The sequence below is a fragment of the Erythrolamprus reginae genome, chromosome 1, assembly GCF_031021105.1.
Source record: "Erythrolamprus reginae isolate rEryReg1 chromosome 1, rEryReg1.hap1, whole genome shotgun sequence".
In the NCBI taxonomy this organism is placed as follows: Eukaryota; Metazoa; Chordata; class Lepidosauria; order Squamata; family Dipsadidae; genus Erythrolamprus; species Erythrolamprus reginae.
Window position 1 is genome coordinate 66,227,178 of NC_091950.1, and position 103,531 is coordinate 66,330,708.

Sequence of the window (103,531 nt, forward strand, 5' to 3'; positions counted from 1 at the left end):
ATGATCCCTAAATGGTTCTCTAGCTCTTTGAAGCATTCTTGACACAGAGAGAAAAGAAATGAAATAACTTCTTCTCATTCAAGGGATTCGAAAGCTACAGTCACAACAATATAAGCAGAAATGGTTTAATTATCCAAGCCATTAAGGAAGGATCTAAACATAATTCTTTGTGACAGAAGCTGCTCCTAGGTCAAAATTCAGCCATATGAAGCCCTTAAATCAGTCACAAATATTGGGGCATTTTTTATGTTGGTTATGCATGAAGTTTGTAATAAAAAATATGCCCTTACTTAATCATTATTGGTACAAAAATTCAGCAAACACATGCCAAAACCAGCCGTACACTTGACAGTGGAGATACTGGTCAATAGCTTCTGCTTTTTAGGATTGACATCAACAATACTCTACACCATACACCACATGGTACAGCAAACTTGAAGATCTTGGGAAAGAGATGCAGATATCACAGTGTGTCCAATCAGGATCACAGAGTCTTCCCTGTGAAATTTCAGAAGCAACAGTTGGTGTCTAAAGAGACAAGACAGAAATATTTCACATTTGAACTCTGGTTTTGGAGCACATGCCTGAGAATAGCATGGATCACCAAGAAAACAATTGGGCCATCAAAAAAATCAGCTCGGAATTCTCACTTGAGGCACATGCATCCAGGCTTAAATTACCCTGCTTTTGGTACATTATGAGCTCATGTTGGGAAAAGTGGAAGGAAAGAGAAAAGTATGATAAGCAAAGTGTATGGATTTAGCCACAGTGATAATGAGTGCACTATTGCAGGACAAAATCTATATCACTAAGGTTCAACATCGACTTGATAGAAATATAATCAATAGTTCTCGGGAGGGTGGAAGGGCGGGGGAAATAGTTAAGATATGCTGTTTAGTCATAAATCTTGTCCAAGGTCAAACACTCAGTGCTTCTATTCAATAGTCCGGGACTAAAATCAATATCTAGGTGAGACAGTAGAAACAGGTGACTCAACTTACGCAATTGTTCAAACAAATCTGGGCTGCTTCTTAATGTCCTTTCTACCTTATTATTTCTGGCTCTTAACTCTGGTCTTTCCTCAGATTAAGTCCATTGTGTGTGATTGCTTTAATGTTCAGAGTCTCTGGAGATTCTCAGCCATTCAAGTCATGGTTCTCCCAAAGCAATAGTAATAGCACTTAGACTTATATGCTGCTTCATAATGCTTTACAACCCTCTCTAAACAGTTTACAGAGTGAGCATATTGCCCCTAACAATCTGGATCCTCATTTTACACACCTCAGAAGGATGGAAGGCTGAGCCAACCTTGAGCCTGGTGAGATTCAAACTGCCAAATTGCGGGCAGCCAAAGTAGCCTGAAGTACTATCTGCATTCTAAGTACTGTGCCACCTCAGCTCTATAAAAGATGCTTTTTTTTGAAGAGGCAACTGGACTTTTTGGTTATGAAAATGTTTCGCTTCTCATCGAAGAAGCTTCTTCAGTTTTGACTGGATGGTGGAGAATGGAAGGATTTTGTTGTGGCCCATTCTAGTCCTGCACAATTAGTAATGGACTTAGTAGAGGACTTAGAGACAAGGGAGGCGTGGTACAGGTATCCTATGTTCCTGGCACCTGAGACTGACAGAGAAGAGGAGGTGATGTCAGTGACTGAAGAGCATCCAGGACCTTCTGCACCTCCTGAGATGAGTGACTCAGGAGAAGAGGAGCTTGTTCTTGATGATAGGATTCACTAAGAGGCATGAGTGGTGGTTACTCAGTAGGAGATATACTCGTGAGTAGCACTGCTGACTACTGGGCGATGCCCTCAGAGTATTTAAGTTGGATTCACATGATGATTCAGCGCAGAAAACCAACAGTTCATCCTCAAAATCTAGTTTTCACTTTTGTGTTTGGCTTGTGTTTAAAAGAACATCATTCTTGGCTTTCTTGATGAGTACCGGGCTTCCAGCCAACACCTACACTTATTAATTCAGTAATTCTATGCTACTGAATCTTGCTTCAACTTGGTAATTACTACTGTGTTTATCTATTTCTGGGACCCTGGCCAACAGATGACTTTATAATCAGTGCAGTAAAGCTTTTGCTGAAGTTTATATTTTATTTGAAAAGACTCAAACTGCTTTAAGACTTTTGTACATAGTAAAATCTTTATTAGTTAATTCTGGTGGTGTGCATCTGATTTTGGGGGCGTGGCTCGGCGCTGGGACAGAACAGATTTATAATCCTTGCAGGCAGCTGGTCATTTGCATTCTTTTAGTTAAGGCCACCTGCAGGTTTATATCATCAGATTCATGTGAGTTGTACAAACGTGTGTAGAGCCTTCTTGCAGCTCTTGATTGTGTTATATAGATTGGAGATAGATTATGTTGTAATTTTAATGTACAGGCACTCCTCTAGATTTCTGCCTTCCCTTGTTTACTCTTTAAATACTGACCTATTTGTGACCTGAGAGAAAGAGACTCGGAGTTTGGATAGTCATGGGCAGAAGAATTTGGTAGCTGTCTCTTTGCTGAATTCTGGCACAACGTCTTGAATTTTTTTCTCAACGTAGCAAATGCATGTGAGAGAGCACATTGCCATGGAAATGGACAATACCTATTCTGCTTTTATCCTCTCTATTTAAGCCCTCTTCCCAGACAGCACAGCAAACTTGGCTATAAAATATATGCTGAAGACTAGTTAGCGTGATGATTGTGTGTGTGTGTTTATATGTGGAAGCAAAGCACCTGAACAAGATAATTTTCTTCTAACAGTATTTACAAGAAATAGTGGTAAGACTCACAAGTAGTGTTAGTTGAAAGAGAAGTAATAGGAGTAATAGCAGTGGGAAGAATGAAGTAATACCTTGTGTGTGTGTATTGTGTGTGTGTTGTTTAAGAGCTTGTGTTGTGTTGACTCTCTATTTTTTGTAGCTCAATAAAGTGGGCATACTTAAAGAATCCATGACAAAGTGGTTGAAGCAATGGCATAGCCAAATAAAAGTGGGATGTTAAAAAAAAGAGGGGTTGAGGTAGGATATCTAAAACACAGGGTGGCAATCACACAATTGGACTTGGAGGTGACGTAAACTCATTAAATACTCCAAGGGTGGAGGAAACCCTAACTACAAAAGGAAAGTTCACCTCTTGCAACAGATTTGGAAAATATAGCACAGATTCAGCCTGCTACTGCCTGTGATTAAACCAAACGAGAAGACAGACCAACCAGAAATAGGCTCAGATACCTGGGCCATTACCATTATGGAAGCGTTGAAGCAACAAAAGGAAAGGTTTTAATTACAAAAAGAAGAGTGGTTTAAGAGAGAGACAGAGAGGAAAAACAGATCAGAATGGGGAAAGAGTAAAAGAGGCAAGGGGGGAAGAGATTAGACTTAGTTAAAGGAGTCCAGTTACCAGAAGGGGCACAAGCACTAAAGTTTTCTGAACATATAGAGAGCGGAGATGTTTCCAAAGATATAAAACTCCACGATAGAGCAAGAAGACACAGAAGCCTATTGTACTATATTTGAAAGAGCTGTTGCCCCTAAGAGTAAGTAAATGGCCAGAATAGCTCTATATTTAATGGGAAGGTCTTTGAGAGGTTACAATAGTCTTCTAGCAAGTGAAATGATAGATATTATTACTGTGTTAAAAACGGGTGGGTTCTAACTTAACTCACTGCCGGTTCGCTTCCTCCCTCATCATGTGAGTGTGCCTCATGGGTTCCTGCAGCAAAGCGTGCGCACACATGCACAGTGCAAAAAGTAACCCCTGCCCCCAAAGGCGAAAACAAGATAGCATCATATGCACTGTGCTGGAAACTTGGCTTTTGCACATGCTCAAAAGGGAAAAAAACACAGGAACCCCCCCCCCCCAATTCCTAGATAGATAGATAGATAGATAGATAGATAGATAGATAGATAGATAGATAGATAGATAGATAGATAGATAGATAGATCTATCTCACAGAACCGGTTTGGTCAGTGCTGGCCCATGGAGGCTGCTATATATATCTCAGCCTCCAATGGCCAGCACTGACCAAACCGGTTCTCTGACGTCATTGTGATGTCACCAGCAGGTTGTTACCAGTTCAGGCGTCCCAGTCCGTATCGGAAGGAACCCACCTCTTGTTAAAAAGATAATCCTCTATAGATATCATATACCGGTAACCCATTATGCCTACAGTTGAATTTTAGGAGCTACACTTATGACAAATAGGGATTTGTGAATTCTGGGCAAAATTTGGAGACCTAGGCATGAAATGCTGCTCAGAGTCATTGACTGAGATAGGCAGCCATAGAAACTTAATAAGTAAGTAAGTAAATAAATAAATAAGGCTAGATGAAAGGATCAAAGAAAATGTGATAGAAAAAGTAATTTTAGACTAGTTTCCAGAAATAACTCCTTGACAAAGTGAGGTTTTGGATGCAAGCATGCAACCCAGAAACAGATCAAAGTAGTAGTAAAATTGGCTGTGGACTACATGCCAAGAAAAAGATCAGAAAGAAAGATAAGAATAAGATGTCGTTCATATACAAAGGAACAAATTCAACAAATATTAGATCCCCAGGGATACTGCAAGGAGATACTGGAACAAGCCTATGAAAATCCATGATCTAGACATATTAGTACATACAGAATTTTGGATAGATTTTTATTTATTTTTATTATTACAAATAAATACCTTTTATTTGTAAAGATATAGCCTATTATTGCAGTTCCTTTCTTGTGTGTCAATTAGCAAAAACAAAAGGGAAGCATGATGGAGTATTATTATTATTATTATTATTATTATTATTATTATTATTATTATTAATTAGATTTGTATGCCACCCTTCTCTGGAGACTTGGGGTGGCTCACAAGATACAAACAACAAATCTAATTAATTAAAAATTTCAAACTAAAATCCCAATTTAAAATCAGTCAACCAATTCATTCACAACCACACATCACATTTCGTAAATAGGGGCGGAGCTTGATCTAATTGCCCCATGGCTGGCGACATAAGTGAGTCTTAAGACTCTTGCAAAAGTAGAGGAGGGTGGGGGCAGTGTGAATCTCTGGAGGGAGCTGATTCCAGAGGGTCGGGGCCGCCACAGAGAAGGCTCTTGCCCTAGGCCTGGCCAGACAGCATTGTCTGGCTGCTGGGACACGGAGAAGGCCACACATCACAACCATACATCACATTTAGTAAACAAGGGCAGGGCTTGATCTAATTGCCCCATGGCTTTTGACATAAGTGAGTCTTAAGACTCTTGTGAAAGGCAAGGAGGGTGGGAGCAGTGTGAATGTCTGGGCGGAGCTGATTCCAGAGGGCTGGGGCTGCCACAGAGAAGGCTCTTCCCCTAGGCCCCGCCAGACGACAGGACCTGGAGAGGGCCAACTCTGTTGGACCAAACCGGTCGCTGGGATTCAGAGTTGCTATGGAGAGGAGTTGCTAATCCTACTCTTTTTTCTAAAACAGCCATGGAAATTGTGGTCCCTTTGCCACCATTGAGTAAAAGCAATGTGTGTATCCTCGTGGTTTGCAATTTTGCAACCTGATATCCTGAAGCAGTTCCATTAAGGAATGTGATGGCCAATAAGAATAGCTGAGGAACTGGTCAAAATCTTCAATAGGGTAGTCATACCAAATGAGATCCTTGTGGATCAAGGAGCCAATTTCCAATTGGCATTGAATAAACAGGGGTGTGTAACCATAGATTGCCTCTAAATTTGAGGGACAAGTTACAGCAATTTTATACTGTACTTAAGAATTATCAGGTAAATATTGTCGGGAACCTACTAACATCATGTCTTTCAAGATGTCTCATAATCTCTTTTCTGATTATCTCAATTTGTTTAAGTTCTTTCAACTCCTATCCTAAAAATAGATTTTTTAAAAATTGGCCAAGCATGATTGGACACAAAGAATTTGGGAGAATATGCTCTCAGTGTACACAAAAGATAACTTCATTAAGAATCATAAAATACAACACTTACTGATAGTCATATAGAGTAAAAATAAGCAATATGGAGAATATTTGTAAACTTGACATTACCAAAGTAGATACTTTGTCAGTACTTGACACTGATAATATAATTTGTTGACTGAACTGACAGTTCAGCATTCAATACCATTGTACCGGACATTCTCTTAACCAAACTAAATCAGCTAGCGGTACCTGAACACACTTGTAAGTGGATCACAAGCTTCCTAACAGACAGGAAGCAGCAGGTGAAGCTAGGAAAAATCACATCAGATATATGTACAATTAGCACAGGTGCCCCCCAAGGCTGTGTACTCTCACCACTTCTCTCTATACACTAATGACTGCATCTCATACGATCCATCTGTTAAACTACTGAAGTTTGCAGATGATACAACAGTGATTGGACTCATTCGAGACAATGATGAATCCGCATACAGACGGGAAGTTGAACAACTATCCTTGTGGTGTGACCAGAACAATCTAGAACTGAACACACTCAAAACTGTAGAAATGGTGGTAGACTTTAAGAGAAACCCTTCCACCTCTCACAATACTAGACAACACAGTATCAACAGTAGAGACCTTCAAATTTCTAGGTTCTATCATATCTCAAGACCTAAAATGGTCACCTAACATCAAAAACATCTTCAAAAAAGCACAACAAAGAATGTTCTTTCTGCGCCAGCTCAGGAAGCTCAAACTGCCCAAGGAGCTGCTGATTCAGTTCTACAGAGGAATCATTGAGTCTGTCATCTGCACCTCTATAACTGTCTGGTTTGGTGCTGCAACCCAACAGGACCGACACAGACTTCAGAGGATAATCAGAATTGCAGAAAAAACAATTGCTGCCAATCTGCCTTCCACTGAGGACCTGTATACTGCACGAGTCAAAAAGAGGGCGGGTAAAATATTTACTGACCCCTCGCATCCTGGACACAAATTGTTTCAACTCCTACCCTCAAAACGTCGCTACAGAGTACTGCACACCAAGACAACTAGACACAAGAACAGTTTTTTCCCGAACGCCATCACTCTACTAAACAAATAATTCCCTCAAAACTGTCAGACTTTCTACTAAATCTGCACTTCTATTCTACTAGTTTTTCTCATAATTCCTATCACCCATTTCCTCCCATTTTGACTGTATGACTGTAACTTGTTGCGTATATCCTAAGATTTTTATTAATATTGCTTCTTCATTGCTTATTTGACCCCTATGACAATCATTAAGTGTTGTATCACATGATTCTTGACAAATGTATATTTTATTTTATGTACGTTGAGAGCATATGCACCAAGACAAATTCCTTGTGTGTCCAATCACACTTGGCCAATAAAATTCTATTCTATTCTATTCTATTCTATTCTAAAGTTTGGCACTATTGTGTTGTGTTTGTTTCTGGTTAGTCTACTCAGCTTAGCTGGTTTCATTACCTCAGGATTTCTGAGGTCTGCTTGTCCAGCTGGTTCTGTACATCATAAAACAAGATATTACAGTATTCCTTTTTAAAAATGCTACCTTGGCCCCACCTGAACCGGGGCTTGCTACTTAGTAGCCAAATATTGGCTTCCAGATTGTATTTCTAGGTCATTGCTACCACAGCTATATCTCCTCCCAGCACTGTGCGATACTTTGTCTAGATGATATGACATCCACAATTCTTGCCTGATAAATTAACATGCAGTTTATATTCCTGTAACCTACCTATATTTCTGTTACCAATTATGAAATTGTCTGAAGTCCTTTGTTACTTCCACCCAGATCATTACATCATCTGCAAATGTACAGGTCCTGTATGTCCTCCTTTCCCAAGGCTTTTTTCTCCTAAATGTCAAGGGAAATACCATCCTGGAAGTCTTACTAATGTACCATCCTGCCTCTCCAAGCATCTCCAGTTTAACTACTTTGGCTTCAAACAAATAGATTTACTGAAAACATGCAGCTTTTTGCATTTACGGGGTGCGTTCCAAAAGTAATGCAATTGTTTTTTAAAAGTAATTTATTGAACAGATTTGCACAAACACTTAAAATTCTTCAAAGTACTGTCCTTGGACCTCTACACATTTTTTCCAACGACTCTGCCATGACCAGTACACGCCCTGGAAGGCGTCTTCTGGGGCCTCTCGCAAGATCTTCGTCACGGCTGATTGGATCTCTTCTGGGGCAAAAAATGCACCTGGCCACAACGCGCTACGAGTCCAGGAGTTCCTGGCCAAACACCAGGTGCCAACACTGCCCCCCCAATAGTCCTGATGTCACCCCAGCAGACTTCTTTTTGTTCCCAACCCTGAAAGGAACCCGTTTTTTGTCCACCCTGTACAATATGTCCAACAGGCAGACACACAATGTATGCAATCACTGAGCATGCTCCTGCTGGTTTTCTGCCTCGTATTGTTTTCTCCTTTAGGAAATGATTAAAGATTGTCACCATGTTAATTTCCCCTAACTCAGGATTCCTCAGATAGTTCCAAGCCATGACCTCATGCTGAATCTCTGGAGATGAGAGGGGAGTATGCACCTTCCCTGTCCTAGCAAAATTCCTTTGCTCCTGTTTTTACTCCTGTTCACTTTCTTTGGCTATGTACATTCCCTCCCTTTTGTAACAATACTCTAACATCAGAGTGTAAACTATCTTAGATGGAAAACAGTTACGAGGCTAACTGCACAATTATGAACCGTGATCATGTTAATATGGCTATATCAGTGGCTCCCAACCTTCTTTTGACTATACCTCACCTAAGCATCTCTAACATCCTGAGGCCTTCCCCCCATGATATATAATTTTTATTACTCAAAAAGTGAACTACTCACCTGGAGGAAGCCTAAAAGGCCATTAACTAGGTTTAAACAAGGTTCCAATTGCCTCCATTAAAAATGAAATTGCCACCCTGTGGGGCATGGGCCCCATATTGGGAACCAGGGGGCTATATCTTCTCTTAGGCATTTTTGCCACTCACATGATATAACAGTTGTAGTACAGTGATCCCTCGATTTGCGCGTTCTCGATTAGCGCGAAACGCTGCAACGCGGTTTTTAAAAAAATATTAATTAAAAAATAAGTCCGCGTTTTTTTTCCTACACCACGGTTTTTCCCGCCCGATGACGTCATACTGATTGCTGATTGGCCAAAATCTCGACCAATCGTTGCAAACGCAAAAAAAAGCTTTGCAACTGTTGGAACTTGTTCAGACTTGTTGGAAGATGCCTCCTAAACGTTGTGCACGGAGTGGAGGCGGCGACGCTAAAAAGACCAGGAGGATACTCACAATTAAAGAGAAAATTGACATTTTGGACATGCTGAAAGGGGGACGCTCTTATGCAGATGTTGGTCGGCAGTATGGGATCAACGAATCGAGTGTGCGAACCATTCGGGACGACGAGAAAAAGATAAGGCAAAGTTCTCTGATGGCATTCAACAAGGCTGCAAAAAGAATGGTGACGCCTAGAAACAAACGGCTTATGAAGATGGAAGCTGCTTTGTCCCTGTGGGTACAAGACTGCCGCAAAAAGAGCATTGCTTTGGATACCAACACTATAAGGACCAAGGCACAACAATTGTACAACCGTCTTGAAGACACAGAAGAAGGCGATGCAGATGAGGGAAACGCAGGTAAGGGCTGGGGTTTTTTATTCTGTCATTACATACTGTATTTAAGTGTTTTTTAAGGAAGGAGCAGGGAAGGAGGGAAGGAAGGAGGGAAGGAGGGAGGGAGGGAAGGAGGGAGGGAAGGAAGGAAGGAAGGAGGGAAGGAGGGAGGGAGGGAAGGAGGGAGGGAAGGAAGGAGGGAAGGAGGGAGGGAGAGAAGGGAAGGAAGGAAGGGAAGGAGGGAAGGAAGGAAGGAGGGAAGGAGGGAGAGAAGGGAAGGAGGGAGGGAGAGAAGGGAAGGAGGGAGGGAGGGAAGGAAGGAAGGAGGGAAGGAGGTGGGCATTTACTCTGTATGCTTTCATTCAAGTCACTTCTCTCTCCCTTTCCTGTCATTCTTCAGCCTCAGCCTCAGCCCCAGCCACATTCACAGCAAGCAAAGGGTGGTTTGAGAAATTTCAACGGCGCTATGGCCTGAAGAGTGTGTCATTGCACGGAGAAGCTGCCTCAGCAGATACAGGTGCAGCAGAAAACTTTGTCCAGCGCACGTTTAAAGAGCTAATTGCAGAAGGGGGCTACCTTCCAGAACAGGTGTTCAACATGGACGAAACAGGCCTGTTCTGGAAGAGGATGCCTTCAAGGACTTTCTTGATGCAAGATGAAGCCAAAGCCCCTGGCTTTAAGGCCATGAAAGATCGAGTGACTTTGATCATGTGTGGGAATGCAGCAGGCTTTTTGCTGAAGCCAGGGCTAATCTATAAGTCACGAAATCCAAGAGCCCTCAAGAACAGAAACAAGAATTCATTGCCAGTGTACTGGATGCATAATCCTAAAGCATGGATTACAAAACCCCTCACGCGGGACTGGTTTCATCAGTGCTTCATCCCACAGGTGGAGGTGTATTTGGCTCGCAAAGGAATCGATTTCAAAGTGCTTCTCCTAATGGACAATGCTGGCGGCCATGATCACCTGGACCATGAACATGATGGGGTGCAAGTTGAATTCTTGCCACCAAACACCACATCGCTTATCCAGCCGATGGATCAAGGTATTATCCGTGCATTTAAGGCACTGTACACGCGCAATTCTCTTGGAAGCATCGTGGAAGCAATGGATGCTGATGACAACTTCACATTGAAGGCCTACTGGCGTCAGTACACAATTGCATCTTGTCTGAAGAACATTCAGAATGCCTTGATGGATATGAAGACACAGACAATGAATGCCTGCTGGAGGAAATTGTGGCCAGAAGTGGTGCATGATTACAAGGGATTTGCTCCCGAAGAAATCCAAGATGCTGCAGTCCAGACCTCTGTGAAGCTGGCACAGGCACTGGGTGGAGAAGGCTTCGTTGACATGACACCAGAGGAAGTCAATGGTTTGCTTGATGAGCATGGCCTACCGCTGACAGACAAAGATCTGGAGGAGCTGACCAGGTCAGCGAGTGAAGAAGAGGAGGAAGCGGAAGCTGAAGAAGCTGAGGAAGAAGATGTTGGCCTAACGCTTGAGCGGCTTGCAGAACTGAACAGAACTGCTGCACATCTGCAACACATGGTGGAACTTTGGGATCCCAACATGACTCGCTCTATACAGTTTAACGCCTCCCTTGACAACATCTTTGCACCATACAGATCCATGTTAGGCCAGAAAAAGAAACGGCGCCAACAACTGCCCATGACCATGTTTGTCACAAAAACCAAGAGGTCTGTCACACCATCACCTGCAGCGTCCATTGTAGAAATGGTGATAGAAGAAGATCCCTAGTTATCCCAGTTATGCTAACCCCCACCCCACCCCAAAAAATGTAAATAAATATGTTATTGTTCATAACTTAAGAGTCTTATTCAATGTGTACAGTAATGGTAATTAAGGGGATGGGAAATGGTAATTTATGGGTTAAAAGTGTTGGGACTGAGTGGCACACAGTACTGTACATACTGTACAGAAGAATGAATGAATGAATGACTGAGTGAATGAATGAAATTCAAACACAGGTGAGGGCTGGGGGGTTTTATTCTGTCATTACACAGTACAGTACAGTTACAGTTTAAGTGCTTTTTGAGAAAGGAGGGAGAGAAGGGAAGGAGGGAGGGAGAGAAGGGAAGGAGGGAAGGAAGGAGGGAGGGAGAGAAGGGAAGGAGGGAGGGTTGCCATTGCCGCCAGCGCTGCCCCAAGAAAGCCGGTGAGAGGAAGGAAGGAGGGAAGGAGGGAGGGAGAGAAGGGAAGGAGGGAGGGTTGCCATTGCCGCCAGCGCTACCCCAAGAAAGCCGGTGAGAGGAAGGAAGGAGGGAAGGAGAGAAGGGAAGGAGGGAGGGTTGCCATTGCCGCCAGCGCTGCCCCAAGAAAGCCGGTGAGAGGAAGGAAGGAGGGAAGGAGGGAGGGAGAGAAGGGAAGGAGGGAGGGTTGCCATTGCCGCCAGCGCTGCCCCAAGAAAGCCGGTGAGAGGAAGGAAGGAGGGAAGGAGGGAGGGAGAGAAGGGAAGGAGGGAGGGTTGCCATTGCTGCCAGCGCTGCCCCAAGAAAGCCGGTGAGCGGGGCGAATCGGGCGGGCGGGGGGTAGCGGCAAGGAGCCCGGAAAAATCACCATTGCATTGCCAGCCTCCGAACTTGCGTCGCTCCACCTTCTGCGCATGTGCGGCCATGGAACAAAGGGCGCGCATGTGCGGCCATGGAACAAAGGGCGCGCATGCGCAGATGGTGTTTTTACTTCCGCATCCAGTATAACGCGGAAATCGGTTAGCGCGGGAGGTCTTGGAACGTAACCCCCGCGCTAACCGAGGGATCACTGTATACATTCTTTTGGCTCTACTCTTATCCGTCCTGAATGCCTGAAAAAGGCTAACAATGTTACTTTCTCATGTATTGTTGTTACTATAACATCATTTTATTTTTAGTTAAAGTCATGCTTTATTGTTAAGGTAGTTCTCTAGGTGGAGGAATGTTGCCCTATCTACCTTAATGGAAATGTTTAATGAAAAGCAGGTCAGCATTACAGCTGGTACCAAAGCACCTGATTAGATTTTTTATTTGAAGTAACACTTTTTGTGTTACTTTTTGTGCTCCTCAACTTACAGTTCATTCAGCAAATGTTTGAAATTAATTTGGTGCTGAAAAAATAAACTCATGAGCCATGTCTGAAATTATTTATTTATTTATTTTATTTGTTTTAGAACATACAATCATTGCAACATCCCACAGTTGAATGATTAAAATGTAGATGCTTGTGACTACACTTATGACCCCAAGGAGTGCTGCAACTTCTCCCACCCACTTTATCTCTCCCCTCCACATCCATACTCTTCTGGCTAGTGGCACTCATCAGCTGCAGTGCCCAGATGAAGTAAGAGGTCGAGGTCCTTCAGCAATTTCAGTCAACTGTCAATCCCCCCAAATCCTTGTTCAAGCTGGCATGTTATTTAGAGAAGGAATGGCACCTATGATTTGGAGAATTAGGCTTTTAAAGCAGTGTAAGAACAGGGCTCCTACCATTCTCCAAACTGCACATTCCATTGTTGCAATCCTTCAGAAACTTTCTGACCTTTCCCAGGTCCCTGAGCAGAGCTGAGTCTTTCAGGGACAACTGTGGCTTTCTGCTGCACTAATAATAATAATAATAATAATAATAATAATAATAATAATAATAATAATAATAATAATAATATCATCATCATCACACTCATCAAACTTGTGTGCAGTCTGGGCTGGGCTTCCCAGGACCTTTCCCATCCCTTGCAACAATGCTGTGTTCCTTTTTTAAAAAAAAAAAGATTTTATTAAATTATATACATATTTAAAAGACGTACATGAACAGATCATTGTATTCGTAATTTGCGAGTAGATTTATAGATTGTCTGTTAAAAGACAATACAACATATAATTCCGTCCCACCTTACCTGCTATGCTCCTTACCTGGGGCTCCCACTGCTCAATGGCACAAAATGTACTTAAAGGCAGCCAAGAGTACAGTTTACATTATTATTCATTATTACATTATTATTGGATTTGTATGCCGCCCCTCTCCGTGGACAGTTACTAAGTGATGCTGTCAGCTGATATCTCACTTTACAACTACTTCGCTCATCAACTGAAATTCCAGTTTCAATTGTGGCCAAGGGCCACCTGTACCGTGAAAGAATTGATGTTTTGCTGAAGTTCAAGACTGAGGACCTTTCCCTATGCAATGTATTAGTGAAGGCAGGACAAGCAGCAATGGATGGAAGCTCACCAGAGGGAGGCGACCAAAGAGTCTGGAACTAGGAGTTCCCTGATAGCTAGGATGATTATTCAATGCAAAGGCTTGCCTTCTGGGATTGTAAGTGATCCATCATTGGAAGTTTGTAAGAAAAGACTGGATAACCATTTGTCAGGGATGGATAATGACTTCTGCTTTAGGCAGGGATTAGCCTAGAACATTGATGGTGAACCTTCTTTCCCTCTGGTGCCGAAAGAGCGTGGGCGTGCACTATTGTGCATGCGCAAGTGCCCATACCCATAATTCAATGTCTAGGAAGGGCAAAAATAGCTTCTCCTGCTCCCCAGAGTCCCTCTGGAGGCCGGAAATTTCACAACTTCTGGTGGGCCCAGTAGGCCCATATTTCACCCTCCCCACGCTTTCCTGGAAGCGGGGGAGGGTAAAAATGCCCTCCCCATCCCCACTAAGGCTCTTTGGAAACCAAAAATGCCCTCCCAAGTCTCTGTGTGAGCCAAAAATCAGCTGGCCAGCACATGCATGCATGATGGAGCTGAGCTAGGGCAACAGCCCGCGTGCCAGCAGATATGGCTCCGCTTGCCACCTGTGGCACCTGTGCCATAGGTTTGTGATCACTGGACTAGAAGATCTCCAGCCCTATGATTCTACAATTCAATGACCATGTCACTCATATACACCTAAACATGGAACAAGCTGTTTTTATTGCATTTTTTTCCTGCTGTCCTTATGGCATCACCTCTTAGCAAATTAACATAAATAGGTTTATTTATGATCAAAGACCATCCGCTAGTTACTATATAGTAGTAATCTTTATCACTAGTAAAATGAAGATAATCTTAGCAATCTTCTAGGCCCAATCAGAAATAGCTCTTATTTGTTATCTACAAACCACAGAAGAATAAAAATAGACCCAAATATAGAAATGGTTTAATGTATTTTACATGCTTTCCTCTTTATATACCATAAGCAATGGCTCAGAAGTTCCTCCTTAGAATCACTTGTTTTGTGCACAAGATGGCTTCAAAGAATGAAACAGATGAAATATTAAGTTTGGCAAAACCTGGAAGAAATAATTGATGTAAACATTGAAAAGGAGAAAGGGGATACAATCTTAATCCTTTTTCCAGGATAAAAAATGGGATATACAATATACAACACCTGATTTTCACTGTGGTATTTTCATATAACCTTGAAGCAGTAATGGATGGTTCATAGAAGAATCTGCACATTTTAGCCAGAGCAAATCTTTTGGAATTGAGTGAAAGTTTACATTAAAAACTGTGAGGCAATTAGCTAGATGCTGGAAAATAATGTGCAGATTTAGTGTTTACTGTTTCATGTTAAGCTTAGTTTTCTCACCAAAGTACTGTATTATCAGACTTGTTTATATCCCACCTTCAATTATTTTTATAAATAACTCAAGATAGAAAACATATTATATGGTCCTATTTTCCCCACAACAACAACCGTTTAAAATGGGCTGGGCTAAGAGGATATGACTGCTCCAAAGAATATGACTGGTCCCAGTCACCTTTCATGACTAAAGTATGAAATTAATGGAACTAACGATCTGTGTTAGGCAATCAACTAATTTCAATATAGATCTCTAATCTACTAATTATATTTAGGAAATAATTTTGTCACAAGCATTCTATCTTTTCCTTACAAACTGCCACAGCAATTAGCCAACTGTGATCTGTCAGTGACACAAGTGATAAAGATGCCAGTACAGGAGCCCAACAATCAGAAATTACCTTTAATCATTCAACCAGAACCAAGCCTCTCAGTTGAGTGACTGATTTTCATTTGCAGAATAACTGTAGTTATTCCAGGCTAATCTACATTTATTTTATAAAATGGTACAGAGAAAATAACAAAAGAAAAAACAGAGAAGAATGCAGTAACAAATATATAGTTATTTCACAGGTATATTTGTGTGAAATTTTATCAAAGGTTATCAAAGGTTATCATATTGGTCATCAATGATACATAATTTATGCCTATTAGCAATTCACACTTTGCAATTAACAAGTCCTCAATACAGAAGGTAATTAGGCCATGCATTTGTCTTTCCATAGTTGAAGGTTCAGTCCAATCTGAAATACAGATACATTTCTTGTGTGTCCAATCACACTTGGCCAATAAAGAATTGTATTCTATTGAACATTCTGGATTTGATTTAGGAGATATCAAATAACTTATATCATCACAAAATAAAATATAAAACTGTTCAGCTCTGATGGCTGAAACAAGTAAGTCTTTTAAAGAAGTGTCTTATAATATTGGTGTGCATGCTGTGGTAAGTCCCACCCCCATAAAGAATGAAATATTTTGGGAAATATTAAAAAGGCAGAATATTATATTTCCCTAAAGGAGAAAGAGAAACGTTTTTGAGGCAGAAAGCAGCCCCCCAGTCTTTCTTAATAGCCCATAGCAGATTCCAGCACTTAAATAAATAAAGAGCTTATTGAAAGAGGAAGCCAACTATCTAGATGGTTCTATTCATAAACAAAGCAAATACTGCAGATAGAAATCCATTAAAGATTGGATATTTCAAAACTCCTTGCAGCAAAATTTGACAGCTAACAAAAGCAGAATGATAGGATTAGTAGCGCAACCCCTTACCAACACCTTTTCAGAACACAAGCACCTTCACTGTACAATCACCATCATCCCAGCATTTTAAGACCTGTATAAAAATCCTGGCACTCATCTAATTGTTTTGTTCAGCTGACTCAGAACTGCATGCTGTCTTTGTATGTGGTTCTGCTTCATCAATAAACCTACTTTCTTTCTAATCAGCCCTCCATGTTCTTTCCAGTCTTTCTCCCAGCTTGGAACTGAACCAGAGGGATTTTCCTTCCAATAACGTGTAGGAATGAACAAAATGTCTGTTGTGATATAGAAGTACATACTGTAAAACTTATATATTTGCATTTGAAAGAGTGGAACTGGTGATATAACATAAATTGCACAATCCAGATTTTATCATTTTGTGAAAGGGCTACAGATTTATTTTGCTATTTTCCACAACTGCCAATTGCTCCTTTCTCCTTCTCAGGAAAGACCTTATATTTCCATTTTAAAAATCCATGTGGGGAACAATTATCTATTGTTGGGGTTTTTTTTTACCGATTAACAAGAGTTGGGAGGGATTTTGTAGGTTATCTAGTCCAATACCCCCACTCAAGCAGGACAAATAGCAGACTAATCTCTTCTTGAAAGTCTCAAGGATGAAGCTTCCACAACTTCCAAATGCAACCTGTTCCATTGGTTGATTGTTCTGTCAGAAAGTTCCTCATTTCTAGATCGAATCTCTCCTTGATCAGTGGGTTGTAAATCCCATTGCTACCAATTCACACATGCATCCTGGGCAGGTGGGCAAAGCTGAACCGGGCCGAACCAGGAGCAACACACTGCTGGTTTCCACCCATTATTCCTTGTCTGACTTTCAGGTGCTTTGGAAAATAGCTTGATCCCTCCCTCTCTGTGGCAGTCTCTCAAATATTGTAACACTGCCATCATATCTCCCTTTGTCCTTCTCTTCAGTAGACTAGCCTTGCCCAGTTCCTGTAACAGTTCTTCATACATTTTAGTCTCCAGTCCCCTAATCATCGTGGTTGCTGTTTTGGTCTTGGCATCAACACATAGTGAGACAAAAGCTTAAAATTAATCTATGCTCTGTATTATTTATCAGAACTTGGTCCAGTAATAAATTCCTGATTCTAATCTGATCCTTCTTTTCCTCTGGTTCTCAAGGACAGGAGACAGGCTGAGCAGAACTGGTGCTGTTAAAGGAGGATACCCTTCCCCATATTCTAACAGTATCAGAAGGAAGCTTCAAGGAATCTATGTTTAAGAACTGTTATTTTAGATCAGTGGTTTCCAACCTTTTTTTGGCCATGCCCCACCCAAGCATCTCTAAAATCCTGATGTTTCCATGATATATAATTCTTACTATTCAAAAGGTGAACTCTTAACACAGAGGAAACCTAAAAGGTTCCAATTGCCCCCATTAAAAATCAACACCCCCCCCCCCTTTGGGGCATGGGCCCCACATTGGGAACTAGGATTTTAGATTTTTAGAGCAGGGGTCTTGGCAACTTTAAGATTTGTGGTTTTCAACTCCCAGAAAAACTGGCTGAGGAATTCTGGGAGTTGAAGTCCACAAGTCGCCAAGGTTGGAGGCCCCCGTTTTTTAGAGTGTCGCTTCTCAAACTTTGCGACTTTTAAGACGGGCGAACTCCAACTCCCAGAATTCCCCCATCCAGCTAGCTTTAAGTTTGAGAAACGCTATTTTAGGGGGGGACGAGAAGGGAGAGTTATAAGGGGAAAAAAGTTCGCGGCAATATTTTTCGTGGAGGACAAATTTCAAGCGGCTACAGTTTTATGCCATTCGAGGCGGTCCTCGCTTCCTCTCATAGAGTCCGCCATAGGTCCACACATTCCGTTTTTCCTCACAGAAAAAGTCACTCCCTTCTCATGAGCTCCGCGCCGAATGATTGGCCCAGTTATTTCTTTACCCGCCCCCTAAACGAACTTTATCCTCTCGTGATTGGTGTCGCCGAAAACATGGGAGCCTCCGTCCTTCGCTTCCGCCTCTGGGATCCCTGGCAGCGAATGGAAGTCGCTGTCCTCCTCCGTAAGCGCCTTCTTCTCCTCACAACGGGCGAGGCCAGCCCGGCTTCGTGCCAAGGGCGCGCCGTCTCCGCCTCAGGAGTGACGCTCCGGCCTGTGATTGGCCAAGGCTCCCGGCTGAGTTTCCGGTGCGATTAAAGCAGCCCAGGGACGGGCGGTGGTTGGTTTCTGAGGTGGCTGCTTGGTCGGGAGCCTACAAGATGAAGCGCGGCGGTGAGAAGGTGGGCGGGCAACCTCGTGCCAACGGCTGCAGCCTCCCGGCCAACGGTTGCGGTGGGAAAAACGGTTACGTCCGAGACTTCGCCGGGCCCGAGTCCGACGGCCAGGTAAGGAAGGCGGTGGCCGGGAAGCATCTGTTAAACGAAGGCGCGCCGGCCGGGGATGCCTCTGGGAAGGTGGCGGAGGCCTCTCGCTCTCAACCCAGGAGGCCTCGGACCGGCCCAGGCTGCCCCTTGCTTGTGGAGTCCCCTCGCTGTCAGTCACGTGCGGCGGGAGTGAGGAAAGGGTGGCCTTGAGCGGTCGGCTTCCTTCCTGACTGTTTTTTGCCCTGGTTTCCTGGTGCGTCGAGACGGCTCGGCGTCTTTTTTATTTTCCCTTTTTTCCCCCTTCCTTTTTTTCAGAGGAAAAAAGTTTCCTTTCTAGGTTGGTTCCCCCCACCACCTACTTGGTACGTTGAACTGTAAAATAACCACGCGCGGGCTGCCATGGTTTAGGCTTCTTAGAATAGAATAGGGTTAGGATTAGAAATAAGGATTAGGAATAAGGATAAGGAATAGAATAAAATTCTTGATTGGTCAAGTGTGATTGGACACACAAGGGATTTGTCTTTGGTGCATAGGCTGTCAGTGTACATAAAAGAAAAGATACATAGCAATGGAATTTAGAGTTATATACCGCTTCATAGCGCTTGTACAGCCCTCTCTAAGCGGTTTACAGAATCAGCCTATCGCCCCCAACAATCCTGGGTCTTCGTTTTACCCACCTGGGAAGGATGGAAGGCTGAGTCAACCTTGGTGAGATTTGAACTGCTGAAGTACAGCTAGCAGTTAGCTGAAGTAGCCTGCAGGGCTGCGCTCTAACCATTGCTGAGGCACTTGATTCTGGATGCTGTGCAACCAAATGTTGCCTTTTCTAAGGCTAGCTAGCTAGTTCCAACTAGCAATATGTTGTATCTCAGGTATGGAACCCACAGCTTATTTCTAGAACTCCTGCTAAAATATACACTACTATTATTGTGTAAGCACTGCCTTGACTTAGGTCTGGCATGTCACTTTCTTCCATAATCCCGCAAACTGTTTGCAACTTGTACAATATTCTTCTGTGCAAGCCTATTAATGCAGTGGTAGCCTTGTATTCTATCCTGCTATTTTCCTCATTCTTTATTTCATTTAGTCTGTCCAAATATTAAAGCTCAAAAATTGTGTTTGTACAAAACTCAAGATTGTAATTTGAAATGTTAATCAAAATCATACCCTGAAATGAAATCAAACAATATTTTCCTCATCTCAATTTTTAGTGCTTTAAAACTAATAAACTATGAGCAGTTTATTAATGACAGCGGCCGGTTAGGTCCCACAGAGTCAGCCTTCTCCAGGTCCCATCAACCAGACAATATCGCTTGGTGGGGCCTAGGGGAAGAGCGTTCTTTGTGGGGGGGGGCAGCCCTCCGGAATCAGCTTCCCCCAGAGATTCATACTGCTCCCACCCTCCTCGCCTTCTGCAAGAGTCTTAAGACTGATTTATGCCACCAGACTTGGGGCAATTAGATCTTGGCCTCCTGGCTGACAAATGTTACAAGTTGTAAGCCGCCCCAAGTCCTCAGGGAGGGACGGCATATAAACCCAAGAAATAAATAAGCTGTCCCCAATGATCTGGATCCTCATTTTACAAACTCAGAATGATGGAAGGCTAAGTCAATCTTGAGCTGGTCAAAATTGAGCTCCTGGCATTGGGCTAGGGGTCAGCAATCCGCAGCTCTGGAGCTACATGTGGCTCTTTCATCGCTCTGCTGTAGCTCCCTGTTGCTGGTCAGCTCCACAATTGAGAGCTTTTGGTTAGGACAGGTAGAGGAAAAAGGATGCTATACTAGGAGGAGATTGTGGTTGGGGCAACCAAACTTCCCCCAGGTTAGGATCTTTGTGGCTCCTTGAGTGTTTAAGTTTGCTGACCCCTGCCCTAGAAGAAGAGCTCAAGTTCCAAATGGACTTGAACACTGGCTACTATCTAGAAAAATGAAATCCAATACAGTATAGAGAAAAGGTTTTCTCTTAGGTAGAAAAAAAAAGTACAATTACATATGAAACCTAGCTCAATAGCAATAACTGTAAGAGGGATCTTGGAGTCTTAGTGGACAATCGCTTAAATATGAGAAAGCCAATGCATTTCTGGATTACTAATAGAGGGATAGAATCAAGATCTCGTGAAGTATTAGTATTGCTTTATAAAAACAAGACCACACTTGGAATACTGCATGTAGTTTTGCTCACTGCAATATAAAAAAAGATGTTGAGATTCTGGAAAGAGTGCAGAGACTAGCAACTAAGATGATTAGGGAATTCAAGACTAAATTCTATGAAGAACAGTTGCAAAAATTGGGTATGTCTAGTCTACTGAAAAAAGGACTAGGGGAGACATGATAGCAGTGTTTTAGTATTTGCGGAGCTACCACAAAGAAGAGGGGACCAGACTCTTTTTCAGAGCACCAGAAGAGAAGGGAAGATAAGAAGCAATGGGGAAGCATCCCAAAGATCTCTTCCAACTCTGCTATTCTGTGTTAGTGTGAGTTCTTTTTAGAATAGGTAATCCTTGATTTATGATTACAATTGAGCCTAAAATTTCTGTTCCTAAGCAAGTTAAGCATGTTTTGCCCCATTTTATTTTATTTTTTGCTACACTTAAGTGAATTACTGCAGTTGTTAAGTTAGTAGCATGTTGTTAAATAGGGTGGATAAAAATCAAAGATTTTTTTAAAAATAAACAAATCAGATTTTTTAAAAATTTAAATTGGATTTTTAAAATGTTATCAAATTTATTCTAATAAAATGCTTTTGGAGTAAAAATATATCTAAGATAAGTTTTCTATTCTATAAGAAACATAATTTAGTTTCTTCAGTATGAAATGTAGTTTAGTTATGTAGCATAGTGCTGTATATTCTGCAACATTGGGACCCTCGGCAAGTCAACAGCAGGTCAAGAACAGTGGCTCTTTTAAATTTAAATTTTAAAATTTTAAACAGTTGCTCTTTTAAAATTATGATTTAAATCGAGTTGATTTAAATCAAGCCTTTTTACTAGATATTTAAATCAACTTGATTTAAATCAAATCCACCCTGTTGTTAAATGAATCTGGCTTCCCCACGGACTTTGCTTTGCAGGAGGTTGTCAAAGTTGATCACCTAACTCTAGGCACTGCAAACATCATAAATTACATGCCAGATGCCAGTGTCTGAATTTTGATCACATGACCATGGAGATGCTGCAACAGTTGTATGAAAAACAGTCACGTTTTCAGTGCCATTGCAACTTCAAACTTGGGTTTCTAATCTACTGTCAACCTTTGCTTATGAAGATATCCAGTAATGTGCTGTTTTTTTTCCTTGTTGTCCTTACTGATTGCTTGAGGTGTTTCTCTATTATGACAAAAGTATTGTCTGTGTACCAGATTCCTACTTTTAGTTGTAGTTGTGGAATGTTATGGTTTCTAGATACTGCATCACAGTTTCTGCTATGACAAACAAATCAGTGGAACACCCATGGAATCACCACTCTCAGTACTGTTCTCATGGGAGATTGTGTCATCTTTCAAAGAGGCAATAAAAAAGTTAAGAACTGAAGCAAAAAGGCAAAAAGTCATTATGTACAGTAATCAACACCCAGATGAGTAAATCAATCAAGCAGAAAACTATACTATAATCAAAGAACTTTTCAGAAGAAAACATACCCCTGCCAACATTAGCAAGGCAAGCTAAACCAAAGTTCATTACCACTGATGTTACTTACTTAGACAATGCAAAAAGCCATACTCGGACAGCATCAAAAATACTACAGTTGAAACCTAAGCTCTATTGTATATATTTGGTATAATTGCCGGTGTCCAAAGTATACTATAAAAATATTTAAGTAGCAATTGGTGGCTGGGGAAAAAAGTCTTGGAATGAAAGAGAAGGTAGCTTCTAAACTGCTTTTTCTTGTAGTGTTTTTCTTCACCATGTTTTGTTTTGTCTTTTTTAAAAATTGAAACCATATTTTCATTCTCTCATGAAGTTCATGTATTTTTCTTGTTTTTGCTTTTTTGCTTCTTTTTTCCCTTGTTTCTGTCAGTGTTCCAAATAACATCAGAGAAATAAATCACAGTTCAAATCTTTGCCTTCTTCCAAGTTATTAAAAGAGCCATGTTGGTTACGAACTGTAGTCAACCCGATACTAACTTTTTCTACAGTTGTCCACCCAGATTAAGGTTCATCCCTTGTCTCCACACCCACAAATTCATCACATGGACCACTCCGGTTTTCTCATCATCAATCCTTCCATGTACTTCTGGATGGTGCTAAACTAAGAATGACCTTGATTTTCTGGAAAGAATTTGTTGTGGCTAGTATCTTTCCCTCTCAGGCAACCACCCCTCCCCAATTCCCACAGTACTTCTTGTGGCACGCCAAAGTCTCTAACTCCAAATGATGGCTTTGGCCTCACAGTTTCATTCAAAAATGATAAATCCATATCGGGAAATATTAATTATGTACAGAAATAATATTTGCACAAAGACAGATATTTTATATTCAATAAAATACTTACAATAACGATTATCCGTGCTGGCACTAAGAGAAATGAAGATTAAACTCAACTGTGTTGAAGAAAAGAACTTTTAATTTGTCAACAAATCAGATAAACAATTGGCTTGTGAATTAAAAAAGAAAAAGGGGGGTGATCTTCAAGCTATTATTACTACTCCAGTCATGTTGGAACCGTGAAGCTGCAAGAGGGAGATACGATTTTTGAAAAATTGTTTGAAAAACCTTTGAAAAAAGTTTGAAAAAAATCACATGGTACTTATCCTCATGTGAGAATAGCAGCAAGACTTCTATAAGTCCAATGTTGGAAGGATTCAGTGATACTTACAATGGAAGGCTAGTTGGTGAAGCTGATGGAGCTGGCTGGGATGACTAAAGTGATGACTGATTAGAGAAATGGCTAAATGTAATACCAATTTAAAAAACCTTGTAGGCTTTCTGCACAAAATAGAAAAAATGAAATAATAATATATGGATTTTGAATATTAGTGACATATGTATATTATAAAGATGGGGCTTATATTATAATTTTAGTGCAAGAACTCAAATTTTATTTTTATTTGCTCTTAAAAGGTAGAAATCATTTATTTTTATGCATTTATGTGTATTTTTTATTTCACTGCATCTCTATGTGCTATTTTTAAAAAATATTCTGACTTTTTTTCTCCTTATTGGTTTTCTGGTAGTTTTTTATTTTTTTAGAGCTTAAGTTATATAAAAAGAAGCAATATTTGCAATTACCTAGGGAATAAAACGCTTAATATCTATTGTTAATAATACAGGCCTGTAGCTTGTATAGGATTTAAAATGTTTACCCAGTTTTAAAATCAATGTTATGCAAGCTGTGTAAAAAGATAAAAGCAATTTACCAGATTTTCTACAAATCTTAAAGGCCAACCTGCCTTCCATTGAGGGCCTGTATACTGCACGAGTTAAAAAGAGGGCGGGGAAAATATTTACTGACCCCTCACATCCTGGACACAAATGGTTTCAAATCCTACCCTCAAAACGTCGCTACAGAGCACTGCACACCAAGACAACTAGACACAAGAATAGTTTTTTTCCGAACGCCATCACTCTACTAAACAAATAATTCCCTCAACACTGTCAGACTTTCTACTAAATCTGCACTTCTATTCTACTAGTTTTTCTCATCATTCCTTTCACCCATTTCCTCCCATGTTGACTGTATGACTGTAACTTGTTGCTTATATCCTAAGATTTTTATTAATATTGCTTCTTCATTGCTTATTTGACCCCTATGACAATCATTAAGTGTTGTACCACATGATTCTTGACAAATGTATATTTTATTTTATGTACGCTGAGAGCATATGCACTAAGACAAATTCCTTGTGTGTCCAATCACACTTGGCCAATAAAAATTCTATTCTATTCTATTCTATTCTATAATATTGGGCTAATAGATCTATAAAAGATTTTTAACATTCAACAGGAAAGCCACACATACATGCTCTTATATAGGGCTCCGAACCTGAATAAAATATTGATCAGAAAGATTAATATGGGAGAAAAAGCAATCATTTGTGGTCCCATGCTGTTTATACTAGTACAGTGGTACCTCCACTTAAGAACGCCTCTACTTAAGAACTTTTCTAGAGAAGAACTGGGTGTTCAAGATTTTTTGCCTCTACTTAAGAACCCTAGTCTGGAAAAATATCCCAGGAAATTTGAGAGCAGCACAAAGGCCCGGCCAGTTTCCTGCCTTTCCCCCTTTAATCCCGGCCATCTGGGCTGCCAGAGGAGCCTTTTGGTGGCGTTTAAGGAGGCGTGGCAGTCCAGAGCGAACAAAACATTTTCCTTTCTCTGGGCACTTGGGCAGGGAATAAACCTCTGCCAGCGCCCAGAGAAAAGAAATGCTCCCTTTGCTCTGGGCAGCCGAGGAGTCACCACAGGGAAGGAAAGGTACCGGATACAAAGTGAGCGAGCGAGAGGAGAGGGGAGCCTTTCAGCATGGGAAGGAATAGGCAGCAGGTAGCAACAACAGCAGCCAGTGTATGGGAGGCAGTGTATGGGAGGCAGCCTTGCACCTGGTGTATGGGAGGTGCATGCTCCTCCTCGCTGCCTCAGAGTCCCTCTTTTTTTTTTTAAAGCCTTAAAGTTTTGGATTTTTTTCATTCCTCTCACCTCCCTTTCTTCCTTCGGCAGCGACTGTCCTCCTCTTCTTCCTCCTTCTTCTCCCACCCAAATTCTGAGTTTTTCTTTCCTAATGGGTTTGCACGCATTATTTGCTTTTACATTGATTCCTATGGGAAAAATTGCTTCTACTTAAGAATGTTTCTACTTAAGAACCTGGTCATGAAACAAATTAAGTTCTTAGGTAGAGGTACCACTGTACTTTGATCTCAGAAGCCATAGGTCTTATATTCTGCACAAAGTTCAATCATAACTTGGGGGTTGCCTATGGCTGCTAAATCACAGTTTTGCATTAGTATCTCTCAAAATTCCTTTCTTTCCATTTCCTGAACTTGATGCTACATAAAGAGCTTTACAACAGTTATCTAACCCGGCAGCTGTCTCTCAATGTTGTCCAGCAGTATAACATACAGTAATACTAACTTTATTTTTTCTAGGTAGAATAAAAGCTCAAAGGAAATTGATTATTCCCATATTTTTCTTATATTTTATTTCTTCCAGATTCATCATATTACACATAATGAAGGTTTATATAAGAGACCTTTCAATGAAGCTTTTGAAGAAACACCAATGCTAATTGCTGTGCTGACTTACGTAGGTTATGGTGTGCTCACCCTTTTTGGATATCTTCGAGACTTTCTACGGCAGTGGAAAATAGAGAAATGCCATAATGCAACCGAAAGAGATGAACAGAAGGTAATGTTTTGATTTAGAGGCAAAGTAGCAGTTAATATGCTTGCAGTGACATGGACATAAGTGTTAAAATAGGCAACCATTGTTTTCAAAGTATAATTTTCAATCTGCACTAGTCAGCATTAAAACATGCTTAATTAACTGTAGTTCAACGTGTTTAAAATTATTATTAAAATTGTGCTTCGTGATACTTCAGGCTTGTCCTCTTAACTGCTGAAAGTATTCTAAAGCATACAGTACTGCCCAATACCATGTGAATTACAGCATACTCTTGCTGTTGGCTGTCAGCTACGATGAGGTGAAGAAACTACTGTATTTTTTGGAGTATAAGATGCTCTGGACTATAAGATGCCACACCTACTTGTTTGGGGAAGAAAACAAGGGGTGGTGGAAATCTGCCTCTGCCTCCTAGCAAATTGCCTCCTTGCAGCAAACAGAAAAGCTGAAACAGCCCGTTTCAGCTTCAACCCAGCCTGTTTAGCACAGGGAGATAATTGTCAGTTGGATCAGCCTGCCAACAATCAGCTGTTTCAGGCTGCAAGGAATGGCATAGCCCAGTGATGGCGAACCTATGGCATAGGTGCCACAGCTGGCATGCGAGCCATTGCCCTAGCTGAGCTGTAATGTGCATGTCTGTGCTGGCCAGCTGATTTTTGGCTCACATAGAGACTCTGGAAGGGAGTTTTTGGCTTCCAGAGATCCTCCGGTGGGGATGGGTGAGGGCATTTTTACCCTCCCTTGGCTCCAGGGAAGCCTTTGGAGCCTGGGGAGGGCAAAACACGAGCCTACCAGGCCCACCAGAAATTGGGAAACAGGCCATTTCTGGCCTCCAGAGGGTCTCTGGGGGGGTAGGGGAAGCTGTTTTTGCCCTTCCCAGGCATTGAATTATGGGTGTGGGCACAAGAGCATGTGCGATAGCATGCGCCCATGCTCTTTCGGCAGCTGAGGGAAAAAAGGTTTGCCATCACTGCCATAGCCAATTGCCAGTTCCGCGTATACCATTTTTGGCAGGTGGGCTACATTCGGTGTATAACACCCCCCCCAAATTTTCACCCTCTTTTATTGGGGGGAAATATGTCTTATACTCAAAAAATACTTTCCTTTTGGGCAGGTCTTAGCAGAGGTGAAAATAGTACATTCTTGGGTAATTTATTCAAAGAGAGAAAGAGATTCCCTTTTTATTGCTTCTCTTTTATTGTTTTTTCATGTTTCTTAAAAATAAAATGTCTTATGTATCATGATGTAAAAAACAACAAAAAAAGAAAATATTGGATTTAATTATCATAAAACATCTTCCTACATATTTGACCATCATGGTAAAAGTTACATTTCTTTGTTTCTCTATTGAAAATAGGTATATAATGCTGACTAAAATATGTATATAATGCTGACATATCCAGCAACCTACTACTAGTATAAAACATCTTTCCTTCATCGTTATATAAGAGGTCTTAGGCATAATTCATGTGCACAGAGCCCAAAATGTTATATTATGATTAGTAGTGGGTTCTAAAACCCTTTACTACCCATGCGTGCAACACTTCTCTGCATTACATGCACGGTAGTAGAGGGTTACTACTTGTAGGAGCTTCTGGTTCTTAGAATCGGGCCAAACTGGGAGCTACCTACTGCTGTTTTTGATGTTCTAGTACAGGGAATTCTAGGAGACCTTTACATCCTTGACAAGCAGCAATTTTTCAGAAATTATGTTAGCAATTTGTCAGTTTTAGCCCAATGCATGGTAATAATAAGACGATCCAAAAATGCATTAATGTTCCAGTTCTTAAACTGTATTTTCAACCACAAGGTAACTGCAATTAACTATTCCCAGAAGTGTTGAATAAAACAATATTTTACCTTCATTCTAAAAATAAAACTAGTTTCTGGTTTTAAAGCATGTTTTAACTATTTGAACTCATTAATCCAATGGTCACATATTATCTACCACCTTTAGGGAATAACTGAATTGTATACATTTGTCTTCTTGTTGCTTGATTAATAATTCATATTAGGCTTGTTATGTTAGCCAGAATTTATAGCAAAATATATTTCTGAAACTACCAAACTCTAGTAATTGTGGCAAATACTAGTAGAAGAGTAAGTAAGTGAGTGGCAAATTGTACCAAAACAGAGAATTGTTTTGTATGCAGGGCAAATGGTCTAGTTTTCTTTTTCTATATTATTAAACATTACCTTGTCATGTGTGTTCAAAAGTGGCATATGAGTATTTTGTGGTTTGTAAAGGGTATTTCTTTTGGATAAAGTACAGTTATTTAAGAACCATTCAGAGTTATAATGGTCTTGGACATGGTTCTTTACAGCCCATAAAAGACTTCTGGATGTTGTAAAATGTCACACCACCATCCTTTATAGTCAAATCACTGCATTTCTGGTATTTGGCAACTGGTTCGCATATACTCTGTAAGCCACCTTGAGTCGCTATGTGCAAATAGGGGGCAATATACATTCTCTAAATAAAATAAATAAATATATGACTGGTTGCCAAGCATCATTCAATCATGCAATTGCCTTCTGCAATCTTCTTAGCTGACTTCCCCAAAAAAGTCATTTGAGAAACCAGCAGGGAAGATTGGAAGCAGTGCAGGGAGAGAGAAGATAAATTATTTGATGAGCTGCAGGAATGGAACTGAAATCCTGAAAATCTGTTGCTGTGAGCTGCTTGGGATCATGAGATGAGATAGGCAGCCATATCAGTTCTGAAAATAAATAAATGTATCCTCTTTCTCAGTCAGAAAGCATAGATTGTCATAGAGACATTCCCAATAAACATGCATAAGGTATAGGTGTTATCTTTGACAAAGGCATAAGCAGATTTCGCTAATCCTTTACTCTCTTAAAGCAGAAGATAGAGAAAAATCTTGTGGTTGTTTGGAAAGGCAGGTGCTAGTAATTAAAGCTAGGGAAACCTCTTTTTCTCAGTAACTTCAATCCTCAGATAGTAGTAGTTTGAGAATAATAGAGGCAGAAGGAAAATATTTTAGATAATGATTATTTTGAAAAAGATAACTAGAAATTCCACTTTGAGTTTACTTTTTCTCTATATGATATTAAGGCAAACCTCATTCCTTCATTTTCATTATTTCTTTTATGGAGGAATAGAAATAGAAATAGAAAAAGGAACAAGGAAATTACCTGATGATCCTGGAGGAAGGAGGAGACAAATAGAAACTAAACTATTGTTTTTCTCTGGTTTGAAAGAAGCTAGTATATGGATACAATAAAACTCATTGTTTATGGTATATGGCGCTAGCATCTGCGGGGGTAGGGGAAGGTTAGAGTGTCCTGTAGTAGAATTGATTTTAAAAGTGCTTGGGCCGCCTATAGTGTTACTAGATTCTACATTCCAGCTTTAAATGTCACAAGATGATATACGCTGTTTCCTGTATCATTCCTACATGACATTTCTGGGGATAAATAACCTACAATCTTGCTGAAACTGGGGCTGTTTTACGTTCTTCTAGCCAGGAGGCCATTGATTTCTGGAACTATGCATGGCAATGAAAGATAAATGTCTATGGAGATTCTCAATCATCCAGATCATAGTTGGGCCAAAGGTGCTTTTTTTCAAGAGGTAACTGGACTTTCTTGTTTTTCTTTGAGAAACTTGCTTCTCATCCAAGAAGCTTGCTGACAAAATTTTGTGAATTGTTGATGTGATCTAACCATCTTATTGGCTCTTCTAGTTGGCAATACCACCCATCACATCAACAATTTATGCACACTTCAAACCCAAGAACACACTAAGGCAGTGATGGTGAACCTATGGCATGAGTGTCACCAGTGGCACGTGGAGCCATATCTGCTGGTATGTGAGACGTTGCCTAGCTCAGGTCCAACATACGTGTGTGTGCCGGCCAGCTGATTTTTGAGTCATACAGAGGCTCTGGGAGGGCGTTTTTGGCTTCCAGAGAGCCTCCAGGGGGCGGGGGAAGCTGTTTTTCCTCTCCCCAGGCATTGAATGATGGGTGTGGGCACTCGCGCATGTGCAATAGCGTGGGCACACACTCTTTCAGCACCCAAGGAAAAAAAAAGGTTTGCCATCACTGCACAAAGGCAAAAGCTTGTCCATCCCAAGGATAAAACATCCAGACACAAACTGAGCAATATAGTATATGCAGTACAGTGCAGTGAGCCACAAGCAGATTTGTACATTGGAAAAACAAAGCAACCATTTCATAAATGCATGTCACAACTTAAGAGTACAAAGCCATCAGGACATGATTCAATGGTCCATCTGCATTTAAAAGACAAATGCACTCTTTTGAAGACAACGAAGTCCATATTTTGAACAGAGAAGACTGCTGGTTTGAAAGAGGGGTCAAAGAGGTTATGTTGAAATTGAACAATCCTCTCTCAACAGAAGGAGAGAGATACAACATCATCTAGGTATCTCTAGTCTACAATACAGCCCTTTCAACAGTTCCAAGAAGACCACACCCATTTGCACCACTCAGGTGACCCTGATGACATAGATAAAGCTCCAAGCGGCGTCAGGTACTGTAAAAGAATGCAAAGTACTAGCTGTATGCAAGGAGTATAAATCCTTCCATTTGCCACCATTCAGTCAGAGCTGAAGAAGCTTCTTGATGAGAAGTGAGAGGTCTTCAAAGAAAAAACAAAGTCCAGCTGCCACTTAAAAAAAGTATTTATGGGCCAATGAAATATGCTTTATTGTCTGCATCTTGATTCACCGTTTAGGTAGAAATTTTTCCCAGAAAAGCATAGCATATTTTGCAGAATTGGAAAGGCAAGAGGTGGCTCAGTCTGCCATGTTCAGCCTATCTCATAGGTTTTACATTTCTATCTATGATCATCTTTCCCTTTGGAGGTATTTTAGTTGAACCTAGATTATAGAGAAGGATTAGAGACATGACCAGGAACAAGTCTTGGTAACTTGCAACTCGGCAGAGCAAGTTGCCAACTTCTCTTGTTTGACTCTGCAGCAGCGAGTAACAAGCAGTAGTAGAATGTGTGAGATACATTTGGATATATTAGGAATGTTGATGCTTGATGTTAGGTTTATTTTGTGCCTTTTTCACACTGAGAATGAATTATTTCATTTGTATGACAAAATGTATAGTATAACAAATAAACCTCAATTTTTAAATGAAGGCTTTTTAGCCAACCAGTAGTACCTGTTTTGTTTTTGTTATTAATATTATTAACTGTAGAGATTGTTTCTGAATTACATAGTCTTAAAAACTTCAAGGAATATCTTGCTGCAGTATTATTGTAACCTCAACAAAAGGATTTACATATAACACTTAAAAAGCCATATTTCAATTAATAGAGCATTTAGGAGAAGAGTAGTCTCAGGTAGCTGCCTAGCCACTTCAAGCTGCCTAGCCACTTGAGAGTTAGTCATTTTACAGAAATTTCTGGGTAACAATTAAAAAAAAAGAGATTAACTATCCTTCTAAATTTCCATCTTCACATCCTGCATTTTTCATTCCTAAGGGAAATGGTTCTGTTAAAATTGCATGACTATGAAGTCCTAAAGCATGTGATCATTAGAGACCTCTATCTGGAACACTCAATCTCTAGAACACCCTTCTTTTCATAGACTTGGATTTGAGAAGCATAATTTGATTAGGATGTAAAGAAAAGCACATGAATATTTTAGTATTGGATACTCATTATGCCAAATTTGAATACATAGTGAAGCTGAATATTTTAGCTTGGTTTAGGTTTAGGTTTATTGGATTTATATGCCGCCCCTCTCCGCAAACTCGGGGCGGCTCACAACAATAATAAAAAACAGTACAGTACATAATACCAAATCCAATGCCCACCCATCTAGTTACAATTTAAAATTAATAATCTCATAAAAACAGTATATATAAGAAACAGGCACACAGTCAATCAATCAACAATCAAGCTTGGTAAATTTCAGGCTATTTTTCCAGATTCGTGAATGAAACATTTTCTATTTTTGACATACATGGTGGTACTTAGAAACACAACGAACTTTTGGGATGACAGTTTGCATGATATCCATTGCCTACTTGGTTCAGAAAATCTTAACCTTAAATCTATGAGGGAGGGCAGAGGGCGGAAAAAATGAATGCCAAATACAGTACTGTGAAAAAACCTGAGATGTGTGTCTATATCTAGTGGAGGCTCTAAATAATAAGAACATAGATACAAAAAGGAATCGGTCAGTGTACATAACCCAAGGAATCCATTGTGTCTGTATAATGCACAGAAAATGGGGAGCAAACAGAAAATGCTACAGGTTTTAAAACAGGAATGACTACATTTCATTAACATTATTGAAACTTAGGATGAAAAAATAGATTAATTAAAAATAGTCCAGACAAAAAAGTGCAAAAAATATGGGGAAAATGCACATGTCTTGAGATCCAAGAATCAGAGGATTCAAGAGCATTTGACAGCATATAAAAAGGGTTGGTTTTGTTTTTTTCATTTGAACTTAAATTTGTTAGACAAGTTAAAATGAACAAAAATGAATTGTGTTGCTTAAATTGGCTTTCAGTACTAGGAGTGTCAAGCAGTTAAATAATGTGTGCACATTTTAACCAGGCCCCACAAATGTGGCGTGCTGCTGGAAGTAACCTAGCCGATGATTTATATCATCAAGTTGTATTTTCCAATAACAAAATTTTGAGATAATCAATGCTGGAATGTCAAAATATATTTCAAGATAAAGTGGAAGCCAAAATATGAAGAAATGAGTTGGGTGGGTCAGCTCTTACTTATTTAGCTAACTCTTATAAAAAGCCTATACATAATTAATACTTGAATCTTCTCAAAATAAGAATCTCATATTCCCTGGGGTTTGACTCCTACAAATTCAACTATTGAATGAAAATCTGATAAATAAATAATGTATGGCTTTCAGATAATTTGCAAAGTTGACTTACCATTTATATTAATGCACTTCTCATGTTTTTAGGACTTTGTTCCTCTGTACCAAGATTTTGAGAACTTCTACACAAGGAATATTTACATGCGCATTAGAGATAACTGGAACAGACCAATCTGCAGTGTTCCAGGACCAAAAATGGATATGATGGAACGAGTTTCTTATGATTACAATTGGACATTCAAGTGAGTAAAAAGTTTTCAAAAGTTTGTAAGTAGCTAATCTTTAGAGAACTTGAACAGTTGAACAATTAGTTTTAGAGGTAGGCTAAAAGAACAGGAGTCGTACCTCCTGGGACAGTATATTTCTTTTCTAAGCTTTCTTCAGATGGAGGAGGGATCTTTAGCAGGTGCTTTTCGGTTTTGGATAGATACAGAGGTCATGTTTGGACTCCCTGGCTTATTATGGGGCCATTATTCTATGAGTGGGAACCAACATTTTAAATTTTATATTTTTCAGTTATATATTAATGAGTTTTCAGGACAAGTAGTAAACAGAAAAAGAAAAGAAAGAAATCAAGGAAAAAGCAAAAAAAAAAAGTAAGAGAAAACAAATTAAGAGAAATAAATAAATGAAAAATAGAAAGGTATAAAGTGATTATCAATATTCTTCAAGGCAATTATAAATACAAAAATTTTAATCTCTGTCTCTAAAGTTATATATTACTTTTCTTTATATAATTTATTTTAAAATTTTAGAAACATTCATTTTTCTTTATTTTTATGCAAAAAGTCTATAAGACTGCTTTAAGTCGGCAATATATAATGTTTTTCCTCCAATCAAAGAAATTAATTTCTTGAAATTAAATTCCTCTCCGAATCTTTGGAGAGGGGCGGCATACAAATCTAATAAATCAATAAAATAAATAAATAAAATCTGTTAACTTAACCAACCATTCCTCGAAAGTGAGTGATGCCAAGCTTCCATCTTGGTGCATACAATAAGCTGCTGTGATGATACAGTATATTAAAACAATCTTCCTTATTTTATTTTATTTATTTATTTATTAGATTTGTATGCCGCCCCTCTCCGCAGACTCTATCTAACTGCTTGTCTATTAATCCTGAAAGGAAAAGGTCTGGCTTCAATAGAACAGCTATGGGTATATCAATTTCCCCATGCCTGGCGACATAGGTGGGTTTTCAGGAGTTTTGCGGAAGGCAAGGAGGGTGGAGGCAGTCCTAATCTCTGGGGGGAGTTGATTCCAGAGGCCCGAGGCTGCCACAGAGAAGGCTCTTCCCCTGGGTCCCACCAGACAACATTGTTTTGTCGATGGGACCTGGAGAAGGTCGACTCTGTGGGACCTAATCGGTCACTGGGATTCGTGCGGCAGAAGGCAGTCCCGAAGGTATTCTGGTCCGATGCCCTGTAGGGCTTTATAGGTCATAACCAACACTTTGAATTGTGACCAGAAACTGATCGGCAGCCAGTGCAGGCCACAAAGTGTTGACGAGACATGGGCATATCTAGGAAAGCCCATGATTGCTCTTGCAGCCGCATTCTGCATGATCTGAAGCTTACGAACACTTTTCAAAAGTAGCCCCATGTAGAGAGCATTGCAGTAGTCGAACCTTGAGGTGATGAGGGCATGAGTGACTATCCAAGCAGGTCCGCAACTGGTGCACCAGGCGAACCTGGGCAAACACCCTCCTCGCCAATCTCTGGGGTGGCAGAAGGCCAGAATATTCCGGTCTTGCTGGGGAATGGCAGATATGGCGGAGACACGGGGTGGACCGCTCGGAGGGAACTAGAGATCGCTGCTTGAAAGCGATCCCTTGTTCCAGCCCTATGAACTCAGCCTGGGGCACTGGGTGACAAGCAAAATTCGGGCCCTGGGCTCAGACTGTTGCTACTTCATGCCAAATAAAGCTCCCCTCATCCAGGATTTACTCCTGGAGGAGGCCAACCCGGCATGTGTGACTAAGACCTGGCTGGGTCAGAGTTTCTCTCGGAAATGTGCCCAGCTGGGTTTCAGGTGTGTCACCAGCCGCGAACCCAGGGAAGGGGGGGGAGGAGTGGCTGTCATAGCCAGGCAAACCATCAGTCTGTATAGGCTTGCTGCACCTGAGATTGCGGGTTGTGAGTCCTTCCTTGTGAAGTTGGACCTAAGGGTATAGGTGGACTTGTTGCTCACGTACCTGCCTCCCAGCTGAGTGTCAATAGCCCTGCCTGCGCTACTCAAGGAAGTAGCCGGTCTGGCGGTGGAGTCCCCCAGACTTATTGTCTTGAGGGATTTTAACCTGCCATCGCTCGGCGAATTCTCTGGGTTGGCACACAAGTTCATGGCCACCATGGCAACCATGGACCTGAATCAAGTAATTCAGGGTCCGACTCACGAGGGGGGATATACTCTCAACATGGTATTCCTCTCAGGGCAATTGAGTAATGATATGAGATTAAGGGGCCTAGAGACTTTGCCTTTGTCATGGTCAGATCATTTTCTGCTGCGGCTTGATTTTAAGGCTACAATCCTCACCCACAGGGAGGTGAAATCGACTAGGTGATTCCGCCCCAGACATCTGATGGACCCAGAGGGCTTTCAGAAAGCGCTTGGAGTTTTACCAGATTCGCTTGTACGCAGTACGTCAGAGTCCCTTGCCGCTGCCTGGAATAGAGTGGCAGCTGGAGCTCTAGATTGAATTGCGCCTTTGCGACCTCTGTGGCAGTAGATCCTGGAGATCTCCTTGGTTTCCTGAGGAACTCCGGGGCATGAAATGCCACAAGAGATGTCTAGAGAAGCGCTGGATAAGAAGTAGATCCAAATCCGACCAAACACTTGTAGAAGCTCATATGGAGATTTACAAAGTGGTGATCAGGACAACAAGACGTGCGTACAATGTCACCCTGATTGCATCTGCGGAATCCCGTCCAGCTGCCTTGTTTAAGGTGACTCGCTCCCTCCTTAATCGGGGGCAGTTGGCGAACCCTTGCAGGGAAGTGCTGAGGACTTTAACAAGTTTTTCGCAGATAAAATCACTCAGATCCGTACTGACCTTGACTCCAATTAGGATCCAGTGTTGGCTGACAACAAGTCAGTTGAGATGACAGGGGCCAGTTCTAGTCCATTTGTGAGGGGGGAGTTTGATCTGGTAACACCTGATGAAGTGGATAAGGCCATGGGAGTTGTGAATTGGACCTATGTCCCTGCTGGCTGGTTTTGGCCAGCAAGGAGGTGACACGGAGCTGGGTCCAGGAGATTGTCAATGCTTCATTTTGGGGGAAGGTTGTTGAGAAGATGGTGTCACTCCAGCTCCAATGATAATCAGGATTCAGACCTGGCTATAGCACGGAAACTGCTTTGGTCACGCTGATGGATGATCTCTGGCGGGCCCGGGATAGGGGTTTATCCTCTATCCTGGTGCTCCTTGACCTCTTAGCAGCTTTTAATTATATATTTAATTAATTGTACCCAAAATATTATGTCTTGTTTTTATTATATGTTGTGAGCTGCCCCAAGTCCTTGGACAGAGGCGGCATAAAAGTCCAATTAATTAATAAATAATAAATTTAGCTTTTATTAGTAATGCCAGTTACTTTCTTTCCACATCATATTATGGGCATAAATTTGAATCTTTTTGTTTTAAAAAGTAATTTTCAGCATAGCATAGAGTCACTGTTTTCTGTAAATTGCTAGGGAACTAAAAACCCGGTGCATTATGTCTCCAAGTCCTTGATTTCTAAATGCACTATCTAAATTGTAGCCATTACTGATATTTAATATACTTGATACTATTTGTGTTCTCTATATAAATGTTTGTGTTTTTAATTAAATTATAGATATACAGGAAAGGTGATAAAAGATGTAATTAACATGGGATCCTACAACTATCTTGGATTTGCAGAAAACAATGGTGTTTGCAAAGATGCAGTGGCTAAAGTTCTCTCACAATATGGAGGTGGGGTTTGCAGCACTAGGCAAGAGATGGGTAAGTTCAGACAAGAAGCTTCTTCACCCAGACTTCGCAAAATATATTGTTACATGTGCTTTCTTAATTCTTAATTAGAATATTTTTTAATTCTTGCCATAAAAGAAAACCTTTTGGATATATGGTGGTATTTTACCTTACTTTTTCATATTTACAGGAAACCTGGATAAATATGAGGAACTAGAAAGTTTAGTAGCCAGATTTCTTGGTGTGGAAGCAGTTTTGGCATATGGGATGGGATTTGCCACAAACTCGATGAATATTCCTGCTTTGGTTGGCAAGGTATAGTTTCAGGAGAAGGGACAGACCTGATCCTGTCTTTGCATGTCTTTGTCTCAATAAGGTGTTTATAGCCTTATAGATCACAGTAATATAGATCACAATGTATAGATATTAATCACAGTAATTAAATAAATATTTAAAAATGTGTTTGATAAAAGAGAAGAATGAAAATTTCAGTATATAATGCAATTGTATTTAACAAATACAATTTGTTAACAATTTTAGTTTCTTAGAAGAAAAAAACAAATTAATATAGAAGAACTTATGCCACTATGATTTTAAAGCAGCAGCTTTTCAATATACAGTGGTACCTCGGTTCTCGACCACAATTTGTTCTGGAAGTGAGGTCGAGAACCGAATTAATTTATCCCATGGGAAATAATGGAAATGGATTTAATTGGTTCCCAGCCCATTGACTTGCTGGGAACCAATTAAATCTATTTCCTCTATTTCCTATGGGATAAAGATCTGAGGGGACGGGGTGAGAGGGAATGGGAGTCGGGATCTGACACGCCCCTCCTGGCCGCCCTCTTAACAGCCTCCCAGTCTCTACCGTCTAACTCAGAGGTCTTCAAACTTGGCAACTTTAAGACTTGTGGACTTCAACTCCCAGAATTCTCCAGCCAGTTATGCTGGCTGGAGAATTCTGGGAGTTGAAGTCCACAAATCTTAAAGTTGCCAAGTTTGAGGACCCCTGGTCTAACTGCTCCAAGCTGCAGGAAGGGTAGGGCTGGCTGCAATACCAGCAGCTTCGGGGGGCTCCTTTCCTCAGCGGTTCAGTTTATTACCTCCAGGCAGCTGCACCAACTTTTTCTTTCCCGGCAGCGGCGATGGCGGCGGCTTCCCTTCGAGGAGCAGCAGCAGCGTCGGAAACGTCACGTGATGAAAGGAAGCCGACGGAGCCGCCGCCGCCGCCGGGAAAGAAAAAGTTGGTGCAGCTGCCTGGAGGTAACAAACTGAATCACTGAGGAAAGGAGCCCCCGAAGCTGCCGGTATTGCAGCCAGCCCTACCCTTCCTGCAGCTTGGAGCAGTTAGACGGTAGAGACTGCGAGGCTGTTAAGAGGGCGGCCAGAAGGGGCGTGTCAGATCCCGACTCCCATTCTGTCTCACCCCATCCCCTCAGATCTTGTGACAGCTACTTTGCAAAGCTTGCCCTGGTCGCACATTTCGGATAGTAAACAAAATTTTCTGTTGAGTATCCTAATTTTTGTTCGGATATCGAAGCAAATTTTTGCAGAAAATTTTGTTCGGTATCCGAAATGTACGAAAACCAAGGTGTTCGAGAACCGAGGTACCACTGTATCAGGCTGTATTGAGTCATGAAGTTATTAGTGAATTTTTATTGAAGATATTATTCCTCAACTTAATTTAAAAAAAGATCATTACCTAGTATCTGCTGGTAATTACATAAACATTCTGTCATAGAAAGTATCTGCAGCCAGAATTACCTTCACCCAATATTGGAAAAATACAGAAACCCCCTCAGAATAAGCAGTAATTAATAAAATGTATAATTGTTCTGAAATGGACGGACTGACGATGGAATTAAGGGGCCAAAAAGATTCTGAGTATTATGAAACATGGATTGAGTTAAGAAATAGAAATAAAAAGATCACAAAAGATACATAAAGATCAGTAAAATAAAGAATATAATTATGTAAATATGAATGATTTGAATAGGGATTTTGTGATTGTATGAAATAATACGAATATTACTGTAATTAATTAATATGTATATTATAGGATTTAATGAAATATCCGATGTAGCAATGCAGAAATACTGAATGTTTGCTGATATTATAATTTCTTTTGATGTTTTTGTTTTCTGTTTGTTTGTTGTTTATTATTATTATTATTATTATTATTATTATTATTAGTTGTTGTATTTATCTGTTTCAGAATGTTTGAAAAACAATATTTTTTTAAAAAAAGTATTGGAATAAAATGTTATTCTGAATAAAAGTCCAGAATGTGCCCAATTTTTTCTTAGCTCTGTTGTTTTCCCATTATAGCTTTCAAATATAACCAATATTATTTATATCTCAAGTTGGTGAGAAGTGACAATAGACAACTTGATGAAAAGACAACAGATCATTCATATAAAAATTTCAGTAGCAATATGCAGACACTATTTTGACACTATTTACATTCAAAAACTGTTACATCAATGCTAGTTTTTAACTTTTAATACATCACAGGTTCTTCTTAACTTGGTATATTCTTCTTTGACTTTCAAGTAACATTAAATAAATTGAGAAATTTATAAAAGATGAAATATTCATTGATTTTGAAAAAAATTCCTTTCATGAATTTATTCTGACAGAAAAGCTATAAGATTAAGTGATCTAATCACTGCACTATTTTGCCTTATTACCATAAACGGTAATTTTTTTTCTTTGTTTTGTAATGCTGCTTACCTATCTTTGTATAAATATTTTCAGTCCTGTGAAAATGAACAAAATTTTAAAAAACCCACCAGGGAATAATTGCAGTTATACTGCCTGCAGTTTTGAGTATCTGTTACTAGTAAATACAGATCTGGTTATCTGTGCAAAGGTTTTCATATGGTTGAAAACCGTATGGGCATACGGTTCTTTTATATAAAAAGATTTTTAAAGTATTGGGGGGTGGGGGGAATGTCATAAGTGTGTGTGTGTTATATGCATGCTCATGAAAGTAGTTGGCTGTTGTGCAGGCATAAAATATTTTTCCAAGGTATTCACAATTTCATGTGTGTAGTTAAGCTAGAAAGAAATCCTGTGAATAACAAGGGTCTTTTATATTCTCTTGGTTGGAATATGTGGATTTCATTACATTATAGGAGAAACGTTATTGTTGCTTCTAAAATTTAGGCTTCAGATTAAATGGAAAAAGATTCTGAATGACCATCTAGTTTATCTGTATCTTTCTGAACTATTTATTTTGCATTTTGTCATGTTCAGGGTTGTCTAATATTGAGTGATGAGTTGAATCATGCATCATTGATCCTAGGAGCAAGACTGTCAGGAGCAACAATTCGAGTCTTTAAACACAATAGTGAGTATTTGGGAGGAGATCGGGTTATTATTCAAATATATGTTCTGCCGATATACTTGGTCACTCTTCAAAAATTGAAAGGATTATTTTTATTTATTTTACAGTATTTAAAGTTGTCCAATCCTAATAGAGTCTGAACTATATTGCAAAATGAAAACTAGCAATTAAACAATCAGCAAATAATTAAAATTTGTTGTTAGTTGCAAAGCAATATCCAACCCATTGCAAGCCCATGGGCAAAGGGGACAGCATTCCCAGGCCTTCTTGTCCTCTACCATCTTCTGGAGTTCATTTAAGCTCACACCCTCTGCTTCAGCGATTCCATCCAGCCACCTCATTCTCTGTCATCCCCTTCGTCTTTTGCCCTCAATATTTCCCAGCATTAGGCTCTTCTCCAATTAGTTATTCTTTCTCATTAGGTGGTCAGAGTATTCATTAAATATAATTAAAATAAGAATAACAAAAACATATACATCACAGCTATCCATAAAAGTAAAATAATTTTATTTCATTTTAATTTTGAGGGTGGACTGCATACTAAAAAATAGCTTCCTTGGCTTTTTAAACAAAATGCTAGCATATACAGTGCCAGGGGTTTTTTTGAGGTGGGGGGAGATACCCAATAAAATGCTACTGAGAAAGCTTATCACCTGCTATCTGTCTCACGTCTCTTACTAGGAGTGGAGGTCTGCAGCAAGCTTCTCTTGATGTCCAGACCAGACATTAAAATCAATTCTGGAAGAGCATTATCTGATATATTACAACATTGTATCATAATAGTTTTATGGGAATGACTAGTATCATAACTATTGGGCCCAGAAATGTATTGGTAACTGATGCAGTAATTTCAAAATAGGTTTTACACTAAGAGTGTTGATATATATCAATAACTAGAGTGTCATCCAAAGGCAGAATGTTTATATCCAGTCAATAGTTCTTTGATGTTTCCATAAGCATTCTTCAAAAATTATCTATAAATACATTACAAACCAATAAGACATTGTACATCCTTTTCTTATCCCCTGTTCCCTGTTAAACCTCTTATAAAATACTTAACCCAGATATTATCTGTCAGCTGTAAATCTGTGCTAGGAAAAAGCAAAGTCTCAGGCTTGGCTTCTTCCAGTTTTGTTTCTTCCTGATAGTGTCTCTTCCAACTCAATTTTGATTAATAAAAAGTAAGTTTATGATCAGAAGTGCCATTTCTAAATACAGTTATACATTGTCTTACGAACTTAATTGGTTCCAGAAGACGAAACAATGTTTCCCATAGGAATCAATGGAAAAGTGATTAATGCATGCAAGCCCAAAATTCACCCCCTTTGCCAACCAAAGCGCTCATTTTCATGCTGGTGGGATTCCCCTGAGGCTCCCCTCCATGGGAAACCCCACCTCCGGACTTCCGAGTTTTTGCGATGCTGCAGGGGAATCCCAGCAGCGCAAAAATGGGCACTTCACTGGCAACGGAAGTCCGGAGGTGGGGTTGACCAGCAAGGGAAGCCTCAGCGAAATCGCAGCATCGCAATCATATCTAACAGTCATTCTGCTGTTCAGTAGCTTTCCTGGTCTCTTGCCCTGGATACTTAAGATTGCTTTGCACAGTAAATCAATACTGAGACATTATGATACTATCTATCATCCCTATGTTTATGTTCAGTTTCATTTCCCATTTTACTATGACTCAGAACCTTTTTGAACTTTTCACAATATCTTTCATTTTTACCATCTGAATAATTAATGTTGACATAGAGATCTCATTGTTTACCTTTAATTCTAGTTAATTTATAAAGTGAGTTAAGAAGTCGTGGTATCATTAGACAATTCTTCTGCCTGAACCCATTTTTGGCTAATCAGAAATATATTTAGCTTTCTAAGTGTATTAATGAAGTCACCTCACAGTAGTTATTTCTAATGTTTTTCCCTCTTTTATCAGTTTAAACATTGCTCTACTGTATATCTATCTGATTCAGTTTCCTAAAACACAAAATGGTGAAATGTTTAATTTCATTTGGATATATATAAATACCATAAATATAGATATGATTTCATTTTTACCTGTCATTGTTCCTTTAATATAAGAGAATATGGTTTCTGAGATACCAGTTGATCTAAACCACCAGTCCCCAATCTTTACGGTTTGGTGTGGGGGGAGAGAGAGGGGAACCGACCCCTATAAGGGGCATATCACCACTTGTACATATGTGTGCTGGCCCGCCACTCAGGCAAGTCAAGCTGCGTACATGCAGGCTGGATGGCCGCTTGTGCAAGTTGAGCTGTGCAGGTGTGCACCGAACCTCCACTTGTGCAAGTCAAGCTTCCTGCGTGTGTACCAGCCTGCTGCTTGCACAAGTTGAGCTGCACATCTGCAAGCCAGCCAACCTCTTGTGCAGCCCGGTTCTTAAACAGGCCATGGCTCAGTGGTGGGCCACAATCCGGGTGCTGAGAACCTCTGATTTAAATACTTACTGCAATTATACTTTTTATTTCTGTTTCTGCTTTTAGTCCCTTTCTGAAGTCGATTTGTAACTGTGCTCTTTGTGTATAGATATGCAAAGCCTGGAGAAGCTACTGAAAGATGCCATTGTATATGGGCAACCTCGCACACACAGGCCATGGAAAAAAATTCTCATCATTGTTGAAGGCATATACAGGTAGCTTTCAATACCATTCTATTGATGTTCACCATATTCACTTGTTTACAGCGTGCGTTCCAAAAGTAATACAATTGAATTTCCTGCGCCGCTCCTATTGGTTGGAGTGGGACTGAAGCACTTGGAGTAGGTGGGGGGGGGACACCAAGCTTTGCCGCGAAACCGGTCTCAGTGCTTTCCAAGCTGCTCTCCTCCGCGCGCCGACTGGCACAAAGAAAATGGAATCAGGAATTTCAAATGAACTTTTACAATGTATAGAAATTGAACCTGATTATTTGGACAACGTCATCACTGGTGATGAAACCTGGGTTTTTGAATACAACCCAGAAACAATACGCAAAAGCTCTGAGTGGCACACCGACCAGTCCCCCAAGCCCAAAAAGGCAAGAATGAGCAAATCAAAAGTGAAAACAATGCTCATTGTCTTTTTCGACAGTAAAGGAGTAGTCCATAAGGAGTTTGTTCCTCAATGACAGACAGTTAACGCTGCCTACTAAGTGGATGTGCTGGAAAGACTCCAAAAAAGGGTCAACAGGATGAGAAAAGATATCCCCCACCCCACCCCATAGTTCTGACATCGCCCCAGCAGACTTCTTTTTATTCCCTTGTATTAAGGCAGCCCATTTTTTGTCCATAGAAGAGATCCAATCAGCCATGACAAAGACCTTGTGAGAGGTCCCCGAAGATGTCTTCCAGGGCGCGTACCGGTCATGGCAGAGTCGCTGGAAAAAATGTATAGAGGCCCAAGGACAGTACTTTGAAGAATTTTAAGTGTTTGTGCAAATCTGTTCAATAAATTACTTTTTTAAAAATTGCATTACTTTTACAACGCGCCCTGTATTTCTGTTTTAAGTCAAAATGTAACCAAAATGTAACCAAAATGTAAAATATAAGATTTTCATTAAAAAGTTCTTTTTAATGTAGCAGTAATAAGTGTGCATGCCCCAAGTAGTACTAATACCAGAAAATCTACTTTTACTTTTAAGCTCTGCAACAATGGAGTCTGTTTTATGTGCAGACACATGGGAATATTGGAGAGTCCTGGTGAAATTAATGAAAGTTTCAGTATTTTCAACAGAAGCTGGTTCGAAAGCTTTACTACCAATTTAATCACATCTTTCCCATAAACCAAAAAATATGTCCAGTCAATGAAGCAGTGGAAGTGATGTGCCGGTGTCTGGAGGCTGTTGAGGTCTGGATGGGTGTCAACAGACTCAAACTCAACCCTGATAAGACGGAGTGGCTGTGGGTTTTGCCTCCCAAGGACAATTCTATCTGTCCGTCCATCACCCTGGGGGGGGGGGGAGAATTACTGACCCCCTCAGAAAGGGTCTGCAACTTGGGCATCCTCCTCGATCCATAGCTCACATTAGAGAAACATCTTTCAGCTGTGGCGAGGGGGGCATTTACTCAGGTTCGCCTGGTGCACCAGTTGCGGCCCTATTTGGACCGGGAGTCACTGCTCACAGTCACTCATGCCCTCATCACCTCGAGGCTTGACTACTGTAACGCTCTCTACATGGGGCTACCTTTGAAGAGTGTTTGGAGACTTCAGATTGTGCAGAATGCAGCTGCGAGAGCAATCATGGGCTTCCCTAGGCATGCCCATGTTACTCCAACACTCCGCAGTCTGCATTGGTTGCCGATCAGTTTCCGGTCACATTTCAAAGTTTTGGTTATGACCTATAAAGCCCTTCATGGCACCTGACCAGGATATCTGCGAGACTGCCTTCTGCCGCACGAATCCCAGCAGCCGGTTAGGTCCCACAGAGTTGGCCTTCTCTGGGTCCTGTCAACTAAACAATGTCGTCTGGCAGGACCCAGGGGAAGAGCCTTCTCTGTGGCGGCCCCGACCTTCTGGAACCAGCTCCCCCCAGGGATCAGGACTGCCCCCATCCTCCTTGCCTTTCGTAAACTTCTTAAACCCCACCTCTGCCGTCAGGCATGGGGGAACTGAGATATCCCCCCTTGCCTACGTAGCTGTATGTATGATATGTTTGTGTGTATGCTTTTTTATATACTGGGGTTTTTAGGCTTTTTAATGTAAAATTGTTATTTTAAACTTTAATATTAGATTTGTTACTGTATATTGTTTTTATCATTGCTGTGAGCCGCCCTAAGTCTGCGCAGAGGGGCGGCATACAAATCTAATAATAATAATAATAATAATAATAATAATAATAATAATAATAATAATAATAAATAATGGTGGTTTTATTAGCTTTAAAATGTTAAAAATCCTTGCCATGATTTATAAAGCAGCTGACATTCTGATTCTTAAATATCTGTTACATGAAAAGATGTACTAAGTTCCCTGTCTACCTATAAACCTAATGTATATGGTTGCAAGACAGCCTCCCAACTTTTAGAAATAGATAACCCTACTCAAAATTTGATCCCTGGATTTTGGTCACTGCCTTTCCCAGTTAAGGCCTATGCTACATATAAGACCTTCTACATGTAAGACCTTCTGCCATTTTGTTCATATAGAAATAGAAAGGTGTGCTATGTATAAGTGTGTCTCCTGCAATGATTATTAGAAGATATTAGGTGAACTATTTTTAAAGAGGAATTTGGCATTATTAGGGGATTCTCAATTTGTTTTGTGCTTTTTTGTAACAGCATGGAGGGATCCATAGTCCGACTGCCTGAAGTAATTGCTCTTAAGAAAAAATACAAATGTTACCTCTACATGGATGAAGCTCATAGTGTAGGATCAATGGGTCCCACTGGCCGGGGTGTAGTTGAGTATTTTGGACTTAACCCTGATGATGTGGATATTATGATGGGGACATTCACTAAGAGCTTTGGTGCTGCTGGAGGATATATTGGAGGCAAGAAGGTAAAAAATAGTTATTGAGAAGTTGGATAATTGTAAAATGGGAATAGTAGCAATTTACTGTTAATAATAGCAATTTACTGATTTCAGAATGTCAAAGCTGGCCATTAGAATCTTAGGTAAAAAGACTTGTTTTTTTAAAGCTCAGCACAAGTTTATTGAAAGTCAAACGAAAGAACTGGATAAGTAGTTTTGTACTGTGATATTTTTCTTTCTACTCTTTTCATAGAGTGTTCCTATGAAAAATACATAACCCAACAAGCATTTATTTATTGACAACATTTAAAAATTTTAAAGCTACAAGATTAGTGACCGTACTTTGTTATAGGTGCCAGGTATCTTGTTCCAAGAATGAAATATAAATACAGTAAAATATAGCTGTTTAAAGCTGATTTAATTTTTTTCTTTAAAAAAATGTCTCTTCTTATATGTATCACTATAGTAGTATTATTTACTCACTTTTAATACTGTATACTGTAATGCAGTATATTGAAATAAATCCCGAGTCCAAATTTCACATTTCAATGAAAACAAGGCTTTATATTTAAATATTTAAACTATTTCTGTATTCTTTGTATTTCTATTTCTATTCTTCTGTATTTCTATTTCTGTAGTCCTTGCTTTCTCCTATTCCCATTTCACAATTGGTTTGTCATATTTTCAATTTTATGTCCTTTGTTTAACCTTTTTTATGGTTAAGACTACGGCAAGTCAGTTCAGCAGCCCTTTCATACCTGTTCTTCTATATTTTTCATATTTAAAAAATCTTCAATTGTTACAGTATAGTCTGCTTTCAACAGAGTTGTCTGAAATTTTTAGAAATTATATTCAGCTAAATGTACTTTGAACAAAATCCTCTTGAAAGCATTATATAACAAATTTAAGATACTTCAATATGCTTAATTTATATTAATGGTGTATAGTAGAAACTATAATAGAATTCAGCAAAGGTCTTGGTAGTGGCATACTTTGGATGGAGACCTGTCATGATTAATCATGGAAAATGCAGAAATTGATCTATATACCAAGAACTCAAGTTCAAAAATCTTGGAAATATTCCTCATGTTTTTTTCTCCCTTTTGAATATATCTTGAACGTTGTTGAGGTAACTTTATACTAGGGTGGTCACCAAGAAGAAATTAATTTTGAATTATCCCTCACCTCCTTTTAACAAAGTTTTAAAATGATGAAAACTGCACATGCAAAAGTAAATCAATTATATAATAATCTATTTTGTTAGAGATAAAAGTGAGTGTCTTATATTTTTCAAAGTATTAATTCAGTTTTATATATAATTCATTCCTAAAACCATTTGGTTAACTGCAGTGATGGGTATATCTTCAGAACCCTTAGTTAATACCATCAACTAAGTGAATTCTCTTTTTACACCCTACTTCTTTTAAGTTCTGAGATACTATTTCAATAAGCCAGTTCTGATTTATCTATTATGGAGAATATATCTTCTAATAGTTTTCTATATTTGCTTTACCAGGAGCTGATTGATTACCTTCGTGTCTACTCACACAGTACAATATATGCCACATCATTTTCCCCTCCTGTTCTTGAACAAATCATTGCATCAATGAAGTGTCTTATGGGTGAAGATGGCACAAAAATTGGTGAGTGAGAGTCGGTTATTGCAGTAGTTTTTGGTTTTGGGATTGTTGTGTTTCTTTGTATCTGCTTCTAAGAGTAGTGCTTCATTTGCACTAATACGTTTTAAAAAGCACCTTTCGAATGCCTTGCTAAACTCTAGAAGTAATTCATTAAACATAATGAATCCTCTTTCTAACAATTGTACTAATCAGAAACTATGTAGATCTTTCAGAATACAGTGTTCCTTCGATTTTCGCGGGGGATGCGTTCCGAGACTGCCCGCGAAAGTCGAATTTCCGCGAAGTAGAGATGCGGAAGTAAATACACCATTTTTGGCTATGGACAGTATCACAAGCCATCCCTTAACACTTTAAACCCCTAAATTACCATTTCCCATTCCCTTAACAACCCTTTACTCACCATTATTACTGGTACTCACCATTGAATAAGACACAGTGATCCTGATATTTATAAACATAATTATTTATTAGCAATAATTATTTTTTTTATTTATTTGCAAAAATTATTAATTTGGCAATGACGTATGATGTCATCGGGTGGGAAAAACCGTGGTATAGAAAAAAAAACGCGCAAAGTATTTTTTAATATTTTTTGAAAAACCGTGGTATAGGCTATTCGCGAAGTTCGAACCCACGAAAATTGAGGGAACACTGTATACAGTGAACCCTCGATCATCGCGAGGGTTCCGTTCCAGGACCCCAAGCGATGATCGATTTTTCGCGAAGTAGCGGTGCGGAAGTAAAAACACCATCTGCACATGCGCAGATGGTGTTTTTACTTCCACCGCCCTTCGCCCGCCCACCCCGTTGCTCGCGCCTGGGGTTTCCCCGCGCGCGCGCCGCCCGCCCACGCCATTGCTGGGGCCGCTTCCCAGCTGGGAAGCGAAGCTGGGGTCCCCGCGCGCGCGCCCGCCCACGCTACGAGCGGCATTTCACCTTCCCTCCCAGGCAAAAAGATGCCGGCATTCTGGGCTGATGGGGTCGGACTTCCCAGGCGGAAGGCGTGCCCCTCTCCCCGCATCTTTTTGCCTGGGAGGGAAAGTGAAATGCCGCTCGTAGCAGCTGCTAGAGCCGCCGGCATTTCACTTTCCCTCCCAGGCAAAAAGATGCCGGGGAGAGGGGCACGCCTTCCGCCTGGGAAGTCCGGCCCCATCATCCCAGAATGCCGGCATCTTTTTGCCTGGGAGGGAAAGTGAAATGCCGGCGGCTCTAGCAGCTGCTACAAGCGGCATTTCACTTTCCCTCCCAGGCAAAAAGATGCCGGGGAGAGGGGCACGCCTTCCGCCTGGGAAGTCCGGCCCCATCAGCCCATAATGCCGGCATCTTTTTGCCTGGGAGGGAAAGTGAAATGCTGCTTGTAGCAGCTGCTAGAGCCGCCGGCATTTCACTTTCACTTCCACCCCCTAGCCAAACGGCTTTTTTCGTGTTTAGCGCTCGAACGCCGTGCCTTTCCTTCAGCTCTAAAGAAGCGGCAACTGCCCTGCCTCCCCCCAGCCGGTTAACTTGAAGCGCTCGGTTAACCGGCTGGGGGAGGCAGGGCAGTTGCCGCTTCTTTAGAGCTGAAGGAAAGGCAGGCGACTGCCTTTCCCTTGGTCGATTCCCGGAGACCGCTTTGGAACATCGCTTTGGGAGAGGGGGCAACTGCTCCCGGTTAAGAAGCAAGAATCCACCCCCTAGCCAAATGGCTTTTTTCCTGTTTAGCACGGCGTTCGAGCGCTAAACACGAAAAAAGCCGTTTGGCTAGGGGGTGGATTCTTGCTTCTTAACTGGGAGCAGTTGCCCCCTCTCCCAAAGCGATGTTCCAAAGCGGTCTCCGGGAAGCGACCGAGGGAAAGGCAGTTGTCTGCTTTTCCTTCAGCTGGAAAGAGGAGGCAAATGCCCTGCCTTCCCCCAGCCGGTTAATCGAGCGCTTCAAGTTAACCGGCTGGGGGAGTAGCCCCCGCCCGGCTCCCTTCAGCCCCCCGGGGTCAAGCGGGCGGGGGGCGGCCGGGACCTCGCCTGTTTCCGCCGCCCGCATCGCCCCTCCGACGGGCCGGCCTCCCCCGCCCGCCTCTGCTGCAGCCACCGCCGCCTCCCCGACTGGCACAAAAGGGCCCCGCCCGCCCCGCCCCAAAGTTTACCTTGCGGCGGGATTCAAAGTGCTGGGGTGGGGGGTGTCACTTCGCCGCTCGTGTCCTGGCTAAACCGGGCGGCAGGAGACAGGCTTTGAGTTTTTAGCTGCGGGGAGAGAAGTAGGACTTTCCTAACTCCCTCCCCCCGCAGCCAAAACTCAAAGCCTGTCTCTTTTTTTTCTTGCGGCGAGCCCAAGCCGTTCCCCTCTCGACCGCAGCCGAGCTTCCCTCGGCCCCCTTTGGCCCCGTCGCCTCCTCCCCGCCTGCCTTTCCTCGCCAAGCGCACGAAAAAAAAGAGAGAAGGCTTCTACCAGAAGCCGGGGACGGCGGGCAGGGGCATGAAGGATCTCTTGCGGGGGAAAAGCCGCTAGCCAGCTTTCGGAGCTCCTCCGCCATCACCCGCTTCTGGTAGAAGCCTTCTCTCTTTTTTTTCGTGCGCTTGGCGAGGAAAGGCAGGCGGGGAGGAGGCGACGGGGCCAAAGGGGGCCGAGGGAAGCTCGGCTGCGGTCGAGAGAGAAACGGCTTGGGCTCGCCGCAAGAAAAAAAAGAGACAGGCTTTTAGTTTTGGCTGCGGGGGGAGGGAATCCCGCCGCAAGGTAAGCTGCGGGGCGGGCGGGGCCCTTTTGTGCCAGTCGGGGAGGCGGTGGCGGCTGCAGCAGAGGCGGGCGGGGGAGGCCGGCCCGCCGGAGGGGCGATGCGGGCGGCGGAGACAGGCAAGGTCCCGGCCGCCCCCCGCCCACTTGGCCCCAGACCGGTGCAGCAGGAAAGGGACGGAGAAGGCTCACTGGCAGCCCTTGCCCATCGCCGCGCCTTCGCTTCCCCCCCTCCCCCGCTGGATCCGGCAGCGTGCTGAGGGGAATTGCCGCGGACTGGAGGCAGTGAGGCAGACCGGCTCCGAGGCGAGCGGCCGGAGCTGCGCCCTCCTTCGCCCGCCAGGTGAGGCGAAGGCGAGGGGCGCGCGGCTGCAGCGAGGAGCCGAAGATCCGGGCGGGGAAGACCCAGGGAAGGTTCCTTCGTCCGCCTAGCAGCTGATCTGCTCGGCAGCGCAGCACCAGCGAGGAGCCGAAGATCTTCGGCTCCTCGCTGCTGCTGCGCTGCCGAGCAGATCAGCTGCTAGGCGGCCGCTCGAGAGCAAGAGGGGGAGAGATAGAGAAAGAGAGAGAAGGAAAGAAAGAGATGAGAGAGGGAGGAAGAGAGTGTGAGAGAGGAAGAAGCAACATAGAGAAAGAGGGGGAAGACCCAGGGAAGCCTCTGCCCGGCGGGGAAACTCCACCATCTACGCATGCGTGGAAGGGCACGCATGCGCAGATGGTGGAGTTTACTTCCGGGTTGAAAACTAGCGAAATAGCCCTTTCGCGATCCTTGAGGACGCGAAACTCGAGGGTTCACTGTATACAAAATATCTTTTGAAATTGTTAATGCAACCATATCATCTTTAAGGCATATATCAGTGTCCAAAGCTAATCCCAGTTGTCTTCACATGCTCTGTGAACAGGATACGCTTGTTGAAAACGCAGTGACAGTTTCTGAAGCTTCCATATATGAAAAAGACATAGCTGCTTTAAAAATTGGAAAAGAGGCATTTAAATATAAAATATGAATTTTAAAGCTCTATTTGCAAGCATGTTGCACAACCTTAGTAATCAGTTTGATTGCCTTGGGTTTAATAAAATGTGATACTGAATATTCAAGCCTTTTAAAAATTGATTCTGTGCTGAGATTAGAAATGGATTTAAGTAAACCAATGCACATTTTATTGAACATTTACTAATAGAAACTGAGGTAACTTGACCAGTTTTCAAATGATTTGAATATTCTTACTACCCAGTTATATTCAGGATGTTAAAAATACTTGATACTTAATACTTAATAGGACCCTAAGCCAACCCTAAGCCATTGGACTTAATACAAAAGACCTCTAAACTCACAATTTAATTAAAGCTATCCAATTTTTTCTATTGACCACCAGATGGCAATATTTATGGAAAAATTTTAAACTGTCTTAATCTTTTATAGAAGAGTATTTCGGAAAAACATAAATTTATCCTTTTTATTTCATATAGATATAACTTGACATCATTGCCAGGTAAAGATATGGTATCTCTTTTTTATCAAGAAGAAAACCTTAGTTTAAGTGGTGTATAAGTATCTTCTTAAATATTTCTGTCACTCTGTAAATGTTCATGATTGAATAGCCATGCTCACGTTTACATCAAAAATATTTTATGCACTATGAGCTTGTGATGACTTGTCAATAAACTAAATGGAAGAAATAGACTGTCTTCATTGACACTATAGTGGTGTGCTTACATGTTTGTATATAAGAAAAATCAAGTTGAGTTTTTCAGATTGCATCTAAAATGTATCTGGAAAGTTGCCATTTACAAGAACCTTTAAAACTGCAGCCCCAAAAATGTGGTGAGGTGGTTTGCTTCAGGTGGCATTGATGATAAAGCTGATAAATTTGATGAGGTAGTTTGCTCCAGATGATTTTTAAAATAGCAGTTGTGGCATTTTATCAAATAATAATATGGTGTTCTTAAATTTACTTGGTCAATAAAATTATTTATTTATTTTTTATTTATATCACTGCTCATCTCAAGTGCATGACTGGATAGCTCATAAGGTTAAAAAATAAAATATATCCATATTAAAATAAAACATTCCGGTTTATCATAAATAAACCTCCAACATAACCAAAATGGGCTCCAACCTATATGTGGGTCCCAAGGTTCAGACACAGAACCAGGTCTTCAAAGCATTTGGAAAAGCCAGCTGGGTGGTTGTTAAATAAATTCATCTTCCACCATTGGCTTTAATTGTCGGAAACTGCCTGAAAAGAATGGTGATCACATGACCCTGGGATGATGCAACTATTGTAAATACATGCCGGTTGCCAAGCACCAAAATGTTGATTACATGATTCTGGAGATAATGCAACAGTTGTTATGTATCACACAAGGACCAGTTGTAAGTAACTTTTCTTAGTGCCGTTGTAACTTTGAACACTTGCTAAATGAATGGCTGTAAGTTGAGAACTACTCTGTGTGAGATCATCTCTCACAAAATAATCAAATTGCTGAGATTTTTTGTATTTACAGTATGTATTAAGCAGGATGAGATGTGAAATATGTTAGAATGTGAGTATTGAGATTTATAAAGTTGATTATACTATTTTCAGTACTTGGACTTTCAAATTGTGTCTTGCTACATGTTGGTTTTGTATCCTTTTTCACACAGTGAATCTCCATATATGATTAAGTAGGTTCCCTGTTAGGGAATAGATAACCTGTTTGTCTGATCAGAGTTTTGATCAGATCCATCTGATAGAATTTTTACATTTTTCATGAGGAGAGATTGTGGATGGTCTTCTTGACCATTTTCTTTATAAACTATATGAGAAGTTGGTAGCTTTTTAATCTTGAAATTCATCATTTTCAATGCCCATAACATATTGCTAAGCATTTGTAATTATTCCAAAAAAAGTATTTGCAATTATTCAAAAAAGAAAAATCCTTGGCCAAACAGGATGTTGTTAATGGAAGACATGAGAACACACATGCTTCAGAAAAGGACAAGAGGCTAATGAAGAGTGAACAGTTGTAATTAGGTGACAGCACATACAATTTGGAAAGAGGACAGTGGCTTCCTTTCTTTTATTTCTTATTGTTTGTTTCAAGAAATCTTTCAATTCCCATTAGTGTTTCTGTCTAGCACTCATAATGATAATCCCCAGGGTTTTGTCTCAAATAATCTGTGTAATTTAAGAATATAGTGTCTGACAGTTTTGTATCTTAATTTCACAACTGAACATGAATTAGTTTATATACAGGTACTATGCTCTTAAAATCTGTTTCCATATTTTTTATAGTTAGCATATTGCTTTCCAGTAACTTGTAACTTATAGTTAGCATATTGCTTTCCAGTAACTTGTATGTCCCTATTTTCAGCATTTATAAGTGCAAACAACCCCCACCCAACTTGTGTTTTGTAACATTTAACTTAAAGTGAAATACGTACATATAAAAGACCACCCTAGTAAGACTCTTTTAAACAAATTAACTATTTATATGAGTGTTCAAATGAACCAAAAATAACTGAAATATGGAGAAAACATGGTTTCTTTGGAGAAAAGATGTTAATTAAAACCTTGACTGCTAGAGAAAATTAATCATGTTTATACAGGTGGAAGGGAATTTAAAAGAAAAAATCTGGGACATATTTTCTGCATAACTTAAGATAGGGATCTGAAAACGAGGAAAATATTGGTCCAAAAATATTGTGTAATTTTTAAAAAATTACTATATTTATTTTATTTTACCTAATTCATGAACTGAATAATTGCTAAATAAATGTAAATGGCACTATTTAATATTTTCAAATTTTAAATAATGTCAAAAAGCATCCATAGCTCAGCCAGGGTTGCCTATTTAACTATAATTGATTAAACTATAAGTAATCTGAAAGAATGTAAATATGATGTGCGGTCATTGCTACACATTAATCTGCTTGAAGGAAGGACTTTTCATTATATAAATTTGGAGACCAGATTCATGGCTATGGCTTGCTAACTGTAGATTATAAAATGAATCTTGGATTTGCTAGGTTCATCTATTATCTAAGCTATGAATAATTGATGATGATGATGATGATGATAATAATAATAATAATAATAATAATAATAATAATAATAATAATTTATTAGATTTGTATGCCACCCCTCTCCGAAGACTGGATTCACACAGTGTACTAAATATTGTAGCTTTTTACATTGTGTTATCCTAGCCACACGATGCTTCAGTGCGGGAAACAACTTCGTTTGTTCCAGATTTCGAAGAGAGAAAGATTTCTTGCATTCAGGGTGCAGCCAGTTAATTTTCTCCTGGTGCTGTGTCTTACGTGCACTCTCCCCCCTCCACCCACCCCCGCAGAGAGTGAGATAGAGAGGAGTGGGTTTGGAAGAGACAAGCGTGTGCTCAGCTGCTTCTGCCGCTGAGCCTGGCTAGAAGTTTGGCTGTCAGCTCGGCTTCTTCAGGCAGCCGAGGAAGGAGGGAAGGATCAGTGGACACAACACTGAGGAACACGATGGAGCTACAAGTCCACTGAGGTTACGCTCAAGTATTTCTATATTGCTGATCTAGCCCTTCTATTCACTTTTTTTAGATGTGTTTTTAATTAATGGCAGGAGAACTCTTCAAATTAAATGGGCAGTCTTGAACTTCAGTTTTATTTGAAAAAAGTATGTGGGCCCAACATTGATCCTTCAGTATCTGAAGCAAATAAAATTGCTGTAGGTAGGCATTCAGTGTTTTAAATTGTGTCCATTTGTTCAGAAAAAGGACAGAAATAAGTTTGAGGTAGACAAAATTGTGAGCAATGTTCTCAGGTCCAATAGGTGGACGTTTCATGATGCCCATTGTAAGAATAGACTCACCCCAGATTATTTTGTAAGAATATCAAAAAGGCTATCAAGACTCAAATTGGCTGATTAGTCCTCAGACCTTGAAGTTTTATTTAATTATTTCATGGTATAGTTTCTCTTTGGAATAGAATATAATAGAATTCTTTATTGGCCAAGTGTGATTGCACACACAAGGAATTTGGTGCATAAACTCTCAGTGTACATGAAAGAAAAGATACATTTGTAAAGAATCATGAGGTACTTCATAGAAACATAGAAACATAGAAGTCTGACGGCAGAAAAAGACCTCATGGTCCATCTAGTCTGCCCTTATACTATTTTCTGTATTTTATCTTAGGATGGATATATGTTTATCTCAGGCATGTTTAAATTCAGTTACTGTGGATCTATCTACCATGTCTGCTGGAAGTTTGTTCCAAGGATCTACTCACTCTTTCAGTAAAATAATATTTTCTCATGTTGCTTTTGATCTTTCCCCCAACTAACTTCAGATTGTGTCCCCTTGTTCTTGTGTTCACTTTCCTATTAAAAACACTTCCCTCCATGATTGTCATAAGGGTCAAATAAGGAATAAGGAAACAATATTAATAAAAATCTTAAGGATACAAGCAAGTTACAGTCATACAATCATAAGTGGGAGGAAATGGGTGAATAGGGATGATGAGAAAAACGAGTAGTAATAGTAGTGCAGACTTAGTAAATAGTTTGACAGTGTTGAGGGAATTATTTGTTTAGCCGATTGGATTCAATTAAAAAGGTTCCAAAATTCTAAGGTTAAATTCAATAACTTTTCAATCAAGAATCTAGAAACTTGTTAAGTGATAAAATATGTGGATTCTTCTGGAATAATAAATCCAAAATGTTGTTTAGTTGACAAAGCAAAATTGTATATACAATTTAATATAATTTGTTCCTAATGTGGAAATTAGGTTATTTTTCCTCTTCATTGTTTGTAAATTATTTTTTAAAAGTGAAGAATGTTTGGTTGTACCATAGGTATTTCGCTTTTGAATTTCCTCTAATAATACAATTGTTAATATAGTGTTGAATTATCACATTGGGAACCCAGAGACCAGTCAAAACTAATTTGAACAGAGCAAACTTTTGTTGTTGTTGTTGCTGACCTCAAGAATCCCAAGCTGTGCCAAAGAGCTGTTGGAAAAACAAATACTTTGTAGGTCATAAAGAGTTTCCGGCTTCTCCTCAGGGGGCTGACAACTTTAAAATATCACTTAATGGGGATGTGGTTCTGGCAGGGGTCTTTTAAATCTAACAGACTGCTCCTTCCCTTGCAGTCCTCCTTGAGGCATAGAAGTGGCTTTTGGAAAGTTCTCTTTGTTTGGAATGTTTTAGCCCTTACAGCAGGGGTCCCCAAACTTTTTACACAGGGGGCCAGTTCACTGTCCATTGGACTGTTGGAGGGCCGGACAAAAAAAAATACTATGAACAAATCCCTATGCACACTGCACATACCTTATTTTAAGGTACAAAACAAAATGGGAACGTACTATTTAGAGGGGGGGGGAAGACGTCTGAAATTCATTTGTTTTTAAATTGGCTATATAAGGTTTTCTTGGTTTATAGAAAAATGTATAAAGAAAGAAGGAAGCACTTTGCCATAATGATTAATAAGTTAGAAATATAATTGGTGTTGTATGTTTTGAAGGAACATTAAGGAGGGAATTTAAATAAAAGAAAAGTATGTACCTGGATGACAACATTAGGGGAAAAAAACTTTTGCAACTTTTTGATGATTGATATTGGTTACTAAGAAAATACCGCATTTTGTTCATAGAAAATTAGATGGTACACTGTATTGTTTGAATTTATGTTGAGAGAAAAATTTAAAAAAAGTTTAGCCAAAAAAAATTAGCAAAACATTTCTCTCTCTCTCTTTCTTTCTCTCTCTCTCACTCTCTTTCTCTCTCTTGTTTCTCTCTCCCTCTCTTGCTTTCTTTCTCTCCCTTGCTCTCTCTCTTTTTTTTGTACTTTCTCTCCCTCTCTTTCTTTCTCTCTCGCTCTCTATCTGTTACTCTGTCTGTTGCTCTCTCTCACTCGCTCGCTTTCTCTCTCTTGTTCTCTTTTCTTCTCTCTTCCTTTCTTCTTCTTCTCTCTCTCTTTGTCGGTGGTGAGCACCAGCACTGCCTCTCTCACCTGCTTCCGAGGCGGTGCCAACCCAGAGGAAGAAGAGCACGGTCAGTCGTTCCATTGGTGGCACTGGGGTGAACACTCCCATTGCCAGCCCACCATGCACCTGGGGGGAGATGGAGAGTCTCTCCCAGCAACCACAACCGGGAGGCTCAGCAGTGGGAGCGGGCGCTGCTCCCTCTCCTCCTCCCACCGCCTGTGTTGGGGAGAGACAAGGAAAATGTGGAGGCTGGCAAAGGTTTTTCTTGTTCTGCCAGCCCGCCTGGGAGGGGCAGGGAGGCTCGGCAGCGGCCCATCCATGGTGGGCGGGAGCGGCCGCGGTTCCCTTTCCTTCTCCCACTGCCTGTGTCTACCACCGGTGCCTCCCGCCAAGCTGGCGGAAATAATTTCTGCACTTTCTATGGCCACCTGGCTGGGCTACCCAGAGGGAAATGGCAGCTCCTGCCCGAGGAACCCGCAGCGACTGTCGCTGGCTTGGCGGTAGGCGCCGGCGGTAGACACAGGTGGTGGGAGAAGGAAAGGGAGCCGTGGCCGCCCCCGCCTGCCACGGATGAGCTGGTGCCGAGCTCCTGGTTGTGGCCTCACAGCCCCCCTCCCCAGCAGGCTGGCAGGGGAATGGGGAGCACACACGAATGCGTGGCATTCAAAACAACAAAATTCAATTCAATTCAATTTATTGGATTTATATGCCGCCCCTCTCCGAAAACTCGGGGCGGCTAACAACAGTCATGAACAATATACATGAACAATATACAGTAAAAATCCAATACTAAAAACTAACTTAAAACCCCTTAATGTATAAAACCAGCAAACGTACAAACATACCATACATACAGTTGTATCAGCCTAGGGGGAGAAGAAGTCTTAATCCCCCCATGCCTGGCGGCAGAGGTGGGTTTTGAGTAGCTTACGAAAGGCAAGGAGGGTAGGGGCAGTTCTAATCTCTGGGGGAGTTGGTTCCAGAGGGCCGGGGCCGCCACAGAGAAGGCTCTTCTCCTGGGTCCCGCCAAGTGGCATTGTTTCGTTGACGGGACCTGGAGAAGACCCACTCTGTGGGACCTAACTGGCCGCTGGGATTCGTGCGGCAGAAGGCGGTCTCGGAGATATTCTGGTCCGATGCCATGAAGGGCTTTAAAGGTCATAACCAACACTTTGAATTGTGACCGGAAACTGATCGGCAACCAATGCAGACTGCGGAGTGTTGGTGTGACATGGGCATATTTAGGAAAGCCCATGATTGCTCTCGCAGCTGCATTCTGCACGATCTGAAGTTTCCGAACACTTTTCAAAGGTAGCCCCATGTAGAGAGCGTTACAGTAGTCGAACCTCGAGGTGATGAGGGCATGTGTGACTGTGAGCAGTGACTCCCGGTCCAAATAGGGTCACAACTGATGCACCAGGCGAACCTGGGCGAACGCCCCCCTCGCCACAGCTGAAAGATGTTTCTCTAATGTGAGCTGTGGATCGAGGAGGACGCCCAAGTTGCGAACCCTCTCAGAGGGGGTCAATGTTTCTCCCCCCAGGGTAATGGACGGACAGATGGAATTGTCCTTGGGAGGCAAGACCCACAGCCACTCTGTCTTGTCTGGATTGAGTTTGTTGGCACCCATCCAGGCCCCAACAGCCTCCAGGCACCGGCACATCACTTCCACTGCTTTGCTGACTGGACATGGGGTGGAGATGTATAACTGGGTATCATCGGCATATTGATGATACCTCACCCCATGCCCTTGGATGATCTCACCCAGCGGTTTCATGTAGATGTTAAATAGCAGGGGGGAGAGGACCGACCCCTGAGGCACCCCACAAGGGAGAAACCTAGAGGTCGACCTCTGACCCCCCACTAACACCGACTGCGACCGACCGGAAAGGTAGGAGGAGAACCACTGAAGGACAGTGCCCCTCACTCCCAACCCCTCCAGCTGGCGCAGAAGGATACCATGGTCGATGGTATCGAAAGCCGCTGAGAGGTCAAGAAGCACCAGGACAGAGGACAAGCCCCTGTCCCGGGCCCGCCAGAGATCATCCATCAACGCGACCAAAGCAGTTTCTGTGCTGTAGCCGGGCCTGAATCCAGACTGCTGAGGACCTAGATAATCGGCTTCTTCCAAGGACCGCTGGAGTTGGAGTGCCACCACCTTTTCAACAACCTTCCCCATAAAGGGAAGGTTGGAGACTGGACGGTAGTTATTAAGCACGGCTGGGTCCAGGGAAGGCTTCTTGAGGAGGGGGCGCACAAGTGCCTCCTTATAAAGGGCCAGAAAGGACCCCCTCCCCAAGGAGGCGTTGACAATCTCCTGGGCCCAGCTCCGTGTCACCTCTCGACTGGCTGAAACCAACCATGAGGGACACGGATCCAGTGAACAGGTGGCGGAACTCACAGCTCCAATGGCCTTGTCCACTTCATCAGGTGTCACCAAGTCAAACTCCTCCCAGACAGATGGACAAAGACGTTTAGCCCCAGTCACCTCGACTGACTCGTTGTCAGTCGACTCTGTTTTACAATTGGAATCGAGGTCCGCCCGGATCCGAGCGATTTTATCAGCGAAAAACGTGTTAAAGTCCTCGGCACTACTCTGTAAAGGCTCCCCAACTCCCCCCTGATTAAGAAGGGAGCGGGTTACCCTAAACAGAGCGGCCGGGCGGGATTCCGCTGATGCAATCAAGGCGGCATGATACGCGCATCTTGCCACCTTGAGCGCCACTTTGTAAGCCTTAACATGTGCTCTTACAAGTGTTCGATCGGATTCGGACTTACTCTTCCTCCATCGCTTCTCTAGACGTCTCTTCTGGCGCTTCAACTCCCGGAGCTCCTCGTTGAACCATGGAGCTCTACGGGGTCTAGCGCCACGGAGAGGTCGCAGAGGCGCAATTCGGTCAAGGGCCTCCGCTGCAGCCTTGTTCCAGGCCTCAGCCAGAGACTCTGGCGAACTGTGGACGAGTGTATCTGGAAGAACCCCAAGCGCCTTCTGAAAACCATCTGGATCCATCAGGCGTCTGGGGCGGAACATCTTAATTGGTTCCGCCTCCCTGCGGGGGAGGATTGGAGCCAGGAAGTCGAGCCGCAGTAGAAAATGGTCTGACCATGACAAAGGCAACACTTCTAAGCCCCTTAGTCTCAGACCATTACTCAGTTGCTCAGAGAGGAATACCATGTCGGGTGAGTGCCCCCCCTCATGAGTCGGACCCTGAACTACTTGGGTCAGGTCCATGGCTGCCATGGTGGCCATGAACTCCTGTGCCAGTCCAGAGGATTCGCCGAGTGACGGCAGGTTGAGGTCCCCCAAGACAATAAGTCTAGGGAACCCCACCGCCAGCCCGGCTACCTCCTCGAGCAGCACAGGCAGGGCTTGTGCCACACAGCTGGGAGGCAGGTACGTGAGAAACAAGCCCACTTGAACCCCTAAGTCCAACTTCACCAGGAGGGACTCGCAACCCGCAATCTCCGGAGCAACGAGTCTACGCAGGCAAAGGCTCTCCCTGGCTATAATAGCCACTCCTCCCCCCCTTCCCCGGGGTCGAGGTTGGTGCCATATCTGAAACCCGGTTGGGCAAATTTCAGAGAGAGGAACTCCTCCCTCTGGGCCCAGCCAGGTTTCAGTTACACATGCCAGGTCGGCCTCCTCATCCAGGATCAGATCCCGGATGAGGAGAGCTTTATTTACCACCGACCTGGCATTGAGTAGCAGCAACCTGAGCCCAGGGCCAGACTTACACTCATCACCAGTATTCTGGGTTGAGCTCACGGAGCCGGAACAAGGGATCATTATTAAGCAACGATCCCTCCTTCCCCTGGAACGGCTAGCTCTGTGGCTCCCGCCATATCTGCCTCTCTCCAGCAGCACTGAGATATCCTGACCCTCTGTCACCCCAGAGATAGTTGCCCCTCCCCCTCCTGCCTTTTCGGCGCCAGGTTGGCCAAGTGTATTATTTACATCACTCCCATTCATCTCACCCATACTATGACCCCACCCATCCCATCCGTCCCATCCATACCAATCATTTGCTCCATACACCCTATGCCCACCCCAGTTATCCATCACTAAAAAACCCCCCCAATAATTTAGTTAAAATATGAATCAATTTATAATTAAAATACTGAAGGTTAAAATACTAATAAAAAGAAATAAATACAAATAGAAAATATAGAATATATAAAATATAGGTAATAGTGTAGCAATTCAGTTGATTAAAGTGAACCCAGTCAGCAGCAAATAACAACAGCACCAAGGTCTCAGGTGGTAAAGTCACAATTTGCTCAGAGTCAAGAGTCATTCTATATCTCCCCCACTCCTCAGAGAAGGGGCGGTAGAATGTCCTTATCCCGAGTATGCTGGTTATTAAATTAATTTCCCTGTCTCTCAGACTCCTTAGTGTCAATGATTTCAGATCTTCCTTCTCTCTTGTCCCATCCACTCTTACAGTGCCATTTTCTACATCTCTGTGAATCACTACATTCCCCTAATCATCTAATTTAGACTTCAGTTATGCTATTGTTTGGTGTTTATACTTTGAAGGCGTTAATCTTGAAAAACAGCTGCACTGTAATCTGAGGTTCCCTAAATTGCAATGAATTTAACTATTTTCTCAGTATTTAGACTTAATTGTCAGCTTTCAGCCCATAATAATTTGACATTTGAACAGAACTTTGTAATTGAAATCCATTCATAAATGTCCTGCATTCTACACTAAAGGAGATTAGTTTGACTTACATGACATTCTATCATGTATTTCAAGATTGTCGTCTGTCTCATTTTATTCATTTTTTATAAAAACTGAATATCTTTAGCTGCTCTAAAATTTTCCTTACCACTGAGTTTCTAGTATTCTGATCATTCTCATTACCCAACATTGATCTGCTCCAAACTTTTCTAAATATATTTGACATACAGATAGTCCTTGACTTACAATGGCAATTGGGATTGGAATTGTTGTCACTAAGTGATATGATCACAAAACACGACAACAGTCCTAGTTACTGTTGTTAAGTGAAGACCACATATATTAGTAAGCAGGGACCTCACCTGATTGTGACTTTTGACTTTCTGGTGGTTTCCCCACTTAGCTTGCTCGTAATAAGCAGTCAAGGAATGTCAGAAATCCTGATCATGTGACAATTTTAGATTCTGTTATAGAATATAACTATAGAATATCAATTCTATAGTGTTCTAATATTTCTTGTCAAGCACCCCTGTAGCATGTACATACACAATGAGTCAGTGGCATAGGCACTCCATAAGCAAAATTTATTTTTAACTATTCTCCAGTTACACCATCTACCCCTGTATTTGAGTGAGGAAATATAACACAAAATCTAAACAGCTGAAAGATCTATTGCAGAACATCACATCAATTCAGCAAGCTTGAGTGATACTCTCTGCAACCAATGGTTTACAGAGAAATTGATGCATAGCAAAAAAATATTAAAAATTGTTAAACTAAATGGTTGTGGGATGCACATAGCAGGATTGTTGGAGACAGTGGGTAAATAGAAGAGCAGCTTTTGAAAAGAGATAAGTTGGTAGACCAACTGGCTCCAAGAATGTGGAGTCCCAGCCTCTGAAAATCAGGTAGTGGGAAGCCAAGTACAATGGAAGAAAAAAATAAGTTTGAGAGAGGAGGGAAAGAGTTAGCTGAAAAACAGGCTCTGGTAAAACCGAGAGAAAAAAGGAATAAAGGAAAGCTTGGAAACACCTCCCCCCTTTTTTTATTGGCAGAAGGATTAATTGCAAGCAAAAGCTGGAAGCTTGGCATAGAGAAACTAGGAACATCAGCTGACACTTCTCCCTAACATAGAGCAGAGAAGTCTGAACTGTCCTCTATTCAGAGGATGTTTCAACTGGGAGGTGATTAGTTGGTGGGCGAGCCAAGAGGAGAGAAACATACTAGATTCAGATGGGCCAGAGAAAAAGAAGAAGCCTGGAAGAAAATGATGGAAGAAATTTACTCTGCCTTTAGAAAGACTTTAAACATGACGTTGTTATTATTTTGTTGTTGTAGCATTCATCTGTTTGTGGGCTGTTTTTTAAAGATATATGTAAAAGTTATAAGAAGTTCATAATTAGATGTGGTATAGTATTTTTCTTTGTAATTGGATACTGGGAAGAGAAAGAAATCTCCCCAGGTCTCACTGAATTGGACCAGTATTATATAAGCGATAGTAAAATAAATTTGCATTGTTCTCTCTGCTGATGTAAACTTTGGCAGCTTAATGAAAACACCTTCAGCAGGAATTTTTAAAAATCTGATTTGATAAATCTTTGGGGAATCAGTATTGCTTTCTGTTGCTAGAGTACAATTACACATCTGAGAAAATTTCCCCATATAATCTACATATACATATTCAGTAATTCAAGAAATTTGGATGAATGGATACAAGATGAACCTCACAGATGATGAGTGATAGATTTATCCAGATAGCACTTAAGTTCTGCATGCAGTAGAAAACAGTAAATGTGGGCATAATAGTGCAATTATAAATCAGACTCCGTTGTTTTTTATCTATTCCATAATTGTTAAAATTGTTTTGCAGTTTCTTTTTATATATGTAGGAAAATCAATAATATATTAAGACTACAGTGGTACCTCAAGATACGAACCCCTCGTCTTACGAACAACTCGTGATACGAACCCGGGGTTCAGAAAAATTTTGCCTCTTCTTACGAACTTTTTTCGAGTTATGAACCGGCGTTCGGGAGACAGCTGGGAAGCCACGCGGCTGTTTTAAAAGGTGACAGCCGGGGGGCGGGGCTTCCCAGCAGCCTCCCCAACGCCGGTTCGTAACTCGAAAAAAGTTCGTAAGAAGAGGCAAAATTTTTCTGAACCCCGGGTTCGGTTCGGGAGGTTGCTGGGAAGCCCCCCAGCCCGGCTGTGACCTTTTAAAACAGCCGCGCGGCTTCCCAGCTGTCTTCGAACGCCGAACGCGGAAGTTTGGGTTTGGCGTTCGGCTTCGGGAGACAGCTGGGAAGCCGCGCGGCTGTTTTAAAAGGTCACAGCCGGGCTGGGGGGCTTCCCAGCACCCCCCCGAACCCCGAACTTTTGCTGAACTTCCGGGTTCGGGGTTGGGGGGGTGCTGGGAAGCCCCCCAGCCTGGCTGTCACCTTTTAAAACAGCCTGGGGGCTTCTCGGCGGCCTCCTGAACGCCGAACCCGGAAGTTCGGGTTTGGCGTTCGGCGTTCGGGAGGTCACTGAGAAGCCCCCAGGCTGTTTTAAAAGGTGACAGCCGGGCGGCAGCGGTTTTTTTGCGGGTTTTTTTTTGGGTTGCACGGATTAATTGACTTTACATTGTTTCCTATGGGAAACAATGTTTCATCTTACAAACCTTTCGTCTTACGAACCTCCCCCTGGAACCAATTAGGTTCGTAAGACGAGGTATGACTGTATATCCTTTCTTTGTATTTTATGGTTAGAAGTCTCTAAAAATTAAATACGTTCTCCATCTTAAGGTTCTAATTTGAATTTCTCATATGAATGAAAGTGGGATACATTTTTCATAATATTGATGCTGAGGGATTTTGCTTCTATGTTTTTGTATTATGTCGATATGAATCTGAGAGTGGCTAGTTAACCTTCGATAACTTTGTTAAGGCGAACCTATAGTGTGGGTGCCACAGGTGGCATGCAGAGCCATATCTGCTAGCACGTGAGCCATAACCCTAACTCAGGCTCTGGGAGGATGTTTTCAGCTTCTGGAGGGCCTCCGGGGGGGGGGGGTGTTTTTGCCCTCCCAGGCTCCAGGGAAGCATCTGGAACCTGGGGAGGATGAGAAACAGGCCTACCAGGCCCACCAGAAGCTGGGAAACAGCTGTTTCTAGCCCCTAAAGGGCTTCTCGGGGGATAGGGGAAGCCATTTTCGCCCTCCCCAGGCATTGAATTATGGTTGTGGGGACTTGCGCATGTGCGATAGCACGTGCACATGTGCTTTCAGCACCCAAGGAAAAAAAGGTTCGCCATCACTGCCCTACACTATAAGCCAGAAAACCTAATTCTAATCCTGCCTTAGACACAAAGCCAGCATGGTTAATTTGGACTAGTCAGCCTCTCTTAGTCAGTAGAAGAAAGCAGGAATTTTTGTTGAACTATTCAAAATTACATTAATGTAGTAGCATGGTTTTGCAAAAATGTGATAAAACTGGATTCATTATTTTTTCCAGGCAAGATGCGCATACAACAGTTGGCGGAAAACACCAGATACTTCCGAAGAGAACTTAAGAAAATGGGATTTATACTATATGGAAATGAAGATTCTCCTGTTGTACCTCTGATGCTCTATATGCCAGGAAAAATTGGGTAACAATTGGAAATAGTTCGTAGTATATATCCTGAAACGTAGTCATTTTAAAAGAGAACATGTTGTGGCACCAGATTAAAAACTCCTAATGTTGGAGACAAATCTTATTTTTAATAGACCTTATTTAAGGTCAACAGGCTTAGATTTATTTTTTGCTGCAGTGTAGAACTGCAGAATACTAAGTAATTCCTATACTTGTACTGAGTAATACTGTTGTTAACTAGAGAGGAATGTAGTAGAATTCTTAATAAATTAGTACTGAAGCTGAAGTTGCTGTGTTATAACAGAGACCTTCAAGTTTAAGTTACAAGTAGCCTGTTGAAAGACAACCCCTGCCACATAGAATCTTTCAGCTCTCAGAACTTAATATAGTGGATTTTTTTTTTAAGGTCACCTTAAGATTGAACAAAAGATGTCTTTGTGTACAGATATTAAGTCAAAGCAGTTGACAATAATCTCTCAGGCATTCCTTAACCCCCCCCCCCCCCCCCCTGTTGTACTAAACAGCACCAATCTTGTTTGTGTTGTGGTTTCATTAGTTCTGCCTTGGTTCCTTTGCAGTGCATTTGGACAAGAGTTGTTGAAACGAAACGTAGGTGTCATCGTAGTGGGTTTTCCTGCTACACCAATCATTGAATCCAGAGCAAGAATTTGTTTATCTGCATCTCACAGCAAAGAGATGCTTGACAATGTAAGTATCTACTTTTGTGTCTGCTTTGTCCTTCTCTAAAAATCAGTATGTTCTTGTTAAATATAACGAGCTATAAAAATTAGACACCAAAGAAAGACTTTGTTCAGGAGTGAATCATGTGAGTCTAGGACACATTAGTAAATCCAGATGGAGAGATCTCTGACTGAGGTAGAGACTTGATGAGTTCATTCCTTGGGCCATGTGTACCCTGGACAGCTGATTTGTGGCTGGTCCCACCCAGCTGCCCATCCCAGGAATTGCACGTGTCCCATTTTGGATGCTAGGTAAGTACAGGGCTTGTACAGAGGTTCTGAGAGGACTTTTTTGGGGGGAAGGACGTTTTTGCCCTCTGCCCCCCATTCCAATAAAGCCTCTGGAGCCTGGGGAGGGTGAAAAATGAACCTAGTGGGTCCATTGGAAGTCGGGAAATGGCCTCTGGACCTCCAGGGGGCACGGGGGCGTTTTTGCATTCCCCAGGCCCAAAACCGTGTCTGTGTCATGTATGCATCTGCAGGGGGGTTGCGCACACATGCACAAGGGACACAGAAGCGCAGGGGTCCCATGCATCGGGACAGGGGGCCATTTAATTATGGGTGTGGGCATGCGTGCACAGGCTTTTGGCACCCAAGGGGAAAAAGGTTCACCATCACTGTACTACAACATACTGTACACGCTAGAGAGCAGTAGTTAGAGGTGGTCAGTAAAATGAGATCAGGTTGATCAGATAGTAACAACTTGAGACAGAATAAATCAGAACAACGAGGATGTTTCATGAAAAATAGAGATGATAATTCCTGGCGGCCACTTGCATAGGATGAATAATGTAAAATAACATGTACATTTTTTCAATTATTCTGCATCCACACAGTTTCTATTCAGAGGGTCATTTTGATATAACTTTGGCCCTGAATCAGAGCAAAGATTTTCTGTATATAAAATATATTCCTGTAGGCTCTTAATTTCCTTTCAAGAATGAAAAATGTACTTTCCTGAAATCATGGTTCACTGGTGCCTTTTCCTTTGTAGTGTCCACAGGTCACCTGCCACTCTTTGTTTTAAATTAATAAAATCCTAAATCTAAGTTCCAAGAATAACAATCTTTCAAGATAAAATAAACCACAAATTATTCCCATACAATATTTTTTGCTGAGCTGTTGCCTAAAATAAAATAACACTAAGATATAGAGTATTTGGCCATGTTTACTTTTATATCTCTTTTTTTCTTGTCCTCTTTCAATTCCTTGAAGATTATTTAACTTGGGGCAATGAACAGGGAAAAGCTCCCAACTATTTCACCACTTTGAGCTTTGAAGATATATGGCACTCAGTTGTTAATTTTATGTTCTTGACTATTGAATGCAAGTGGTTGTGAATGGATAAGATCTGTTGAATCGGATAAGATCTGTTGAATCATTCATAAAGTAAGAGCTTGGCAGAGCATTTCCCAGATGTTGCTTCATAAATTGGAGCAAATGTGAAAAGATAAAAGTTGAGAGGGATTATAATTTCAAGGTTCTCTCTCTCACCCTCCCCTTCCCCCCCACATGGTTGTTTTATCGGGAAAAATCAGAGGAAGAAATAGAATAGAATAGAATTCTTTATTGGCCAAGTGTAATTGGAGACACAAGGAATTTGTCTTTGTGCATGTGCTCTCAGAGTACATAAAAGAAAAAGATACATTTGTCAAGAATCATGTGGTACAACACTTAATGATTGTCATAGGCGGTCAAATAAGCAACGAAGAAACAATCAATATTAATAAAAATCTTACGATAAAAGCAACAAGAAATGCTGTTTATACCACCTTGAGCTCTTGGAGGAAAAGCAGGATATAAAACTAATACAGTGGGGGGGGGGGGGAAGTATTTAGTCATACACCAATTGTGCAAGTTCTCCCACTTAAAAAGATGAGAGAGACCTGTAATTGACATCATAGGTAGACCTCAGCCATGAGAGACAATATGAGAAAATACATCCAGAAAATCACATTGTCTGATTTTTAATGAATTTATTTCCAAATTATGGTGGAAAATAAGTATTTGGTCAATAACAAAAGTTCATCTCAATACTTTGTTATATACAGTATCCTTTGTTGGAATGACAGAGGTCAAACATTTTCTGTAAGTCCTCACAAGGTTGGCACATACTGTTGCTGGTATGTTGGCCCATTCCTCCATGCAGATCTCCTCAAGAGCAGTGATGTTTTGGGGCTGTCGCTGGGCAACATGGACTTTCAACTCCCTCCAAAAGTTTTTTATAAGGTTGAGATCTGGAGACTGGCTAGGCCACTCCAGGACCTTAAAATGCTTCTTACGAAGTCACTCCTTCATTGCCCTGGCGGTGTATTTGGGATCATTGTCATGCTGAAAGATCCAGCCACGTTTCATCTGCCCTTGCTGATGGATAAAAAAACTATCAAACATTAAAATTCAGAATATATTTTTTAAAATGAGCAGGGATTCAGATACTCAACTTCAAAATTTGATTCAGATTTTTCTGAACCGCATTTGCCTGCCATCTTATTTATTTCTGTTAGTCTTGAAAGGATGCCTTACTAAGCCTATCAGATTATATTTAGAGATCTCATTGGAACCTTAACACTTCAAACTTGGCTCAAGATCTTGAACTCTACTTTCTTAAAATTAAAGCTGATATTTTCGGTGTCTACATTTGGCCCTGTAGCATTTATAGAATGCATTTTTGGTGGTATGCTTATTCATAAGCAGCATTTGCTGTATTTCGGTAGATACTGCAATTGAGCAGTTTCATGAAATAAATACAAAATCACACTGTGTTAGATTGGAGTACAGGACTCTAAACAGCTTAGAAAAAAACACTACACCATATTTTTCATTGTATAAGATGCACTTTCATCCACCCTCAAAAGTGGAAATGTCTGTGTGTCTTACACAGCAAATGTTGCCAAAGCCCTGCTGGCTTCCAACCTTTGGTCTCTGCCTGACAGCAACTTGTCTCCTTGGAGCAAACAGCTTGGTCAGCTTGAGCACAGCCTGATTTAGCATGAGCAGCTGATTGGCAGTTGGATCTGCCTCACAGAATACTGCCTATCAGCTGTTCCAGGCTGCGGGGATCACCACCACCCATTGTCATTGTCAATGCCCATCACTGCTGCCGCCTATCGCTGCCTTCATTTGCACCCTATTTTCAGCCTACACATGCCCTATTTTTGGCCCATTCCAGGTGGTGAGGATAGGCAGCAGCAGCGATGAGCGGCGACAGTAGTGATGGTCGATGACAATCCCTGCAGCCTGGAACAGTTGATAGGTGGTATTCCAGGAGGCAGATCCGACCGCCAATCAGCTGCTCATGCAAATCAGACGGTGCTGAAGCTGACCTTGCTGTTTGCTATAAAGAACTAAATTGCTGGGAAGCAGAGGCAGATTTTTTTTCTTGTTAACCTCCCCAAAAGTTAGGTGTGCCTTATAGTCCGGAGCATCTTATAATCCGAAAAATATGTTGAGTCTATATGCTATTGCTGTAATTCCATTGGCTGCGCATCTGATGTTGCAAAATAAGAAACTTTTTCCTTCGTATTTGCCATTCTTAATGAAATGAAAGGGAGCATTGGAAAGAATTAAAACACCAAAACACTACCTAGCTCAGTAATGGCAAACCTTTTTTTTCCTCAGGTGCCAAAAGCACACGCAGGTGCAAGTGCCCATACCCCTAATTCAATGCCTGCATGCATGTGTGAACCCCCTGTGCTACCCTGCCCCCATGAATGTGTGCACAATCCCACCGCTCCCCCATTTTCTGACTTTGGATGGGCTAGTAGGCCCATTTTTCACCCTCCCCAGTCTCCAGAGGTTTTCTTGGAGCCTGGGGAGGGTGAAAATGCCCCCCCCACCCTGAGGCCCTCTGAAGGCCAAAAACACCTTCCCAGACCTCCACGCAAGCCAAAAATCACCTGAGCGGCACACACATGTGCACTGGAGTTGAGTTAGGGCAACAGCTCGCGTGCCAGCAGATATGGCTTCTCATGTCAGTTCGCCATCACTGACCTAGCTCTTTAAATTCTAGCTGTAGCATTTCTGTACTCCAAGCAGTAAACTTAATTTATATGTGTTTTATTTTTCCAGACTTTAAAGAAAATTGATGAAGTTGGAAATCTCTTGCAATTGAAATATTCTCGTCATCGAGTGGTACCTCTCCTTGACCGACCTTTTGATGAGACAACATATGAAGAGACAGATGACTGAACTCTTTTGATGTCTTCTGTGAATTGAGTATCCTTAGAACTTTATATGGCTCAAAGACCAAGGTTCTCGAATGCAACACTTAATGACTGCTCGGCATACACAGAATGACTTTTTACTTACCAAATTCAAGTGGCCACAAGAGCTGTTAAATTATGTGTGGTAAATGGCAAAACAAATCTGGTTTTTATTCCCGTTACTTCAAGGTCCAGCTATAGGGTGGGTGCCTGCCTTGCATTTTTAAGATGCTGCCTTCTTATTTATGTTGCAGTAAGATCCCTTTGGCTTCTATTGGCACATCTGAATTACTCATCATTCCGCCATGGAGACTTTGTTGGTGTGTTAGTAAATGCTGCAGGGCTTCTATTACTTTCTCTTTACAAATGTCTGACCTTCCTCAGTATATATGACTGGTCAAGTGAATAAGTTAAGGTTTTTGAGGAGACTGTTGATAGCTAATTAACATATGCTGAAGAGAAAGAATAAACCTAAATATTTCCCTTCCCCATTATTTCATGCTGTTGGGAGAGTGCCTTTTTATGGTGATTGACAAAAAAGTTTAAGGAATATTATGTTCATCAATGCACAAAAGAAGTCTTCCAGACCATTGGCCACTTTGGGTTTTCAGGCTGAGTATTAAGCTTTCTGTATTTGGGTAAGTATCAAATAATATTTGAGAGCAGGAGAGAGTTTTATGTGAGCATTCTCTTTTTCTTGAATGGAATTACTTATGCATACTCTACATGTTCATATTTTCTTCATAGAGAGCATTACAAAATTATACTCTTGTGAATTCGGTTAATGTGTTCCATCAAGGAGTTTGTATTTTCCCCAGTATGGTAAATATTCAATTATCATATCCTACACAGTGAAGCTATAATAGTTACCATGTAAATCTAACATAGCAAATTATCTTGAGCAAACTTCATAATAGAATAAGCATTGAAGTTTGAGTTCTGACAGATTAGAATTTTCTGTATGAAGCATTTTCTATATAAAGTTCTGAATTTCAGTTGCTGATATGATTTTAAAGTGACTTTTTAGATCTCTGATTATGAAGCTGACTGAAGAATCTAAACTAAAAATTAAGAGACAATTTTGTCTCTATGAACTTCACATGATATCATTAATATTTTGGGGACCACTGAAAGAATTATGATCTGATGGAAAAATAATTTATGTATATAGCTATTTGTGGCAGCTAACAAAATGATGTTTTCTCAATAAAAATGTGTACAAAGCAGTTGGATTATGTCAAAAAGTGACATCATTACCAAAATCTCAAAATACATAAGTGCATTGAAAAATGCAAATATCTGTGTTGTCCATTTGCCAAATGCACCTTCTTGGACCAGTATGTCACTGAACTTTGTATTAAAATTATCTGCATTTAATGTATAACTCTAGAGAATGTTGGGAAACAAATTGAGGGGGGGGGAAACCCCAACAATATATGGAGCCAGAGGCTTATTGGCTAATGGTGGCCCATATTTTTGTGGTCATTAAACAGGCTTGCACTAGAAGTTACAATTTGAAAATCTTAAATTGCACTGTGCTCCTACTCTTCTCTGTTGGTAATAATGTATATATATCCTAAATTTTTAAAATAAATGTTAAATATTTTAAATGAACTTTTTAATTAACTTTTTAATTTCTTCCAAAAATACAACTTTTTTACACTGTGAGGAAGTCATACAAATTTGGGTGCCAGGTGGGAAGGGAGGAAAAAGAGAAGCAGATTTTACATTGACTTTTAAGAAAATAACAATGCATGTTAAGCTGAGAAACTGCTTGACAAAATCTATTTGTGTTCTGCTTAATAAAGAGTTCACAAGCAGGTGTTTGAACATTTTTTTTAAAAAAAAAAGTTGGTGAAAATTCTTTGCAGAATAAAAAGCCATAATAGTGACTGACACTTTGCTACCTCAGAATTACAAGGTTCTATGTGGGTATATATTCCATATACACATAGAACCCTATAATTCTGAGGTAGCAATTTTTATATGCCAGACAATCATAGAATTAGAATGCTCATCGATGTTGAGCTGAAATTAAGTGAAACCTATGAGATCGAACACTTTTTCTAACTTTATTGTAAGGTCATAGTAATAGGATTTTGCAAGTCTCAAAGTAGACCATTTTGCAAAGTAGCAAGAGCTAAAGCAATGAACTTTTAAAATTTGGAAATACAGTAGTTCAGACAGGTACCTCCTTAAGTCAATAGTCTAGAATGAGAATTTACAGCAAAATGGGACTTGAATTATTCTTTTGGTAAGAATCATTCAAGATTTCAATAAAGATAGCTGTGGAGTTGATTTCATGTTCTGATCTGCTAATAGAACTATCATCTAGGAATAGTCCATCTCTGACTCTGGATCAGAGGTGAGTTCGGACCGGTTCGCCCGAACTAGTAGTGACCTGCCGGTGATGTCATGATAACATCACAAAACCTGTTCGATCGATTTTTTTTTCTCTTCTGAGCATGCGCAGAAGACAAGTTTCTGGCACTGTGCATGCGCAGAAGACAAGTTTCTGGCACTGTGCATGCGGTCGCCATTTGGTTTTGCCTTTTTTCCCCATAGCATGTGCAGAAGCTAAGTTTCTAGTACTGTGGATGTGGTCTCAATCTTGTTTTCAGCTTTTTTTTCTTTCTGGATTTTTTGGCACTGCAAATGCGTGCGCGTGTCCATGAGGCATGGGAGGAAGCGAACCAGCAGCAAGGTAAGTTAGAACCCACCCTTGCTCTGCATGCAACATGCTTCCTTAAGTGAAGCAGGCTGTCACTGGCTACTTTCTCCCACTTGAACAGCAAGTACAGCCTTTTCACAATTACATTTTCTTTGCCAGTTGCAGCCACTCCTGGGTCAAAAAATGTTGGTTGTGATCATGAATATTTCACTCTGCAGTTAGACTGAAGTCAACTTGATCTTTTTGTCAGCACTGAATGCACTATCAGAATAATAGATCTAATTGCTTTGGATGCCACCAAGACAAATGTGAATCTGAGAATTGGTTCTTTCCCTATTGGTTTAATTTTAATAGGTTATCCACTGAAAAATTAGTTAAATCACAGTTCACATCATGGAACAGTTTTGTGCATTACCATGATGCAGAAGCCTTGATCAGATACATAGGTCTGTATAAATGTTATATAGGATCTAAATGAAAGTAATTACAGATTTGTTTTACTGACAAATCATATCAGTCAGATCTGATTATTTTTGGCAAAGTGTTGAAAAAGTGTGATATATAGGAAAGATCCTCATGGATCCAAATAATTACACCGTATTCATACAGAACTGTTAACAAATCTTAGGTCACATCTACCTATGTACAAGAAATTGTATTAAATTCAGCATTCTTTTGGACCCATTGTGATGCATAATATGGATTCAAGACAAATTGCTTTCAGGGTTTTTTCAAGAAATCCATCTAGCCATCACTATCATGTTTATACCATATATTCTGATTATCATAAATTACACCATGTTTTGCTTTGTACCTGAGATTCCTATTTATGGATTATTGGTATTGGATGAATCTGATTTTAAAATCATGCAAAATCAAGACATTTGGATTTACAGTATGTCACAGAAGTGAGTACATTCCCTCACATTTGTAAATAGTATATATTTTCATGTGACAACACTGAAGAAATGACACTTGGCTAAAATGTAAAGTAGTGAGTATACAGCTTGTATAACTGTAAATTTGTTGTCCCACAAAATAATATAACACACAGCCATTAATGTCTAAACTGCTGGCAACAAAAGTGAGTACACACCTAAGTGATAATGTCCAAATGGAGCCCAAAGTGTCAATATTTTGTGTGACCACCATTATTTTCCAGTACTGCCTTAACCCTCTTGAACATAAGAGTTCACCAGAGCTTCACAGGTTGCCACTGGAGTCTTCTTCCACTCCTCCATGATGTTGTCACAGAGCTGGTGGAGGTTAGAGATTGTGCACACAACCACCTTCCATTTCAGGATGCCCTACAGATACTCGGTAGGGTTTAAATCTGAAGACATGCTTGGCCATCATCTTTACCCTCAGCTTCTTTAGCAAGGCCATTATCATTTTAGAGGTGTGTAGGGGTCATTATCATGTTGGAATACTGCTTTGCAGCCTAGTCTCCAAAGGGAGTGGATCATGCTCTGCTACAGTATGTCACAGTACAGGTTGGCATTCATGGTTTCCCCTATGAACTGTAGCTCCCTAGAACATTCAGCCCCAGACCATGATATTCCCACCACCATGCTTGACTGTAAAAAAAGGCACACTTGTCTTTGTACTCCTCACCTGGTTGACGCCACACGTTTGACACCATCTGAACCAAATAAGTTTATCTTGCTCTCATCAGACCACAGGACATGGTTGCAGAAATCCATGTCCTTAGTCTGCTTGTCTGCAGCAAACGGTTTGCAGGCTTTCTTGTGCACCATCTTTAGAAGAGGTTTCCTTCTGGGACAACAGCCCTGCAGACCAATTTGATGCATTGTGTGACGTGGTCTGAACACTGACAGGCTGGCCCCCCCACCATCCCTTCAACCTCTGCAGCAATGCTGGCAGTACTCCTACATCTATTTCCCAAAGCCAACTTCTGGATATGACACAGCATGGCACTCAACTTTGGTCAACTGTTGTGAGGCCTGTTCTGAGTTGAACCTTTCCTGTTAAACCGCTGTATGGTCTTGGCCACCATGCTGCAGCTCAGTTTCAGAGTTTTGGCAAACTTCCTATAGCCTAGGCCCTAGGCCATCTTTACTCAGAGCAACAATTTGTTTTTTCCTGATCCTCAGAGTTCATTGCCATGAGGTGCCATATTGAACTTCCCATGACCAGTATGACAGATTGAGCATGATAATACCAAATTTAACACGCCGGAGACCTTTAACCACTAACTAGACAAATGACACCAGGGAGGGCAAACAGCTACTTGGGCCCCATTTGGATATTATCACTTAGGGGTGTACTCACTTTTATTACCAGCAGTTTCGACATTAATGGCTATCTGTTGTGTTATTTTGAGGGGACAGCACATTTACACTGTTATACAAGCTGTATATTCACTACTTTACATTGTAGCCAAGTGTCATTTCTTCCGTGTTGTCACATGAAAAGATATGTTTGTGTGTGTGTCTTGCTTTTTAAATAAGGGTTTTTAAAATATATTTTAAATATTATATTTGTTATATTTGTTTTTATTATTGCTGTAAGCTGCCCCGAGTCTACGGAGATGATGATAATAATAATAATAATAATAATAATAATAATAATAATAATAATAATATAATGATAATAATATACTTAAATATTTACAAAATGTAAGGGCATGTTCTCACTTCTGTGATATTCTGTATGTTTTTGTGCCATAATGACAAGTGCCATGTAGGAATCATAAGAATCCTTCCCCCAGAAATACCTTCATGCTATATTGTACATTTGGATCTCAAAGAGGTCCATGATCACTATGTCTCATTGTAAGGAGCAGAGGTCTTCAAACTTGGCAACTTTGACATGTGGACTCCCAGAATTCTCCAGCCAGCAAAGTTACCAAGTTTGAAGACCTCTGGTAAGGAGAGTACATGCAACTGAGGTATGACCAATCAAGATTATTCCCTGCAATTGTGACTTCATTCAGAAAAATTCTGAATGCAATTCTGAATTTCATTCAGAAAAATTCTAACATTTCAATACGCTTTTGCACCTTGGCAGCATCAACTAATATTGCATTTTTATTTGTGATAAAGTGGCTTTGGAAACATTTGGAAACCTCAGATCCACGTTTTGGACCAAGATGGGACCCCAAAGGTCTTGTAGATCGAATCTCTTGTCGGAGTTAAAATCTCTCAGACAGAAGCTGTTGTCAGGTGAGCGGAGCACACCGGATTTGTCCCCCCTCTCCATTTTTTTTAAAAAAATTGTTGGGAAGCGGGGGTGTCGCGCGGGTGCGTGTATCCATTCCCGTGGCACGCGCTCGCGCCCGGGGGACCCGCGAGCAAAGATTTCCCCCCGCGCGGGGCAAACGTCAGCGAAGGCTTTCGGTGGAGGGAAGCCAAACCACTGGAGGGAGAGCAAGAGCCGTAGACGAAACTCGGCTTCTGGGGGAAGCGCTCCGCGAAATCTGAGAGAAACCCTTTCCCCCCACCACCAAAAAAAGCGCCGGACTGAGGGAACCGCGAGGGCGCCAAGGAAGGAAAGGCGGCCCAAGAAGAACTAGCCAAGGGACCGGGGCGACGGCGGGGGGTGGGTGGGTTTAGCCTGCCTTCAAGGAACCGAGGCGGCGGCGCTGGACAAGCAAGCAAGGCTGACTTGTGGGGCCTTGGAACCGTCGGCGAGGGAAGCGGCCGGGGAGTTCGCAGGACAAAGAGCCGCCAAGAAGTCATTCGAGGGGGGGGAGGCTCGAGTCACCAAGAAGGGCGGCGAGGCGCACCCTGCAAAATGCGAAGGAAACGGGGCGCCTCCGACCAAGGCGCGGCAGGGAACTCGCCGCGGCCGCCTCAGGCACAGCAGCCGAGGTAATCGGAGGCCGGGGGAGATGCGGCGGCGGCGGGCGGCTTGCGGGCGACGCGGCGCTTGGCCAGCTTCCAGAAGTGGGCAACGTGTGGCTCGGTGACGGAGGCACGTGGGTTTCTTCCGAAGACTACCCGGCCTTCGGGATGAGGAGACGGCAGCGGCATTTCTGAGGCAACCCGAAGAGCGTCCGGCACCAGAGGAACTCTTCCATTTCTCCACCGCCTGAGCAGGAGAAGCATTCACACACACACACACACACACACAACCCGCCGCGTTTGGCTTCCGTACAAACTGGGCGGCTTCGGGAGTATCCGAGCGCCTCTTCTCGAGATTAGCTGGGCGTCACGGCAGAGCCACGTGCGGTGGTGGAGGTGGGGGAGAAGAGACAGCCGGAGCGGCGGCGGAAGAAATCGGACTTCTCGCCGCGGGACACACCGCAGGGGAGCCCGCTTCCTCCTCCTGCACCTTTTCCAAGCCGGCGGCTTCTTCTCGCGCCAGCGCCTTTCAGTCAGCACCCGGCGCCTTGTCGGGGCGCCAGCTCAAAAGCTGAGGAAAATAAAACCCGGTGCTCAGAAAACGGCGCGGAGCTGAGAGAGGCGCGAGGAAGAAACGCGAGCCGGGGTTGAAGGCCGCGGAGGGGGGGGGCGAGCGGGCGGCGGAGAGGGAGGGGGCGAAGACTCCCTCGCCCAATTTTGTCTCGCCTGACAACCCTTCGCGCACCGACCGTTTGCAAAGCGGGGAGCGGAAAGGCTGCAAAAGAGAAACTGGCCTGCTTCTTTTCGGAAAGGTTGAAAGAAAAAGACCTGCGAGGGTGGACTCAAAGCGCTCGACGCGGCTGGTTTTCCTGCCCGCCTGCCTCGCTCTGTGCGGGGAGGGAGAGGGAGGGGAAGGCTTGCAAGGGGGGCCCCCGCTGCGCTGGAGTCAGAGGAGGAAGAGATGTCTAAAGCCCCAGGCAGAGCTGTGCTGATTCTGAGCCTCCTGTTTCTGACAACTTCCCTGGCTGCTGTCCAAGGGCTGCCCTTGAAGAAACAGCGCGGTCCCCATCCGAAAGAAACGGACTATACCTTGGTGGAGGTGAGTGGGGAAAAGCCCGCCTTGCATGCTTCAGGCGAGCCTCAGCTGACAGGGCTTGTGGCGCAGTGGTTAGAGTGCAGCGCTGCAGGCTACTTCAGCAAACTGCTACGGTAGCTGTAGTTCAGCAGTTCACATAGAAGAAAAAGACCTCATGGTCCATCTAGTCTGCCCTTATACTATTTCCTGTATTTTATCTTGTATGTTTATCCCAGGCATGTTTACATTCAGTTACCGTGGATTTACCAACCACCTCTGCTGGAAGTTTGTTCCAAGCATCTACTACTCTTTCAGTAAAATATTTTCTCACGTGGCTTCTAATCTTTTCCCCAACTAACCTCAGATTGTGCTCCCTTGTTCTTGTGTTCACTTTCCTATTAAAAGCATTCCCTCCTGAATCTTATTTAAATGTTTCGACCATGTCCCCCCCTTTCCCTTCTGTCCTTCAGACTATACAGATTGAGTTCATTAACCCTTTCCTGATACGTTTTATGCTTAAGACCTTCCATCATTTTTGTAGCCTGTCAATTTTATCAATATCTTTTTGTAGGTGAAGTCTCCAGAACTGAACACAGTATTACAAATGTGGTTTCCCCAGCGCTCTATACAGCGGGATCACAATCTCCTTCTTCCTGCTTGTTGTACTTCTAGCTATGCAGCCAAGCATTCTACTTGCTTTCCCTGCCGCCTGACCGCACTGTTCACCCATTTTGAGATTGCCAGAAATCACTACCCCTAAATCCTTCTCTTCTGAAGTTTTTGCTAACAGAACTGCCAATAAAATACTCAGATTGAAGATTCCTTTTCCCCAAGTGCATTATTTTACATTTGGAAACATTAAACTGCAGTTTCCACATCTTGCCAACGGCTCAAATAGTAACACTACACTATTCTACGTATGGCCCCAACATTCATGCAATTAATATCAATCTCAGTTTTCAATTTGATTTTAATACTGTCATGGTGGAGTGGTTAAGCGCAGTATTGCAGGCTAATTCTCCTGATTGCCCACTTGCCAGGTTGACTCAGCCTTCCATCCTTCCGAGGTGGGTAAAATGGGGACTCAGATTATTGGGGGCAATAGACTGATTTTGTAAACCGCTTAGAGAGGGCTGTAAAAGCACTGTGAAGCGGTATATAAGTCTAAGTGCTATTGCTATTCCTGGTCATTCCTTGCCTTACCTGAGATGCTTTTCTGAAATTTCAGAACATATTGACCTTAGCAAAAGGTGAATCAAAAGACTCTTTGGTCCAGCTGTGGTTAAGTGCTGGACCAAATGCCCTGTTAGCCTCATCTCTGCCCTGAAGGTCGTTTTTGAAGGTTTATTTTCTCTTCAGTTTTGTAGCCAGACATGAAAGCAGGCTATTCATTTTGCGGGAGCCCCTCTGTCTCCTGCTGCTTATTCCTGACCTACAGGCATCATTCTCTCCCTTGATGATGCCTGTCCTTGTCTTGGCAGGAGATAATTGACCTGTCACAGACAGTGGGTAAATGGTGGCTCCAGGTGGGGACTGGTTGGGGAGGGGGGAGTGAGCAGCAGAAGCAGCTGCTGCTGCACCTTCCCTACAGACCCGAAAGGAGGCTGCTATATTTGCTTGTTTGCTTGCTTGCATGTGTGGAATGCATGCCCACCACTGGCCGCAGCAGGGGGTGGTCTCTGACTTGTGGGTGGATGTCCTTTTTTTTTTTTTTTTTTTACTCTTTCATTTCTTTAGCAATTAAGCCCTCTTGTCTCCTTGCTTTGTCCTTTTCTGAGGTTGGATTTGCAGCACGACATGGTCACTGAACCATTGCTCATTCTGAAAGGGCCTTATTGTGCACAAGCGCATGCTTTACCAGTTTGGAGCCATCCTTCCTTTACAAATGTGCCAGATTATTTTGGTCAGAATTATTTGGGGAAGGTGGGTAATTGCTGAAGATAAGAGGGGCAAAAAGAAAGATTTGAAACAGTGGAGTCATCAGCTAAGAAGGAAAAGAAGTTATAGAAAAGGGAAGGAGGGCGTCCTTTTGCTGGAGAAATATCTTTTTCTCAGAGAAAAATCAAAATAGTGTGTATTTATTTCCACTTCAAATTGCAAAAATTCCAACAAGCCTAATCAATCCAAAACTGTAAACCAGCCTTATTACTGCTATAATTTTGATTCCTCCCCCCCCTAATTCCTATTCTTTGCGCTTCCCAAAGCCAGTTGCCCCATTCTGAAGTGTGGTTTTGAATAGTTGGGTTATTTAAATTTGAATGGGAAATTAAATCTACTGCCTCCCTACCTCTTCGCCCCAGCCCCCAAAAAGAAATAGAAATGCTGTATTTCTGTATGTTTCTGTTGTCTGGAATTATTGTGACCTCACAATATTGAATGTTGAATGTTGCGTGCTGACATCTCAGTACCAAAACACTCTGGATTTTGTTCAGCAAACCTTAAACCAATAATTGCTACTTGGTTCAGATATTCACCTCTCGTCACAAATGCAAGAGCTTGCATTTCATTGCTTACTGTTTTTTCCTTTAATATCAAAGAGATAACCCAATTGCTAATGTTGCATTCAGTAAGTGAATATTGAATATGGCAACTCACTTTAAAGAAAATATGTTGCTGGAAGGGAAATATTATGCTTATGCCCGGCATTGATTGTGGATTTGTTTACTCTTCTTTGGATCACCTTAATAATGATTGACTTCCTATTAATGCAATAATATAGATAAAAGAACTGGCTTCAGAGCTTTTAATTAGCCTAATTTTCTGCAGACCTTCCTGTGTTCCTAATAGCTTGCTGTTCTAAGCAGACTCCAATTAGTGGGGAAGGATTGGACAGGGCAGATTTTGAGATGTTCCTAAAAGAGCAGAGAATGCTCAGGGTCACTTTTAAATAATCAGATACATGTTTTGCTGTAATGTTTTTTCTAAGAACAGGCCCTAAGTGTCTTTAACTTACATTTTTTCTCTTTGGGTAGAACTGCAGCTGCAATTACCAGCTGTTTCCTTAATCTAGATTTGACTTAGGTTCCCCCACCCACCCAAACACACACGCACATGCACTTTTTCTCTTAGAATGGATACAATCCGAGAATCCCCAATAGTTTTCAATGTTGAAATGTTTCTTGCTGCCAAAAGCCAGTTAGGTGAGCACTGTTTGTTCTGCAGCTGCTGTTTGTGTTTGACACAAATCTTTTGGCTGGCTTTCTGTTCAGCAGCTGCTCCCAGGTGGCGAAGCTTGCATTCTTCAGCTGCTGGGCTGCCCCAGTACAGGAAATTGGGGAAGCATGCTAACCTTTGAAGTCAGCAGAGGGCTTTTTCATCTGGATGAATTGAGGCAAATGGATTGCTATGGATGAAGTGGCTTCCTCATGTTGTCCACCTGGAATGTCTCCCTTTACAAGGAAATTGCAGTTCACTGTGAAAATTCCAAAAAATCAATATATTCACTGCCTTCAAGAAATGGAACACTGTAAGATATCCCTGAATATAGAACATCATGAAATCAAGAACTGAGGAAAAGGAAGGGGTTTCTCCTAAACCAGTGATGGCAAGCCTTTTTTCCTTTGGGTGCCAAAAGCCCGCGTCCACCTGCTACCATGCATACATCTGTGTCCATAATTCAGTGCCCTCCAGGCCCCACCCCCATGACCACCACCACCCCGCTGTCCCCTGTGAACGCACGCTCAATTTGCTCCCCCGCTCCCCCACCTCCAATGGGCCCAGTAGACTCATTTTTCACCCTCCCCAGGCTCCAGAAGCTTCCCTGGAGCCTGAGGAAAGTGAAAAAGGTTTTTCCGGGCCCGGGTTCTTAAGTAGAAAATGGTTCTTGAGAAGAGGCAAAAAAATCTTGAACATCCAGTTCTTATCTAGAAAAGTTCTTAAGTAGAGGTGTCCTTAGGTAGAGGTACCACTGTATTTAGACATGTGAGATAAAGGCATTTGTTATTAATTGAAAAGACAGTAGTTGTAACACACAGGACCCAGTATTTCATTGGCCAGAAGCTTTTCATGAAACTTATCTCAACCAGATGCTAAATCAAGATTTTGAACTACAGCTCTCTATATTAGTCAACCAATAGCTGACCATCTGTCTTATCTATCTATCTATCTATCTATCTATCTATCTATCTATCTATCTATCTATCTATCTATCTGCTGCTTATCTTGTGGTGCGAAATGCTGAATATGATAGTCTAACAACTTTAAAGGCATCAGGTTGTGCTTTATAATAAACTGAAAAACTTTCATAATTAAGTATCCCAAAAGCTTCATTTGCACCAAATAGTACTAAGTAGTAGTAACAATATGACAATTTACTTCAGATGTTGACTGAGAGTAAAGAATAATGTATACACATATATATCTATTGTCTGTTTGGATTGCAGTACACTCATAAAATATCTGAAGAATGAATTCAGTTTGTGGTAAGAGTCCCAGCTTGCTTTCAATAGCATTATGTTTTCCTCTGTATGGATTAGAATGCTCAGTGCAGCATTCCCATTCAATTACCCATTCAATTACCCATTTATGACATCGGCCAGAGCTAGATCTTAGCACTCAATGGCTCCAGGCCTGCTGGCAAAGATGAGTCTTCAGGGCCTTGAGGAAGGCCAGGAGTGGGGGGGGGGGGGGGGGGCAGTACGAATCTCTGGAGAGAGTTGAAATTATATAAACTTTGCAGTGTCTTTTCTTAATACTATAAAATATGCTAAATCCAACAACTGAAATGGTATAGGGCTGTGATGGTGAACCTATGGCCAGAGCACAACAGGTGGCACACAGAGCTATATCTGCTAGCACGTGAGCCATTGCCCTAGCTCAGCTCCAGCGCACATGTGCACACTGGCCAGCTGATTTTCGGCTCATTTTTGGCCTCTGGGAGAGAAGGTTTTTGTTCTTTCCAGGCTCTGGAGCCTGGGGAGGGTGAAAAATGGGCCTTCCAGGCCCATCGGAAGTTGGGAAATGGACATTTCCGGCTTCCAGAAGGCCTCTTGGGGGGGGGGGGGTAGGGGAGGGCAAAATAATGGGCCTAGCAGGCCTACTGGAAGGGAAATGGGAGCAGGAAGGGTTGTCCACGCATGTGCACGGGGGCACGACACTGGGGGTCATGTGTAGGGTGCAGGGTGCAGGGTGCATTGAATTATGGGTGTGGGCACTCATGCACATGAAATAGGGCACACACAGACACACGAGGGAAAAAAGTTTGCCATCACTGGCATAGAGTTTCCTACCAGAGTAGGGGGTTGGACTAGACTAGAAGATCGACAACTCTATTATGCTGTTAACTATTCTGGATAGTTTTATACCAGAACTAAATGAAAAACCCATTAAATCCACAGAAAAAATGTCTTAAATTATTCCATTAAGGTTGTTATTTTTTTTAAAAAAAGTTTAATGTGTGTGTAATTCAGCCTACCAACTACAAGCCCGTTGCATCCACTTTACAGTTTATGCATGGTATGTTTGTGTGTATGTTTCTTTTTAATAAGGGTTTTTTAGTGACTTTTAATTATTAGATTTGTTCTATATTGTACTATTACTGTTGTGAGCCGCCCCGAATCTACGGAGAGGGGCGGCATACAAATCTAAATAATAATAATAATAATAATAATAATAATAATAATAATAATACTATTAACTTGAAATATTAATTTTCATATTTCTGAAAATGGTGCCTGGATCTTGTCATCTTCTCTCAAAAAATTCTTAGAGATATGCGTATTTGTAGTGCTTTTGTTCCTGACTGACTGAAGGTATTTTAGTCATCGGCAAATAATTCTATGCAAGCATGGCTTCAGGGTATTTTTACTGAAAATTTAGATATCTTAGTTGATCAAAATCAATCTATCTATCTATCTATCTATCTATCTATCTATCTATCTATCTATCTATCTATCTAATTTATATGGCACCCAACTCCTCAAGGACTCTGGATAGCTTACAACAAATAAAAACAATATTTAAAAGAACAATTTAAAGAATAATTACAAAACCTTAGTAAAAGCCATACATATCTCTCAATATCTCTCATGGCCAGATCTAGATAGTATTTATTTATTTATTATTTATTTATTGGACTTAAATGCCGCCCCTCTCTGTGGACTCCATGGTATCTCATTCAGTCATTAAAATAAATATTAATATTAATTTGTCATATGCATGCCTGTTTCATCTTACATTTGGTGGTTTTACAGTTGCAGAGATTGAAACTCTGAAGCTATTAGTCTTTTTTGGCTCTGCTTTTAAAAGCAATCTGAGAATCTCAGACTGAAATGTTTCTAACTATTTGCTTCCTAGCCTTTTAAAAAATTGCTAAAGAATATTTAGAGCAGTGATTTTCAACCTTTTTTGAGCCGCGGCACATTTTTTACATTTACAAAACCATGAGGCACGTTGAGTGGAGGGGGGGGGGGGCTAAAAAAAGTTTGGACAAAAAAATTCTCTATCTCCCTTTCGCTCTATTTCTCTCTCCCTCTTTCTCTCCCCTCCTCTTTTTTTCACTCTCTCCATCTGTCTTTCTCTCTTCTTTCCTCTTTTTTGCTCTCTTTCTCTCTCCCTCCCTACTTCCCTCTATGTCTTTCTCTCTCCCACCTTCCCTCCCTCTCTTTCTCTCTCTCTCTCTTGTTTTCTTTCTCTCTCTCTTGCTCTTTCTTTCTCTCTTTCTCTTTCTTTCTCTTGTTTTCTTTCTCTCTCTGAGCTTCATGGCACACCTGACCATGCCACGGCACACTGGTTGAAAAACACTGATTTAGAGGACCTTTTGCCTATAATCTTATTGATTATTATTTAATACTATTCTACATTACATGTCAGACTGCTATGAATACTTTTAATAGAAAAAAGTATTAAAGATTGCTTGAAATCATTTTTTGTCACACTAATCAAATTTTCCAGCCTTTTGGGGCATGTTATAATTCCAATAGAATATTTTGAACATTTTTGCAAGGTGGCTGCTATGGTGGGTGAAGGCAGTCATAAGATGACCCTTTAGCTGAGGAGAAAGTTTTATGGAAGGCTCACTGGCATTTTTGTAAGTGTGTGTGTGAAAGAGAGAGGGAGGGATGGGGTAAAGAGAGAGAGAGAGATGCTTTGCTTTGCCAGCCTTTTAAAATTACCTGATGTTTTATTTAAATTAAGGGCAGAGGTCCCAGAATCCCACTACGAGACTTCGGAGAGGGACTGCATAGAAATCTAAATAATAATAATAATAATAATAATAATAATAATAATAATAATGATGATGATGATGATAATAATGATAATGATGATAATAATAATAATGATGATAATAATAATAATAATAATAATAATAATAATAATAATAATAATAATAATAATAATGTGGGACTTCCGACTTCAGACTGACCAAATTCTGAAGCATAACACACCAGACATCCTGATTGTGGAGAAAAAGAAAGTATGGATCATCGACATCGTAATCCCAGGGGACAGCAGATTTGAGGAGAAGCAGCTAGAGAAATTAGTGAAATACGAAGATCTAAAAATCAAGCTACAACGACTCTGGCATAAGCCAGCAAAAGTGGTCCCAGTGGTACTTGGCACACTGAGTGCAGTGCCAAAGGATCTCAGCGGACATTTGAAAACCATCGGAATTGACAAAATCTCCATCTGTCAATTGCAAAAGGCCTCTTTACTGGGATCGGCAAATATAATTCGCTGCTACATCACGCACTCCTAGGTGCTTGGGAAGCGCCCACTGGTGATGAAATACGAAATCCAGCATAGTGATCTCGTTTGCTGTGTTGCATTGACATAATAATAATAATAATAATAATAATAATAATAATAATAATCCCTTCTTCAGTAGGGAAGCTTCCTTGTTACTAGGTTTGTCAAATATCTGGCAAAAGGCAAACACTCTTTTGGGTCCTCACGTCCTCTGCCTAGCCAATCTAGCCTTAAAATTAAATATTGTCCAGTTTTTTATCTTAGCTCTTTGAGGGAGATTGTTTTCACAATAGTACTCATTCAAACCTTCACATATTGTAACTTGTACGTTGTCTACTTTTTTCTTTCTCTGTCAACAGACTTGACAGCTTAAATTTACGTTATTTTATCTCCTAAATCCATCAATCAGCTTCTATCCAACCCCTTCGAATCTACAATTGCTATAGTCTGAGATCACATGTATATGTAATGGAATTCGAAAAGTACATTGTTAATTTTAATGTTATTAATAGCATAAAATAAAGATTTGTCGAAAAAATATTGTGATCGAAGAAACAATGTTTCTGATGTTGGAAAATATAATTTCATATACATGTAGGTCTAAATAATTTTTCCCCAGTTTCTCTCTGTGATGCTTGTCTAGGATGTCACAGTTAATATATCTTCATTTCCCCCTCACTTGTTGTCCTTTCTAATTATTCATATCCTTCTCTGCTTGTTCACCTATCTGGTAACCCTACTTGTTACCAACTTTAAGATGTCTTATGTAGAGGCCAGAGGGGGTTATTATTCCATTAATTAGGCCAGTGTCGTTCTTCAAGCGAGTCAAAATCTGTCTGAGCTACTTGTGGACTTTTCAAGTTTTGTTTTCCACTAGTATATTAAGCTTCCTCTTCTGCCATCTCCTATTGATATAGCGGATATAATTGCAGGTTGAAGATCCCCCTTCAAAACCTGCCTGCCTGTCTCTGAATATAGATAAACAAGCCACATTTCAGTCTGTTTCCTTCTTTCCAAAGAAAGGTCAAAGAGCATAATACAGCCAGGAAGGAAGCAGGTGGTAAAAGCAGCTTTCCTGGTCAAAACAATTAAAAGTAGCATTGAAGCCTTTTGATGGCTAGCCAGAAAGCCTGTTCCCAGTGGTTGGTCACAGCAGTTTTAATCCAGTTAAAGGTGAGAAAGGAACAGTGCCAACTTGGTGGAGACTCACTGTGTTTCTGATCTGGGGCCAGAGGGAACTATTATATATAAGGTTACTGTGGTTTCAACTTTGTATATAATCTCTCCTGTGACCATTCACAATGATCTCTATTATCAAGGTTTTTCAAATTGTGTGCTGTGGAATATGAGAGTTCTGTGAATAACTCCCCATGCTAGGTTTGCTCAAACACAGCCAATTTCTTTTCAATTGAGAAGTGCCTCCTGATCCAGGACTCTTGTCTCCCTCCCTCCTCCCTCCCTCCTCCCTCCCTCCCTTCTTTCTGGAAAAAAAAGAGGCTGTACTCTGCAATTGGGTAGCAAGATTTAAAACTGGACTAGAGTAAAAGAAGGCAAGAGTCTCAAATTATCTGGAGGGCACCTTTGCTCACTGGTGAGGAGCGGCATATAAATCCAATTAATAAAACTAGTCAAAAATCATTTAGACAGAACGTAAGTTGTGTTTTTATAGCTTTTTTAATTTACTTCCAATCCCTCAGGAATGAATTAATTTATATATGCAGGTTTATATTAAAATGTCCACATTAGGGTCTCATTTGGTAATATCCTGTCTATTATAATATTCTGTTGTATTTTGAACAAGTTCCCTAACTAATTTAAACATGGTACAGTCTCTCAATTGTGCAACTTCTAGAGTAAGTAAATTTGGCATTTGTAGTTTGGACCGTAGCCAATCCAAGGGATATAGGCTAAACTAAAGCAACAGTCAACACAAACATATCAGAAGAAAGCAATAGCTTCTGGAAGCATTTCCACCCTGTCGCCAAGTAAACTACATGGAGATGTCCATGTAGTCATCAGGTTTTGGATTTGACTCAAGGAAGGCCTTTATCAATTTTGGGTAACCCAGCATCCTGTTGTTGGATAGAGCTTTCCTCTTGAAAACTCAGGTTTGCATTTGATCATCCTTCCGGGTTACATCCTGAAATAGTCTAACCAGACTTTAGTAATGTCCATACACAGTTCAAGTTAATATGCCAGCTACACGCATTCCTAGGAATGCTGGATCAGACTAAGTTTAACACATGGTCTATGTGCATTTTATTTGGACTTTCTTGTACCTACATGATAGGGAAGAAGACAATTAGATTAACAGAGTTGGAAGGGACCTTGCAGGTCATCTAGTCCAACCCTCTGCCCAAGCAGAAGATCCCACATCTGCCTCTACCTAGGATCGAACTCACAACATCCTGATTGTGAGGCAAGAGTTCTACCTCTAGGCTACAGCAGCTTTATCTTTATTCAATACTTTCATTCTATCAGGAATTTATTCAGATGCTTTCAGTCAAATATCCAGCTCTCATTTTGGTTTTTCTTTATAAACATTTTAATGTAAATTGTGAAAAGGATTCATTGTATTTTACAATAACCAAGAACCACATTCATTCTTTCTTGTATTCAAGTTAACATACTATCAGTAACTGAGTTCTCTTAGGAAAATGAAATAAAAATGAAAAGATATTAGAAATAATTTATTTCCACAATTAAAGACACAAGCAAAAAGGATAGATTTCCTCAAATCAGAAGGGAAAGAACTGGAACAATGCAGGGAAGTCTTAGCTGAGCTTTTGAGAAGAGCCCAAAAGCTGAAGTGGAATGGGATAAAGATATACAGGGGCTGAGCTGAGGTTATTGCTTTTCTTTTTCTGATTTTGAAGGGAAAGGTGAGGTCTTACTTTGGACATTTTAAACCTATTGAAGTTAATTTAGTGCTTACACAAAACTTTTCATGCATTTCCTGTCCCTGTAATTAAAATCTAAAGGAGGGGGACCACAAAAAAGAAACTTGGGGTGTGCAGGGTACCTATCCCTGAGTTAAGGGATTTTTTTTGTTGATACTTCCTTATAAGTAATCTCTTTTCTAGAGCAGGTCTCCCCAACCTTGGCAACTTTGAGACTTGTGGATTTCTAGCTGAGGAATTCTGGGAGTTGAAGTCCACAAGTCTTAAAGTTACCAAGGTTGGAGAACCCTGCTCTAGAGAGCTTTGCACCAGAGGCACAAACTTTGATCACTGTTGCTTGTCAGGGAGAAAGAGATGATAAGAATTCAACCACCCAAATAAACGGAACAAAACAGTTGGAACCTCTTTCAGTATCTGAGATTTAGGATACCCTGTCTGAAAAAACCTGGTCTCAGGGCTGAAAGAAATAAAAGTATTAATTTTTATTTTAAAAGTCCCAATTCTACTAAAATTAAAAGGTGTTGGGTGGAGCATTGATTTTGTTGGAGCAATGGACCTGAAAGAAACAATAGTTTGTCTCTTCTTTATTTGCTGTTTTAACGGTCAAAACCTGTGCTTTTCTCCCGTTCTTTGTGGGTCTTATTTGGTAATGTCAACCCCTAACCCCCAACACTTCTCCCTTAGACTCTCCACGATTGACCCCTCCAGGTTCCTAAGAGGCCACTAAGGGGCGTACATAAGTGCACTGATGTGCCTTTCGTCCCCTGTCCATTTGTCTTTCCTCTCTTCCACCTATCTTATATATTCTCTTCCTTTCATATATCCTCTCCTCTAAGTTCACTCTCACCCTCTTTTATATTATCACATGTCTATCTTTCTTTCTATGTATTTGTGTATTGGACAAATGAATAAATAAATAAAATAAAAATAAAAAATCCCGTTATCCGGCCTTGAAGTTCTTCTTAAGCCTTGATTAGAAGCGTATGAGAATCTTGCCAAATTGAGCAATCACACTTCCTTTAGTTTTACAGCTAAGCTTTCTTTGGGGATCAGAAATATTACCACAAGCCCTTTTGGCCAGGGCTGGTCCCACTCCTTAATAAAAACAGCAGAGACCAGCAATCTTCCTGCTGTTTTCTCTCATTTTCACTGTGGGAGAGGAAGACAGGCTCCAGGGCTTTAATGTGCAACCCTTGTAAATCCATCGATGATGCCTTATATGTGCGCTCATGTGAGTCCCAACCAGCTCCAGCTCCTTTGAAGTGCTCCAGTGATCAAGATGAAAGTAGTGAGGGGGAAGAGTCTTTCAAAAGCCATCAAGCCCTAATTGCAGGTAATAGAGCCTCTTGGTATCCCATATGGAGGAAGGGGGAGCATCCCCGGTTTCTCTAATCCTACAGCTAAATTCTGGGCTCCTGCAGCGAGAAAGGAAGTCACCTACAGAGAACAAGACTTGGGGAACTCAAGCTGAATGTTGGGAAATAGCTCCTTGCAGTGAGTCGTGGTGGGCAGAAGTAGTCTTTCAAAGAAAGGTTGGGACAGACTTCCACATTTTTATTTATTTGTTTGTTTTGTCCACTACACAATAATACACAATGAAAGTTATAGAGGATATATACGAGTAGAATGTATCAAAGAGAGAATAGAAGAGAAAATATAGGAATAAAATATAACTAGAGAGAATAGCAGAAAAGATAGAAGCAATAGAAGAGAAGATATAGGAGATATAGGAGAGACTATAGGACGGGACGGTAGGCACTCTGGTGCACTTACGTACGCCCCTTACTGACCTCTTAGGAACATGGTGAGGTCAACCGTAGATAGTCTAAGGGTAAAGTGTTGGGTGTTAGGGGATGATACTACAGAGTCCAGTAGTGAGTTCCACGCTTCAACAACTCGATTGCTAAAGTCATATTTTTTACAGTCAAGTTTGAAGCAGTTAATATTAAGCTTGAATCTGTTGTGTGCTCTTGTGTTGTTGCAGTTAAAGCTGAAGTAGTCTTTGACAGGCAGGGCGTTGCAGCATATAATCTTGTGGGCAATACTTAGATTGCGCTTGTGGCTTCATCGTTCTAAGGTTTCAAGATCCAGGATTGTAAGTCTTGATTTGTAGGGTATTCTGTTTCGAGTGGAGGAGTTAAGGGCTCCTCTGGTGAAGTATTTTTGGACATTTTTGATGGTGTTAATGTCCAAGATGCGGTATTGGGTTCCAAACAGATGAGCTGTATTCGAGGATGGGTCTAGACAAAGTTTTGTAGGCTCTGGTAATTAGTGTGAGATTGCCGGAGCAAAAGCTGCGTAGGATTAGGTTGACTAAACTTAAAGTCCTTTTGGCGATGTTGTTGAAGTGGTCTTTGGCACTTAGGTCATTTGATATTAGTATTCTGAGGTCTTTTACTGAGTGGGGGTTATCTGCAAGATTTTGTTTGTTCAGTTTATATTTGAAGTTCTGATTCTTTTTACCGATGTGGAGGAAAGAGCATTTGCTGGTTGAGATTTGGAGCTGCCAGGTATTAGACCAATCAGAGACAGAGTCTAGGTCTTTTTGGAGAATAGCTGTGTTATCAGTGTTGAAGAGTTTTACATGATCAGCAAAGAGAACACCATTGCTAGAAATGTGATCGCAAAGGTCATTGATGTAGAGAATGAAGAGTATTGGTCCCAGTACACTACCTTGGGAGACACCGCTTTTAACAGGGACAGGGGTAAATATGGTGCTTCCTATTTTAACCACTTGTTGTCTGTTTGACAGGAATGCTGTAATCCATCTGTGTAGGGACGCCATAGGCTTTGAGGTTTAGAAGTAGTTTTCGTGGACCACTGAATCAAAGGCTTTGCAGAAGTCAATATAAATTGCATCTATAGATTTTCCTTGATCAAGTTGAGTTGTCCATATGTTTTTGCAGTGTATGAGCTGCAGGTTGCAGGATAGGTTTTTCCTGAATCCAAATTGTTTGTTAGAGAGTAGATTATTAGTTTCTAGGTGGAGAGTAATTGATTGATTTATAATTGATTCCATGATATTGGTCTGTAATTATCGACAAGAGAGGGGTCTCCTTTTTTTGAAGATGGGGATGACCATAGCTTTTGACCATAGTTTAGGAAGTTTGCTGGTTCTGAAGGATTTTTTGAAGATTATGCTCAGTGGCAATGTTGCACATTGTGACAATGGTTCTCCAGGGGTTGTAGTCCAATACATGTGGAAGACGTCAGACTTTGGAAGACTGGTTCCAAAAGATCATTGCTAAAAATCACTATAGTGCATGTTAGGTTGTAAATCAATCCCAGACTATGTTCCAAGGAGTGTTTATATTAATTAATTTTCCAAGCCATAGCCAATACCCATTTTCTTTCATTTGTAATCATAGAACTGGGGGAAACAATATTCTAGTGAATTGAATTCCATCTTCTAAAACGCTGCAGAATATAAAGTATACAAAGCAGGGCATCAACTGTTTGAAACCAGGTAATCAGGAGCTCAGAATTAACTTATTTTCATTGCCCTCCTCTCAATTTCTTTGCCATTCTGAAACTTTTAAACATTTTGTGTTAGTTTAATAGGGACCGCTGGCCACCAGGAAACTGACAGTTCGGATGTGATTGCTATTTATGATTGCAATTCTTTTTTTTAACAGCTAGTAACTAGTGAGTCAATTTGCTTGCACAGACTTTCTGCAAAAAACAAGCTCCTAATTTCATCATGGTCAGAATGTATAACTGGTGTCATTTTAGGACAAGATTTTTCCAACAGTCAAGCTTAGAAAATATAGTTCCTCTTGAGTGACCATCATCGGAGCCTGCTCTATCTTGTCTTACATGCAAGTGTGCAAGGGAAGGGCTTGAGCTACATAGGAGTCTGCCGGGATAAATAGATGCTGGATCTTCATCAGGCAATAAGACTACAACTAACTTTCATTTCAGATTGCCACATCATCGGATGTCCCTTCATTCAAAGAAGAAATGCCACAGTCACACAGGATGCAGAACTTGAGGCTGAATGGACAAGTGATACCAAGTCAACACAAACACCATTGGCCATTACAACAGGCTTCAAGGAACCAGTTGGCATCGCTCCAACCTGCAGAAATACTCCCAGAAGAGAAAGCACCTTTTGTGCTGGACTTACAAAGCCTGACAGGCTTAGCCAATGTGGATCTAAATGCCCAGAATCCAAACATACAGGTAGGCCCATGAGTTACTTAAGCTACTCTTGCTAGTCTAGTCACAGGCAAATCAAAAGTGGAAGGATCCTTTGTATCCTTCTCTCTGTCTTTCTTTCTTTCTTTCTTTCTTTCTTTCTTTCTCTCTCTCTCTCTCCTCTTTTCCTCAGGCTTGATTCCCCCCCCCCCGATTAACTAGAAGTGAGCGAGCATGAAAATTGTTAACTTCTCTAAAATTATCCATTGATTTTCAAGGTTGTTTCTAATATACCTCAAACAGAATGACTGGTGAATTTATAATTTTGTTTACTGATGTTTTTCAGAATAAATTTTTTACTGTGGTATTTAAGAAACTTGAGAATATTTCAATAAAGAAATAATAGCAAAGCACTGAGACTTATGTACTACTTCACCAGTGCAGTTTACATAGTCAGCAATTGCCCCCAACAATCCGGATCATCATTTTACCCATCTCGGAAGGATGGAAGGCTGAGTCAGCCTTGAGCTGGTGAGACTCAAATTGCCGAAGTGCTGGCAGTTGGCAGTCAGGAGAATTAGCCTGCAATACTGCATTTAACCACTTCACCATGACAGTAATGCTGTGTAACACATAGAGGTTGATTATTGTACCAGTTATAGAATATGATAAGAAATATCATAATACCATTTTTAAATAACTTTCTGTATCTGCCCCTTTTTTACTACCCTATGGCTCTGAAACATAGAAACATAGAAGTCTGACGGCAGAAAAAGACCTCATGGTCCATCTAGTCTGCCCTTATACTATTTTCTGTATTTTATCTTAGGATGGATATATGTTTATCCCAGGCGTGTTTAAATTCAGTTACTGTGGATTTATCTACCACGTCTGCTGGAAGTTTGTTCCAAGGATCTACTACTCTTTCAGTAAAATAATATTTTCTCATGTTGCTTTTGATCTTTCCCCCAACTAACTTCAGATTGTGTCCCTTTGTTCTTGTGTTCACTTTCTTATTAAAAACACTTCCCTCCTGGACCTTATTTAACCCTTTAACATATTAAAATGTTTCGATCATGTCCCCCCTTTTCCTTCTGTCCTCCAGACTATACAGATTGAGTTCATTAAGTCTTTCCTGATACATTTTATGCTTAAAACCTTCCACCATTCTTGTAGCCTGTCTTTGGACCCGTTCAATTTTGTCAATATCTTTTTGTAGGTGAGGTCTCCAGAACTGAACACAGTATTCCAAATGTGGTCTCACCAGCACTCTATATAGCGGGATCACAGTCTCCCTCTTCCTGCTTGTTATACTCTGAAATCTATGAAGTCTACTCTGAAATAATTAATTAGTGGGCATTGCGCATCATTCTAAAATAGTGATAGATACATTTATCATTATTAAATATTGATGTCTGAGAACAGGTTTAAGTATTAGGGCTCTGCAAGATTCTTGAACGGAAGGTAGCAAAGAACGGGAGCATTGTCAAAGTGCCCTCTGCAAATATTTAAAGCAATTATTTCTCCTTCTTTTAAGATTTCAAGGCGAAATGCTTTACTGTATATAGTCCTACATATTCCAAAGGAACTCTTTCAAATAATTTGTTCAATTTTATTTGTTACTTAACTTATTTTTAATGTCTTTTGAAGAACTGTGCTAGATCACATCTAAAGCTTATGTAGCTGCTCATGTTATTTTCACAGTTGTTAGCCAGCTGCCTATCTTTATGCTGCCTGCCTATAATACTGAGGATAATTCATAGTTATTGTGATTTGTAACCATGGACAGCCTGATTTCCCACGAATATGCTTGGCCCTCCTTTTAAAGGTGCAATGGATTATGTCTACCCTTCATAATAAGATACCTTTGTTAACTATGAAGTTTGCAATATCTGTCTTCTCGGAATATTTCACCGTGGAGTTTTATTGAATGATTCCGGAGTCAAAAGCTATGGAATAAGGAAAAAAAATAGCACATTAACATAATCCATAATTTATATCCCTCAAATAAAGGTAAAGGCAAAGGTTTTCCCTGCCCAGTCATGACTCTAAAAAGTAGTACTTATCTCCATTTCTTAGCCGAGGGAGCCGGTGTTGTAAAAAGACATTTCTATGAAGTAGTACCTATTTATCTATTCGCATCTGCATGCTTTCAAATTGCTAGATCGGTAGGTGGTGGGGCAAGCTCACTCTGTCTTGTGGTGCTCAGGTCTCCAATCTTGCTACTTTTTAGATGACAAGCTCAGCTTCTTTAACCACTGAACCATTACGCCCCCCATCCCTCAAATAGTTATGTTTAAATAGAAATAGAAAATATGCAACTAGAATTTGAATATTAATGGTTAATTTAGTTGGAAAGAGAACAATTGAATGTGAAGAATAGTTTGAGAAAGCAGAGAGAAGGACAAATCTTTTTGGACAAGAAAGGTAAGATGTGAAAAGACTATAGATAGTTCAAGGTAAAATGTGCTGCTTACCTTTTGATTTAGTGCTGATGCTTCCAAAACAGTCTGATTCAATGCCTTGATTTCCAGGTGACCATTGAGGTGGTGAATGATCCTCAAGCAGAGATGGAGATGGACTTGCTGAAGGAGACTAGCAATGACTGGTCCCTGTCTTCCTCTGACTGGTTATCTCATAAGGACCTCTTTTGGCCTCTTTTCTGGGAATACACAGATCCCATAGAGGATGGTGATGACAATTTGAACACAAAGAGCAGGGACGAAGAAGAGGAGGAGGAAGAGGAAGATTATACATCGGAGTATGATGAAGAAGAAATAGTACTGAGTGGAGTGGGGGGAAATTGGCATCAGAGGTGGCCTAATCAAAAGAATTGGATTTTAAAAGAGAAATACAACTATGGTGAGTGTACCTATTTTTCTCTTAATAAATCTGATCTAATGATCTCCTTCCATTAAGGGACAAAGAACAGTAGCTGGTGAACAGTTTTATATAATCTCACTGTGTATACAATGACCTTGTTAAAACTGACCATTTTTCATTCATTACTGGCATGAAATTTACACTTCCCTTTATATTATATACTGCAACCATCTTTTTCCAATCAGATATTTATATAGAAATAATAAAATTAGAAGGGACCTTGGAGGTCTTCTAGTCCAACCCCCTGCTTAGGCAGGAAACCTTGCACCACTTCAGACAAATGGTTATCCAACATCTTCTTTAAAAAGTGTTGGAGCACCCACAGCTTCTGGAGGCAAGTTGTTCCGCTGATTAATTGTTCTAACTGTCAGGAAATTTCTCCTTAGTGCTAAGTTGCTTCTCTCCTTGATTAGTTTTCACCCATACGTTGGGATTGCTACTGCCAGAATTCCAGTCAGCATAGTCAATGACTGGGAATATTTGAAATTGCTGTCCAAGGAGATCTAGAAGGAATAGTTTATCTTGGACTGCAAGTTGAGAATTCTGAGGCAGAGTTTGATCAATGGATGGAACTTCGGGGAGCTGAACTCCCCCTTTTGTTCCTCAGTAAAAATATATAGTAAAATATAGCATCATTAAGAACCCTGGGGAAAAAACTAAAACTTCATGACAGAAGTATAGCTCACACTGGTTTCTTTTGTGTATCTTGCAGAAGGATTCTAACTTTGTTCTTCACCAGACTTTGCTAAACCTTCATGAATTTTGTTTTATTTTCTTGTTGTTGATTGATGTTGTTGTTGGCTCCAGATTATGAAGATGAAGAGGACTGGAGTCCTTGGTCTTCCTGCAGTGTAACCTGTAGCAATGGCCATCAGAAGAGAACCCGGTCTTGTGGTTATGCATGCACAGCCACAGAATCAAGAACCTGTGAGCTACAGTACTGTCCTGGTATGTTCTAATTTTCTGGTCTGCAATATTTCCATAGACTCTGTTTTAATATTTCAGAGTTAACTCATTCATTCATATCAGTCTATGGGCCTGCTCCATTGCTATCTCATCTGGACCATGTAGAGTTTTAGAGTTTTTAGAAATCGCCTTTTCAGACATCCTATGAGAACTCATGTGGAATCTGAAAAGGAGGAAAATGCTATTGGCTGTGATCCCTCTCCCATTCTTTGCCCTTAAATGTTGAGAAACCACTCTTCCTCCATTTCCTTGATATAATAAAATGAAGACATTTCTGGAACTGGATTGTCTCTTGCAGTGAAGCAAGATTTGACAACAGTCTTGAAAAATCAGTGGATCCATTATTACCATATTTTCAGTGAAGGGCTACCAAATTTTTTACTACCACACTGTGGGTGTGGCTTATGCAGGACGCCCTGGATTTTCTTTCAACATCTTTCAGGGCAAATTGTGTGCTCTAGGGTGGAGCTCCATTTTTGCTACCCCAATGCGTTCCCACCTCATCCAGGCAGCAGCCTATCCCTGTATATTTTTTGGAGTATAATATGCACCAGAATATAAGACACATCTTAGTTTTGGGGGAGGAAAATAGGGGAAAAGAATCTGCTTACCAGGTATTCATCTGGCTAGCATTCTTAGTCTGGTCAGCTTCAACACATTATTTTATCCCCAGGTTAAGGCTTAAAAAAATTATTCTGAGAGAGTAACAATGAAAGAGCTTGCAAGCCAGTAAGAGCTGGGAACATCATTAGCACCTGTAAAGAAGCAATCTGAGAAAGTAGAGTAATAGAAAAAACCCTGCAAAGTCTTAGGGCTTGGAAAATATTCTTCTTTGCAGAGAGTAACAATGAAAGAGCTTTCAAGCTGGTAAGAGCTGGGAACATCATTAGCACCTGGTTAGGGCTGGAAAGAAACATTTGGAACAAGTTACAGTAATGGGGGAAAAAAACCCTGCAAAGACTTAGGGCTTGGAAAACATTCTTCACAGAGAGTAACAATGAAAGAGCTTGGGTACATTAATAGCAGCCGGTTAGGGCTGGAAAGAAACATCTGGAGCAAGTAAAACAATTTTTAAAAACCTCTACAAAGACAGGGTTTGGTATACATTCTTGGAAGAGAGTAACAATGAAAGAGCTTGCAAGCCGGTAAAAACTGGGAACATTGTTAGCACCTGGAAAGAAACATTTGGAGCAAATAGAGAATGAAAAAAAAAAAATCAAAGACAGGGCTTAGAAAACATTCTTTGCAGAGAGAAACAATGAAAGAGCCTGCAAGGTAAGAGCTAGGAAGATTGTTAGCAGCTAGTTAGGGCTGGAGGAAAAAGAAGCTACATTCGGAGTATAAGACCCACCCTAATTATCAGCCTCTTTTAAGGAGGAAAAAGGGTCATCCTATACACTGTAAAATACAGTAATTGCAACCATTTCTACTATACCGTTACTCAGCTGTTTGATACAGCCGCTGTATTGAGGCTATCAGCTGAAAGTCTCCTGTGAAGTTCAAAAGAAAAGCTTTTAGCCCTTCCATAGGTGGGAGCAGATTGTGGTCCTGGAAATGATAAGAATCCTGGTGGAGGAACAAGTTCAGTTTCTATTCCTGTAAAACTGGTTGTGTACACTCTGACCTCTTTGCTTCTGTCTTTTTCTCAAGGAGAAGTTGGGGAATTGGCTTCTACCACTGAAGAGACCTCACCTGAAGCTGAAAATGCCACGGAGATTCTAAATGCAGGCCAGTAAAGTCCTTGCCCTTAAGACAATAATATTAGGATTGTTATTAGGGAGCAACAAGAAACTGCATTGTAATGTGGATCTGTCGCATTCATACTTCTGAGAACTATATGTGAACAAAAGTATCGGTACCCTTTGACATTCAAATTTTGCTATCCCAATTTTATGCTTCATAGGCATTAAGATATACAAAGTTTTGTGGAGATCTTTATTGATATTGCAAATGGATGCAGAAATGACAAGAAATACAATTAAGAATGGAAAATAAGAAAATGAAGGGAACTGAAGTTAATGGATCCCTCCACTCTTAATTGTTCCACCAAGTAATTACTTCACACCCTATCAGTGTCACTATGCGTATCTGCTATTTCTGCTGTTTTCTGTAGACATGTACACATGCACTACTTACTTACTTACTTACTTATTTATTTGACTTCTGTGCCGCCCAATCCCAATCGGACTCATTAATTAAGTAAAGATTTGAAAATAGGCTCAAGGATTTCTGTTTTACTTCCTAGTACCTACTTTTGAATTCAAGAAGCTTTGCTATTGGTCCTCCAAATTTTTTGTAAATGTTTCTTGCGCTTATGCTGTAGTTTTAATAAGCACTTGGGCTAACTTGCTTAAAATCATCCTTCTCCAAGAAGTATCTTTCAATATTTGCTAGATTACAAAATCCATAATTTTTACGTAGTATGAGCTCCCTCATAGGGGGCAACGTATTTATCAAATTCTTTGGAGGTCATTGTGATAGGACAGGCTAAGCTGAGCCATGGAAATTGTAGTACACAGTATTTGCTTTCTTAGAATTTGGACACAATTCATAAAACATAATCTCCTAATGACTTAAGCTGATTTGGTTCTTCCTTCCTTTCCCAGATGTGGATAGTTGTGAGAAGTGGCTTAATTGCAAGAGTGATTTCCTGAACAAATACCTAAGCAAAGTGCTTTCAGACCTACCCAACTGCCCCTGCTCTTACCCTTTAGAAGCTGTTTATAACACTGTAAATTTGCAAGATGAGCAGAAGGGCAAGAACTTCCGATGGCAGGATGCCAGTGGGCCAAAGGAGCGATTGGACATCTACAAACCCACAGCCCGTTTCTGCTTGCGTTCCATGCTGTCCCTGGACAGCACCACTCTGGGTGCCCAACACTGTTGCTATGATGAGAACACCAAGCTCATTACCCGAGGCAAGGGAGCAGGAGCACCCAACCTCATAAGCACAGAGTTCTCTCCTGAGTTACACTACAAGGTGGACATGCTGCCTTGGATCCTCTGCAAAGGGGACTGGAGTCGATACCATGCTGTGCGGCCTCCCAATAATGGGCAGCGGTGTGCTGTCAATCCTGCAGAGGATGAATACCTTTCTCAACTACAAGAGGCCAGAGAATATTAATATAGCAACCAAAAGGAGGCTGAGGAGGTCAGGACGCCTTTCTGTCTCCCTGGCTCAACAACATAACGCATATTGTTTCTTCAACCTCGCCCCAATATTTATGTCAAAGTCTCTGCAACTTCAGAATTATATGTTATTTTTGTATCACCTTACTAACAAGGTAAGTTTATACGGCAGCTTAAGCAATCTCCTCAGAGATTCCAGTCTTAACTTCTCTATAACAACCTCTGCTTTCTTTTCTGTCGTTTCTCCACACTCAGATGTTATCCCAAGTTGACTACTTTTAAGGGGTGTTTTAGAACAGTGTTTCCCAACCTTGGCAACTTGAAGATATTTGGACTTCATCTCCCAGAATTCCCCAGCCAGCATTCGCTGTTTTAGAAGGCTAGCCATTTGCCTGGAGGGTTTTGGGACAAGGGAAGAGCCCAAAGTTTTAAGAGGATATCTTGATTCATTTGCTGTTATGTTTGCCATGCCTTACAATGCAGGTTGTGAATTCCTTTCGCGTAAATCTGATGGGTACTCGTGGTGATTAATATCTCCAAATTATGAATTTAGGTAACAGGATACTTTGTCGGAGGTTTGGAGAGAGAGGAGTCTGGATGTAGTCTTATATAATTGTGGCACAGTCCTAGGAAAGGAAATAGAACACACCAACTTAGTATGTTACATTCCATACATTTAAAGGAAAATTGGAAGATAGGGTGGAGATGTTAGAAGGCTAGGAATGCAAGTCCCAGGAAGGCTATGAAACATGCTCTTTACTAAGTGGAGATGAGGCTAACCTGCATCCAAGGCTGATGGAACAAATCAAATCCAGTTTCTATCTAGCTTGAAAAGATAACGATTTGGATTGCGTAATTCTCACCCTCCCCAACCCTCCTTTGAATTATGCTACAGGTATATGTGAAAGAATCCAGCTGACCTGAGAAAGTACATATAAACATTAGTCCAGCTTTCCCTACCAAACGTGCATCTCTCCATCTTTTCTGTCTTTTGGGACAAAAGTAATGTATTCTTAACTTTTCTACAAGACATTAGATTAGGAAAGTCTTTTCTACACCATGTCCTCGAACACATCTCAGGGTGATGGATTGGAAAAACTGTACTTCAAAGCCAACATATTCTTCCTGGCATAGCTTTGTGGTTGTGCTGGGCAGATGGTCCTTGGCAAAATCTGTATCTATGCTTACGCATTTTGTACTGAATCCTGTCAGCTGCTAATCCATTCAAATCTCTTTACTACTGCTGCTAACGGCATATGATAACACTACCTCAGCAGAAGTCACCATTCTGCATACAGAGTCCTGACCCAATTTCTCCTGGAAGTGCCTGATATCCCATAAGCCATTGTACCAAGAGACGTTTCCGGTCTCTCTCACAGCGACAACTGAAAGGGCCACACAGTCATAAAACCCAGCAATTGGATAGGAAGAGAAGTAAAGTGTTGGTCATCCAAATGAAGCTCAGCTGATCACCAGCTTCCAAAAACCTGCTCCATGCCCCATGAAAGGCCTGCCTGCAGTGACTCGGGTTGCAATGCTAGGGAAACCACTACTTTCATGCCCAGAATACCGTAAGCTGGCTACAGTTGCCTCCACAGAAGGCTAATAATGAGATGGTTACATTGCGAAATTATGTTGAGCAACAGTGAACAAATTGTATGCCCCCCCCGAGTCTTCGGAGAGGGGCGGCATACAAACCTAATAAATAAATAAATAAAAATAAAAAATCATTTTCATGCCACTGCAAGTAGGGCATACTGCTGAGGTCTTCGTGACATCAACAACTTTTTCCTCAATTTAAGACAGACAGAAATAAGGTATAAAGGAAAGGGAGAGAAAAATAAGCAAAGGAAAAGAGACAATACATTTATTCCAAAATAATCGCTACCTTTTTCTGGCTCCTGTTCCTGCTGCCACCCTCTCTGTTATACTCCCATTGCGCCTGCTCTGCCAGAGTTTGCTCAACATTGTGTTGCTTCCACAATCTCTGCAGAAAATAAGAGAAAAGGCATCTCCAAAATCTAACTACCAGGTCAGTCCAAGCAAAATGGCCTAAGAGAAGAAAAATATGCTTGTGTAAAGAAGGAAGCCAGCCTTTTGTGGGGGAGGGGAAAATCAAAGAGAAAAAGACCTAGATTCCCTAGCTGCAATAAAGCCCCCAAGAGTATTGAAACAATCCAGAAAGTGAGAGAAACACATGCAAGTAACTCAAGGCACATTCCTGTCATGAACATACAGCTGTGTTTATCTGACTCATGACCTATCCCCATCATCTAAGCCAGATGGGATATCAGAACATACAAACTGCACTGTTGGGCACATTGCTTAGTTGTATTGGGGAATAAGTGTGTATCTTAAGAACTTTAGGATAAGAACCTTTGCCAGGTTTTTCTCCTTATTTGGAATAATTGTTGGTTGTAAATGCTAAAAAGTGTAGTGGCTATATCTTTAGCCTTTGCAGTTTGGAAGATTGAATCTCAGTAGGCTCAGGGTTGACTCAACCTTCCATCCTTCCAAGGTTGGTAAAATGAGGACCCAGATTGTTGGAGGCAATATGCTTACTCTCTGTAAACCGCTTAGAGGGCTGTAAAGCACTATGAAGTGGTATACAAGTCTAAATTCTATTGCTATTGCAGCCAACCAATCCTAGGGAGACGTGTTCCGTGACAACTGAATGTGAAAATAAGTTTTATAATGGAGAACCTGGATCTCCCAGCCATTGTATAGTTCAATTTCATGGAGGATTAAGTAGGAAGGTCTCAGTAGTTATCCAACTTTAAATTAGGTTGCATAACTGGGCTAAGCAAGAAAAGGCACTTTAACTGGGTATTTTGGATTATAACTGTCCTCCTGGACTATAATAGGTTTTGGGGTTTATACTTCATAGTGACTCTGCTCCTGCTCCAGTTAAGATTGTTTTCAGTGACAGTTTCTAGTTTGGGACTCCTTTTTTGGTAGAAATAGGTGGGAAAAGCTATATTACTGGTAATTACATACAGTATATGTTGGCTTCTGAGCTTGTGAGGATAAAAACATTTCCAAATGACATTCTGTTTGTTTTTTTCTTTTTAAAAATTTCAGTGGGATTTTTTTCTTCTTTTGAGGCAGTGCAGTTATTTTCACACAGGCAAGATGAGGAAGGTTATTTGATAACCATTAAGATGTCACTGGAAGTTTAACATCTACGTTATTCATATGTTTGACCTTTCTTTAGTTAAAAGAAACCCAATATTTTGTATAAATAAATTATAAAAATTAAACATCTATATTGTTTGACATAATTTATTATGCAAATATATCATACAACAAAGCCCTCTTTATTAAGACTTTTTCTCTCCTAAATTGTGATTTTTTAATATATATATTTGCTATAAATGCTTTACAAAATTTAATATTTCAGATTTAGTACCAATTAGCAAGTTTCATTCACTACTGGAATATCACTCTTGCACAGTAGATACTCACATTATATGTGTGTTAATGTGCACCCTAATTTACTCTCTGCAGTATCAATCATGCCAGCTCCTTGGATTGCTGCTGTTTTTCCCCCTGAGTTCACTGCTTGTTAAATGTTGCTTTATTGTTGCACACTGTTGCTTGTCACTGTTGTTTGTTTTCATTATTATTATTGCAGAAACTGGATAGAATTTGGGGGGGGGGAGAGAAACAAAGGCTCCTTTTCCCTTTAAACACTTAGCTGATGCTGATGAACCATCTGCATGTTGCTGGAATGGGATGGTAGCCATATGACCTCTAGTGTACAAATAAGGAACTGTGGAATTGTTGGGTGGTGAACAATTGAATCCAAATCTTGATTATGACAGGGAAACATTGCTTATTGCCATAGCTATTAACTATTATTGAGTACTTATCTCCAATTAGAAAATTTAAAATATTTTTGGAACACTTTCTGCATCAAAATGTGCAATTGTTGTGGCAAAGGTCGATTGAGAAAACAAGGTTCCTGTTCTGTTTGTTGTTCTATTTGTTCTAGGTAGGTTTGTTATTGTGTGTAAACCTGCATCTCCAAAAGTAGCAATAGTAGTAAATTTACTCAGTGCCCGTAACTAAGCATGTCACAAAATATATAACTTCCAG

General features: G+C 41.1%; 2 protein-coding genes across 2 annotated transcripts; both read left to right on the forward strand.

Annotated features, from left to right (window-relative positions):
* Positions 1–18,308: 18,308 nt before the first annotated feature.
* Positions 18,309–72,000, forward strand: SPTLC2 (serine palmitoyltransferase long chain base subunit 2). The gene is made up of 12 exons (XM_070754029.1): positions 18,309–18,712; positions 25,835–26,029; positions 32,964–33,118; positions 36,711–36,859; positions 37,017–37,141; positions 40,085–40,178; positions 42,724–42,829; positions 45,452–45,671; positions 47,161–47,287; positions 65,119–65,254; positions 65,817–65,946; positions 70,047–72,000. Exons 1-12 carry the CDS (start codon positions 18,587–18,589, stop codon positions 70,164–70,166), a joined length of 1,683 nt encoding a protein of 560 aa, XP_070610130.1. The 5' UTR covers positions 18,309–18,586; the 3' UTR covers positions 70,167–72,000.
* Positions 72,001–77,549: 5,549 nt separating this feature from the next.
* On the forward strand, positions 77,550–101,160 carry ISM2 (isthmin 2). Its single transcript, XM_070733835.1, has 6 exons — positions 77,550–77,756; positions 92,240–92,500; positions 94,990–95,317; positions 96,146–96,286; positions 97,955–98,032; positions 98,911–101,160. The coding sequence occupies exons 1-6, from the start codon at positions 77,619–77,621 to the stop codon at positions 99,426–99,428; spliced, it is 1,464 nt and encodes a 487-aa protein (XP_070589936.1). The 5' UTR covers positions 77,550–77,618; the 3' UTR covers positions 99,429–101,160.
* The last annotated feature ends 2,371 nt before the right edge of the window (positions 101,161–103,531 follow it).

Excerpts from the sequence above, each read along its gene's own strand:
- SPTLC2 (XM_070754029.1), top strand. The coding sequence starts at position 18,587 with ATGAAGCGCGGCGGTGAGAAGGTGGGCGGGCAACCTCGTGCCAACGGC. Across the intron at positions 40,179-42,723 it reads TCGAGTCTTTAAACACAATA|ATATGCAAAGCCTGGAGAAG; the intron begins GTGAGTATTTGG and ends CTTTGTGTATAG. Across the intron at positions 65,947-70,046 it reads GCAAAGAGATGCTTGACAAT|ACTTTAAAGAAAATTGATGA; the intron begins GTAAGTATCTAC and ends TTATTTTTCCAG.
- ISM2 (XM_070733835.1), top strand. The coding sequence starts at position 77,619 with ATGTCTAAAGCCCCAGGCAGAGCTGTGCTGATTCTGAGCCTCCTGTTT. Across the intron at positions 92,501-94,989 it reads CCCAGAATCCAAACATACAG|GTGACCATTGAGGTGGTGAA; the intron begins GTAGGCCCATGA and ends CTTGATTTCCAG. Across the intron at positions 98,033-98,910 it reads CACGGAGATTCTAAATGCAG|ATGTGGATAGTTGTGAGAAG; the intron begins GCCAGTAAAGTC and ends TTCCTTTCCCAG.